The following is a 142,391-nucleotide window of genomic DNA, read 5'->3' as shown; positions in this document are numbered from 1 at the left end:
TGACAAATTCATATAGACCCACCTTATTCTTTTTGCTAGCTACTTAGTATTTCATTGTCTGTAAGTGCCATATAGTTAACCAGTCCTTTTCGGAGACACTTAAAGCTATTTCAAATATTTTGCTATTACAACCAGTCTGCAGTGAATATCCTTGCCAGTTGTTTTTGCCCAAATGTGTATGCATAGAATAAATTCTTAGATGTAGAATTGCCCAAAGAGTATGTGTGTTTTTAAATTTTGGTATATATTGACAAAGTTCCTTCCTTAGAGATTATACCAATCTAGTCTCACCAAAAATATGCCTGTTTCCCAACATATTATCTTTTAATGTTTATTTATTTTTGAGAGAGAGAGACAGAATGTGAGCAGGGAAGGGGCAAAGAGAGGAGGAGAGACAGATCCAAAGCAGGCTCCAGGCTCTGAGCTGTCAGCACAGAACCCGATATGGGGCTTGAACCCACAAACTGCAAGATCATGACCTGAGTTGAAGTTGGATGCTTAAAGGACTGAGCCACCCAGGCACCCCTAAGATATTATTTTTTAATCATGTATTTCATTTAGAGATACTAAATCATTTTGCAATGTAATTATTTCCTTCCTTAAATATATAAATAGGAAACTGAGCCTGATTTTATTAGGAATTGATTCATTCACTCGCCAAACATTTCTATAGAACTGATTATATGCCCATATACTGTATATATGCAGATGAAGAGATGGAAAGACATGTGAATAGACACCATACTACAACATGAACAGAATTTTAATAGAGATGTAAACATAGAGAAGGGAACTTCTGCTCTGTGAAGATGAGGAGAGCTTCACAGAGATGGTGATATTTGAGCTGGATCTTCTAGAAAGGATAAGGATTTGCTTTAAAGTAAAGAATGTACTTTAAAAGATACGAATTTAAAGAAGGAAGTTAATTAAAGACCCCATAAACAGAAGGAACATCTGTGCTGTGCCCCCACCTCAAAAAAAGACACCAAGACCTGCAAGTATATGACATGAATGGAATGGTGAGTATATCTGCAGTGTAGAGCATGTGGGGGCAGAAAAAGTGAAACAGGGAAAAATCATAGAGAATTAGGCTGCAACCATGGGAAAGAGTTCGGCTTTATCCTCTAGGTATTTAAGAACCAGTGTACATTGTTATATAGATTAGATTTGTTCTTGGGGCTGATCTTTGGGAGGAAAGGGCATAGACTAGAAAGAGGGAAGAAATGATGGCAAAGAAACTAATTACAGGAGTTGTGGTGGTTTAGGTGAAACCTGACGGCGATTGGAAGTAGATCTGTGGCAGTGGGGATTGAGAGAAGAGGATGGAATTAAGACTGTCTAATAGTGACATCAAAAGGATTTGGTGGATATAGAATAAGGAAAAGGTAGCAGCATAAATGACTCCAAGGATTTCAGCTTGGGAAACCAGGTGCTGCCATGATGAGATCAAAAATACAGGAAGAGGCACCAACAGGTTTCAGTAAGCCAGAAGTAGTTTCTCTTTCATACGTTTTAAGATTGTTATGTCTAGGAAACCAGCCAACAGAGATAGCCAGCATATAACTGGAATACGGGTTTGGGACACAAGAGAGCAGAAGAGATGCAAAAAATTGCACATCAGCAGCCCACAGAATGTTCTTGAAGTTGTAGGCATGAATGAGGGTAGAACAGAAAAGGGGGGATGCCAAGGACAGAACCTCAAGATCAGATGAGCTTCTCCTTGCTTCAAACAACAATAACAATCCCATTCAGGTCTCATATCTTTAGAATCTCCTATTTATTTTAATCCGTCTAAAATGCATGTTTAAAAATAGTAGTGTAAAATGTACCTGCTAGTGTAAAATGACTCTTCCTTGGTGTGGCATGCACTGTAGGTTAGCTTGCTGAACAACTGTTCTTCCTTTCCTTTACTATATAGAAACAGGAACATAAATATCATGCTTGGTATCATCATCTTCTTTGCATTTGAGATGGCCGTATAACACAGTGCTGCCAATGAAATGTCAGCAGAATCTGCTAAGAGGTATCCTAGGGAGGCCCTGGCTGTCCTGACGTAAAGGGAGGCTAGCTTGTTTGTATGCTCTTCCTCCTTCATGCCTTGATGGCTGGACCAATCCTGATACTCATTTTACCCAGTAAGCAGGGATGAGGTATTTTAGGGCTAAAGCATTTATGACCTGTTTTCAGATTAAGGGGTTACAGCCTGACTTCCTGGTATGGAATCAGGTATGGAATTTATGTAGTGCTAGTGGGTGCCCTCCTGGTAAGCAGAGCTGGCACTTTGGGCTATTATTTCTGTCTTAAGGGTTTTTATACTCCTATCTGTAGTTTTCTCTTTTTTCGAGCCTGCTTGGGACTTTAAATAATGGTCAGTTTAGCTGAATCTTTTTTTTTTTTGTTTGTTTTTTTAAGAGAAGGCTGTTAATTTCCGAATTAAAACAGAACTTTTGAAGTATAAAGGGAGAGATGTTCATTTAGGTAGGGAGCACAATTCCAGGCTAAGAAAAGATTTGCAGGTCTTTGGACTAGGAGACAAAACTTGATTATAAATGCTTTAGAAGCAGAGACTGTGTTTTCTAAACTTTTTATTGTGTTGATTTCAAATTATGTTAACCCCTTACAGAAAATGGCTCTTTCCTCAACTAAGAATATTACTTTTGGAGTAAAAGGTCTAAGGAATGTGTGACATGGTAGCCCTGAAATTTGAGGGTGGCTTACACATTTTGGGTGGGTAGAGGTATCAGTGTTCGTGGAAATTACCCATCTCTTTACCTACCCCACATTTCCTTGACTTCCTAGATTGTTGGGACTTTTAAAACAAACTTTTAACTATAGAGTACAAACATAAATACATTCTTGTGGGGCGCCTGGGTGGCTTGGTTGAGCGTCCAACTTCAGCTCGGGTCATGATCTCACTGTTCCTTAGTTCAAGCCCCACGTCAGGCTCTGTGCTGACAGCTCAGAACCTGGAGCCTGTTTCAGATTCTGTGTCTCCCTCTCTCTCTGCCCCTGCTCATGCTCTGTCTCTCTCTCTCTCTCAGAAATAAGCATTAAACATTTTTTTGATAAATAAACACACAGATACATAGATACATACATACATTCTTATGACTTTCACCTTTACTTATTTTGACTATTCATTCCTACTCACACTGAGAAAAACTTTCTCTCTGGGATAATAAGTCTTCATAACTTGTTTTCTGAGAATAACCTCTGGAATGCCACTCTATCAGTTCAACATGCCTTTGCCCCTACTGTTTCTGCAACCACTTCAACCATTTTCTAGCCATCACGTAACTCCCTAGATTGTGTGGCATCTCCCAACTCTTGATTAATGCAAGCATTATTTTCCTTGATTTGGACTGCTGATTACTGCTGGAAAAAAGAAGCCATGGGGAATTCATGCGACTCTAATCAGAATCTTTAATACTATTTGAGCCAGGGGTGCCTGGGTGGCTCAGTCAGCTAAGCATCCAGCTCTTGATTTTAGCTCAGGTCATGATCTCACAGCTTATGGGATTGAGCCCTGCATCAGGCTGTGCCCTGACAGCGTGGAGCCTGCTTGGCATTCTCTCTCCCCTTCTCTCTTTACCCCCACCCCCTACTCTCTCTCTCTCCTCTGTCTCTCAGAATGATAAATAAAAAATAAACAATTAAAACGTATATTATTTGAGCCAACAGAGTTATCCAACAGTAAATCTGTAGGTCCCTGGTTAATGCTTACTCATTCCCCAGTTAACGCGTACTCACTGCCTGAAGCAGCTGTGTCACACCTTCATGCATTCTCTCATGACCCTGTCACTACCCCTCTCACTGCCAGCAATGGCCTGCTCCCCCAACTTCACAGAAAAAATAGAGGCCATCAGGTATGAACTTTCCCAAGGCCCTGATACCTCCTTACCACAAAATAAATGTATCTGTTTCCTCATTATCTCCGCCCCCTTACTCCCTTCCTCTGAGCTCTTATGTAAGCCTTTCTACCTTTTGTCAAAGAGTCATTCCTCTGTATTTTGGTTCTGTATACTCCCCCTCTTCAAGGATCTCGCACCATCATTTATTCTCTATTATTTTTTTAAATTGCTCCCTCTTTCTCATTCTTCATATTAGTATATATCATTTTCTAGTCTTCTTCCACTTTAAACTGACATTAAAGGTCTCTTCTTGTCACAGGCAAACTTCATTTTGGAAATACTCCATACCCAGTATCTCTTTCTTTACCTTCATTAACCACTGCCATTGGAAACTTCAGGTTTTTACTGAAAATTTAGGGATAATGAAGTTTTTTGACTATTCATTATTTTCTTACTGGCTGTCTCCCCTTAGATCACAACCTGCCACCATTTTTATCAGTGCCCCCCTTTCCTTTCCCATGTGTTATAATTCTCCCTTCTCAATTATTGTTACTTTATTATACTGAGCAGTTTAGTCTCTCTGTTACAATCCTGATATCTCTAGTAGAAGTGGTTAAAAAACAAAATCTTAATGTCTTTAGATCATATTGAATGTGTGGCATGGCTTCACGTAAGATAGAGTGGTCGGGACTGTGGCGAACTAAGAGTACAAGCGCTCCTGATGGTACTCAAATGCAATTTCAGTTTCAATCTCAAAACAAAACAAAACCTGTAAGCAAAACCCTTCTGGTGGTCTTTGTCATTCTAGGGGGACCTCACCTTGCCTTTCATAATTAAAGGGCCTAAATACTCGTTTTCTCAAAAGCAGCATCTGTCTCTGAAATAAATGCTGTTCCTTTCCCCAGAATGTAAAATAACAATAATTGAAAATTTATAATAGCAGTTTTTTTCTTCTCACTATGTAGAGATTCAGTTGTAGTAATTATAGTTTCTTAAACTGATTCCATAATATCTGATGCTTGCCTTATAGAATTGTTTAGATTTATTGACATTTTGGGTAAGTGAATCCTTCTTGTTTAATTTATATGTTTGACAATATGTTTTACTTTTTTTTTCCTTTATAGCTGCATTTTGAATTCTTGCTTTCCCCACTCTGTTATTTCCCTTCAACTTAGGTCAGTATATTCTTTTTGTAAAAACTGACTTCCACTGAAAAAGAGATTTTTATTTTATTAGTCAGATTTTATTAAGTCAGTCATTTATTCACATTTTAATGTGTTTAAAATTACCTGCTTGCTAAATACAGATTCTAGAGTCATATCACCAGAGATTCTGATTCTCTAGCACCTCAGGAGCCTGAATTTTTATTAAGCACCCTCATATATCTGGTGTCAAAGAAACACAATATTTTAAAAGTGAATATAACAGCCTAGTGGGAATTGAACAGTCAGTAAAGAACAATATCTAGTCTTCTCACATTTTCATTTCATTTGAAAGAAAAGCCACACATTCAGACCATGATCTTAAATCTATCAGTACCATGTTTAGAAAATATGATAATAATGGAGGAAGACCCTCTGTATACAAGAGTAGTTGGGGGCGCCTGGGTGGCTCAGTTGGTTAAGCGTCTCTTGATTTCAGCTCAGGTCATAATCTCCCAGTTTTTGAGATCAAGCCCCACGAAGCTCTGCTTCAGATTCACTCTCCGCCCACCACCTAGCTCCTCTTCTACTTATGCTCTGTCTCTCAAATCAAAGTAAATAAACATTTTTTAAAAATATTTTTAGGGGCGCCTGGGTGGCGCAGTCGGTTAAGAGTCCAACTTCAGCCAGGTCACGATCTCGCGGTCCGTGAGTTCGAGCCCCGCGTCAGGCTCTGGGCTGATGGCTCAGAGCCTGGAGCCTGTTTCCGATTCTGTGTCTCCCTCTCTCTCTGCCCCGCCCCCCACCTCCCGTTCATGCTCTGTCTCTCTCTGTCCCAAAAATAAATAAAAAACATTGAAAAAAAATTTTAAAAATAAAAAAAAATATTTTTTAAAAAAAGACTAATTTACTAATCAAAGCAAGAGTAAACTTCTAAATTCAAATTGGTTAGGAAATTTAGAATGCGTGGCTGATTTTACCATTTCACATTTTAACTGCCATGTTTTTGGTATCAGAATGCTTTGGGCTGAAAGTCCTGACTCAGACTAGCATAATCAACATGGAAATCTTTTATTTACATAACCAGAAGGCCAGAGGTAGGGTTGGGCTCCAAGACTGGTTGATGCAGTGGCTTGCTAATATCATCTTGGACCCAAGTTCCCAGTCTCTCCAGTGTAGTTTGTGCAGTGTCGGCTTAATCCTGCCCTAAAATTGGTCTCCCATCCCACTACCACCTACCAGTGTAGAATGCTGCATTCTTCCTTGTTAATGCCCTGCAGAAGAAACTACCTAAATTATGGAATGTAAATCTGTTCCTGTAATTTGATGACCAGCTTAGGTAAGAGAATGCCATCAGCTAAATGATTTGAAAGAAGTCAGGATTCATCCTTCAAAACATGGTCATCTTCCCCTGAAACACACGGCTAGAGGAGGAACAAAATCAAGATTATGTTAAAATTTGAGAGAGTTGATGGTAAAATATGGTATTAATAGAATTTATCTTGAAGTTATGTTTTTCATCAGTGCTAAAAGAATACAAAATCTGCTAAAGTTATTATTAGTAGATTTTATACCCTTTGGTTTTAGATAGACTGATTCTTTCCCAGAATTGACAGAGTCTTTCGGGGAGAAGGCAGAAGCTCTGTTTGGTCTCCCTAGTTTGTTAAATGTGGATAGAGTCCAGAATAATCCTTTCCACTTGCCTCCTTAAATCTTAAAATACATATAGATTAATCTTGTAAATTAAGTTAATAAAAATGTTATTTGAGTTCAGTTTCTTTTTTGTGTATATTTGTAATGTCATTTATTCAATGTTGGAATAAAAAGCCACATATTGAAAAAGCAAATAATTTGAGATCTTCTTGTTTTTCTAGATGAATTTTTACTTGGACAATAAAGCTTGCCGCCCTAAGATTTAATTAAAACCTTTCTTAGGGTTCTGTCCTGGGGAGCAGATCACACCTCAGTTTACCATCCCACCCCCAACTCTTTAGAGTATTTATTTCATCAGACTCCAAACAAAGAAGTTGTGAATATAGATGTGACAAGGTGTGAACACAATCTATTTCTAGGACCCTTATTATAACTTCCTTTCAAAAGGTGCCCAGAAAAATGTACCAAAAAACTCGCTTTTCTGCCAGTAGAATCCCGTGGTTGTAATAAGAATAATGGAGGATGTGCGCTCAGAATTTTAAAAGTACACATTTACAAAAACAAATAGCATAACCATAGGAGAAATAACTTAGTGTATAGAATTAAATATGGCTTCTAGAATTAAATTGCTAGAATTAAATACAGCTTCTCGGAACATTTAAAATGAGGTACTCCTTAAAGCGTCAGCCTACTGGTAATCCCTGTTGTCATTGCTTCTCATTCTCCTAAAAGGGCAGTGTGGTCTAGCCATGTGGCAATATGCTTGCTTTTTTTTCCCTTCTAAGAATGACAACCACATAAATCAGATTACCAGAGTCATTTCTGTTTCAAACACTCAATCCAGTTGCCTAAGATAGTTTGGAATTGTAAGGCACTGACTTCAAAGTCAGAGGACCTACATTCAGACAAATCCCAACACTGTCACTCTTTGTGAGGTAAGTGTAATTATCCCTATGTTACAAATAATTAACTTGAGGATCAGGAAGTTAAGCATTTGCCCAAGATTATACCTAATAAGTAATGGAGGTAAGGTTTGAACCTGGCTACAAGCTTGCCTGGCTACAAACCTGGTTTTGAGAGAATGAGACAAGAGTTCAGAGGGTATAATTTATTTTGGCAGAAAGAAAAGTTGAATTCATTTAACAACAATTTAGTGAACACTAGACCCCGGTATTGGGATATAGCAGTGAGCAAAAGAAAACAAGGGCCTTGTTCTCATTGATCTTATATTCTAATTAGGCGATAAAGCCAATATAGTATGTCAGGAGGGAATATATTTATGAAGAAAATTAAAGGGTATAGAGTGGTAGAAATAAGAGATACTATTTCATATAAGGTGGTGTTGGGGATAAGGAATTTCCTCTGCCATTCAAGGTCCTTCAAGCTGGACTTAGAATCAAATTAACAATGAGACAATGAGGAAATCAAATTCAATAGCAATGAGGAAATCAAATTCAATAGCATCTGTAGAGGGAATCCACGCAGACATGGAAATCCCAAAGATAGGCAACATGATGCTTATGTGAGCTAAGGCAAGGGGTATTGGACTGAGGGTACAAAGGGGAGAAAGACCATTAGAAGGGAAAGATGTTTGGAAAACAAAGGTATCCTATTCTGCAGATTAGTTTCTTAGATAAAGAGGAATCTCTGTCAATAGCTGTCTTCCTGGTAAAGCAGGCAGTTGAAGGGGAGGTGAAGAGCTTTTTCTGAATCTGCTGGGTTTGGATTGCTTTTATTTACATATATATACATATATATATATATATGTATATATATATATATATATATATATTTTTTTTTACGTTTATTTACTAAAAGAGAACAGGGGTGGGGCAGAGAGAGAGAGGGAGACAGAGAATCAATCCCAAGTAGGCTCCACACTGTCAGCACAGAGCCCGATGTGGGTCTTGAACTCATGAACTGAGATCATGACCTGAGCCGAAACCAAGAGTCAGATCCTTAAGTGACTGAGCCACCCAGGTGACCCAGGATTGCTTTTAACTCAATGTTCATGCCAAAGTGTCCCATCTTTAGATGGCCTGCCCTTGGCCCCTACCGTTGTGATAAGTTGGCATTTGAGCAGAGATCTGAAAGAAATGACAGCGTGAGCTTCATAAATATTTGGGGGAAGAAACTTTCAGGAAGAAGGAATAAGAGTCTGAAGCAAGAGAAGTCTTGGTATGTCCCAGAAAATATCAAGGTAAGTCTGTGTGACTAGAGAACAGTGGGCAAGAGGAAAGCAATAGGAGATGAATTCAGAGAGCGAGCCAGGGGAAGAGTCATGTCGAAGCTGGTAAACCTTATATTCTTTGTTTTTGACTGAGTATTTAAAGCATTTTAAGCAGAGGAGTGGTGTAATCTGACTTTTCTAAACGATCAGTTAGGTTCTTTAGAGAAGAGAATATAAATTGGCAAAGGTGGAAGCAAGAAGACTATTTATGAGACTATTACAATATTACAAAAGGGTGAGAATAGCCTGAATTAGGGTGGGGCTGGTGAAGATGTAGAGAAATAGTTGGAATCTAGATATTATTTGGAGCTAGAATGACAGGATTTGCTGATGGATTGGGTTTGAGGGTGTATGGAAGGGAAGAGGCCCAAGATTTTTGGCCTGAGAAACTGGAAGAATGAAATTGCTTTTTATTAATCTGGGGAAGGCTAGAAGAGAGACATGGAGGAAGGTAGAGAATCAAGGAATCAGTTTTAGATATATCATTGAGATATTTTCACTTGTGTGATACAAGACATTCATATGGATCCAAATTCAGAATTTATTCAGACAGAAGATAAGGCCCTTTTAGCCATTCACATATGGATGATGGGAACCATGAGGTTAGACGAGTTCCCCCTAAGAATGTGTATAGAGAGCAGAGAGGACAGACCTTTGGAGAATGACCTCATTTAAGGGAATTCTTAGCAAGTTTGCAAACCAGACCACTGATAAAAGTATAGAAACTACCTGTTATTTTTTTTAAACATAATTTGTTGTCGAATTGGCTAACATGTAGTGTGTACAGTGTGCTCTTGGTTTTGGGGGTAGATTCCCAGGGTTCATCACCTACCTACAACACCCACTGCTCATAGAAATTACCCATTATTAAAAGTCAGAATCTGTACTCATACAATAATTAACAGCACAGGTTTTTTTTTTTTTTTCTTGCTATGGTATACTTTTAAATGAAAAGACAGAGATGTAGAAATTAGCTTCCTTATTGTATGTAGGTGAAATAAAAAATTGTTTATATCTAAGTTCAACAGTACTGTCTTTATGTACATCATTATGGTTACAACAAAAATGTTTTCATTTCAACATGCAATGTCAATATTAAAATAGGAATTTTTGAATTTATCTTGTCTTTAATGTTGGTTCTTTTTAAAAGAAGCTTGATTGCACCGTTAACCGTGTGATTTATTCTTTCAGCATCTACCATGTACAAGGCATCATTAAGCATTGTGATTAAAAGCTTCCTTGATTATTTACATGGGTGGCAAAAATTATCCTTTAACTGCTCAGCTTTTTTCAGTCTGTAAATTACCAAGCATAAATGGTGCTGTTTCTACCAGATGTCAGGAATTATGAACAGTTTGTGTTCTAGAATACAGAATCACCTGTGGGCTAAGGCCAAGCATAGAAAGCTTGAATTTATAAGTACTTTGGAAAAACAGGTTGCTGTTGGAGAAAGGAAAAACTATATTCTTTGTTTTCAGGTTGTGCCTTTGTAATGTAAATGTAGTTTCTTCTTCCCAAAATGTCCTTTTCTAGTCTCTCCTTCCCAGGGGACCCTCTCAACACAGGTGTTTTATTATACCGTAGTTCCTGTCCATGCTACAGCTTTAGGGGTAGTAAACTGATAACTGTCCCCTGAAGGCCAGATGTTAGACTCTCTCAACATAGATGATTAAGTCTGTGAGACTCACATGAGGGTGACCTAAAACTCAGAGTCACCTATGCCTCCTTTTAAATAACATGATATCTCTGGAAGAATTATTCATGAGAAGACTGCTTAGTGAGTGTAGAATCAGAAACAGAAATATAATGATCTGGACCATGGGTATGGGATATTTCACCTAAGTTCCAGAATAACCCAATGTAATATTCCTACTTCACAACAAAAATACATACCCTTGAAGTAACCTTGTAGCTTATGCCAATCAGATCTAGGATCTTTCCAGTATAAACAAATACTATACCGATTTTTGCCTTTCTGACCACAATTTGTATCCTGATTGCCCTTTCTCTGGTTATTCATGTATCCCCTCTTCTAGATAGATTCCCTGATTGCCTCTTTATATTCTTTTGATTTTTTTCTCACTTCAGACAAACTGCTTTGTAAATTATATGCAATTAGTAAATATGTGTTAAAAGAATAATTACCAACTTAGAGGAGCATAGATTTTTTCATGCTGGTAGATACAGTGTGATAATTATGAAAATCTGAATATCTTCATTATAATTATTTGTCAATTTAAGTTTGTGGCATTTACCTAGGAAGTTAACACCTCAATTTCTACATATGAAATATGAACATAAGGTATAAACTTGCTTCTCTTATATATTACCTGGAATCACTTTTTAAAAGGTAATAACCTTTGACTATTTTAGAAATGTTTAGAGATAATTCTGAAAATATCTTAGACCATCCCAGGTTTTTTTAAGCTGGAAAAGGAAAGACTTAGGTTCAGTTTTATTATGCTATTTTCCTTAAGCCTGACATTCATTTTGTGGTCCTTTTACCAAGTTACTTGACTCTTCTGATAGTCCACTGGTGAAGTTCTTCATGATGACTAGACCAAAATAATCTGCGTTTAACTGTAGCTTTCTGGGCTTTAAAAAGTTGTACAGAAATTTGGATATCCATAAGGAAAAAAACTGAAAATCTTACTTTGAATTGTTAAATAATTCTACATCTCCCTTCTTTCCCTAACCCAACATTCACATCAGTCACGTTATTAAATGTTCACAGTGCCCCAGGAGATAGTTGTAGTTTATCCTAGAGTATCAGGAGACCTGCCGTGCTACTGAAAGAAAGCTTCATGATTTTAAAGAAGTCACCTAACCAAATCAGTTCCTTCATCTGTTAAAGGAGGGTATTATGCTAGATGATCTGATGATGCATTCTATTTCAAATCTCAATCTCCATTCTTCAAGCTAGGTAACAAATTATGACAAGCAGGCAAGGTTGCTTTTCATATTTAAAGGTTTCTGGATGGGGCGCCTAGGTGGCTCAGTCTGTTGAGTGACCTACTTCAGCTCAGGTCACGATCTCACGGTTTGTGAGTTCAAGCCCCATGTCAGGCTCTGTACTGACAGCTCAGAGCCTGGGGCCTGCTTCAGATTCTGTGTCTCCCACCTCTCTGCCCCTCCCCCACTCGTGCTCTGTCTCTCTGTGTCTCAGAAATAAATAAACATCTAAAAAAAAGTATTTAAAGATTTCTGGAGAACATTAACATGTAAAATTTATTAACACACATATACCCTGATCCTATGATGTTGTGTGTATCAAATTTGAGAAATTTACAGAGCTGTCACCCTCATTTTTTCCAGATCCCTTTTTAAAGGAAAATAATTATTACAGCCTCTCAAGAGGATGTCCTTTAGCACAGTTAGGGTAACACATACTTACATGTACAGGAAATGCCCAACGTATAGACTTCCAAAGTCTGCGTGTAAGAGTAGCTTCCTGAGCTCCAGCCATCATCCCACTCAAAAGCCACCAAACACAACAGCAACAACAAACCCTTAATCAATCCCAAAATGAGAAATGTTCTTTTCCTTCTCCTTGAACCTCTTAGCCTTTGTGTCTTCGGACTTCAAAATTCAGGTCAGAACTCTATGTCAGTGGCTTTTAAATTTATTGCTATAACATAGAGCTTACAAAGGGACCCAATTATATAGATATATATGAATCCATGTGTGTATACAACACACAGTTGAAACAGTGAACTAAAGGGAATATATGCCAATATTTTTTCTTATGTTTCATTTTTTCAGTGCTGCTTATGACACACAAAGTTTATTTTACAACTAAACCTAGCCCCCATTTACAGCACTCTTGCTACAGAAGTATATAAGCCTCCAAATACCTAACATAAAATTAAATGTTGGGAAAAGTATTCATTTGTAAAGTGGGGAATGTCTATTTATGGACCTATATATTTCTTTTGTAACCATAGTAAACCTTCCTTGATTCTGACTGATTTGGTGGGAACAGTTGGAAATATATGGTACTTTTAAACAAATGAGGCTTATTGTCAGATTTAATATCTCTGTCCCCAAATTAGTCTAACAAAATCTTTGTACAGAGGCTCCTAAGAATCCTACTAAAAAACTATTTCACCTGCCATCTTATTTCCCACTTGAATGTTCATAAACTGTGAAGAAAAGATTTCTAAGTAAAGGTAAACTTCAATCCAGACTTGCTGGATTACTATTAATTCAAAATTTATTTAAATATTAATTGAAGCATATCAACTCAGACTTGATTTCTAACATGGATAAGCATAATGACCTCATTGGAAAGGAACGTAATAATTCTATTACTACAATAGCTGCAATTTAAAATGTAGCAAGCCCTGAACTGGAAGCTTTTATGTGCATTATCTCCTTTAATCTTTGCCAATATAGGATAGATGCCCATTTTACAGCTGAAGAAATTGAGGATTACAGAGGATAAGTAACTTGCCCAGTAATTGTCAGTACTAGCATTTCAACCCAGGCCCATCTTTTCTACAGTGTATGAAACTTTATGCTGCTGGTACAGAGTAGCCATAGTACCCAACCCTCAGAATGGTTAGACTTGAAGGGAAAAAGAAAATCTTAATTTAAGATATGGTAAAATATTTTTGAGACATCTATGGTTGAACTTATACAAGGGGGGGGGGGGAATTTTAACTCATTTCTCCCTGTGAATGGCTTCTAAAATATTTGGTTTGATTCTTTCCCTTTCTAGGAACAAACTAATATGATTAACTACATAGTTATTTACTATATTTCCTCACTTATAAGTCATATGGTTCGTTTAATAACTTCTTAGTAGTGTAAGTTGCATTAAACATATGCAAAGCTTTTATTAGCTGACAGTCTAGCATGTATTTGTCCATATAATTTGTCCATACCTCAGTTTTCTTTAATGTTACAAACTTCTATCTAAGCTTTCCTCTCATTCACAGACAAAAGAATGTCTGGCCACCAGTATTTATCTGTAGCATCCTGTTAACACTAGTTTTTGTAACCTGTGCTTAGGATTTTTTTTTTTTTTTAGTTTTTTTTTTTTTTTTTTAGTTTAGTTTTAGTTTGTTTTTTACTTAGGACCATCGTGATCGCTTGTATAAACTGTGAAAACTTTGCATATTAGAATAAAGGAAATACAGTACTACATATAAAGTTAATTTTAGGGGCCCTGGCCTCCCTTTTTGTTCCTTTCATGCAGCATGAGCTATATTTTATACCTTTGGCTGAACTTGAGAGAAGTCTAAAATATTGCCATTATAATGAGATAGAAACATTTCTGTGTTGTAGAAAAAGAAATATCAACATTTTGGTTAAGCCAGATTAAGGAATTAAAGTCCATAGCTCTGTTTTGTGCAGAAAGAATAATTTACAAATGTTTTTCATAAATTTTTATTGATGTATTACAGGTAGTTTGTAAAAGATGTGGCCTAAGACATTCTAGTCTGAGTACTTCTGAGATGGAAAAGGAATTGTCCTTTATTTTATGGGAGTGCATAGTGAAAGTACTCTGATTTGGCATTAATGCTGTTTTTCAGAAGACTTTAAGGAAGTTTATGAGTTCCCGTGTTCTTAGAATGGAAGCCCTTTGGGGACTTAGTTCTCCCTTTTGATTACCTGCAGGTTTCTTTATCCCTTTACTTATGAACACTTTATGGCAAAAGTGAGTTTCTAATAATATTGCCATCATCTCTTCTCCCTCCTTCCCCCATTCCTGTAGGTGTACCAACATTCGACCAGGAGAGACTGGAATGGATGTAACAAGCCGCTGCACCCTTGGAGACCCCAATAAACTGCCAGAAGGGGTTCCCCAACCCGCCCGCATGCCCTATATTTCAGACAAGCACCCTCGACAAACCTTGGAAGTGATTAATCTTCTGAGAAAGCATCGGGAGCTATGCGATGTGGTGCTAGTTGTGGGCGCTAAGAAGATATATGCCCATCGAGTCATTTTGTCAGCCTGCAGTCCCTACTTCCGAGCTATGTTTACAGGAGAATTGGCAGAAAGCCGTCAGACGGAAGTAGTGATCCGAGACATAGATGAGAGGGCTATGGAACTACTGATTGACTTTGCGTATACCTCCCAGATAACTGTGGAAGAGGGCAATGTTCAGACCCTTCTGCCAGCTGCTTGCCTCCTCCAGTTGGCAGAAATACAGGAAGCCTGCTGTGAATTCTTAAAGAGACAATTAGATCCTTCTAATTGCCTGGGCATTCGGGCTTTTGCTGACACACATTCATGTCGTGAGTTGCTAAGGATAGCAGACAAGTTCACTCAACATAACTTTCAAGAGGTGAGTTATACTTGGTGGTTTGAATGCATTCATAATGTATTTGTCAGGAGAGCAATATGAGTTCACGTTCTGCTAACTAACATGTACCTGTTTGGGTATTTACTGTGGATTATAACTTATAATATCAAAGAAATAAGTTATTATCAATTCTCAGCCTGGTTTTTATTTAAAGGCCAATTTCATGTTCTGTCAGCAAAAGTTAAGGTTTAAGGATTTGATTCTCCCTAGCCATATTCATAAACTAGTTTATAAGTCAGAAAACAGTTCATTGATTCATTAATAAACTGTATTCAGTTTATTAATTCATTAATAAAGATAATGATAAGATATGGTAGTAAACAAGATGCCCAGAGTGTTCTCATGGAGGTTATAATCTAGCAGAGAGGATAGCCATTAATGCATAATCACACAAATAATTAATTATAATTAATAGGTACTACAAAGAAGAAGCCTATACTATTAAACTCTGATTTAGCAGTATATTACAGACAGATTTAACTTTGGTTCTGGAACAGATCAAGCCAAATTCTGAGACATGAAAAAGCATAACTAGATTGAGAAACTGAAAGAAACCCAGTGAGACCCAGAGAGCAAAAGGAAAGACATTACATAACGATTTTACAGAAAGACCAGAGCCCGATCACACTGGAGTTAATAGACCATGTTAAGAATTTGAAATTTAATCTTAAGAGCAACAGAAAACAATTAAAGGGCTTTAAGCAAAGACATGGTCCCTTTTACACTTTAATATCAGTCACTCTTCTCTCCACCAGGATAACCTCCTATGGATCAAAGATTTCATTTCATACAACATGAAACCATGAAAATATTAGAAGATGACATGGAGCTATTCCTTTTTAATCTTGAAGTGAGAAAGGCCTTTCTAACTGACTAATCCAGAAGGCATAGAAGAAAATATTGATAGATTTGGCTACATAAAAATAAAAAATTTTTGCATGGTAAAACAAAATAACAGTAGCCAGACAAAAGTTAAAGACAAAGCAGGGAGTGCCTGGTTGGCTCAGTCAGTAGCATTGCGACTCTGGATATCAGGGTTGTGAATTCGAGCCTCACAATTACTTAAAAATAAAATCCTTTAAAAAAGGCGGGGGCGCCTGGGTGGTTCAGTCGGTTAAACATCCGACTTCAGGTCATGATCTCGCAGTCCGTGAGTTTGAGCCCCACCTTGGGCTCTGTGCTGACTGTTCACAGCCTGCAGCCTGCTTCCGATTCTGTGTCTCCCTCTCTCACTACCCCTCCCCCACTCACACTCGCGCGCGCTCTCTCTCTCTCTCTCTCTCAAAATTAAACATTAAAAAAAAAAAAAAGACAGGGACATCTTGGTGGCTCAGTGGGTTGAACATCCAACTTTGGCTCAGGTCATGATCTCGTGGTTCATGGGTTTAAGCCCTGCATCAGGCTTGCTGCTGTCAGCACAGAGCCCACTTTGGATCCTTTGTCCCCCACTTCTCTCTGCCTCTCCCCTACTCGTGCTCTCTCAAAAATAAGTTAAAAAACATTTTTTAAAAAAACAGTGCAAACTGTTTGCAGCTATCACAGTAAATATCCTATCACAGTAAATACTCTCTTTAATATAGCAAGAGATCCTGTTGTTCAATAACCTAGACCAATGATCTAACCAAAAAATGGGCAGTAAACAAATTCAGATTGCTCTTAAACATATGAAAATCTGTTGTAGCTTTTTCAGAATAACTGAAACACAAAACTATACCAAAGTACTATTTTTTATTTCTTAGATTACAAAATTGTAATCTATCAGATTACAGATATCCAAAAGTTTGATTCCTTCCCCTGTTGACAAGGCCATGGAGACAAGGCAGTAGAGCTGCATTGCTAGTGTGAACATAAATCGATGCAACCTTCTTGAAAGAAAATTAGGCAGTATATTTCAAAATTACACGCTTTTGCACACTGTTTGACTCAGCAGAGAACTTGTACTACAAATGTACTGGAGAAGGGAGCAATTTGAGGAGATAATATCATGGGTTTCATTTTACATATATTCAGTTTGAGACACCCGTGAGATGTCTAAATAGAGATACTGAGCCGGGCCACTGTTTAGGAGTCTGTATCTTAGAAAAGAGGTTAGACTGAGATTAAAATTTAGAAGTCATCAACACAATAATTCATAGCAATTAAACTATGGTGGCTTAATCCTTTTCAGGCAGGATTTAACTCAGAAACCATAAAATATTGGTAAATTTGATTGCATAAAAATTGAGAATTTTTGTTCTTTATAACAACAATAAACAATAACACCATAAACTAAGTCAAAAAATTAGTGTCAAACTCATACATGGGGCATACATGACAGAAAGAAAATTTTTTCCATAAAAGTCATACAAATTCAGTGAGAAAAAACATGAAAAACACAATATAAAAATAGGTAAAGTGTATGAATAAGCAATGTATGAAAGGAGATATTCAAATGTAAATAAACATATGAAAGCTTAGTCACCCTTACACATAATTAAAGAAATATACATCACAATAATATACCAGTGTTCAAACTGTCAGTTTGGAAAAATAATTTTTAACTTCATTGAAAAAAATTCAAATTTATAAGAAATTATAAGAAAAAACTTTCATATACCTCTTACCCAGGTTACCAGTTGTTAACATTTTGCTACATTTGCTTTACCATTCTCTGCTTGTTATATCGAACATTTTTCTCTGAACAATTTGAGAGTATATGCATAGTATAGTCCTTTGTTACCATTTATTATTTTGATGCTTGATAGTCTGATTTATCCTTCCTGTGCTTATTTTTGCAAAATTAAGCAGACATATGCATTTTTTTTTTAATTTCCATTTCTTTCCGACACAAAAGGTAGCATTCTGTATATTCTTTGTTGCCTTTGCCTTCTATTAATTTATTCTGGAATTCGTTCCATATCAGTTCACAGTTCTCTCTCCACAGCGGCGTTGTTCTCCTTGTGTGTACCACAAAGTTGCTCAATCAATTTCCTGTTTGAGCATTTGCATAGTGTTCAGTGTTTTGCCATTACAGATAATGCTGCAATGAATAGACTTGTGTATGAATATTTCAGTGTTGTTGAAGGTTTATCTTCAGGATAAATTCCTAGAAATCAGACTGCAGGGCCGAAGGTTGACTACATGTGTAATTTTGTTAAATATCACCACATTCCCCTCTATGAGGATGAACCATTCTGACCGTAATATATGCCATAATAATATGAGGGTGAATATTTCCTCATAGAGTCACTAACAGAATATATTGTCAACGTTTTGAATTTTTGCCAGTCTAATAGATGGGAAGTGGAATCTCAGAGTGTTTCATTTTGCATTTCTCTTAAGTAAAGTTGAGTATCTTTCATATCTGTCATGTTTATGAATTATTTATTATCTTTTGCCCATTTTTCTATTAGATTTTTAAATCTTTTTTCTATTCAGTGTTTTAAAGTTCTCTCTGCATTAACAGTGATAGCCTTCTCTCTGTGCTACAAGTTACAAATTCTTTTTTCCCAGTTTACATTTGCCTTTCAACTCTACTTATGGTAATTTTTGGTCATGGAAAGTTGTTTTTTTTTTTAATATTATCAAATACATAAATCTTTTACTTTATTGCATCTGGGTTTTGAGGCAAAATTTGAAAGGCTTTTCCTACACTTAGGTTACAGAGGAATTCACCCATATTTTTTCTAGCATGTGTATGATCTGAGTTTATCTTGTGTAGGGTGTGGAATATGGACTTACTATTATCTTTTTCTAAATATTTAGTCCCAATACCATTTATTTAAAAATCTTTTTGAAACAGTGATTTGAGATAAGATCTTTATTATACACTGAATTTCTGTGTGTGCTTGGTTCTAGACCTTCTATTATAGGCCATTTAGCAGCCCCATGCTAAATGGGGCTATTTCCTGCAATGTTTTAATTATTGAGGCTTTGTAGTATATTTTAATACATAGTAGGGCTAATACCACTACCGTATAACTCTCTCTTTCAGTGTTTTCCTAACTTTCTTGCATGTTTATTTTTCGAAATGAGCTTAGTATCACCTTTTCCAGCTTTGAGAAGAAAACTTGGTATATTTATTGGCATCACATTAATTTACAAGTTAACTTAAGAAGAATAATTATTTTTATGATGTTGAGTTCTATTCAAAAATGAGAGATGCCTTTCTGTTTCTTCAGTTCTGTTTTTTTATCTCTCAGGAATGTTTTATAGTTTTCTTCATTTAAGTTTTCTACATTTCTTAAGTTATTCTAAATGTATTTTTTGTTGCTATGTAAAGTTTTTTCCCTTTACTATAGCTTCTAACCAACTACCATTAATGTATATGAAAGCTACTTTACTGGATTTTTTTATTCTTTGAGTTATTTACACTGATTCTTTAGAGTTTTCTGAACATCCTGTCATGTCATCTGCATATCGATAGTTTTATTTCTTCTTCTCCAGTTGTTAATGACTTTTTTTTTTCCAGTTGTTTGGCTTAATACTTCTAGTAAAATGTTAAATGGTAATGGAAATATTGGACATACTTTGTTTCTGGCATTAGTAGGAATGACTTTAGTGTTTTCCTATTAATGAATATACTGGTTTTAGGATTGAAGTGTGAATATTTTATCATATTAAGGAAGTACTCACGTACTTCCTGTTTTCTTGGATATTTTTTTATAAGGAATGGTATTGAATTTTGTCAAAGCTTTTGTCAGTATTTATGGAGATAATCATATGAATTTTCTCCTTAAACCCATTATTATGAATTCTTTTAAATGAAGTCCTAAAATTAAAGCATCTTTGTGTTTTTAGTACACACATTTTGGTCATGGTGGACTGTTAATGTGAGTTGGAATCTATTCACTAATTTTAGACAATGTCTTTGTGTTGATATTAATAAGTGTTACTAATCTTTAATTTTCTTGTACTATCTTTTTCATGAGAAGTTGTGCTAGTTTTATTTTCTTATTTTTATTTTTTCTTTATTTTTTAAATTTTTTAAAGTTTATTTTTAAGAGAGAGAGAGAGAGAGAGAGGGGCAGGGGGCAGAGGATCTGAAGCAGGCTCTGTGCTGACAGCAGAGAGCCCGACGTGGGGCTTAAACTCACAAACTATGAATCATGACCTGAGCCGAAGGCAGATGCTTAACCAACTGAGCCACCCAGGCACCCCATTTTTATTTTTTTAATATTCGTTTGCTTTTGAGAGACAGAGAGTGCAAGTGGGGAGGGATAGAGAGACAGAACTCAAACTCACAGAACATGAGATCATGACCTGAGCTGAATGAAGTCTGATGCTTAACTGTCTGAGCCACCCAGGCGCCCCTTCTTGTGCTATCTTTATCAGGTTAGATATACATGTTATACTTAATGAAAATGAGTTAGAAGTTTTCTTTCATGTCCAGTGCTTTGAAACAATTTGTACAACATTGGGACTATGTCCTCCCTGCAAGTTTGGTAGAATTTCTCTGTGAAACTGTCTAGGTGTGGTGCTTTTTTGTGAAGTAGTTTATTGATCATTTTCTCCGTTCCATGAAATTTCCTCTTTCTACTAGGTTCAATTTTGGTAGACTATGTTTCCGTACAAAATTATCAATTTTATCTAGGTTTTCAAATTTATTTATATAGAGGTGTACAAATTTCTTTTAATTTTTAAATTTCTTCATCAATGGTTATTTACCCCTTGATATTTTGTATTTTGTATATGTGTACTTTCAATGTTTCTTTCCTTGAAAAAGGTAGCTAGTGGTATGTCTATTTTGTTCATGTTTTCCCAAAGAATCAATATTTTGACTCATTAATTAAATCTGTAATTTTTGTGTCTATTTCATTAATGTTCTACTTTTGTTACTTCCTTCCTTGTGTTCTCTTTTGGCTTGCTGTATTCTTTTTCTAGCTATTTGATTGAGAATTTGATTCATTTTCATTCTTTTACCTTAAGTACTCTGAGTGTTTAAAGCCATAGTTTTTCTCTGATCACTGTTTTAAATACATTTAATAGATTCTTATCTTTACTGCTCGTTTTATTGTTTGTTGTTTTAGGTAATTCTGTTTACATTTTTCTTTTTCTTTTTTTAAACGTTTATTTTTGAGAGAGAGAGACACACAGAATCCAAAGCAGGATCCAGGCTCAGAGCTGTCAGCACAGAGCCTGACTCAGGGCTCGAACTCACAAACTGTGAGATCATGTCCTGAGCCAAAGTCGGCCGCTTAACCGGCTAAGCCACCCAGGCGCCCCTGCATTTTTCTTTACCAAGAACTATTAATAGAAAATTTTTAAATTTTCAGGTGGGTTTTTTTTTTTAATTTATAATTTTAGTGCATGGCAATCAGTGTTATTTTTAGTAGTTCTACTTCATGAAATTTACTGACTTTTTTAGTCCCACATTATCAGTTTTTCTGACTATTCCATATGTGCATGAAAATAAGGTATATTTTCTAGTCTCATTCTTACAGTATTTGATATATATGCATAAAGTCTACCTTATTGATTATGTTGCTTAGCTCTTTTATATTACTTTGTCCACAGACCTGTGTGTTAAAGTCATCTATTATTAGTGTCTATCTAACATCTATTATCTATTTCTCTTTGCATCATCTGTAGTTTATATAGGTGGGTGCTGTGTTGCTTAATGCATATATGATCATAATTCTGTATCTTAATTACAGATTGTGACTTTTAGCTTTACGAAGTATCCTCATTTGTCAGATTTCATTCTTTTGTTGTCTTGATTCTACTTTGCCTGATACCTGGCTTTCAGTTCTTATTTGTTTTTTGTTGTTGTTTCCACTTGCCTAATGTATCTTTGCCCATTTACCCTTTATTTTAGCATTTTTGCATCATAATGTTTTAGGTATTTTTCTTGAATTTGCATAGAGATAAGTTTTGCTTTGTGAGCCAGTTTGAAAATCTTTTTCTTTAAATAGGCAATTAAAGGGGCACCTGGGTGTCTCAGTGGGTTAAGCGTTCGACTTCAGCTCAGGTCATGATCTTCTGATTCATGGGTTCAAGCCCCACATCGGGCTCTGTGCTGACAGCTGAGAGCCTGGAGCCTGCTTTGGATTCTGTGTCTCCTCCCTCTCTCTGTGCCCTTCCCCAGCTCATGCTCTGTCTGTCTGTCTGTCTCTCTCTCTCTGTCTCAAAAATAAATAAACGTTTAAAAAAATAAAATAAAATAAAATAAATAGGGAATTAAAGCCCATTTTTATCTGTTGCCATGACTGATATGTTTGTTCTCAATTCTGTCATATTTTTATAAATAGTATATACTTTAGTTGTATTTACTGTATTTCTTTTTCTATATGATGTCTTCTTTGCTTGTTAAATTTTATTTTTGTATAGAAACATTTGTTTTTGTTCTAGTGATTACTTTTGTAAACTAGGAAAAGAAGAGCAAATTAAAGCCCAAAGTAAGTAGAAGGAAGAAAAGAATAAAGGTTAGAGTAAAAAATTAATTGTTCTTTGAAAAAAAAATTGATTAACTTCTAGCTATACAGATCAAGAAAAGAAGACAAGACACAAATTGCCAATATCAGATATAAGACGACATCACTACAAATCCCTCAGATTAAAAAAGATAATAAGGAAGTGTTATGAGCAACATTTTGCCAATAAATTCAACAACTGATAGGAAATGGACAAATTCTTTGAAAAACACAGATTCCAGAAACTGACTCAAGAAGAAACAGAAAACCAGCACAACCCCACATCTATGAAAGTAATTGAAATAATAATTTAAAAACCTTCCCACAAAGAAAATGCTTGTCTCAGATGGTGAATTCTATCAAACATTTAAGGAAGAAATAATACTAATCCTATAGAAAGTCTTCCAGAAAAAGGAGGAGGAGGTTGCCAAATAAGGACAAAATACCCTGCTATCAAAACCACAGACACTTGAGGTGCCTGGGTGGCTCAGTCAGTTGGGCGTCTGACTTTGGCTCAGGTCTTGATCTTGCTGTTCAAGTCCCGGGTCAGACTCTTTGCTGACAGCTCAGAGCCTAGAGCCTGTTTCAGATTCTGTGTCTCCCTGTTTCTCTCTCTCTCTCTCTGCCCCTCCCCTGCTTGTGCTCTCTCTCACTCTCTCTCACTCTCTCTCTCAAAAATAAATAAACATTAAAAAAAAAAACAGATGTTAAAAGAAACTAAAGATGGAGATCTCTCATTAATTTAGATGGGAAAATTTTTAATAAAATATTACTAAATTGATTCCAACTAAATATAGGAAGTGACTACACCATGACTAAATGGAGTTTATACCTCCATTAAGTTAATACTATTTTATAGTAACACTTAATTTCCCATTCAAAATAACCTAAATTCTTCATACTTTTTTTAAACAGATTTGACTCTTAATTTCATTCCACTGTTTTTTTTTTAATATTTATTTCTTTTGACATAGAGAATGTACGTGTGTGTGTGTGCGAGCGGGGAGGGACAGAGGGAGAGAGAGAATCCCAAGTAGGCTTCTCACTGTCAGTGTGAGCCCACGCGAGGCTGTCTCATGAACTGTGAGATCATGACCTGAGCCGAAATGAAGAATCAGACACTTAATGGACTGAGCCCCCCAGGTGCCCCTTTCCCACTGTCTTCACATACGAAAATCCACTCTCTAAAACTAAAGATTTGCTACCACTGAGAATTTCCAAAATAATTTGCAAAAGTCATTGGATCCCATATTAAGAATTCCCTGCTTTGGGGATGATGGTCATATTCTATATCTTGATTGTGGTCATGGTTACATGAGTATATACATTTATCAGAACTCATTGTTCTGTACACTTAAAATAAATAAGGTTGATTTTTAAAAATTTTCCTGCTTTAGGTGCACCTGGATCACTCGGTTGGTTAAGTGTCCAAGTCTTGATTTCAACTCAGGTCATGATCTCATGGTTGTGTGATCCAGCCCCCTTAGGCTCTGCACGAAGCGTGGGATTGGGATTCTCTGTCTCCCTCTCTCTCTGCCCCTCCCCAACTTGTGCTTCCTCTTGCTCTCAAAATAAATAAACTTAAAAAAAAAAATTCCTGCTTTAACCATAGCTTGGGTTTTACATCTGATGGTAGTTGCAAATATCTGAAGAATATCCTTAACAGAGAAAGATTTGGAATCCCTTCCAGTTCTGAACCTGCCTTTCAAATGAACCTGATTTATACCATAATGAAATCCCCTTGTTTGTGGAGTAGAATGCACTTGTTTGTGCACTAGTTCTGTGCAGATGCAAAAAAAGTCACCATTTAGGGCATTAACACATGTGACTCATTTAAATTATTTTCTAACTTAAGTCTATTTAATTTCCTTCTTTTTCATTAGACCTGGCTTAATTCATACAGTGTCATTTGTCCATAAAGATAAATTAAAAAATTGTCTTTCAACATTGTTTGCCATTCACTCCTGGTAGAACAACCCTAGTTAACTTTGCTTATTCACTTTTATTGTTTTCAGCTTTATTCATTTTTCAAATTGCATCTCCATTCATTAGAAGAAACTAAAAGTAAGCTCATTACCATAATAGTGTGGGACTTAAAATCCAGATCTCCTATAAACTTTTATTTAAAACAGATACTTTAAAAAGCATTATTTTCTTAACCTGGTTGTTTGATCAAGGATAGACTCCAGTGCCAGATTTGCTCTAATGGTAGATCACTAATATCTTTTTTCTTCTTGGTGGAAAAAGGAGAAGTTTAACTAGACTATCAAAAGTATTAGTTTGACTCTTTGTTGTCAAACAAATATTTTCTAACATAGATTTTCACATCTTCTTGCCATTTAATGTTTCCAGTAAGTAGTGAATATAATAGTGCTTTGTTCATAAAGTTTAAACTTAGTGATCATTGGTTTATAATCACTAAGTTAGGAAAAAGAATTTATATTTTAACAAGATCCAAAAGAATGTTAAGGCACTGCTTCGCAAAGAGATATGATACCACACTTGTGTTTAAGTTAAGAGATCAGAGTGAAGAAGAGAAAAAAGGAAAGAAGATACAGTCATGACTACAGTTCTACATGCTGTGAAGGCCAGCACACAGAATTTAGGGCTAGGCCTCGAATTTTGCCTTGATTTTATAGCCGCCAAGTTGGGGTTGCCAGATAAAATACAGGGTGCCCAGTTAAATACAAGTTTCAGATACACAACAAGTAATTTTGTAGTGTAAGCATGTCCTTTGTTTTTATTTGCTAAATCTGACAGCTGTGCCACAGAGAATACAATGCAGTCATTCTAACTACTAAGTTACCTGGGTAAGCAACCTCAGCTAAAATATGGAGGTAACCTATTTTATTTCCTGAACCCCAAGGGTCTCTCACTCAGATGATTTGAAAACCTGTGCCATAAAAATTGGAGAGCTCGTTAATATTTTCCGCTACAAGTATAGCCAACCTTATGGCCCTAATGGCTTCATTTTAGAATTTGCATTTGTTTCTAATGTACTTGGGATAAAACAGTCTTAATCAAATATTCAAATTGCTATGGCTTGTCTTGTATCCTGCCTAATATTCTGATTTTTTTAAAAAAAATTTTTTTAATGTTTATTTTTGAAGGAGAGACAGAACTTGAGCAGGGGAGGGGCAGAGAGAGAGGGAGACACAGAATCCAAGGCAGGCTCCAGGCTCTGAGCCGTCAGCACAGAGCCCGACATGGGGCTCGAACTCACAATCTGTGAGATCATGACCTGACTGAAGTCAGTCGCGCACCTGACTGAGCCACCCAGGTGCCCCAGTAATATTCTTTTTGATGAGCATGAAAAAACCCTGTCCTAAGAGAATACATCATCTGTATTGGAGGTCACTCCTAACTGTATTCTTCCTGTGCTGATAATAGACATCATGTGTAGCACAATCTTCTGAATGAGAACAAACCGCAGGGAGGGTAGCATTGACTGTTTCCCTCTTCCACGTTGCACCCTGACCCTTTTACTCTACGTACTGATGACAGGATATACAAAATATTGGGATTTGTGGCTGGACCGCACAACAAGGTAATATCCTTGTTGCCATTTCGCCTCCATTCTGATATCTGTATATCAGAGTGGTTTCATCCTCTGAAGTTTTCATGAGTCTCTCTCCTCAGTATATTCATTCTTGCTTGTGGAATTGCTGACACCCTCATTCTTTTTTTAAACTGGCCCCTTAGTGTTTCTCTTTCAGCAACTTATCCTCCTCTGAAAGCTTTTTCTGATTTTTTTTATATGCCTCATAGTTCTGGAATTATAATTTGATGTAGTTAGTTTCATTTATTTTTAATGTTAAATGTAGATTTTGATACTTCATTTTAGAAAAACAGATTTTATTTTTCTTAAACTGCTTGAATCACAAATTATTATTTCTAAAATTTTAATTGTGTCCTCAGTACTTTCCTTTGTTCCCCACCTTTTTTTTAAATGAATAAATGTTATTTTTTTAGAGCAGTTTTAAGTTCACAGCTAAATGGAACAGAGTTCCCATGTACCCCATTTACACACACACTCCCATCCCTATTGTCAACATCCTGCACCAGAAAGGTACGTTTGTTACAACTGATGAACTTACAGTGACAAGTAAATCATCATCAAGAGTAAATTAAATGTGGTCACAGTTGTTTTTCTTTTATTCTTACCGAACTTTGAACAGGTGATGGAAAGTGAAGAGTTCATGTTGCTTCCAGCCAATCAGCTCATTGATATAATATCTAGTGATGAACTAAATGTTCGCAGTGAAGAACAGGTGTTCAATGCAGTGATGGCCTGGGTCAAATACAGTATTCAAGAAAGACGTCCTCAGTTACCCCAGGTATGGCGAAAATGTCTCTTCAAGTAACTGCCCTTTTTGTACTGGATGAAATAATAAATGTTTGACTTACAAAAAATAAGCGATTGTCACTGTCCCTTATATTAGACTGTGAGAGACACCATCTATCCCAAATAATCAAGAAGATAGTGTTTAGAAGCATTTTAAGTGTTTATCATTTTGAACTTTTTGCTCCTTGGCTTCCTCTCTATTTTGCATCAACTCTAGGTTAGGGTTATAGCACAAGTCAGAACCTAAAGGTGTAAATGAACAAAAGAAAGCAAGGATGGCAATTATCGTGCTTCCCTTCCTTGTGACTCGGAAATCTAATCACATTTGGAAGAGTAAAGGGATGATATGGGCCGTAAGTGGTCACTAAATGAATGTTTAATGTTCTTGTTATTATGACTATAGTCTTTAGCAGTTTAATAGGATATTCTTCTGGATTGTTTCAGTCCAGTTATATAAGCTAATTATAGAAGAGCTTATAACATATTGCTGAAAGCTAGGGGCGCCTGGGTGGCTTAGTCGATTGGGCGGCCCACTGCGGCTCAGGTCATGATCTCGCCGTCTGTGAGTTCGAGCCCCGTGTTGGGCTCTGTGCTGACAGCTCAGAGCCTGGAGCCTGCTTCCGATTCTGTGCCTCCCTCTTTTTCTGCCCCTTCCCTGCTTGGTCTCTGTCTCTCTCTCTCTTTCAAAAATAATAAACATTAAAAAAAATTAAAAAAAAATTTTTTTTTAAAACATATTGCTGAAAGCTCAAAGTGGCATTCTAAAATGATATTAGTATGCTTTCAATTTTCTGACTATTCTGATTACTGAATTGATGGAATAAACTTAGGTTTAGTATTTATGCCTTCCCTCTATCTTTATTATTTATTAATTAAATCAAATTAATTCAGTTAGATCCCAAAGCAAGTGGAAAGACTATGGGAACTTGTGTTACGTATTCTGTTAAATATCTTGCAGGTGGGAGCTCGTGCCTTTAACGATATTTATTATCTCTTAGGTGCTGCAGCATGTTCGTCTGCCTTTGCTTAGTCCCAAGTTCCTGGTGGGCACTGTAGGCTCTGATCCCCTCATCAAAAGTGATGAGGAGTGCAGGTATGAATGGCCCTGGGTGGGAAAAATCAACAACTAAGCATTTCTGTTTTCTTCTAATTTCTTTATTTGTGTTGCTTCCTAAATGTTGTATTTCTTAGTGCTGACACCAGAGCAGTATTTAACAGGTTTTTCTTCTGGGTTAGGGTCAAGAGGAGGAGATGGAAGAAGAGAGGACTGTGCTTCCAGTATTCCATTCCATTAGTTTTTATGTGTGGTGCTTATTGGTGTAGAAGTGGCAATAAAGAGGTAGATTTCTAAGATTTTAATGCAAGCTTGAATTTGAAGAGGCAATTCTCTGCTAATATATGTTTTTCTTGAGATAAATAACGCTGTTGAATCTGTCAGAAAGTACCAAGAGCACTGTTCCTTCCATCACATATAGCTGCTTAGGGAATAGGACCAGCCTTGCTTTCTGAGGTTGTGGACAGAGTCAAAGGTCTGCTCGTCAAGTAGCTGTGGAAGGGTTTCCACCAGAGCTTGGTGGGGTAGTTTCATGATGTTCTTCGTGAAAGAAATTCTAAATGCTTCTATAGCATAAGCAAAACACTTATTTTATTGGGCTATCTCTGTAATATAGACACAAATTGATAAATTACTTTTCCCAGTTTGATAGATTTTAAGATTTAGGTTCAAATCAAACTATATGGTGTTTTTAACCATTTTTTCCCTAGCATGTTCTATATATAAAAATGAAAAGAACTCCTTGAAATATATTGACCTTTGGGTCTCCCTTAGTGACTAAAGAAACTTGCTTTAGTATTAGGAATCCCTAGAACAGAAGTAGAACATGTAGATTCATTTGCATTTCTTCTATAATCTGAAGCCTGTCCCTTAGAAAAATGTCAGAGGGGATTTTAGATATTTGGGGTTTTATTTTTTTATTTTTAAATGTTTGCTTATTTTGAGAGAGAGTGTGTGAGCAAGTGGGGGAGGGACAGAGAGAAAGGGAGAGAGAGAAACCCACATAGGCTCCCCACTCGGCACAGAGCCCAACATGGGGCTTGATCTCAGGTGCGCGAGATCACGACCTGAGCCAATATCAAGAGTTGGATGCTTAAGTGACTAAGCTACTCAGGTGCCCTGATATTTGTATTTTAAATAAAAACCAGACAAATGGCAATTAATTCCCTCAAGTATGTATAGTAGCAGAAGGAAAACCATATGGAATTACGGATTCTGAAATCTGAAGAAACAATGCAAAAGTGCTCCCCATCCATAAAACATAAATCAGATTGTACTGATTCTGATGCACCAAGTAGAGGTACTTCCAAAGTCACTTTTAAAGGAAACCCTTTACTGATATCCTGACCTCACCATTTACTAGATGTGGGACCTTAGGCAAGTTATCTTAACCTCTTTCTGCTATGGTTTCTTCATCTGTAAAGTAGGGACAATAATAGTACCCCCAGTGGTGGGGATTGTTGAGTTAATATATACTAAACCCTTATAACAAGGACTGACACATAGCTATAAGTGTTCTCATTGTTACTATTAATTTTGGGTTGGCTTGCTAAGTTTTAGCTCTATAGTACTGTCTCTAGGAGAGTACTATAAATCCTCAACACTTAAAAACTGGCTATTAAGAGATCCCAGTCTTTGTTTTTAAGGCTGAGGAAGCTTGAGAAAGTTCTTTGTCATCAGCTTGGGTTTTGGGTGGGGAGGAGCTGTTGGTTTGGGGTTTGTTTTTTGTTTGTTTTTTTTTTAGGATAAGTAAACTCAAAAGGGGCCCTATCAAAACCACATATTGGAAGTACATTATTGGGTCATGCTTGGGATTGGTCCTGCAGGAATAAATTACTCTTTTTAGCATAAAAAGCTAGAGAAATGAAAATATATTTTAGGAAACACTTTCAAGATTGGGAAAGAACAGAGTTTGCACTAATCAGGTCCTGAATCACTCAAAGAGAGGACTCAAGTGAGCTAAGTATGTATGTGAATAGTTTGTATTAGGATATTGTATTTAACAAGTGTAATTACTAGGTTCTTCTCAGAAAGTACCTGAAGAGACAGGGAAAAAAATTGTTCCTCCTCAGTAGACTTGCTGAAAGTAAACCATTTCATACAGTACCAGATAGCAAATTAATATTAAATGACAGTACACTGTTTCTTCTTAACAATCCAATTTTTGACTTAGTTTTATTATTTAATTAATCTGACAACTATCTAGTGCCAAGGCTGATGTGCTACTCTGCCAGTATCCTGCAGAATCTAGTAAAATTCATGAGAAAGCAATAACTATGCAGGTTGGTAATTGAGTTGTAAACTTTAGTTTCCTGTAAGTTATCGGTGGTCCCAAGCATAATGAGTTTCAGGCTAAATTTGCACTAAGATAGGAAGTCATGATGGAAATACCAATCAATTTACAACTCATAGTATGACTGGCATCATTTCTCTCATGTTTGTGACTTTTTAATATTGGCTGGCATTCATGATTTGGTTTGATTTATGCTTGCTCCCCTTTGCCAATTTACGTATTCCTAAACCATATTGGTATTTGACTAACAATATTATTTAGACATTTGGAATAAAGGCAGAATTTTCTCCACAGAGACTTGGTAGATGAAGCTAAAAACTATCTCCTCTTACCTCAAGAACGACCACTGATGCAAGGACCAAGGACAAGACCACGGAAACCTATCCGATGTGGAGAAGTACTCTTTGCAGGTTTGGGTCTTAATATACTCTGATTAAACTGAATGTTTTCCTACATGTTAAACTGTCATTTGAGTAGTCCTTTGGACAATTGTGATATCCACTGTCATAAGAGACACATAATAAGTTACCATGTAGCTTGACTCCTTAACTCATGATCCAACACTGGTATTCTCCAAGAGTGCTCTATTTTTATGTAAGTCTAAAAATGTCATGCAGTAGACATTTTGTTAAAATGAGTCATATGCATTTTTTATATACCAGTGTGCAAGTCACCTCATAATTACCTAGAACTGTCAAAAAACATGATCTTTACAGGGAGGCCTGGGTGGCTCAGTTGGTTAAGGCATCCGACTTCGGCTCAGGTCATGATCTCGTGGTTCGTGGGTCTGAGCCCCACATCAGGCTCCATGCTTGCTGATAGCTCGGAGCCTGGAGCCTGCTTCAGATTCTGTGTCTTCCTCTCTCTCTCCTCTTCCACTCACACTCTGTCTCTCTCTCAAAAATAAGTAAACATTTTAAAAAAGTTTAAAAAACAAAACATTATCTTACATTAAACAGTTACACACTTTCCTGGCTCCACTGAGCTAGATTGAGCCCAAGACAGCCTGCTGTATCATTTTGCTCCTACTCTCTGCTCCTTAATCTTTAAGAACTTTCATCCTCAGATGTCACTTCCATCCACGTAAATTCAGCTCCCTTGTTCACCTGAATAACAGCTTTCTCACAGTTGCATCAAACTACTTTTTACTACTTCTGTCTTAGTCCATCGGGCTATTCTAACAGAAAACCAGAAACTGGGTGGTTATAAACAACATAAATTTATCTCTCACAGTTCTGGTGGCTAGGAAGTCTAAGATTAAGGCACCAGGAGATTCCATGTCTGGTGAGGGCCCACCTGCTTCTTCATGGAGGTTGGTCTTCTTATCTTTTTGCTGTGTTCTTACATGGAGGTAGGGGCAAGGGAACTTTCTGAGGTCTCCTTTATAAGAGCACTGATCCCATTCATGAAAGCTCTGCCCTTATGACCTAAGCACCTTGAAAAGGCCCTACCTCCTAATACCAACACACTGGGGACTAGATTTCAACATATAAATTTTGGTGGGACATACATACATTCAGTCTGTAGCAAGTTCTCTGAATTTTTTTTCTAATTCTGATTCGTGGAGCTAACCGGGACGCATAGTATTTGTATTTAAGCTCCCAGCTTTCACTAATTCCATGGCTCCTTAGATGTAGACATCCTTGGATTCTTTTGTCCCATTTTAATATATGAAGTGTTCTATTCCTTTTCATCAGGGAATTTTGTGCAATCTCTGGGGCCTAGTATCCTTTTCCATCAGCCTAACTACTGCCTATCTTTTTCTTCCCAATTTAATTTTCTCTTGGCATGTGGGAATATATTTTCCCCTATATTTTTAGAAGGAAAATTTGATAATTTATGTTTTTAGCTCTCTCGTTTTAAGTTTTTTCATCTAAATTTCTTCATGTAGAGGATTGTAGTATTTCTGCAAGAAGAAAATTGATGCCAGGTTTTCTTTTTCACTCCAGTCCTCATCAGACTTTTTTTTCTCTTTTGAAGAATTTCTTTATTTCTGTTTTAGATTTCAAACTTAATTATTAATTCATTATGCACTGAATTCTCCCATACATCTAGTGTCCAAATGTTTCTGTTATTAATAGATTTATAATTTGTATTATTATTCTTATTTATTCCTATGTATGCGTGATCATATTCACCTGCTATGTGGGTTTACACAGACATTTGCATGCTCGCACCTACATACATCTGCATCCTTGCTCTCCCATAGAGCAGTCTTAGAGTTTCTCTTTCCCACTTTTGAAAGTTGATGGTCTATTTTGAAATTAGAAGGCTGCAAGATCTAATTATTTGTGGTACCTGTGTCTTCATGATGTCATGTTGTTTTTGGGAATTCTAGTAGTAGGACCATCTTTATGAAGTTACGTCCATTATTATGAAGATCTATTAACTATTTTGTTTGGCTATTGTTTTAATAGCTGGAGTAGGAGCCTTTTTTTTTTTTAATTTTTGGACACTTTTTTTTAAATTTTTTAAAATGTTTTATTTATTTTTGACAGAGAGAGAGACAGAGCATGAGTGGGGGAGGAGCAGAGAGAGAGGGAGACACAGAAGCTGAAGTAGGCTCCAGGCTCTTAGCTGTCAGCACAGAGCCCAACGCGGGGCTTGAACTCACGACCACAAGATCATGACCTGAGTCGAAGTCAGACGCTCAACCGACTGAACCACCCAGGCGCCCCTAGACTTCACTTTTTAAGCTCCATAATGTAGCCCTTATTTTGGATTGGAATAGAGATGATTTGAAAGAATAATAAATTAAAATTATCTGCTATAACCACTTCTTTATTCAGGGAGCACTCTGAGAAGCTCTGTGGAACTCAGTTTGAACTTGTTATTCTGGTTATGAAAAATGTAGTTTCTTCAAGACATTTCCTGACCTTAAATGTCAGTTTGGATAATGTAGAATTCTCTATAGAGCATAGATTAAACAGAAAGTAAAGTATTTTATAGCATAAATCATAAGAATTTTTGTGTTATTTTCAGTTATAAGAGGACCTATTAAGAGATTGTGAATAGATGAGTCAAAATCCCCCTCCCCAGTAGAATAAAAAGAAAACTAGGCTTCTGAATTATAGTTCTTTTTTTTTTGAGACTGAGCCACCCAGGCACCCCACAAAGTTATTATATTATTGACTGTATTCCCTGTGCTCTACATTACATCCCCATGACTAATTTATTTTATACTGGATGTTTATACCTTTTTAATCCCCTTCACCTATTTTGCCTGCCCCCCAACCCTTCTCCACTCTGGTAACCAACAGTTTGTTTCCTGTATCTATGAGTTTGTTTCTGTTTTGTTTTGTTTGTTTCCACGTAAGTGAAATTGTACAGCATTTGTCTGACTTATTTCACTTGATTGGATCCCTAGATCCAACTATGTTGTCGCAAATGACAAGATTTCCTTCTTTTTTATGGCTGAGTAATATTCAATTGTGTATATATAGTATATCTCATTCATTTATCAGTAGATACTTAGGTTGCTTTCATATCTTGGCTATTATAAATAATGCTGCATTGAATATAGGGGTTCATATTTCTCTTTGAATTAGTGTTTTCATTTTCTTTGGATAAATATTCAGAAGTGGGATTGCTGGGTCATATGATAGTTCTATTTTTAATTTTTTGAGACCTCCATATTGTTTTCCAGAATGACTGCACCAATTTATGCTTCTACTAACAGTGTATGAGGATTCCCTTTTCTTCACATCCTCACCAATGCTGGTTATTTTTTGTCAGGTTTTAGTTCTTTAAGCTTTTGATAACAAATTACATTTATGTAGTATTTTATTCTTTAGAAAGCAGTTTAATGTATTTATTATCTCATTTTAAAATTTTTGTTCCTTATTTAACAAATAAGGTAGTTTATAAGATATTCTCAAGATCACATCACTTAGCAGAGGTAACACTCAAACTCCAGTCTTCTAACTAAATTCAGTGTTTTATCCATTAAACGCCACTTACTTCCCAATCTGACTTAAACTGGTGTCCTTGCTGTTCTCTGTAAAATGGATTTATTTAGAAAATTAAAGATTATCGCAACCCCAGTGGAATAAGTAAAAGTCATAACTTATGTTTTGACCTGCTTCTAGAGATATTTGGTAAATCCAAGCAATAGGTCACGATTTGAAGTTTTGAAGTGAGTGATACATTCTGTGCATTAGAACAAGTATTCTCGTGACCACTTGTATTACTTCCCCCAGTTGGTGGCTGGTGCAGTGGAGATGCTATTTCTAGTGTTGAACGATATGATCCACAGACCAATGAATGGCGAATGGTAGCTTCGATGAGCAAAAGGCGATGTGGAGTTGGGGTCAGTGTTCTTGATGACCTGCTGTATGCAGTAGGAGGCCATGATGGATCCTCATATCTCAATAGTGTTGAAAGGTAAGTAAGGTCAATTTCAAATTTTATTCTCTGCTATTCATGTAGTTTTCACTTGAGATGTTAGCCAGGAAACAAATGTGTTTTGCTGCTTTAGTATTGCATCTACTAGTTGGCAGCCTTGACCACTTAGCATAACATATGAGTCCTTTATAATTTAACTTCCACCTGACCTATTTTTCCAGTCTGTCTCCCCTGGCATACCCCTATTCCCTAATGCTACTGCAGACCCACCAAATTGCCTGTGGTTCCTTAGGCATGCTAAATCCTTTTATTTCTCTTTGCCTACTCATATGCTTGCTGTTCTTTCTTCCCTGGAATATCTCTACAAGACTCAATGTTTTTACTTCTTATATAAAGCCTTCTCTGACTCCCTACAGACTATTGATTACTCATTCCTCTGCTCTTTCATAAGTATTTTGAATATACTTGTACATATCTGATTGGCTATCATTGTTAAAATGTCTTTTCCCATATCTATCCCAGTGCCTGGCACATTAGAATTCTACAGTAATTGATTTTTAATAACTTCTGGCTTCTGGCTCACATACACCCTTTTTCATTCAGCTGTGCTGATTTACAGTGATTCTTGGCATTTCTTAAACATGTCTGTGAAATCCTGCAGCATAGCAGGGCTGGTTCAATATTTGCAAATCAATCAATGTGATATATCACATTAATAAAAGAAAGGATAAGAACCATATGATCCTGTCAATAGATACAGAAAAAACAGTTGACAAAACACAGCATCATTTCTTAATAAAAACCCTCAAGAAAGTCGGGATAGAAGGAACATACCTTAACATCATAAAAGCTGTATACGAAAAGCCCACAGCCAGTATCATCCTCAATGGGGAAAAACTGAGAGTTTTCCCCCTGAGATCAGGAACACGTCAGGGATGTCCATTCTCACCACTGTTGTTTAACATAGTATTGGAAGTCCTAGCCTCAGCAATCAGACAACACAAAGAAATAAAAGGCATCCAAGTTGGCAAAGAAGTCAAACTTTCACCCTACCTGGAAAACATGAAAGACTCCACCAAAAAGTTGCTAGAACTGATACATGAATTCAGCAAAGTCGCAGGATACAAAATCACTGTACAGATATCGGTTGCATTTCTATACACCTATAATGAAGCAACAGAAAGAGAAACCAAGAAATCGATCCCACTTACAATTCCACCAAGAACCATAAAATACCTAGGAATAAACCTAACCAAAGATGTAAAAGATCTGTATGCTGAAAACTATAGAAAACTTATGAAGGAAATTGAAGAAGACACAAAGAAATGGAAAAACATTCCATGCTCATGGATTGGAAGAACAAATTATCATTAAAATGTTGATACTATCCAAAGCAATCTACACATTCAATGCAGTCCCAATCAAAATTGCACCAGCATTCTTCTCAAAGCTAGAACAAACAGTCCTAAAATTTGTATGGAACCACAGAAGACCCCGAATACCCAAAGTAATGTTGAAAAAGAAAACCAAAGCGGGAGGCATGACAATCCCAGACTTTAGCCTCTGCTACAAAGCTGTAATCATCAAGACAGTATGGTATTGGCACAAAAACAGACACATAGACCAATGGAATAGAGAACCCAGAATTGAATGCACAAATGTATGGCCAGCTAACTTTTACAAAGCAGGAAAGAATCTCCAATGGAAAAAAGACAGTCTCTTTAGCAAACGGTGTTGGGAGAACTGGACAGCAACATGCAGAACAATGAAACTAGACCACTTTCTTACAACATACACAAAAACAAACTCAAAATGGATGAAAGACCTAAATGTGAGACAGGAAACCATCAAAACCCTAGAGGAGAAATCAGGCAACAACCTCTTTGACCTCAGCTGCAGCAATTTTTTGCTCAACACATGTCCAAAGGCAAGGGAATTAAAAGCAAAAGTAAACTATTGGGACCTCATCAAGATAAAAAGCTTCTGGACTGCAAAGGAAACAGTCAACAAAACTAAAAGCCGACAGAATGGGAAAAGATATTTGCAAATGACATATTAGATAAAGTGTTAGTATCCAAAATCTATAAAGAACTTACCAAACTGCACACCCAAAAAAACAAATAATCCAGTGAAGAAAAAGGCAGAAGACATGAATAGACACTTTTCCAAAGAAGACATCCAGACACGTGAAAAGATGCTCAGCATCACTCATCATCAGGGAAATACAAATCAAAACCGCACTGAGATACCACCTCACGCTGGTCAGAGTGGCTAAAATTAACAACTCAGGAAACAACAGATGCTGGTGAGGATGTAGAGAAAGGGGAACCCTCTTACACTGTTGGTGGGAATGCAAATGGTGCAGCCACTCTGGAAAACAGTGTGGAGGTTTCTCAAAAAGTTAAAAACAGAACTACTCTATCACCCAGCAATAGCACTACTAAGAATTTACCCAAGGGATACAGGAGTGCTGATACATAGGGGCACATGCACCCCAATGTTTATAGCAGCACTGTCAACAATAACCAAATTATGAAAAGAGCCTAAATGTCTATCAACTGATGAATGGATAAAGAGATGTGGTTTATATATACAGTGGGATACTACTTGGCAATGAGAAAGAATAAAATCTGGCCATTTGCAGCAACATGGATGGAACTGGAGGGTACTACAGTAAGTGAAATAAGTCAGTCAGAGAAAGGCAGATATCATATGTTTTCACTCATATGTGGAACTTGAGAAACTTAATAGAAGACTCTGGGGGAAGGGAACGGGAAAAAATAGTTACAGAGAGGGAGGGAGGGAGGCAAACCATAAGAGACTCTTAAATACAGAGAACAAACTGAGGGCTCATTGGGGTGGGGGCAGCAGGGGAGAGGGGAAAATGGGTGATGGGCATTGAGGAGGGCACTTGTTGGGATGAGCACTGGGTGTTGTATGTAAACAATGAATCATGGAATCCTTCCCCAAAACCGAGAGCATACTGTATACACTGTATGTTGGCTAACTTGACAATAAATTATATTAGAAACAAACAAACAAAAAAATCCTGCAGCATATAAAGATCTAGAGGTATAGGGGCACCTGGGTGGCTCAGTCAGTTGAGCATCTGACTCTTGGTTTTGTCTCAGGTTATGATCCCAGGGTCATGGGATTGAGCCCTGCATCAGTCTCTAAGCTGAGCATGGAGCCTGCTTAAAATTATCTCTCTCTCCCTCTGCCCCTTTCCCCTGTTCGCTCTCTAAAATTACAAAAAAAAAAAAAAATCTAGAGGTATAGATTATACAGCTGAAAAACCAAACAGAGGGATTAGCTCCACAGAAGTTTAAAAAAAAAAAAAAAGTGTGCTGAAAAACAAATTGAGTTACAGGTACCTGGCTGGCTCAGGCAGTAGAGCATGCAACTTTTGATATCAGGGTTGTAAGTTCAAGCCCCACATTGAGTGTAGAGACTATGTAAAAGAATTAAAATCATTAAAAAAAATAAAAATAAAATGAAAGAAATAAGAATGGAAATGATTAAATATTTACAACTTAATAATAATTAAGCCCAAATATATCAAAATGTGTGGGATGCAACTAAGACAGTATTCAGAGGCAAATTTATATGCATTATAACAATATGCATACATTTGAAAATAAGAAAGATGAGAAAATAAATCATTCTTTTAAATCAAGAAGTTATAAAAAGCCACAAAATCCAAGAAAATACAAAGAAAAAATTAATGAGATTGAAAACAATTAAAATTGGTATAATTACAAAAAGAGCAATTTGATAGTTTTTTGATAGTATGTTATAAAATTAAAAATGACTTGGAACACCTGGGTATCTCAGTCGGTTAAGTGGCAGACTCCTAATTTCAGCTCAGGTCATTATCTCAGGGTCATAAGATCAAGCCCCATATTGGGCTGTGTGCTGGGTGTGGAGCCTGCTTGAGATTCTCTCTGTCCTCCCTCTGGCCCTCGTCCACTTGTCTCTAAAAAAAAATGTGAATAGATGGACTAAAATATTTTTACAAAGGTGGGGCGAGTGGCACCTAGTCAGTTGAGTCACTTGAGTTGACGCTCAGTCAGTTGAGCATCCAACTCTTGATTTCAGCTCAAGTTATGATCCCAGGATCATGGGATGGAGCTCCGTGTAGGGCTCCACACTGAGTAGGGAGCCTGCTTAAGATTCTCTCTCTCTCTCTCTCTCTCTCTCTCTCCCTCCCTCCCTCCCCACACACACACTGCCCCCATTCTGCCCTCTCCCCTGCTCACATGCTGTCTCTCTAAAAAAAAAAAAAAAAAAAATGACTGTACTCTGTGCCCCTTGATTCTACTTGTCATCATCCATTTGCACAAGGAGAAATATACAAGAGTAATTACTGTGTTTTTTAATAATAATAAGGTCTTTTAATTATTATTATTATTATAATATTTCTCTACTCTGAAATCCACATTTCCTTCCAGAGAAATTTACAAGGAATGGCCATATATCAGCAAAACTACAGGTTTTGAAGCATTTTCACAGAGGAGAGTGTGAGGATAGGTTATCAATTATTAAGAGTTTCTGTCACTCAAATTTTCAGTTAAGATATTTTCAGCTACAGGTTAACAGAAAACTTCTATTAAGCAGGCTAAAATAATTTATTATTTTCCAGAAACACAGTTTCTCAGGGCTTTAACTCCACCTCTCTGATATCTCCCTTAGCTCTGCAATGCTTACACATGGATTCCTTCTCAAATAGACATCAAGATGGCTGGAGCAGTTTTGGGCATCACATCTAGACGTAACTCTGTTCACAGGGAGAAAAGGGGCCATGTCTTCTTTCTGAAAGTTTGGGAGCAAGGAAATCCTTACCAGAAACCCCAATTTTTCTTAGCAGACCTTCCCCCATCAATCATTGGCTAGAATCAGGTCACATGCCTTTCCTAAACCAACACTGGCAAAGTGAATGGGATTGGCATGATTGGTAAACTAATAGAGAAGAATTTATGCTGAGAGACTGCCACCATACCTTTACCTGAGGAGTATTTAATTCCAATTTCTATAACATAAATCCTCTTTAGTACATATTCCATAATTTATCAATGCAGAATATACTCTAATTTGAGTATGTTTGAGTATATTGAAGTTGCCAATTCAAATAACCAGGACATTAAAATCATCTAGTATTAAGAGTTTCTTTTCACAGAATCTGAGTTTTATGGATTTTATAAGAATAAAACTGAAAGACAGAATCAAAAAAATACAGTGTCCCTAGCTTTAAATATCTTCACTACAGGCTCTGGGACTTCTCAACCATTGTCACTTCTCAAATGCCAAGGCAAAGAAGAGGATAGGGAAGGCAGGGTAGAATGATTATCCCTACAGTAAGGTCTTTTTTTTTTTTTTACTTTTATTTATTTATTTTTATTTTTATTTTATTTTTATGAAATTTATTGTCAAATTGATTTCCATACAACACCCAGTGCTCATCCCAACAGGTGCCCTCCTCAATGCCCATCACCCACTTTCCCCTCCCTCCCACCCCCCATCAACCTTCAGTTTATTCTCAGTTTTTAAGAGTCTCTTATGCCATGGCTCCTTCCCTCTCTAACTTTCTTTTTTTTCCTTCCCCTACCCCGTGGTCTTCTGTTAAGTTTCTCCGGATCCACATAAGAGTGAAAACATATGGTATCTGTCTTTCTCTGTATGACTTATTTCACTTAGCATAACACTCTCCTGTTCCATCCACGTTGCTACAAAAGGCCATATTTCATTCTTTGTCATTGCCAAGTAGTATCCCATTGTATATATAAACCACATCTTCTTTATCCATTCATCGGTTGGTGGACATTTAGGCTCTTCCCATAATTTGGCTATTGTTGAAAGTGCTGCTATAAACATTGGGGTACAAGTGCCCCTATGCATCAGCACTCCTGTATCCCTGGGGTAAATTCCTAGCAGTAGTATTGCTGGGTCATAAGGGTAGATCTGTTTTTAATTTTTGAGGAACCTCCACACTGTTTTCCAGAGCGGCTGCACCAGTTTGCATTCCCACTAACAGTGCAAAAGTGTCCCCGTTTCTCCACATCCTCTGCAGCATCTATAGTCTCCTGATCTGTTCATTTTAGCCACTCTAACCAGTGTGAGGTGGTATCTCAGTGTGGTTTTGATTTGTATTTCCCTGATGAGGAGTGACATTGAGCATCATTTCATGTGTCTGTTGGCCATCTGGATGTTCTTTGGAAAAGTGTCTATTCATGTCTTCTGCCTTTTTCTTCACTGGATTATTTGTTTTTCGGGTGTGGAGTTTGGTGAGTTCTTTATAGATTTTGGATACTAGCCCTTTATCCTATATGTCATTTGCAAGTATCTTTTCCGTCGGTTGCCTTTTAGTTTTGTTAATTGTTTCCTTTGCAGTGCAGAAGCTTTTTATCTTGATGAGGTCCCAATAGTTCATTTTTGCTTTTAATTCCCTTGCCTTTGGAGATGTGTCGAGTAAGAAATTGCTGCGGCTGAGGTCAGAGAGGGTTTTTCCTGATTTCTCCTCTAGGGTTTTGATGGTTTCCTGTCTCACATTCAGGTCCTGTATGCCAAAATCATTTTTACTGGTCAAATTAGTAATTACTGTTTTTAATGGCAAAATATAATAAGCAATGTAAGGATACATCAGTAGGGATAGTATTAAATAATATAAGGCACACACAATAATGAAATGTTGGAAGAATCTAGAGCTATATCTGTTAGCATGGGTAGATCTCAGAAATATGTCGAGTGAGAAAACAGTTCCTACGTTGTGGTATTATAAAGTATTGTCTTGAAGGACATACACCAAGTCACAATGGGAAGAGACCAGAAATTGGTGGAACTCAAAGGGAAATTTAGTTTTGTCCAAAACTTTCTGAAAAAAGTTTTAAAAGAAAACATATTCATATCTAACTTGTTTAAATAAAAATTAAGTTTAAAAACTAAAACATAAATTAGCATTACATATGCTTTAGTTATTAATCAGTCCATATTTAGAGGAAAGAACATAGACTGTGTAGATATAGCCAGACTTTCTTTGTATAGTACACACTCTGCTCTTAATGTGTTCTCTGCAGGTACGACCCCAAAACAAACCAATGGAGCAGCGATGTGGCTCCCACAAGCACGTGCAGGACGAGTGTTGGTGTGGCGGTGCTCGGAGGCTTTCTCTATGCTGTGGGGGGCCAGGATGGCGTGTCCTGCCTCAATATTGTTGAGAGGTGATTTCTTTAAATCCTTTTCATTTTTTTAAAAGAATATAAAGGGCTCTTAAAACCTAAGAAACAGCTTAGGACACCAGGGGATCCACTATTCAGTGGATATCCCATGGGCTTTAGGGGAAAAGTTTTCAGTTGATCTTAAGTGTAGGAAGATGAAAGATATAACCCGATTTCCAAACTGTTATACTGCTTAAACCTAACAGTGAAGAGTTGGAATCATATTTTAAATTACCTTCTATATATGATACCAAGTGTACCGCTTCTACAATCTGTTCTCTTTCCCCAGTACTTGAAGTGTATTTAGTGACTTTGCCCAGACTTCCTCCAAAACAATGATTAAAATAATAATACTCTGTCTAGCGCATCTTACAAATACCCCAAAGTATATGGATTCTCATTAATTCTTGAAGTCTACTTAGGAAAATCTGGGTTGGCTGCCAAAGTTTGATTTATACTTTTACAAATCAGTTAATTTTAGTGAAATAGATTCTGTTCTTAATTTCTTGCTCCATCAGCTTTTTGTCACTCTACCCTAGAGATTGGATTTTGGAGGCTTGTGTGTTATGATTATTGTCAAGAACATACCCTATTTCATTCTCACTTCTTAAAAGGAAATGCTTCATGACTCTTCAGAATATTTCAAATAGCATTTACTGGTTGGGTTACCATGTTCAAGTTGAAGAGTTTAACTCTGCCTTAAATAGAGATAAAGTTGCAGGTAACTCTTGAAAGCCATTTTTAAAATTATTTTTCTGTGAAGAAACTTATTTCTCCACTTTCGAAACTCTTTGCAAGAGGATTCTGGGAAGATAGCAACAAGTAATCTCTCTAAATTCCCACGTAAGAACAGAGCAATAGATAGCGAAGCTACAAACCTAGGAACAAATTATGGAACTTGGTTGGATGACAGGGTGAATGTACTTAACACTACTGAACTGTACACTTAAAAATGATTACAGTGGCAAATTTAATGTATATTTTGCCACAGCTTTTAAAAAGCCCTATGGGCAACATTGAAAATAGAACTAGGGGAGAGAGTATCCCCATAAACACCAAAACACCAGTGGGCAAAGGCAAAGTACCAAAAGCCATAAGACCTACATGATATCAGTGTCTGTGCAGGAGAAAATACAGAAAAGCAATCGAAGTATGACATATATAAGAACAGAAGAACCCCAAAATAGACATTATATATTTATTAGGAAGTGTGAGAGGAAAATTTAGGACCAACAGCTGAGACTAAGAAGGGTTTTTGCTCACTCCTAATATAGAGTAAGTGCAAGTGACCTATAATAAGATCTGAATGACTTAGAAAAGAGTTGTTCAACCTCAGCACTATTGCCATTTTGCACCAGATAATTCTTTGTTGTGGGGGGCTGTCCTGTGCACTGTCACATGTTTAATAGCATCCTTGGCCTCTTCCCACTAATTGCCAGTGGCATACACCTGGTTGTGACAACCAGAAGTCTCTAGACATTGCCAAATGTCCCTGGATGGGGAGAGGAGTGGTGCAAAGCCACTGCAGTTGAGAACCAGCTGCCCTAGAGCCATCTAGTCCCTAGGAACCCTCAGAACTGACCAGCAGGATGACCTTCCAGAACAGTTCCCACACTTCTGGCTGCAGGATCAAAATTGAGCAGGACAGAGTTATTATCCAATGGGAAGAGAAGACCAAGATGAAAAGGAGGACCAGTGAATAAAACCAATAAATCTCAGGAAGCAAACCACTCTACTTTTTTAACACTATAGGAAAAAACTAGAAAAAGCTCCGTGAAGTTAGAAAAATTATCATGAATGCTCCTCAAGACAACTCATTTCATGTAAAAATGAACAATAGCAAAGCATTGAGGTTAGATCCAATACAGAGTTAATATATGGAGAGAGAATAAGTAGCAGAATAACATCTCTATAGACAATAAAAGCACAGCAGAAAGACACACCCACAGAACAGATCAAAACTGTAAGCAACTATTTCACAATGTGCTTAATGACATTAGGAAAATGATGCAAGATATGAAAACACTACATAAGTCAGAGTTAGAAAAACCCAAAAATGAAATGGCAAAACTCAGAAAAATATTAGAAATGAAAGGAAAAATCACTTCAGAATGAAGACTAAACTAGAAATAAAACAAGTAATCCCAGAAGATAAATAGAAGGTGAAAGAGGAAATGTTTTAAAATAAAAAAATAAAGGAAATAAAAGGTTTTGGGAGAGAGCAATAAGTATTGAAGACAGGTAAAAGTCCAGTATGCAAATAATAGGAGACCATGAGGAAGCAAACCAAAGCAAGAGAATGGAACAGATGCTAAGAACTATAATTCAAATCTGTTCTAAGAAAAAAAGTGGAAATTGTTTATTGAAAGGTTGCAATGTATCTTCTGAATACTGACCCAGAACAATCAACATCAGTACCTATTCTAATAAAATTATTGGACCTTGAAGAAAAAGGAGATAAATTCTTTAATCATCAACAAAAAAGTATATATTACTTATAAGGGAAAGAAATTTAGATTTACCATCAGACTTTTTGAAAGCAATATTTTATGCTAGAAGAAAATGGAATAACATATTTAGGCTAATCAAAGAAAATGTAAGCTAAGGATTTTATGCCCAGAGAAACTGAAGTATGAAGGCCACAAACTGTTAATATGTAAGAAGTTAGGGAACACTGTTCCCATGAGTCCTTACTGAGGAATCTACCACAGAACTTCAGACAAAATTGCTAGAGACCTTGATAGAGGGTGAGCATGAAACATACAGAGAATCCAGGAACTCTGAATGAAGGGTGCAAAGAGAGAGTAGCTTGCACTGGCTGTATGCTCAGTTAGTACAGAGGTGGTACAAGTATTTTCAAAAGTGGGAGGAGAATGGGAAGAGATATGCAAAAAGAATTGTAATTCTTCTCAGGGACGTTGAAGTGATAGTATTGCTATTCTGAGACTGCAATGTATATGTGGAATAAAGAAAATGGGTATGTGTTATTCTGATTCTATCCTCTCCAGGTTTCTTGAAAATTAGAGTTCTTGATGTGGAAGAATATGAATGTAAAATAGAAGTTAAATAAAAGACCTTGTAGCCTAAATTTCAATTTGAATTAAATTCCTCATTTATAAATAATTATATTCTAGCTCTGTCAATTGAAGAGGCCTAGAAATAATGACCAACTAGTGGCAGTGAACGTCTCTATTCCTGGACTGGGTCTTGAAGTTCCATTTCCCTAAAAGAAACCAGGGCTTCTTGGAGAAATGTCTGTTTCCAGATTTAGGACAGGAAATGTACAAATAAGCCCAGATCAGCGTGTCATACCAGAATACAAGCCATCTATCAAAGACTAGGAGATGTCAAAGAGAGTCAAGAACAAACTTGAAGGTGTTCCCACTTGACCAAAGATGGGACAGTTTAAACTTTAAGAGACTGTAATTATGATTGATTAAAATCCAATAAATATATTTAAATCTATGAGTTCCTACTGACATTTTTTTAAACTCTACTTAGTTGTCTTTAGAAATCACAGGGAATTAATTTATCATCTTGAGCACTAGTAAACAAAGTGAAAGAAGCATGCCTATATCCAACCCTTCTTATATGAACTGTATCACATATGAATTGGGTACAAAATAGTAGATAAGAGGATTGTTTCTTTATAAAAATATCCAAATGAGGGAACATAAATGATTGAATATCACCATTTTGTAACACTCAGTAAATAAATAGACCTAGGTGTTAACAATTAACAGCTGCTAACATACCACCTTCCGTAGTTTTGCCAAAGGGACCAAATGTGGTCTGATCAAACTTCTGAATCCAGAAGTTCTGCCAATTTGCAGAACATACAGAGGACAGACCAGTGCATTGAACTGCACTATGAGTGTCCAGTCAATCAAATCCATGTTGTGGGAGAAATTGCAGGTTGAATACCCCAGGTTCTAAAGGATGAATAGGGGGGGGGGGGGGGAGAAGGGCGATGGAGGAAAAACCTGTAGGTAAAAAGAGACTTTAAAAAAACTACAGTGAACAAGAGTAAGTGTCTAGGGATGCACACTTGGGTGGTAAAAACTGTAAAGAAATACAAGGAAGTGATTACTGTAAAAGTCAGGATAATGGTTCTCTTGTGTGGAGGAAGGTATTGAGTTTGGAAAGGGATACATCCAAAGGGCTTCCAGTGTGGCAGGCAAACTTATTTTTCTTGACTGGGTAGTGGGCTTTCCTTGTAATATCTCATTAAACTATACATTTGTTTCATGTGGCTTTCTAAATCGATGTTTTATTTTACAATAACAAGTTTTAAGAATTATGCAAAGACTTCAGCTTCCAAGTAGAATGCAGTAAGTAGTGACAGCCATCACTCCCACTGCAACAACTAGGGGAAAATGAGAGCACAAATATACTTTTTTAGGGGCTCCTGTGTGGCTCAGTTGGTTAGGAGTCCAACTCTTGATTTCAGCTCAGGTTGTGATCTCACAGTTCGTGAGTTCAAGCCCCACATCAGGCTTTGTGTTGTCAGCGCAGAGCCTGCTTGGGATTCTCTCCCTCTCTGTTTGCCCCTCTCCCGCTCACACTCTCTCACTCACTTGCTCTCTCTCAAAATAAATAAATAAACTTAAATATATATATGTGTGTGTGTGTGTGTGTGTGTGTATACACACATATATATACATACATATATATATATATGTATGTATATATATGTGTGGGTTTTTTTAAACATCAGAGACATGTGAAAGTAACAAGGACTAGATGAACTAAAATTCTACTGAAGAGGAAGCCCATTTATGTGAGCTGAGATCATCAGCTATTTTCTTCCCTGGGGGCATTTGCCAAGTGTGAAGGGTTGAATATTGCACTTGTCTTAGGCCAAAGGATTCTCCTGGAAGAGAGGTATATCAGTAGAACTTTTAACAGTCATGCAGGTTGACATGACAGATTAGAATCTAGGACAATTCTAAACATACTGCTGTTTTTCCCCATGAGATGTTTTCTGAATGCTAGGATAGCTCAGTCTCGAGGGAACCAGGGTGAGTGAAATCTCATGCAACCTTCCAGTGCTTAGAAGATAAAGCCCTGCTGTGGGGAGGGGCTTACAACAAATACATGACAGCTTTCATCCTTGAGACATTTGAAAATAGAGGTGGACAGAGTCTAGCAAAAGCTCAATTCCTGATTGGACTGAGGCAATCAATATTTCACCCTACCTGCCTAATACAGGGAAGAGTGAATCCACTGTAGGCGGTGTGGGAATGAGGGGGTAATACCAATTTTACCTTCTAGGATTCCATTCCTTTATAATGTGCAGCATACGATAAAAAATTATGAAACATCTGAAGAAACAGAAAAATATGGCCAATAGCTGAGAGAAAAAAAAATAGAAGCAGACATTGAAGTGATCCACATTTAGAGTTAACAGAAAAAAACTTTAAGTATAATAAATACATTAAATAAAATAGAGGATAAGATTAAAACTGGGTAAAAGGTTGGAGAATTTAAATATAGAATTGGAATCTAAAAATAATATGTGTTCTACAACTGAAAAATACAATCTCTAAAATTAAGAACTCAATGAAATAAGATTAAGTAGACACAGTAGAAATAGACACAGCAGAAGACCGAGTTAATGAACTCAAAGACAGATTAATAGAAAATACCGAAACAGAGGAAGAACAGAGAAAACAGCATGGAAAGAACAGACTCTCATGTGTCCCAGACACTCATGGGACACAGTCTAACATACATGTAACTGCAGTCCCAGAAAAAGAGAGATAATAGCAGAAGCAATATTTGGAGACAGAATTTTTGGCTGAGAATTTTCCAAAAGTGATGAACCATAAACTGTATTCAAAGTGCATGAACTCCAGGAAACCTTCACTAACTAACCATAACCTTTCTCCAGGGCCTGCATTCTCCAGCATTTATATTTCTGCTTCTTTCATCTGTATTAGTTACCACATTCTCAGAATCTGTTTGGAGGTTTCTCCTTTGAGAACATGCTCCATCTCCCTCTCTTGCCTCTTAAGAGCGAGGTCTATTTTTAGTACCCTTTATTTTATTTTATATTTCCTGCAATATTGATATAGTTTGCTATACAGTACTTAAATATACTAACAGAATTTCCTACCCATGTAATAAAATGTCAGCACTATTCCGATTTTTATCATATTTACTTCTGAACACTAGTAATTTATCAATCAGGACCCACTGAGGAAAACCGAAGTTATATCAGTTATTTGACTACAAGGAATGTTCAAAAATTGGCCAGCAGATATTGAAGGGCTGAAAGAAGTGAAAAGAAGACACCAAAGTAGCTGTAGGAACCCAGATCTGGGGACGCAAAGGAGAGAGATCAGAGTTACGGGAGCCTAGAAGCCTAGAGGACAGATCCCACAGAGCCAGAACCATCGGCACCCAGGGAGCTGGTGCTCTGAAAGCTGTGACCCTTCTCCATGAAGGGTTCTCTTGCTGGCTATTTTTGGAAGGTTGTATTTTCCAAAGATGGTTACAATACCTGCCATTTCACATGCTCTTCGTATAATTTGACTTTGACACTCTTCTTACTGAGAGGTGGGATTTATGTTTCCTCCCTTGATTCTGGGTTGCCTTCCAAGAACCCCAACAGTGGCAGTATTTGACTCCTGGGGCTAGGTCATAAAAGGTGATACATCTTTCACTTGGATCTCTTGGGGCACCTTTGAGGCCTTGAGCTGCTTGAGGTTGCCATGCTGAGAGGAAGCCCAGATGAGCCAGCGTGGAGAGACCCTGAGGCTACTTGGAGAGATGCCTGGCCAGCCCCTAGCTGCCTTAGCATTCTGCCCTTCCAGCCTCAGCCCCAGCCTGAGAGCAGCCAGACACCTGAGCCAGAACTTCCCTGTGAGGCCCTTCCCAAATTCCTGACTCATGGAAACAGGAGAGTTAATAAAATTATTTTTGAATCCCTAAGTTTGGGGGTGACTTACACAGCTGTGGTACTCTTACCTCAGGAGCTCAGAGGAGGTGCCTCACAGAGCCATGACTAAGACCTCCAAGAGGCACAACAAGGCTAGTTTTAGAAATGCCAGGAAAAGGCTAGAAGCTGCAATCCGCTGGTTCCATCAGAGCGAAAGGGCCTTTGCTGAGACAAGGCTGACAGGGTGGCAAACACACAGAAAGGAGCCTGTCCCTTCTCCTGCCCTGGACTTCCAGCGTCTGGTCCTTCCTCTCAGCACAATCTAACAGAGAGCCAGCTTGGCTGAGGAGAAATGCTCTTTTCAGAGTTCTAGCCCTAGCATCACAAGGCAGAGTATAGGAAACAGCTGAATAACAGACACAGGCACAAACTCTAAGATTTCTCTTCCTAATAACCAAGTAAATTATGTTAGATTCTCACTGTGCATGTGACCATAGCATGTATCCAACATATCTTCAGCATGGTTTCACATCTTATGAAAAAGTCCTCACTTAATCAAAACAGGCGTGCAGTCTTTGGTTTCTCCCTCACTGCAGGTATGATCCAAAGGAAAACAAATGGACTCGAGTGGCTTCTATGAGCACCAGAAGACTAGGCGTGGCTGTGGCTGTGTTAGGAGGGTTCTTATATGCCGTAGGTGGCTCTGATGGGACATCTCCACTCAACACAGGTGAGTTCCTTCCAAGGTCAATGTGGTTCCCCCAAAGCAGCATATTCCTCAGGAGAGTCACCCTACAAAAAAGTATAAAAATCCAGGTGATCCTATAATTTTAAATTACAAATATAAATTACAAAATTTAAATAATTTATATAATAATATATTTATTTAAATAATTGAAAATTATTTGCCCCCTAAAAGAGTACAACTGTCAGCTCTTCCTTGGCTCCTTCTGCAGCCATAGTGTTTTACTGTATTCCCCAAATATTTCTTTCTCCTTTCTGTTTGCAAGCTTTGGAATTTATAATGAATAAAAGAACTGTTTTCCCAATAGGATTATTTCCCTGCCCCGCCACCAACCATCTCTCCTTAAAAACCAAAACAAACAAACCTGTATTATAATCTAAGAATAAATAAAAACTTACAGCTGTAAGCTGGTTTATGTGTTAGTCCTCTCTCTTTAGAGATAATGGATATTTTTGCCCAAGGATATTGTTAGTGTGGCACCCGCATCAGATTCATTGTCACTTATCTTGTCTTCTGCTTATAGTGCAGTAAGAATACAGGCAAAGGGGTACGAGAGCACAGAAGCTGTCTGATCATGACAATAAATTAGTAGTATGGAATGGTGCCTACAGGTCTTGCAGTCCGGTCCCCTCATTTAAAGATAAGGTGGGGGCGCCTGGGTGGCTCAGTCAGTTAGGTGTCCGGCTCTTGATCTCAGCTCGGGTCATGAGTTCAGGCCCCAAGTTGGGCTCCGTGCTAGGCATGAAAACTACTTAAAAAAAAAAGGATAAGGTGAGGCCATGAGTCATATTGTCAGAACTAGAACTGAGGCACCTTTCCACCATACCATACCCAAACCCAGCCCGTCCCTGATGAGATTATATTGGTATTGTGGAAAGATACACAAGTCCGTCTCAGAAGCAAAAATCAGATTGTGTATCAAAAATATGTGTTATCACAAAATTTTAATGGCTATGAGGAAAACTAGAGGTGAGAAGAAATGGTTGAATGGTCACTTACTACTTTTCCCCCTACAGTGGAACGCTACAATCCTCAGGAAAACAGATGGCACACCATAGCCCCTATGGGGACCCGGAGGAAACACCTAGGCTGTGCAGTGTATCAGGACATGATCTATGCCGTAGGAGGTAGAGATGATACTACAGAGCTTAGCAGCGCTGAGAGATACAACCCCAGAACTAACCAGTGGTCTCCAGTGGTGGCTATGACATCCCGCCGTAGTGGAGTAAGTGCCTCGCTACTGAAAACTTGGGGAAAAAGCACCAAGAGACGGTTGTGTGGGAGAGCTCTGATCTGTAAAATACCGGGACAGTAAGGAGGTGCACTATTTAGGCAAAACAACCCCTGCTGCTTTTGTACTGGAAAAAAAAAGTAATTTCTCTTAATTGCTGTTATCTCCGGTGGTTAAATATCTCAATTATATCTTTAATGATAGAATTATTCTTTGTGATTTATCTTTCATCAGTTGTTTTCCTAAAAGACATTGCCCTATCTTATCCACTACCTCATCTAACTTCACCCATATTCATCCCTCTCAATTAGAGCTAAATATTCCTAACTAATTTCTAACTAGTTTCTAGGTAATATTCTAAGTAGTTGGCACACCAATTCAAATGTTGAGGCAGAAACATACCTGGCCCCACCACCAGTCCCCACAAATAGGTTTGAGTCTATCCCATCTGTAGTCTAGACCTGGTCAGGCTGACCTATGTCAAGTTCTAGACCATGGATGACCTGTGACTACACGAGACTTTCAGGGTGAAGTACAGAATTCATCCATCCTAGGATGTTTGCTTCAGAGGGAACTGTAATCCATAAACCACTGATTGTGTCAAGAGTCCATCGATGTCGGACAACAAGTGGGAAAAGCCAGCAGTAGTTAAAGAGTCCATGATGTGAGGATAGAAGGGAGTAAATTCTGGTTCGCACAAATCAGGGAATACCACTGGTACGCATCGGCAGGTCAAAGCATTCCCATGCCTGTGGCTCTTTATTACTGGTGGCTAACAGCTTCTTAGTCACACTCCTGTTGTTCTCACTGCTACATTCTGATGATTTAGCAAAGATTTATTTATTTGTTTATTTGTTTAAATTTACATCCAAGTTAGTTAGCATATAATGCAACAATGATTTCAGAAGTAGATTCCTTAATGCCCCTTACCCTTTTAGCCCATCCCCCCTCTCACAACCCCTCCAGCAACCCTCTGTTTGTTCTCTATATTTAAGACTCTCTTATGTTTTGTCCCCCTCCCTGTTTTTATATTATTTTTGCTTCCCTTCCCTTATGTTCATCTGTTCTGTGTCTTAAAGTCCTCATATGAGTGAAATCTTATGATTTTTGTCTTTCTCTGACTGACTAATTTCACTTAGCATAATACCCTGTAGTTCCATCCACGTAGTTGCAAATGGCAAGATTTCATTCTTTTTGATTGCCACGTAATATTCCATTGTATATACATACCACATTTTCTTTATCCATTCATCCATCGATGGACATTTGGGCTCTTTCCATACTTTGGTTATTGTTGACAGTGCTGCTATAAACATGGGGGTGCATGTGTCCCTTCAAAACAGCACACCTGTATCCCTTGGATAAATACCTAAGAGTGTAATTGCTGGGTTGTAGGATAGTTCTATTTTTAATTTCTTGAGGAACCTCCATACTGTTTTCCAGAGTGGCTGTACCAGTTTTTAGCAAATATTTATTAAGTGCTTATCGTGTGCTAGGAAAGCAAAAATGAGTGTGACGACTCATCAAGGAGCTCCCAATTTAGTGAAGGAACTTGAGATGTTTACAGCTAACTATTAAAAAAATTATAGTAACAGCACGTGCATTATAGGAAAACATGGGAGAATATGCTTAATGTGTTTAGGGCAGTGAAGAGACTTATCAGAGAAAGTCGCATGTAAACTAGGCCATAAAAGAAGAAAAAGATTCTCTAAAAGAGGGAGAGAAAACACCAGCCAAGGAACAATGTGCAAAAGTATGGAGGTGTGCATATGTGGATCTTGAGAAACTTAACAGAAGACCATGAGGGAAGGGAAGGGGAAAAAAATAGTTACAAACAGAGAGGGAGGGAGGCAAACCATAAGAGACTCTTAAATACAGAGAACAAACTGAGGGTGGATGAGGGGGTGGGGGAGAAGGGAAAGTGGGCGATGGGCATTGAGGAGGGCACTTGTTGGGATGAGCACTGGGTGTCGTATAGGTAAGCGGTGAACCACGGGAATCTACCCCAAAACCCAAAAGCACACTTTACACACTGTATGTTAGCCAATTTGACAATAAATTATATTTGTTTAAAAAAAGAAAATACTTTAAAGACAATGAAATTAAAAAAAAAAACAAACTGAGGGTTGATGGAGGGAGGTGGGTGAGAAATGAGCTAGATGGGTGATGGGTATTAAGGAGGGCACCTGTTGTGATGAGCACTGGGTGTTGTATGGAAGTGATGAATCACTGAATTCTACTTCTGAAACCAATATGTAAACCAACTAAAATTTAAATTAAAAAAAGAAGAAAAAAATCTTAAAAAAAAAAAAAGTATGGAGGTGTGAAAACGTGTGGTATTTTCTGGGACCAGCAGTTAAATCAGTATTATTACAACATAAGGCACATAAGGAGGTGAGGCTAGAATGGGTTCTTATGGGTTTCTGGAGGGCCCGAACAACATAATAAGGACTTTAAACTTAGGCAGTAGAGAGGCTTCGTTTTTAGAGGAGAGTGACAGCATGGGTATTTTAAACAGAATTTTAGTGGCAATTTAGGTAGTGGATTAGAACAGGCAGATACCAGAAAAGTGAGAGCCCTTTGGAGGTTCCTACTCCCAGTGATGCTTTTCTAAAATTTTAAAAAATCTGTTTTTGACTCTGTGTAAATACTTTAATTGAATATATAATTTTATTGTTCCAACAATGTAGTAGATTTTTGCCATTACTTTTTTCTCTGTATTCAAGTAAGCCATAATATAAGGCCTTAAAAAATATCTTTTAGTAAAGATTTATGTAGAAACTAGTGTAAATTTTCCCAGTGATTCTCTGGCTTCTTCAGCAGCCACTATGTTTTGGTCCTACAGGTTGGCCTGGCAGTGGTGAATGGGCAGCTCATGGCTGTAGGAGGCTTCGATGGCACAACGTACTTGAAGACCATTGAAGTTTTTGATCCTGATGCAAATACATGGAGGTAACGTTTAAGCTACATTGCAGATCACCTCACTGCTGACTGGAAAATCATGAGCATAAGGTTGCCCGTGACCATCAGAATCGGGCTGGTCAGTACATTGAGAAGTGCTTTTGTGGTACTAGGAAGAGAGCTCCAAGTTACCCCTATTTGATGGCTTATTTTGACTTCATTGCTCGAAAGTGACTGACATCTTACAAAATCTTCTCTTTAGTAACTGTCCAGTTTTATAATAGAGATGGCAAATACAGAAAAAAAGTCTCCTCTCTAGCTTCATCGTGTGCAGCTGAGGAAAGTGAGGCACTGAGAAATGAAATGAACAAGTTAGCGACAGAGTTAAAATTGGAACTTAGATCTTTCACTCCTAATCTGTCACAATGTTTTGGTGTTCTTGTAGGTAGCTTTATACCCAGGAAAAACAAATTGCAGTTACTTTTAAAAAATTATAGTTTATTTCATTTTTAAGCTGATTGTTTTCTTTAAGCTTTTAAAATCTTTTTTTTTTAATTTTTTTAACGTTTATTTATTATTGAGAGATGGAAAGACACAGAGCATGAGCAGGGGAGGGGTAGAGAGAGGGGGAGACACAGAATCCGAAGCAGACTCCAGGCTCTGAGCTGTCAGCACAGAGCCCGACGCGGGGCTCAAACTCACAAACTGCGAGATCATGACCTGAGCCGCAATCGGTCGCTTAACCAACTGAGCAACCCAGGCGCCCCTACTTTCATTTTGTTTTAATATAATTTATTGTCAAGTTGGCTAACATACAGTGTATACAGTGTGCTCTTGGTTTTGGGGGTAGATTCCCGTGATTCATTGCTAACATACAACACCCAGTGCTCATCCCAACAAGTGCTTTCCTCAATGCCCATCACCCATTTTCCCCTCTCCTCACCCCCTGACCCCCATCTACCCTCAGTTCTCTGTATTGAAGAGTGTCATACAGTTTGCATCCCTCTCTGTTTGAAACTATTTTTCCCCTTCCCTTCCCCCATGGTCTTCTGTTAAGTTTCTCAAGTTCCACATATGAGTAAAAACATGGTATCTGTCTTTCTCTGACTGATTTCACTTAGCATAATATTCTCCAATTCCATCCATGTTGTTGCAAATGGCAAGTGGGGGCATCTGGATGACTCAGTCGGTTAAGTGACCAGCTCTTGATTTCGGCTTGGGTCATGATCTCATGGTCATGGGATCGAGCCCTGCATTGGCATGGAGCCTGCTTGGGATTCTCCCTCTCTCTCTCTCTCTCTCTCTCTCAAAATAAGTAAATAAATTTTAAAAATTAATTAAAATCTTTTTAAATATATTATTATTCTATTTTAAAGTCGATTAAATTTTAACAGTCACTTTTAGGGAGGAGTCTACATTTTATTGAAGAGATTTAACTATGTTGGGGCGCCTGGGTGGCTCAGTCGGTTGTGCATCCGACTTTGGCTCAGGTCATGATCTCGCAGTTTGTGAGTTCGAGCCCCACGTCAGGCTCTGTGCTGATAGCTGGGAGCCTGGAGCCTGCTTCAGATTCTGTGTCTCCCTCTCTCTCTGCCCCTCCCCCACTTACGCTCTGTCTCTCTCAAAAATGAATAAGTGTAAAAAAATTTTTTTAAAAAAGATTTAACTATGTTAAACTATATAGGATTAACTTTACTTTTAAATCCTTGTCTTAACAATCTTAACAAATCTTTCCTAAGTACTTCTTATAAATTCACATAAATCAGATAACTCATGCATTTATTTTTTCAAAAATTTTTACAAATTTAGCAAAATTCTCTTAAATTTTTTTTTTAATTTTTTTTAATGTTTATTTATTTTTGAGGCAGAGAGAGACAGAGCATGAATGGGGGAGGGGCAGAGAGAGAGGGAGACACAGAATCGGAAGCAGGCTCCAGGCTCTGAGCCATCAGCCCAGAGCCTGACGCGGGGCTCGAACCCACGAACCGTGAGATCGTGACCTGAGCCGAAGTCGGACGCTCAACCGACTGAGACACCCAGGCGCCCCAAAATTCTCTTAAATTTTAAAACAAAATCATAAGTCCAGATCTTTACTCAATCACACGTTTTATACTCGATTCACAAAACTAATCTGATAGATGCCTTAATATACCAGAGTTGCTTAAATATTATAAGAACTTAAAATGTCAAATATATAGTTAATTCTCAAACTTAATACAAAATGTTAATACTATAGGTTGGATGTACCTCCTGTCTATACTTAATTCCAAATATTAGCCTTCTAAGAAAACAGTTTTACCTTCCAAGCAACATGGGTTTTCTTTCTCAATAAATTTGGCTTATTTGCCTAAATACATTTAAGGGAACCACAGATCCCAGTCTGGCCTGGGATGTGAGGCAGCAGACATTCTGAAAGATCTTTTTCATGAACATGAAAGATAAGCTGAGATCTTTGTAGTCCTTATGCCAAAAGTGTCTGTCTCATAGTCCATTCCTGCTGCATTCTAAGTAGACATTCTGTAAATTTGAGCCTGTAACTACCCACCCAGATCTTTTCGTCATTCTAGAAGGTTCAGTTAATGAATGTACTGAGATCTTTTTATAGTCTTCATGTCTGGGAAAGCCATACTTTTACAGATATTTAAATGACAAGCTTTGGATTCTGCTTCTCTCATGTCTCTGTAAGACTTGGTCACAATACTGAAGTCAGACTAAAAGTCAGATTTTGTAGCACTTTGGGCTTCTGCATCACATTTCACAATCTTGGTTCATTAAGTAAAGATAGTATTACTGAGTGAGTGTTCTAGACCCTGGGATACAACAGTGAACAAAACAAACTTTTTTTTTTTTAATGTTTATTTATTTTTGAGAAAGAGTGCAAGTGGAGGAGGGGCAGAGAGAGAGGGGGACAGAGGATCCGAAGCAGGGCTCGAACTCAACGAACCATGAGATAACGACCTGAGCCAAAGTTCGTTGCTCAACTGACTGAGCCACCCAGGCACCCCAAACAAACTTCTCTGAGACTGGAAGTAACATATCAGGGGGTAGAAGCTCTATGGTGACTAGCAAAGGGGGTGGGAGTGTCCAAGGAGGAGTTTCCACTTTAAAATATAGCCTAGCAGGCCTCACTGCAAAGGTAAACATTTTAGCAAAACCCAGTAGAGGTAAGGGAGATATAGCAGGAGGTTTTTATGAATAGGAGCCCCCTCCCCCCTTGTGGCATATTTTCTTACACACTCCGCTTCCTTTTTTAGTGGAAATTTGAGAAGATAGCCAAATTTTCTTCTGACTGCTTAATCACTATGATCCTATGTAATGACCTGTTTCTCAGTAACTATCACTAAATAGAATTAGTAACATATGACCAAGTAATATTTAGGAAATTCTTAAGAACCATCTTTTGAGAGATTACGATCTCTATTTTTGTCTCAGACTTAAAACCAGTTTTACCTTACAGCCGTAAGGATCTAATCCTCTTTTCCATGGAAATCTGTACTTTTGAAGATGGTCTTGTTCACAAACTCGATGCTGACCTTATTCACTCCTATCCAGGTTTGTTCCATAAAGGAGGAGGCTTGTAAGAAGACATAGAAGACAAAAGGATAAAAATAGTTGCTGTTTAGGCAGAGGGAAGTGTGGGTAGGAAAATCATATAGCCATGGTCAAAATTGGACACAAAAATGTAGAATATATGATTCTATGTAATTGTTCGAAATCAGTTTAGGTGTAAAGTTTTAAAGTCATGATGCGAAATGTGGATACGATGCTCTTATTCTTAAAACAGTATCCTATAAGTGAGACCTTTTCAGCCAGTGTCTTAAATAATTCTGCTACTTGCCAGTGTTCAATTCCAGCTCCTAATCTTTGGAAGAGATGTATGAAGCGAAATTAGTTGTGCAGGGCGCCTGGGTGTCTCTGTTGGTTAAGCGTCCAACTCTTAAATTCGGCTCAGGTCACGAGATCACAAGTTCATGAGACCAAGCCCTGTGTTGGGCTCAGTGTGGAGCCTGCTTGGGATTCTCCTCTCTCTCCTCACTCTCTGCCCCTCCCTCCCCTGCTCATGCTCTCTCTTCCACTGTGTCAAAATAAACACATAGACTTTTAAAAGAATAAAAATATTAGTTGTGATAGAAAATGTGTTTTATTAACATCTAAGTTATAGAAGAAACAGTGTTTTTTCTACTTTGAAATCTGATTTTATTTTTCTTTGCAGGTTATATGGCGGGATGAATTACCGTCGGCTGGGGGGTGGTGTAGGAGTTATTAAAATGACACATTGTGAATCCCATATATGGTGAACATCTAGAAGACAGTCGTATACGCTCCTCTGTATTCTGAAGAGCTTTGACTTTGGAGCTTTGTACAGCTCAAGAAAACATTAGAACAAATTTTATTCTTTGCCGGTGCCTCAACATATGGAAATATAAATACAGTGAAAGTACTTCAACTGCAAGATGCCACCTTTGCACAAAAATTTTCAATTCTGTGCAGAATATTTATTTTTGGTTTTAATTTATCATAGGTTTTTTTGTTGTTGTTGGGTTTTGTTGTTGTTTCATCCTGTTTTGCTTCGGATTTAACCTTCCTCCCACTAAAAAAGGAAAAAAAGGATAGGAAAAAAACGTAAAAAACTCCCAAGCAGCAAAAGTTAATTTCTAAGATACTAAGTTTGAAAATACTAATAAGGGGAGAAGGGCTGTACACGATCTAGTTGTTATCGCCAGGCACTCCATCCACATGGCTCCACTACTTACAAGGACCACCAGTGACAAAGATAGGATGCAAACTGTATTATTTGGCCATCATCCTTGCACTAAGCACCAGAAGACTTGAAAATATTAAACAAACAGAAAGGAAACACTCATTTTAAATAGTACAACTCAGAAGGAATATTGGATAGATAAAACCAGGACTCAGACACTAAAGTTTTCATCAGTGGAAGTTTGCATCTTGTTTCCTTCCATACAAACTTGTTTTCCACTATATTTAAAGTCTTTTTTCAAGATGGTATTTTCATAGAATTTCTGGTAGCTCCAGAGCTCTGCTCAGTGCCTCTGTAAAAACACTATACAATTCTTATATGCTGTCGAGAATCCTCCGATAGAATCATGTGCTACTCTGCAAGACTTTTTGCTCAAAAATATTACTGACTGAAACAACTTTCCTTCTTGTTTCCTTATTGCTACTAAGGACCAGCAGGGAGAAACGTCTTCTCCCCAGCAGTGAATTCTGTTACGCAATTTACACTTGACGCTCAGGCCTGCTGAAGCTGAGGCTGACCTATAATCACAGCCTCCAAGAGAATGAATTCTTCAGTTCGTGTAATAGTACATGCTAATGAGTAAAACTGAGGCATTTTATTAATAAAACCTTGGTTCTTTTATACAAACTATATATCATTATCTTCATTCTATAAAGCCACTGTTAACTACTTCTCTCAAATTGCACTTTCTGGTGAAAAGTTAGAATTTTTAAGGAAAAAAATGATACAAATTTCAGTGGTCAAAGTTTTATCATTGTGTTCATAGAGCAATTTTTTTCAGTGTATTTTGCAGGAAAATCTTTGAATAAGACTTTAACCACAACCAAAAGGAATAACCTTCTCCTCCCTCCCCCCAACTACAAAAATGTTTGGCAACTTTGTGTTTACATTTAAAGATCATTTGCACCTTTACAAGGAAAAGAACTAAGTATTTGGTAAACAGTTGTTTACATGTATCATTTATGCTTTTTTCTAGCATGTATAACTTTTTTAAATAAAGGTAGTATTTACCATAAAACAAGTTTTGGTTAATGCTTTTTAGTGCTTGTGTCTCTGCTATTTAGTTTCTATATCATTTGTATTTCCTATATGTGAAGTTGTAAGTACTTTCAACCTGAAGGAATAAAGGATTGCCAGCTAGAATTATGAATTTTTATTATTTTATATAATAGTATTTTATCACCTAACCTCTAAACTTATTTTCTGGTGGAGCACTCAAGAATTATATACTTTTGAGCCAGAAGGACTCCTAACAGTCATGTGGGCCAAACCCATTTATTTGCTCTAAGAATGAAAACCAAAGAAGTCCTCACAAAGAGTAAATAAATATGGTCAATGAATAGAACCAACATTAAATAACATTTCCCCAAACTCCCACTCCATTTCTCTTTCTATGCCACACTGCTACTCCAAGCCTACTTGAAACAGGGCCTAGAATTAAATATACTAACAGACTTTGACTAAATCTGGTATGTAACATCAAAAAATTATAAACACTTTTATGAGATCTTTACAGTACTGTATCAAGTTAGTCTTTAAGACCAAAATCACGTATTTCCCAAGACTCTACTATTGCATAAATTGTAAGAAAAGGAGAGGAGTAAGAACAGGAACAAAATCCTAGGGATTAGACTCTCCATAAGTAGCCAAGTTCCCAGTAGGAGCAATTCACAGGACAGTGATTCAAGAGCAGAAACCCAGCAACTACAGTACTGGCCAAAGTGTTCATTGGAGCCTAAGGAGTTATTTTTTCCTTCCACTGAAAGTGGTCCAGTTTTATTACTGAATAATATGTACTTATTATATAAATGACATTGCTATAAAAGAATATTAGTTATTTGCATAGTGATTTCCACAATTTTACGAAGAATCTTGGAGTTGGGTTGGGCTGGCAATCTTCTTCATTTTATTAGTAAGTAAACTGAAGCTTAGAAAGTTAAAAGGACACGGTGGAAGCTGAACCTCAAACCACATCCCGATTCCAAATCCATTTTCTCTATACCACTCTCCAAACTAGGGGGACGCAGTTTATCTTGTATCCTTCCCTCTCTCTGGACCCAAGAAGAACTGTTGCTTTCTCCATCTCTTCAGCTTTTTCCTTGTTAGGGACACAGTGGCTACTTCTAAGCTCTTCATATGAGGAACCGGAAACTGAAAGTGAAAAGAAATACAAATCATAAATTATCTCAACAGGTGCCAAAAAAAAAAATGACAAGATCCAACAGCCATTCATAATAAAAACCCTCAGCAAATTAGGAAGAGAACTTCTTTCATCTGACAAAGGGCATGTATGAAAAACCTACAGCTAACATCATATTTAATAATGAAATATGCTTCCCCACTAAGGAACAATATAAAACTACTCACCACTTCTATACTGATGCATAGGGGCACTTGTACCCCCATGTTTATAGCAGCACTCTCAACAATAGCCAAATTATAGAAAGAGCCTAAATGTCCATCAACTGATGAATGGATAAAGAAATTGTGGTTTATATACACAATGGAGTACTACATGGCAATGAGAAAGAACGAAATATGGCCCTTTGTAGCAACGTGGATGGAACTGGAGAGTGTGATTCTAAGTGAAATAAGCCATACAGAGAAAGACAGATACCATGTTTTCACTCTTATGTGGATCCTGAGAAACTTAACAGAAACCCATGGGGGAGGGGAAGGAAAAAAAAAAAAAAAGAGGTTAGAGTGGGAGAGAGCCAAAGCATAAGAGACTCTTAAAAACTGAGAACAAACTGAGGGTTGATAGGGGGTGGGAGGGAGGGGAGGGTGGGTGATGGGTATTGAGGAGGGCACCTTTTGGGATGAGCACTGGGTGTTGTATGGAAACCAATTTGACAATAAACTTCATATACTGGAAAAAAAAAACAAAACTACTCACCACTTCTATCTGCCATTATGGTGGAGACTCTAGCCAAGGCAATTTGGCAAGAAAAAGAAACAAAAGGCATCCGTATTGAGATTAAGTAAAACTGTCTTTATTCACAAACAACATGAATCTTGTATACAGAAAATTCTAAGGAATTCACTGAAAAATGAGAATAAACAAGTTCAGCAAGGTCACACAATACAAGAACAATATATACTCATAACAAAAAATCCAAAAAATGAAATTAACAAAGCAATCCAAATGTATAAAAGTGCAAGCATATTTTTGAAAGGCACATCTTTAAAAACACAAAACACATAAAATTATCTTCCTGTCATTATCTAGAACAGATGTACATGTAACTCTACTTTGAAACTGCCTGGCTACTTATCTATACAAAATAAAATAATTTTCACTTATTTTGGAAAAAAAACCCATTCTCAATAGCATAAAAAAATACTTAGGAATAAATTTAACAAAAATAAAAGTGCAATACTTGTATGCTGAAAACTATAAAACACTGTTAAAATGGAAATTCTGAAATGGAAAGATATCCCATGTTCATAGATTAGAAAACTTAATATAATTATGATGGCAGTACTCCCCAAACTGATCTACAGATTCAACACAACCCCTATCAAAATCCCAGCTAATTTTTTTTACAGAAATTGACCAGCTGACCTTAAAATCCTTTGGAAATGCAAAAGACCCAGAATAATCAAAACAACCTTGAAAAATAGGACAAAGCTGGAGGACTCACACTCCCCGATTTCAAAATGCACTACAAAGCTACAGTAATCAAGACAGTGTGGTACGGTGGGGCCTGGGTGGCTCAGTCAGTTAAGCATCTGACTTCTGATTTTGGCCCAGATCATGATCTCACCGTTGTGGGATCGAGACCCATGTTGGGCTCTGCACTGAGCATGGAGTCTGCTTGGAATTCTCTCTCCCTCTCTCTCTGCCCCTCCTCTGCTCGCGCGCACCCTCTTTCTAAATAAACTGAAAAAAAAAAAAAAGTGTGGTACTGGCATAAGGACTGACATCAATGAAATAGAATTGAGAGTCCCAAAATAAACATCTGTGGCCAATTGACTTCTGATTCCTTTTTTTTTTTTTGCCAATTGACTTTTAAAACAGTCTTTTCAATAAATGGTACTAGAACAAATGGATATCCTTATGCAAAATGATTAATTTGGATGCTTACTTCACCCCATACATAAAATACTCAAATTGGGGGGCACCTGGGTAGCTCAGCTGGGTGAGTGTCCAACTCTTGGTTTTCAGCTCAGGTCGTGATCTCCCGATTCCTGAGATCTTGCCCCACATCGAGCTCTGCGCTTCCAGTGCAGAGCCTGCTTGGGATTCTCCCCCTCTCTCTGACCCGCCCCCACTTGCATGCTCTCTCTTCAAATAAATAAACTTAAAAAAAAACTTCAAAATGGATTACAGACCTAAATTTAAACCTAAAATTATAAGATCCTTAAAAAAACATAGGAATAATTCTTTGGGACCTTAGATTAAGCAACAGTTTCTTAGACACAGCACCAAAAGCACAAGAAATAAAATAACTGATAAATTGGACTTCATCAAAATTAAAAACTTGCATTTTGAAAGTAAATGAGTTCACTCTGGTATTTCCGATTCAAATTTAACATTACAGAGTTTCTACTTAGCTTACTTTATAATTGTATGTCTTTTCTTTCACACTCAAAATCTTGGTAATATTGTTACATGTTTTATCTTATTACAAACAGTGGTAAAACAACAATACCAATATTATTAATCACAAGATAACTGAGTGCAACTTAAATTCCTTTGCTGCTCTTCTTTTCCTAAGACATAGCTGACAATGTATAGTCAAAATACTAGGATTTAAAGATACTAAAAATAATTATTTGTGTGATTATGACAAGAACTTAATATAGTTAGGTTCATTTGTTTTCAATTTTTAAGATTGCCTTTTCTTTTTGATCTAATTTTCAGAACTATATAAAACACTTAGGGGCGCCTGGGTGGCGCAGTCGGTTAAGCGTCCGACTTCAGCCAGGTCACGATCTCGCGGTCTATGAGTTCAAGCCCCGCGTCAGGCTCTGGGCTGATGGCTCAGAACCTGGAGCCTGTTTCTGATTCTGTGTCTCCCTCTCTCTCTGCCCCTCCCCCGTTCATGCTCTGTCTCTCTCTGTCCCAAAAATAAATAAACGTTGAAAAAAAAAAATTAAAAAAAAAACAACAAAAAAACACTTAAATGGTTCCAAACTATAAAAGAGGAACATTCAGATAAGTTTTAACTTTAATTTCTGTCCCCCTTACCCAGTTCCTTCCTTCCCCCTAGTTAGTAACCATTTTTATTAGTTGGTTTATTCTTCCATTGGTTTTTGGAAACATAAGGAAATACACACACATATTCATATTTCACCCATTCCATCCATAACAGACAGCACACTGTCCACAAGTTGCTCTTTCACATAACATATCCTAGAGATCAAGATCACTCCATGGTAATGTTTTCACTCCTGTGTGGATCCTGAGAAACTTAACAGAAGACCATGGGGGAGGGGAAGGAAAAAAAAAAAATGGTTAGAGAGGGAGGGAGCCAAAACATAAGAGACTCCTAAAAACTGAGAACGAACTGAGAGTTTATGGGGGGTGGGAGGGAGGGGAGGGTGGGTGATGGGTATTGAGGAGGACACCTGCTGGGATGAGCACTGGGTGTTGTATGGAAACCAATTTGACAATAAATTTCATATTAAAAAAATAAATAAAATGAGTATTTTAGTCAAAAAAATAAGAATAAAAAAACTATAAAAAAAAAAGATCACTCCATGGTAGTATTAGATTATCTTCCACAAACCTTTTTATGGTTACATAGTGGTAATTCATTGTGTCGCTATACCATAATTTATTCAAACAATCCCCATGGGATGGGCACTTGGATTGTTTTCAGTTTTGCTACCAAACACCATTGCAATAAATAGCCTTATACAGGCTTCATTTATATTTTGCCAGGGAGTTTTGGGGATAGAATTCTAGAAATGGGATTGCTTATCAAAGGGTAAATCCTACAACATTTTGCTAGATATTGCTAATTTCTCCACTGAATTTGTACCATTTCTAACAATCTTTTAACTGTTTTCCCTTTCACTCTTGTCCACCTATAATTCATTCTCCCTCATATCTTATAAAATACAGATTAGGTAATATTCTCTCCTGCTTAAAACTTCAATGGCTTCCCACTGCATTTAGAATGAAATCCAGCCTCTTCACAAATAGCTACAAAAACTTAGATGACATAGATCCTGCCTCTTTCTATCAAGATTAGGTTTGGCTATGAGCAAGAGACCCAAAATGTCTTTAAGCACCAGCTTGCACAAGATAAAAGTTTACCTCTCTGACACACAGGTCCATAGGAAGACTGCCCAAGGGTGGCACTGGGGTTCAGCCTCAAGAAGTCCTCAAGGCACAAACTCGTTTCAGGCCATGTTCCACCATTCCTATGACCTGACCTGCATCCCCGTGACCAAAAAGAGTGGCTAGAATTCCAGTCATTATATGTGTTCCAAGCAGCAAAGATGGCAGAATAAGAAAAAGCCAAGGGGTATATGTCTGCTGTTTTTTAAGGAAGATTCCTGATCCTTCCATTTATATGCCATGGGTCAGAACTTAGTCATAGGACTACACCTACCTATGAGAAAGGCCAGAAAAGACCATCTTTATTCTGGACAACCACATGCTCAGTCAAAAATTGGGAGACATACCCATGGAATAAGTCTCTGCTGCACAATCTCTTCAGTCTCATCTACTACTACTCCACCCTGACTTCCTTCAGCCACACAGACTTCCTTTATTCCTCAAATAAGCCAACCTCTTACCTATCTCAAGGCCTTTGCTCTCGCCATTTCACCTGCCTAGCAAACCCTTCCACAGATCTTCACACAGCTGGTTCCCTCAGCATTCAGGACCCAGCTCAAATGTCACCTACCCAGAGAGACCCCCTTTCCATATTGTACTGCCTTAAGTATTTATCTCCACAGAAATTATTTATTTTTTGCCTTCCTCCACTAGAATGTAATTTCCAAATGACAGGGATCTTTTTTGTCTTCACTGCTATACCCCTGTTAACCAATACAATTCTAAGTACACAGCAGGAACTTAATATTAGTTAAATGAATGACTGTCTCACTCCAAAGCCCATGCTTTTTCCACTATCTCTGCTGTTCCTAGTATATGTGAAATAATATTCCATTCCAAAAGTTAACCTTTTAGAAAGACAGCCTATTAATTTCCTTTCAAACAACTTTTAAAAAAGAGTTTCTAAAGTAAAACAAAATGTTCCCATACTCCATAAATTAAAACAAGAGATTTAAACATAGCATCTTGGGCAAGTCTCCTAAGTTGTTCAATCTCATAGTTTTCATCTATAAAATGGAAGATTTGGTTAAAATACATTTACTTAACCTGCAGACATTTACCAAGCACTGTGCTAAAACAAAATTAGGGACATGAAAGTTAAACAAGATAACTGCTGCTCTCAAAAGAGGCTCACAGGTCCCTTTCAATTCTATAAGTATGGTTCTATATAATTGCTGGTTTGTAACCTTTGTGCTACAGAAAAAGCCTATGACTTCTCATTCCTGAGACATTAATTAAAGATCTGCCACCAAGACACTGATAAACACGCTGCTTCATTTTAAAAGTGAATATTTAATTCAACATTGCAATAAGAATTAAACAGCATTAAAAACAGAAGCATATTAGTGGCTTTAATAAATGTATATTAATTTTTAGTTTCCTTTGGAGAGGATTTTGATTGCCAACTCTCTACAGTGAAATGATAGTAGGAAAATGTCTTTAGAAGACAGAAATTCTCTCTGAATCCAAGTCTAAAATGCTTAAAAGGGATTAAAGCTTTTTAAAGACCCAAATCAAAAACACTCAATATTAGAGATATCTCATTTGAATCCTAAAAATTTGATATCAGATGGCCCAAGAAAATAACAACTCAGCATTTTCTAAAGACTGGCCTCCCAGATCATCATGACTATTATACGAACACCTGGCTGTGATTCATTCGCTACCACCTTCTTTGTTCTAGATCCTTCTTGGCTTCTATCTGGGCAATTCCAAAGGCACTGAGAGGAAAACAGATGCAGATATAGATGCATGTTTCTCCTGAAGTTCCTCTCAGCATAGAAATTAGGCAAATAATCTGTGAGGAAAAAGTTATATAATCCATAATTTATAGTTCCCACAAGACCTCAATCAATTTGAAAAATTGCCAGTTCTGTCAAATATGCCAAGATTCCAATGAGGTATTTATGACACAGAATCTGAAAAAAACAAACAAAAAAAAATTAAAGTTAGAATTAATTATTATAACAAAGCAGTTTGATAAAAATTCCAGGCTTATTTTAAATTCCGTATCTGCAATCTTAAGATCAACCCATACCACTGTGGCTCTAAGTCAAATAGATTTTACTTAATAAAGACTACTAACTTTAATAAATATACAACTATTAGTCAATGGTGCTTAGAAATAACTAGACTAAGGTTCTTATTTATCCTGGCTTCCACAGTTAGGCTATCTGCCTAAGAAGTAAGGGGAGAGAAGGGAATCCATGAATCGCTTGGATCTACATTTCTAGAAAGAGGTTCCATAGCTTCCTTCTTCTCAAAGGGATATAGACTCCAAAAGTACCTTGTAGAGGGGCACCTGGATGGCTTAGTTGGTTAAGTCTCTGACTCTTGATTTTGGCTCAGGTCATGGCCTCACGGTTCATGGGTTTGAGCCCTGCATCGGCCTTCATGCTGACAATGAGAACCCCGCATGGGATTCTCTCTCTCTCTCTCTCTCTCAAAATAAATAAACATTTAAAAATGAAAAAACTTTTTTTTAAAAAGTATCTTGTAGAAACTAAGCAGGTGGCAGAAACCTGGCTGACACATCATTCTTGATAGCAGTACACTGTTGCAGTTAAAAGCAGAAGCTTTGGGGAGCCCGGGTGGCCAGTCAGTTGAGTGTCCTCCGCCTGGTTTCAGAGTAGGTCATGATCCCAGGGTCTTGGGATAGAGCCCCGTCAGGCTCTGCACTGATAGCGTGGAGCCTGCTTAGGATTCTCTCTCTCCCTCTCTCTCGTCCCCCCAGCTCACTTTTTCTCTCAAAATAAACAAACGTTAAAAAAAAAAAAAAAAAAAAAAAGCATAAGCTTTCGAGTCAGATGACTGGGTTCAAATGCAAACTCTACTTATTACCTGTGTGATATCAGGGAACCTACTTATTCCCTGTGTTAGTTTTCTCTTTACAACCTATAGAAATAGGTTGTTGTGAAAAACTAAATGAGACAATATACATAAAATGCTTAAAAATGGCTGGCACAATCAGTGCTTAATAAATGTTAGTTATCATCATGGCATTATGCAAAGCTAGGAGCCAGTTACTGTCTTACATTATTAAGAGGGGCTCTTAGATTTACAATAGACCAGATAAAATAAATGTGCTTAAGAACCACCTTTATCTTCATAAGAACACATTTTACAAAACAGTTTTTAAATGTAGTTTACTAATGGAGTGTGAGCATATGAAAACAAAATTTTAAAATATATTAAGACCTCATGAACACTGAATTCTGAGGTGCTAAAATGGAATTTTTTCCCTTTATAATTTCAAAATAACATGATATAATCTTTCAAATGTTTTACTGCAAATCAGAGTAAGAAATAAATTTAACATCATGATCCAGTACAAGCAAATGTATACCCTTACCACATGTGATACTCATTTTTATATTTTCCATTATATTTCTTTCATTGTTTTTAATGTTTATTTACTTTTGAGAGAGAGAGCGAGAGAGAGCGAGAGAGAGTGAGCAAGCACAATCGAGGGAGGTATAGAGAGAGAGGGAAACACAGAATCAGAAGCAGGCTCCACACTCAGAGCTGTCAGCACAGAGCCTGATGCAGGGCTTGAACTCATGAACTGCAAGATCATGATCTGAGCTGAAGTCAGATGCTTAACCAGCTGAGCCACCCAGGCACCCAGATTTCTTTTGTTTTTTAAAGCTGTTCTCTTCCCATCATTTTCCAACCTACTATTGCATTATGACTTCCAGTTCGAAAAACACTAATATAGTGCTTATAGAGCATGAACTTTTTGGAACCTAAGAGATAAGCACTCAAATATTGACTCCTCCTCTTACCAAACTATCTTGCAGGTATCACTAAAACCTATCTTGGCCTTGTTTCCTTGTTTTAAAAATAAAATGTGGATAAAAATACCTACTACAGGGTTGCTCTGAAGATTAAAATTAAGGTCTATTGGGGCACCTGGGTGGCTCAGTCAGTTAAGCTTCTGACTTTGGCTCAGGTCATGATCTCACAGTTCATGAGTTCAGGCCTCGCACTGGACTCTGTGCTGACAGCTCAGAGCCTAGAGCCTGCTTCAGATTCTGTGTTTCCCTCTCTCTCTGGCCCTTCCCAGCTCACTGGCCCTCCCAGCTCACTCTCAGTCTCTCTCTCATAAATAAATACATTAAAAAAGAATTAAAAAAGAAAAACATTTAAAATTAAGGTCTATTAAAATCCTAGCTCAGTGACAAGACCAATATTCAGAGTGTTTACTGTGGCCATAGTTTAATACATTTAAAATATATTGATATATTTTATTATATTTAGGTACCTACTCTCAGTTTATTTCTGAGATTTCCTCTAATAAATACTTTGCAGAGAGTAGGGGTGCCTGGGTGGCTCAGTTAAGCACCCAACTTCGGCTCAGGTCATGATCTCATGGTTCATGAGTTCAAGGCCTGTGTCAGGCTCTGTGCTGACAGCTTGGAGGCTGAAGCCTGCTTTAGATTCTGTGTCTCCCTTTTTCTCTGCCTCTCCCCTGCTCACACTCTGTCTCTCTTTCAAAAATAAGTAAAACATTAAAAAAAAAAAAAACTTCCTAGAGAATAAAACAATGTCAATTATTTCTTTGCCACTAGAGACAGAAAAGTCTAAAATATAAAGATGTCATCTTAGTTAGGTATTTCTGGCTATAATTTTCTGATCTAACACAAAAAATCCTCTGTTGCTCTGATAATTATTTCAAAGTTTGAGGAAACATAATTCTGAAAGTTTCAAAGTTACTATATTCATTTTATTACCAAAGCCTGTAGCACACAGTATATAGTATCCTTCCATTACAGAGCTGCATCTAAAGGCTGAAGACTTTCTAGCAAATCATTTATAAAGCATAAAATCTCTCTACTGTCTCGAATTAGCATTCAAACGTGTTTCTTCAATGTGGAAAATACAATCTCTATACATTTTGAAAACTATGCAGTAAGAAAAAATTACCTAGCTAGATATGTTCAAACTAACCTTTATTTTTCCATCAGTATGTGCTGAAGCTACAGATGTTGAAACACGGACCAATCTTGTGGCTGATAAATGAATTTTGAAATGCCTATGGAAGTGTGAATAAAGGCAGTCCATGAATAAGTCAACTTCCTCCTGAGTAACTTCCCCGGGTGTTTTGTGGACGCTGTCCCACAAAGCTTTTGCATCCTCTGGATGTATGGCATAAGAAATGTCCAGACTTTGAGGGCTACATGGTACAGACCAAAGAAATTCAGTAGTAGCCATATATTGGTCCATTTTGCATGCAGTCCACATAGCAGCCATCCAGGAAAGATTAAACGCATTGATTGCTAAGGAACTGAAATGACAATCAAAAGTTTCCTGAAACCAGGTTCCAACTATGGCTGTATTCGTCTCTGCTCCATTTGCAAGAAATAAAGGTACACAGGTGAAATCTTCTGGAACAGTCTCCAGAAGACTGTCTCCAAATACACAGCAGAACCAACCAGTCCATAACACTTTTTGTCCTCTGTTCTCTGATGGTAATTGAGATTTTGACAGAATCTACAAAGAAAAAAACGGGGGAGTTCATTAAATGCAAAAGTACCTTTACTCTTAAGTTACACCTTCTCAAAATTAGTACATTAAAAAATAAGAAGATATATTGTATTATTTGCCAAAAAACATAATGGGAATAATCTCCCTAATCATTATTAGGGTTTATCAAGTTAACTGACTTTCCTCCTAATATTTTTTCTTCTTCTTCTTTTTTTTTTTTTTTTTTTTAGAGAGCCAGGGAGCATATAAGCGGGAAGAGGGGCAAGGGGTGGGGTGGAGGGGTAGGGAGGAAGAGAGGGAAAGAGAAAGAGAGAAAGAGAGAGAAAGAGAGAGAAAGAGAGAGAAAGAGAGAGAGAGAGAGAGAGAGAGAGAGAGAGAGAGAATCTTAAGCAGGCTCCATGCTCAGCATGGACCTCAATGTGGGGCTCAATACCACAAGCCTGGAATCACGACCTGAGCCTAAATCAAGAGTCAGACGCTCAACTCACTGAGCCACCCAGGCACTCCTACCTCTTAATATTCTTATTAGGACATGGTATATGGCAAGATCTTGGTGCAGCCCAAATGCAAAATAAGCAAATTAAGGAATGCCAATATGGTATAACCAAGTATGCTATCCTTGGCGGGGAGAGGGGGCCCTCAAAATTTCAACTTCAGAAGGGACTATAAAAAGTCACATATTCAATGTGTTTGAATTCTTCCATTGAGGAAGAATTCAGGATTTCCTAAGGCAGCTCTATCAACTTAAAATTGTTCTTTCATATGTTAGGCACACAGTATCTACCACAGGTCCTGCTTTCTTCTTTATGTGCATGTAGAACAAATCAAATCTAATCTTTCTTCCACAGAAAAAGCCCTTCAAATATCTGATAATCCCAATCATATGTAATGCCAGGTTCAACATCTCCAGTTTCTTTAACCATTCCTTCTATGATACACACATTATCCTGCTTACTCTGAAATTCTTCTGCATGAGAGTCATTCATAAGTGAATATAATTACTTCAAAAAGACCTAGATTATACTACTACTAATATAACCTTAGATTGCAGTTTTCTAATTTTTAGTTGACAGCTTTAAATTATCCTTATTCATCCTTGCTGTTAATAGGTAAATCTCCCATAATATAGAAAGGAATATATGTATTCCTATTAAAATTTCACTCTCAATTTGACCCATTGTGCCAATCCATTCAGATTTTTTAGAATCTTGATTATATTTTCCAGCAGACTGACTAACCCTTCAAACTTCAAATTTATAAACTACATGACAAACATACCTTCCAGATATTCACAGAAGTTTTATTTTTAACCTTTATTTATTTTTTTGGGACAGAGAGAGACAGAGCATGAATGGGGGAGGGTCAGAGACAGAGGGAGACACAGAATCCGAAACAGGCTCTAGGCTCTGAGCTGTCGGCACAGAGCCCGACGCGGGGCTCGGACTCACAGACTGTGAGATCATGACCTGAGCCAAAGTCAGATGCTCAACCGACTGAGCCACCCAGGCGCCCCAAGATATTCATAGAAGTTTTAAAGTTTGACCAGGATAAGGTGAAGAACACAGCCCAGTATCAGATCCTGTTAGAGATCATCATTTAAAAAGTTACTTTTAGCATATTTTGCCTTCTTGTTCAAGAGACTACAAGCAATTCTCAAAAACCTTAAAGCCCAGCCAGACATGTCTATCACAATTGTATAACCTAAAAGTCCGGGAACCCTGTGAAGAAATGAGGTTTAATTTGCGAACTATTAGGACACTCTGCTAAGAGTTCAAGAGGTCATTTCTATTCTGCACAGGAACAGTTGCTTACCTGTTGACATGCAAATCACATCACTTCTCTGGGAAATCAACTGCTTCATTTGACAAAGACTGCTGTCTACCCAGTACCTACTTTTCCTTCCACAATAAAACTGTGCTTTTAATGAGATGCTTTTAAGGAGGTAGCAAAGTACCCACTAAAAAAGAAAAATTTCCTAGTCTGTCTTCCAACAGGGATGCAAAAAGAAGTGGTTGGGTCTTAGCAGTCTCGTTAAAAACTTAGGCAGGCATCCTATTTGCCCTTCCCATCTTCCCCCTACTTCCTCCTGCCTGGAACTTGCATCTAATATTTAGCGCTTCAAGAGCCAAATTAGACTCCAATGTGACTTTAAGGATGGAAGCCATGCACCAAGGATGATACAGAAGATAGAAGGAGCCAAAGTTATTAATTCATGAAGCATACACCAGTCTTAAACAGCTTACTCCACTTTTTTTGTAAGACAAATAAACCTTGGGGCACCTGGGTGGCTCAGTCGGTTGAGCGTCCAACTTCGGCTCGGGTCATGTTCTCACCGCCCGTGAGTTCGAGCCCCATGTCGGGCTCTGTGCTGACAGCTCAGAGCCTGGAGTCTGCTTCGGATTCTGTGTCTCCCTCTCTCGCTGTGCCCCTCCCTCATTCATGCTCTGTCTCTCTCTCAAGAATAAATAAAACATTTAAAAAAAAATTTTTTTTAAATAAAAAGACAAATAAACCTCTATTAATTAACCTCAAGATAGGCATCTAATTCACTGTTATTTAGGCTTTCTGTTTTATGCAGCTAAACCTACCCCTAAGACTCCTGAAGATCCTTGCCAACACCAGATCTATACCAAGCGTCAGCAAATTTTTTCTGTAAGAATCAGACAGTAAATATTTTAGGCTTTGTAAGCAGCCACTCAAATGTGCTGTCGTAGCACAAAAGCAGCCATACACAATAATGTAAACAAATGAAAGGATTTCTGTTCCAATAAAACCTTATTTAGAAAAACATCAACAACAAAAAACAAAAACAAGCAGCAAATCAGATTTGACCTGCAGGCCACAGTTTTCTAACCCAATCTATACAGATAAACAAAATTAGATCTTTTCACGATTTTAGAATTTAATTTGTGGTGACTATGAGTTAACTCAGAATAAACAGAAGTAGCAGGCATGAATAATAAATCCAGTTTCTTAATAAATCAAGATAGTCATATTACTTTTAAGTAAGAGTAACTGAACATTTCACAATATATAATGATATGTTACTTTTATTTTTTATTTTTCATTTTTTTAAGAGTGTGCATATGTGTGTGCAAGTGAGGGGGGATGGGAGGAGAGGGAGAATTTCAAGCAGACTCCATGAGCCCAATGCAGGGTTCAATCCCACAACCTTGGGATCATGACCTGAGCCAAAATCAAGAGTCAGATGCTCAACTGACAGAGTCACCCAGGGGCCCCATGTTACATATTTGTTTTTTGCTAAAATTCCACTTCTAGGAATTTGGTCCTAGTAAAAACCATAGAATTACACAGATATACTTATAAAATGTAGAATTCTTAATGATATGAGTAATTACCTATGATATTATTTTTTTTTTTTTAAAAAGCCATAATGCAAAAGTATGGGCAATATGATCCCAATTTTAATAGATCCAGATAGCCAGACAGATGTATCTATGTTCATGAGAGAGATCAATCTGTCGTTTCTTAAATAATCTTTGTCTAATTTTGGTATTAGGGTAACACTGGCCTGGCAGAATGAGTTAGAAAGTATTCCCTCTGGTTCTATACTCCAAAGAGACTATAGAATTAAAATAATTTCTTCCTTAATTAAACTTTTGGCAGCTTTTACCAGTGAACTTATCTGGGCCTGGCGCTTTCTATTTTGGAAAGTTATTAATTATTGGTTCAATTAAGAAATTGAATTGGTTCAAGAAACTGAATTGATTCAATTAATAAATTAAGAAATTGAACCAATAATTAATAACTTTCCAAATGAGAAGCTTACTCAGGTTGTCTATTGCCAAATAGATGTATGCCAAAATGTTAAACTGTGGTTTTTAATTTTCTTTGTATTTTTATGTATTTTCTAAGTTTTATAAAATAAATATTATATCATAATCATGATATTATATCATAATCATTATATCATAATCACTATATCATAATCATATTTATTTTAGAAAAACCTTTTTTTTAATGTTTGTTTATTTTTGAGATAGAGAGAGTGTGAGTGAGCAAGGGGTAGAGACAGAGGGAGACACAGAATCCGAAGCAGGCTCAGGCTCTGAGCTGTAAGCACAGAGCCCAATGTGGGGCTCAAACTCACAAACCAGGAGATCATCACCTGAGCTGAAGTCAGACGCTTAGCCGACTGAGCCACCCAGGTGCCCCCCACAAAAAAAACCTTTAAGTTGGCCATATCTAATTACTACAATTTGGTCAAACAAGACATAAAAAAGGTTATAAATCACAAGCTCAAAATATTTTTAAACAGTAAGAAAATACCACAATTTCTAAACCAAGACAGTGCAGATTCCTTTCCTGAGAAGCAAGTACTGTTTATACAACATACCTGGACAAGAAATGCTTCAGGGTCTCTTTGTGTTCCTTTCATTCCTAGGAGAGTGGAGAAAGTCACTTTGATGTTGAAGTCTTCTCCCACTTCAACAGCAAGCCCTTTTTGCTTTTCAGCAGCAATAAATGCACTCAGAAGTCTAGAATACTCTTTGAGATTAGTATAGGAGAATTTATACAGGGGAGTTAAACTATATAAAGTCCATTGTTTATGCAGAAGAAATGCAAACTTTTGAGGATCATTATCTTCCTAGAGAGAAAAAACAATCAAGACAACAGTAGTTTAAGAATTAGGAAACATTAGTAAATAAGAATTTAATCAAAGAATTTTAAATATTTACTACAGATCTGTGTACCTGATCTTTACATTCCAACCAAACTGGAGTCTGCAGGACTCTGAAGATCCCTAGACAGGGCTTTTCATTCACTGTACCTTCCCTCTGGAATGCTCTCCACACATGTGTTCACATGGCATGTTCCCTTCCTTCACTCAGTTTTGTCCAAATGTCACTCAAGAGGCCACCCTATGTAAAGTTGCACCTGCACCCACTCCAATTTTGTCACTCTGTATCTCCTTAACATGCTTTATTACTATCTGGTATTATATGTTTGTGTGATTTTTATTGTCTGTCTTCCCTGCTAGAGTATGAGTTTGAAGAGAACAGGGATTTTTGTCGATTTATTCAGCGCTACATCTCTAGCACCTAGAACACTGCCATCCTAGAACAGTTGTTCAATATATATTTATTGGATGAACATTTAAAAACTTAGATTATAGATTTAAAAAATAGTAACTATTCCTGGGGCATCAAATTTGATTCATGTTAATTATGTAATTGTTTTAAATGTTTAGCAGTAAATCCATTCTATGACCCAATATCAAATTCAGTCGATCAAATAAAAAAACACTTAGTATTTCTGCCATGCTCTAAGAGAACCACAGGTACCATCAAAAACAAAAACACTTCTGCAGCACGTGAGTAGCTCATTCCATTAAGTAGCTGAGTCTTGATTTCAGTTCAGGTCATGATCTCGCAGTTTGTGAGTTCAAGTCCCATGTCTGGTTTGTACTGGCAGCACAGACCTTGCTTGGGATTCTCCTCTCCCTCTCTCTCTGCCCCTCCCCAGTGCACACGCTTGTGTGCGTTCCCTCTCTCTCAAAATAAATTAATAGGGGCATCTGAGTAGCTCAGTTGGTTAAGCATCCAACTTTGGCTCAGGTCATGATCTCACGGGTGGTGAGTTTGAGCCCCGCATGGGGCTCTGTGCTGACAGCTCAGAGCCTGCTTTGGATTCTGTATCGCCTTCTCTCTCTGTTCCTCCCCTGCTCACTCTGTCTCTCTCTCAAAAAATGAAGATTAAAAAAATTTTTTAAATAAATAAATAAATAAACTTAAAAAACAACAACAACAACAACACATCCTTCACATTGGTTCTATGGCATTATTGAGGGCCTTCACATACACCCCCGTACAGGTCCCTACTTTTATCCTGAATTGTTCTATAGAATTCATACTTCCTGACATAGTTTTACAGCTCCAACTATCTTTTGGAACTTTCATTACAGTTGTCCATTTGACAAAAATATTTGTTTTGACTACAGTATTCATGGAAATTTGTATAAAACTTTTATAAGTTATAAACTTTTTTCTTCTAACTGTCAAAAGGTACAGCAAAACTATTTGCATGATAGAAAATTTATATGATACAAAATTATTTGTATGATAAGGAAGCACTGAATTGGACATCCCAATCCTTTTGTCTTTTTAAATGTTTATTTATTTTTGCGAGAGAGAGAAAGAAAGCGTGAGCAGGGGAACAGCGGAGAGAGAAGGAGACAGAGAATCCCAAGCAAGATTCTGTTAATAGCGCAGAGCCCGAGGCAGGGCTCAAACTCATGAAGTGTGAGATCATGACCTGAGCCAAAATCAAGAGTTGGACACTTAACCAACTGAGCCACCCAGGTACCCCTGGATATCCCAATCTTTAATTTATATACAATTCTGTTCTATGGTTAAGAACCATCACTTTCATCACCATCGCTAGTAATTTAAGAAACTTTTCAGAAAGAAGCAAAAATTTTCTCATATCCCAAAAGACATGAGGCACACAACACTGACAAAAAAAGATTACAGGGAAGGTGTGGGAGACTGATTCGCCAGACTCTGCTAAGTTCCTCAAAACCACACATCAAACCTGCACTAACTAGGGTTTTATTTCATGTTCCAGCGAAATCACAAATTACTAATATTATAAACCTTCAGAATTGTTTGAGTCATCAGAGTTATGAGTTCTTATAACTCATAACTGATTATGGAATCAGGCAAAAATTATCAATGGATATTAAGTGCAAGGGGAAATTTTGATAAGAACAGAATGTTTACATTATCCTAAAGTGTCTCCCCACAGACTGCTTATCAGATGCAGACGGGAATAAAACAGTAACCACTGGGCAGCACCTTGACAGGATGATCACAACTGATCACCTATGTGCTACCAGATGTTATCCCCAAGGACAACAGCATCTACGTTGTATTCCAGTCAAGAATACAGAACTTCAATCTAGTCACGAGGAAATGTCAAATACAAAACGAAGAATATTCTATTTAAAAAGGATAAGGGAGGAAACTACATTCTTCAAAACGTTAACGTCATAAAAGACAAATACTGTGGAAATGCTGGAGATTAAAAGATATAACAAGGGAGCCTGGGTGGCTCAGTCGGTTAAGCATCCAACTACTGATTTTGGCTCAGGTCATGCATGATCTCACAGTGTGTGAGACCAAGCCCCATGTCAGGCTCTGTGCTGACAGCACAAAGCCCACTTGGGATTCTTTCTCCCTTCTCTCTGCTCCCCGCCCTCCACCGCCGTCCCACTTGTACCTGTGCTCTTATGTACACAAAATAAACTTTTTTAAAAAAGACTTAACAGAGGTGGTATTGATGGTGTGAGTAACTACTTTCACTACTTCCATCTCACAAATATTTTTCACTATTTCTCATTTATTATCTGAGAGATTTAAGGAGATACTAAAAATACCATTAAAAGGTAATAAAAAGCAAAATTTATTCACAAATGTTCTCAATTATTGAGTAACATGAAGGAACACAAAAAGCATACCTGTAATTGTGAACACTGAGGAATTTTCCTTCGAGGTGGAGTCGGGACAAATGAAGCCTGCTTCCTGACTGCTTCTAATCGTTTCCGCAAAGGGGTGGCACCTATAAAATAATCTTTAAGCCTTGAGGATGCACCGTGCCTCGGAGTCGATTCTGGTGTATCATAAGGATCCATGGTCTACAGAAAAGAAATAAAACCAGAATTCTGAACACTAAAAAGTTAACTCATGCTTATAGTTTCACTGATTCTTCTTCTCACTATCAATGAATTATTTCTCTCCCTTCCCCTCCCCACCCTCAGTTTTGACTTTTTAACCAAGTCCTACATTCCCCATTTGCTATAGGCTATTTTTATGAATATCTTACAGATACTTCAAACAGAAGGTTCAAACTAAATTCAACTCCTTCACATCCTTCTCCAAAAGTTTGCTGGTCCATTTTCAAATTCCTGTCAATTTTCTGTTAATTTAAATTCTTTTAAGATACTTTCATTCTTGAACTGATAGTCATTAAGCACATTCTCTTGAGTTTTTCCTTCAACAGTTTTGTCATCCATTCCCAAAGCTACCTCCAGGTTCTTACTACCACAACTAAGCATTTTCCATATGTACAGGTAATCCATTCTTCAGCAATGACACTTTCGTCACCTGTGCAAAAAACTTTACAGTGATGAGAAAATTCTACTCTTCTGCTGATTATTTAAGATCTTTCATAATTCAGCTTGCCCTTATCCTGCTTCTAGATAAACATATTCTTGTCTTGTTTTTGCCTATCAATCATATTCTCTATCTGAAGTGTCTTTTTATCATTTCACCTCCTTTAAGATCATGCTCGAATTTGATCTCTTTCCAAGTAGAATTTTGTTAATTTCCCCAAAATACCTATGTTATACACCTCTGTATCAATAGTTCATTCCTGGAAGCAACGTGTATAGGTGTATGGGTGTGTGTGTATAAAAGAAGATCTCAAGGTCAATACTGTTTAAAAGCCCAAAAACCGTCTGGATGAGACTAACAAAATCTCGCAATAATGTTTCATAAAATCTTTGGAGATTAATAATACACCAGCTCACACAGCTCTCCTTGACCATCTAGTCTGTACTACTCATTTTGGTCCATATTCATATACTTCCTTGTAGTATTTTTTTTTTTTTTTTGGTGTGCATTTTTTCTCTTTCCAACACAACTAAAATACCTTGACTGAAACAATGCTTTTTATATCGCTTATATAATTACCCTAATATAATGCTGAGTGTTAATTGTTAACGAGTATTGGTTTAATTGAACAGAAGAATTTCATAGAACTCTGAAATTATAACTTTCATTGAAAGGAATTATATATAAGGTTATAATAACTACTCCCAAGTACTAGCACAGTTAACCCTTTGAAGAAAGTTTTTCACAAATGAAAAGTTATACTATTTCTATATTTAAGATAAATTTCATTGTGTCCAAGTAGGACACCCTCTGTCTTGCACAAAATTTCATAAATTAAACATACAGTTCTCAATGTTCAGATAATGCCCAAGCAAGATCATATACCACATAACTTAAATAGCAACTACTTTAAAGCATTCTAGCTTTAAGCGCATACTGAATTAGCTCTTTACAATTTGGGGCACCTGGGTGGCTCTGATGGTTGAGCGTCCGCCTTCGGCTCAGGTCATGATCTCGCAGTTCATGAGTTCCAGCCCCATGTCAGGCTCTGTGCTGGCAGCTCACAGCCTGAAGCCTGCTTGGGACTCTGTGTCTCCCTCTCTCTCTGCCCCTCCCCCGCTCACATTTTGTTTCTCTCTCTCTCTCTCAAAAATAAATAAATAAAAATTTGAAATTTTTAAAATTTAATCAGTCCCATCTACACGAACGTTTCTTTCAAATTTGTCATTTGGATTAACTGCTAACATTTATTGAGCATTCATTAGGTGCCAGGTACTTGTCCAAGCCCCTAACAAATATGCTCATTTAAATCCTCAAACAATCCCACGAAGTGGGTTATCATGTTTCCAGTTGATAGATGGGAAGACAAAGAAACAGTTAAAGAGTGCAAGAACCAGGACTTGAACTCAGACAGTATAAAGTCAGAGTGGGTACTCTTATCTCCTTGCACACTGCATTTGAGTAAAGATCAATTTCAAGGCAAAATAAGCCCTGCTGAATTTGACTCCTTAAAAGAAAAATGCTATGAATTTAAAAAAAAAAAAAATTAAAAATCCATCTAGGTGAGAAAAGACTATTAGCACTGAGATGGTTGGTTTTGAGAAAACATTTCCCTTAAGTATATAATACTGTAATAACGTGAAATAGCCCAACCACACATTTAAAGATCAGAAAATGACTTCTATCTATTTTACTCTCACTCCACACTCAATAATGTGCAATTTTACCCTGCTCAATAATGAAGAGGTTAAAAATATACCTTAACTCATTTCGGTGTCCTAATGTTAACCCCTTTCCCTAACCCATAACTAGGGACGCATAGACGCCCCTTTCATCTTGCCATTACAATGCTGGAGATCCCAACAATTCCCACACATCATTTAAATGAAGTCAAAACTCTGAGTCTCAAGGTCCTACCCTGGCTGATCTTATTATTTGCTACTATCCAGGTTCATCTACTGATTCAAGAGTTCTTACCCCAAGATCTGTGGACAAATGGACTTTCCAAAATCCAACAACCCTCTCCAGTCGTATGCAAAATGTTGTGGGCATGTGTATTTAGTGGCGGAGGGGGATGGAGAAAGGTCCAGCAGACAATTTTCAGAAAGGTTAAGAACCACTGCCCTACGCCCTACTCTAGACTGATCATCACCCTCCTACTCCTCCTGTCAAGTTTGCCTCTGCTCCCCGACTTTTTTATTCAGCCTATAGCCAATTAAGAGTGCTTCTCTCCTCCCATCTGACAAATGCAATCCATCCTGTAGGGTTCACGTCCTCAGGAAAGGGCAGGGGTCCACAGAGCTAGCTCCCCAGCCAACTCTCCTTGCTCTTGCAGTTCATAACACACAGTTACAATTCAGTGGGGTTTCTTGCGGTAAATCATTCACGTTTCTACACTGCCACCAATACCTAAATCCCACCGCCAATGCTCGGCCGAGTGCCAAGCACACAAGTGTTGTAAAGATAAGGAACGCACAAAAGGGCAAAATAGAACTTACTGCCCGTCCTGGACAAACACAAAGCGTCTTACCAATGAAATGCTGTGATGACGCTGTCACCCATTCCGGCTTCACGAATCATTCTTCAAATCTGGTTCCAAACGTGTGGATCGAGACTAAAGTCCCCTGAAGTTTAAAAAAAAACCAAACAAACAAACAAAAAAAACCGCCAAAATGGCAGCTCAGAGACAGTTGCAGAGAACCCCTGACCCTTCCAAATTCCCTCTCGCTCCACAGTAAGTGGGTTCACCAGGAACACAAACGCCCCTGTAAGAAGACCTCCGCTGCCTCAGACGTCCTTCCATTCACCCCGGGACGGACATTTCCGCTGACCCGGCCACCCACTCTGCGACCCTCGCTCCTGTGAAGTCGGCTTCTGCCTCAGGAGGGGAAGGGCAAGGGACACTAGGTCCCAACTCACCTCTCTCCACCTGAGCCCTTCAGGAGCCCAGCTAGCTTTGAAACCCCGCCTTTGAGAAGCGGCAACCAAGCCTTCAGCCGCCTTCTCGGTTTAAAATCATTTCCCGACTCGCTCTGCGGTCCGACGCCGGAAGCCTCCCTGGTGTCGATTACCCGTTAGTGAAGCAACTACGGTCGTCATTTTAACTGAGGTCGAGGGACTAACCCTTATCCGTCAACTTGGCTAATCGCGCGAAGTCAAGTCTTCAGCGTTTTTCTATCTACGCGAAGCTTTCCTTCAAATTTCCGCCCATAGTAAACATGGCGGCGGCAACTCTGCTCTAATTGGTTGAACTTGGGTGCTCGCGGAGCCGAATGAGAAGCGCTAGGCTCCCAGCAGTGATCTGGGTGTGGGTTCGGGCTTGAGAAGGTTTTGTGTTTGGGGTTTGCTCGCCCTCCCTTTTTTTGAAGACCGGAGGCCGGCCGCCAGGTGTGGGCGATTTGAAACCTGAGGTTGAGTTCCTGTTTTCCGTTCTGCCTGCGGGAACCTTTGGGGAAGCGTGGAAGGAAAGGAAGGGCGTGCGCTTGGTGACCGGCCCCTTCCTCTGCTTGGTCGCGGAGTCCCACCCTGCCGTGCTGTGTGGAATGGTTTTCGGCTCTTCTGGCCGCAGTTTGGTTTGTTAGAAGTGGAAACTGATGCATTGAGGGTGGAAAAAAGGTCTTTCCCCTATCCGTTCTCCAAGGACGCTAAAGAAGTTGCAGATTTGTCTAGTTTCTAGACACGTGTACTGGAATGTTCAGCGGAAAATGGCTTAAATGTTGGAGAAGAGAGCAGGAACTCCTAGCATTTTAAGGGATTTGTGTATATTTCCTAAACTGACTTTTGACCACCATCCAACACCGGCAACTTGGGATTCGTAAGCGTCTCTCGCCATCCTGCTGCGGTTCCAACATGTTCTCCTGTTGGTTAAGTCGGCTGTGCAGGGGTTTATCCACACCCACCGGAAGGGTCACCCACCTGATCCAGGGCTCTCTCTCCAGAAGGCTGATGCTCAGTTCACAGAGAATTCCAGGTTGAAAGCAGTGAAGAGCTCTGTCCTCTAAACAGTACTTCCTGTTCTCTACGGCTGGAGTGCTCTTACTCTGTTTTCCTGTAGACTTAACTGGATATCCTTATGTGTAGAGACAGATCACTCACTCCTTCCTGTCTTATAATGTAGATTTTCCCCTGGAGTTAAAAACAAAACAAACAAAGCAGAAAAGTAACCACATGAATTCTGCTTTTAGCTGATGGTACTAATAAAAAGGATTCTTAAAAAATTCTTTAATATTTGAGAATATCTTGAATAGTGTTTTCTAGTGTACAAGTGACTGGTGTCACTGTAGATTCATACTAAAGCCATTTACCGTACCATCAAACTAATGTAATTCCTAAGGTCCGATTTGGGGAAAATGTGTGCTATTAAGAGTAGGGTTAATTTTAGGTCTTAACGCAAATGCTATCTGATCAAATTTAGATTTCCTAAGACAGGGCAAAATTTACATTAAGACCATTAATTCACTTGGCTTTTGACACAGTTGCAGGTAAATCGAATAGTGATTGAATCAAATTACAGACTTCCAACTTACTTTGTAAGTTTAATTCATTGACATGTAATACCTAAAATGAAATAATTTAGGAGTCTTTACTGTTAAGCAGTTCACAAATGATCTATTTTTAATCTTTTCTGCTTTAAAGAATTGAGTAGCTTTGTTGCTCGGACCAACACGTGCGGAGAATTGCGTTCTTCTCACTTAGGCCAGGAAGTCACCTTGTGTGGATGGATTCAGTACCGAAGGTAAACTGGCTTCAGAATGCCTGGTGGTTGTTTTCCCCCCAGTCAGTTCCAAACTTTTATTAATTTTCAACCAGTCAGAACAGTACAAACTTTGTAGCCCCTGCAGGATTCTCAGAATGCATTCAGTTTCAGGGTTGTTTTGAAAGACCCAAATAGAGTCACTGGCATGACATCTGTTGAAGGGTGTAGTAACGAAGCGTGTTCCACTGGACTGAATGTCCCTTGGCTTACTAAAGTTGAAGAGTTCCTAGGACCAGTAATTGGGAATGGGCCAGCTGGTAAGCTTCATTACCATGAAAAAAGCTTATTTTATTCCAAATTTAGGTAGAGAAAAACCCTAAAAGGATAAACAGTGATTCCTTAAGATTAAAGCCCATTTTATTGTTCATCTCTGTATTCCAGCATGTACCTGAATAGTACATTAATTCACAATGAAGAGTTCCAAAATACATAGATTGTGTGGACTTCCTAAAGAATGTGTTCCAAATGGATGGATATTTGACCCATACATTTGGTGACTTTATCTCCTGAGCTCAAAATCTGAGGAGGCTTTCCGTACCTCCACCTGGTACTAAGGGCAGTATGAGAAATGTAGGTTGAATGCTAAAATGTTGGAATTTGAGGGATCTTTTGATGGTTTGTAGAAGTATTAAATTAGTAGTTGGACCTCCTCTAGAAATTGTATCTTTTATTTTAAGAGAAGAGTTTAGAAGCACCTGGGTGGCTCAGTTGGTTAAGTGTCCAACTCTCAATTTTGGTGCAGGTCATAGTCTCATGGTTCATGGGATCAGGACCCATATTGGACTCTGCTGACAGCACGGAGCCTGCTTGGGTTCTCTCTCCCTCTCCCTCGGCCTCTCTCTCTCTCTCTCTCTTTCAAAATAAATAAATAGACATTAAGTTCTTTAAAAAAGAGAGAGAAAAGAGTTTATACTGCTATATTTCAAAAATGACCAAGTAGATATTTCCAATATTCTAAAATATATTCTTTGGATTTTAATATGTGGAAAGTTCCCAAATTTAGTAAAATTTTCTTATAAAGATTTAAGCCAGTGAAAATTAAAAATTCGCCTTTTGGGGCACCTGGGCGGCTCAGGTGGTTAAGCATCTGACTTTTGATTTCAGCTTAGGTCATGATCTCACAGTTGGTGAGTTCAAGCCCCACATCAGGCTCTTCTCTGACAGTGCAGAGCATGCTTGGGATTCTCTCTCTGCCCCTCCCCTGCTTGTGCACTCTCTCTCTGTCTCTCTCTCAAAATAAATAAATAGATAGATAGATAAATATGCAAGACATCTGGATAGCATTAGTAAGCTGTATATATAGCAGCTAAAAATTGAAATTGAAAATGGAAATTCTGGGGTGCCTGGCTAGCTCAAGTAGGCAGAGTGTGTGACTCTTGATCTCAGGGTTGTGAGTTCAAGTCCTGCCTTTGGCATGGAATTTACTTGAAAGAAAAAAAAGAAAAGAAAATGAAAAGTCGGGTTTTTTTCCATTAATTAGCTACGTAGATAATTGCTTGAATGTAGCTAATGAAAGCACATAATTATGTATTATAAAAACATGGAAAATTGCATGGGGTTTTTTTTTTGTTTGTTTGTCTAATTTGTTTTGCCTGCTTCCATTTTGGGTGCAGAGATTTTATCTTAACATGTTCATTTTCTTCATTGATCAGGCAGAACATCTTCCTGGTGCTAAGAGATTTCCATGGGCTTGTTCAAGTTGTCATTCCCCAGGATGAGGTAATAGTAGGTTTCCTACTGTTGTCTGAAAGCCTCTTTGATGCTGTGGTAGAATAAGCTAAGTATGTTGGAGGTTTTAAATTCAGAAGTTTATTGTTAATGAAACTAAAAACTATCATAAGCAACACTAAGACAGATGACCAACTGGGAAAAAATATGTGCAGCTCATATCACAAAGGGCTAATTTCTCTAAAGGGCTACTTCAAATCAAAACAAACAAACAAAAAGACCAGTGAACCAGTAGAAACATGAACCCAGCATATGAAAATAAAATTTATGTAAAAGTAAGCGTAAGTGGCTTAATAGGCATATGAAAATATGTTCAACCTCACTCATAGGTACAAAATTGTGAATTAAAACTACACAGAATTGTCATTAAAACTGGATGGATAGCACACTGTGTTTGGGAAAACAAGTACTCATACATTCTTGTGGGGGAATACAAATTGGCACTAAGTCTACAGAGGGCAGTTTGGCAATATCAAATTAGTAAGTGTTTCAAAACATTCATTTCATTTCCAGTTAGTTATCTTACCCCTAAACTTACACAAATGCAAATGACATAAATACAAGGTTCTTGGGGCGCCTGGGTGGCACAGTCGGTTAAGCGTCCGACTGCAGCCAGGTCATGATCTCGCGGTCCGTGAGTTCCAGCCCCGCGTCAGACTCTGGGCTGATGGCTCAGAGCCTGGAGCCTGTTTCCTATTCTGTGTCTCCCTCTCTCTCTGCCCCTCCCCCGTTCATGCTCTGTCTCTCTGTCCCAAAAATAAATAAACGTTGAAAAAAAAAATTTTTTTTAATAAAATAAAATAAATACAAGGTTCTTCATTACAGGAATTTTTTGTTTTTAATTTTTTTAATGTTTATTCTTGAGACAGAGACAGAGCGTGAGCAGGGGAGGGGCAGAGAGAGAGGGAGACGCAGAATCAGAAGCAGGATCCAGGCTCCGAGCTGTCAGCACAGAGCCCGATGCGGGGCTCGAACCCACAAACCAGGAGATCATGACCTGAGCCAAAGTCAGAGGCTTTAATGACTCGAGCCACCCAGGCACCCTGTTTACAGGAATTTTTTTAATGTTTATTTATTTTTTTTTTGAGAGAGAGAGAGAGAGAGAGAGAGAGTGTGTGTGTGTATGCATGAGCAGGGGAAGGATAGAGAGAGAGGAAGAGAGAGAATCCGAAGCAGACTCCAAGCTGTTAGCGCAGAGCCCGATGTGGGGCTGGAACTCATGAACTGTGAGATCATGATCTGAGCCAAAATCAGGAGTTGAACATTTAACCGACTGAGCCAACCAGACACCCCAGGATTTTTTTTAATAGAAAAAAATGGGGGAAAACCTTGATGCCCCCCTAAGAAGAGACTCCTATAAGAAGTGACGTACATCGCTATAGCCATAGAAAAAAGATGAAAGAAACTCTTTATGTGCTGATCTGGAAAAAAAATCCAAAATATATTGTCAAGTGAAAAAAACAGGATACAGAAGAGCACATAGAGTCCTATTACCTGTATAAAAAGGGGTGTGTATGTGTGTTTGTTATGAAGTGTTCCTCATATGAAACAATAATGTAAGTTTCTGGTAACAATGGGTACCTCTGAGGAGTGGGACTTTTACTGTATATTTATTTGTACCCTTGGAATTTTGAGCCGTGTGAAGGTACTACCTGCTCAAAAAATAATTACCATTAAAATTAGATGAACTAAAAATGCCCATGTCAGGGGCTCCTGGGTGATTCAGTCCATTGAGCATCTAACTCTTGATTTCAGCTGAGGTCATGATCTCACGGTTCATAAGTTCCAGCCGCACATCAGGCTCTGCACTGCCAGTGCAGAGCCTGCCTGGGATTCTTTTTCTGTGTCCTTCTCTCTCTCTGCCCCTCCCTTGCTCACATGCACTCGCTCACTCTCTCTCATTCTCAAAATAAATAAACATTAAAAAAAAAATAGCTCATGTGATACTTGTTGGGCAATATTGGTTTCTCTTGTAATGTTTACAAATGCTTGTATACCTAAGAAACATACGATTTATTCAGCTCTTAGTCTTTGAAGTAAGTGAAGAGCAGTGAATTATCTCTCAGGGATGAGGATCCAGAGCATAGCTAACCCAGGAGAATTCCTTTCATTTGGACTCCCATTATTGCTATTGGATTTAACTGCCCCCAAGACTAACTCTGGAGACAGTTGCCTTAAAAGTATGTAGGAATTGTTTACATCCATCATTCTCCTCATTTTCCTTTAAGGAAAAAATTTTTAGACTCTTACCTAATAGTTTTACTGGCTGTGTTCTATGGAGTCAAAATGGGGATGTCATTTACCAAAGTCTTTAATAAAGTCATTAAGGGCAGCCCCAGGATTTACGGCAGTATTTAAGGACAGTAGTTAAGCCGTGAGTATTTCTATTTCCATAAACCATAGACTACTGTAGTTACTACGTATTCCTTTAAGTTCATGTGTTCTTCAGAACTGTTTTCCTCTTTTATTCTATAGTCCGCTGCTTCTGTGAAGAAGATTTTATGTGAAGCCCCAATGGAGTCTGTGGTGCAAGTATCCGGGACGGTAATTTCCCGACCTCCAGGACAAGAGAATCCAGTGAGCAGTTTAGAAACCGTGTATAAATTTGACCTGTATATATTTGCACTGTCTGCTCATTCAGCAAGAGACTGAGCACCTGCTAGACATCAGGCACGAAAAGCTCTGCAAGTTCTACGAATGATCCTACAGATTCCAAATCTTCACCACAAGCACACACCTGTGCAGATGGTCATGTTAAGACATCTGTTAATGAGCACATCGATCACAGACATGCATAAGAATGTCAAAATCTGGCACACACATTTATGCTTTGGATTATGTGCTCTAAGCACCTACACATTTTACATATGTAAATGTAAATAAGTGCATGTGTCTTACAGATGTTCACTGTGTACATGTCCTGATGAGTGATTTTTTAAACATAGGTCTCTTCTGTCTGTCTCTCTCTTTAAGAAAATGCCAACAGGTGAGATTGAAATCAAAGTTAAATCAGCTCAACTTCTGAATACCTGCAAGAAGCTGCCCTTCGAAATTAAGGACTTCGTGAAGGTGCCATCCTTTGTTATTAAAAAATAATAGAGTATCTAGAAAATGTTGATAACCAGTAGTGTTTTCAGAGTTTTTAAAAGAAAAAGTTTAAAACACAAAATCAAGTGTTTTATTGTAGCTGTATTGTGTTCTTTTTCTTTATAATCTTTTTTTTTTAAGTTTATCTATGTATTTTGAGAGAGAGAGAGAGAGAGAGTGTGCAAACAGAGAAAGTATCCCCAGCTCCACTAACAGCACAGAGCCTGATGTGGGACTCAATCCCACAAACCGTGAGATCATGACCTGGGCGGAAATCTAGAGTCAGATGCTTAGCCGACTGAGCCACCCTAGGTGCCCCTGAAGTATTCTCTTCTATTCCTCTGTGAACTGTTCTGAAATAGCAACAATGCATTAAGCTGTTGCAGTTCCTAAACACCCATGCTGCTTTTTCAGACAGCTTGAAACATGGTTCTACCTTTAAGACTTGAGCTGTTATTTTCAAGTTTTTTGTTGCTTCTGTTTTACATTTTGAAGGAAAATTTGTGTCAAGCTTGGAAATAGTCAGATGGCATGGGGGGGATCCTGCATTTTTAAGTTTAAGCCTCTAACAGTGATAAAACATTTCCTTGACTTCCCAAGCATATAAATCTGATTATTGCAATTTAGGATGTTCTTTGCCAAAGTTTGAGAGGCTGTTGGAGCTAAATAGCTCTGGGGAGTACACCCAGATAATCTGGAGCTTTGTCACAATTATTTACAGTTCTAGATGTATATACATCTAATTTGTAAACTGATCTACGAAAAGGTTTTTAAATTGATTGCATAGTCACTTAGTGTTACATTTAAGTTCTCAAAACTTAATCTTTTAAGTAGAAAAAGCAATATAATTACAGGGTTGATCCTACTGTGGGGGAGGAAAAAGGAAATCCAGTTTTTCCCCCAGCTAAGCTTTCAGAACGAAGTGACAGTTCTTCTATTATCAAAGAAATAAGCTATTTGAGGAAAAAGGACTTAAAAAAAGTTGTCAGCACAGAGAGAGATGCAGAGATTTACAGGCTTGAAAATAAGATTTACAGGCTGAATGCAGTTCCTATGCATTCAGCCATGGAGATTCTCTCCCCTTGCATTTCTTCTACCTGTAGTCCAACTCAGGTGATAATGTCATAGCTGTTTGCACTCTGCTGTGTATTTAAAAAAAATTTTTTTTTTAATGTTTATTTTTGAGACAGAGAGAGACACAGCATGAGCAGGGAAGGGGCAGAGAGAGAGGGAGACACAGAATGTGAAGCAGGCTCCAGGCTCTGAGCTGTCAGCACAGAGCCTGACGTGGGGCTCGAGAACTCACGAACTGTGAGATCATGACCTGAGCCGAAGTTGGAAGCTTAACCGACTGAGCCACCCAGGCGCCCCTGCTGTGTATTGTTAAAAGATCTTTTAAGTCTTCAAATATTTTTTTCAAGACTCAACTGTGGGCTTAAATGAATGGATAAATGTTTAGTGAGAGTAGGCAAATTGCAATCAGTAAAAGGTAACAATAATAATAGTAAAAAAAAAAAAAATAATGTAAAATCTATGCTAGTAACAAACTTAGCAGCTGTCAGAATTAAGAATGGTGTTCTAGAGGCACCTGAGTGACTCAGTCGGTTGAGCGTCCGACTCTTGATTTCAGCTCAGGTCATGGTCCCAGTGTCCCAAGGACACAAGGTTGTGGGATTGAGTCCCAAGTTGGGCTCCACACTAAGTGCAGAGCCTGCTTAAGATTCTCTGTCCCTCTCCCTCTCCTCTCTCTCCCTCTAGCCCTCTACCCCTGCTCATTATCTCTCTCTCTAAAATAAAGGAAATGAAATATAAATAAATAAAAAAGAATGGTGTTGTATTTATTCACGAATGGTGGAAACTAAAGATAAAACTGAAGTTTTTGAAAAGTCAAGCTCTGCATTAAATATCTTTTTAGTATTCAAAAAATGTTTGAACATAAAACTCTTTAAATTTGTTTAGAAAACAGAGGCTCTTCGTTTGCAGTATCGCTACTTAGACTTGCGCAGTTTCCAAATGCAGTACAACCTGCGACTGAGGTCCCGGATGGTCATGAAAATGCGGGAATATCTCTGTAATCTACATGGTAAGGGACACCTCGATGAGCTTTTCAGCATGTCTACTGTTTTCGTCAGCAGTTTTATTTATTTATTTATTTATTTAGCACCATTGGGTCTCAAGTTGCCAGAGGTCTGGAATTCTTTTAATGTGTAAAGCAGTTTTTGAAGAAAGGTTTATTTCCAAGTGTTGTGTCTTAGAGCATAATTTAGCTCTCTATTAGGTCACAAATACAGCCATTTAAAGGTGTTGTCTTGAAGGTGGGACAGCCCTTTGGCTGTTATCTCTAAGTTTTCTTAATTCTTTATCATGCTTATACTAATTTGTTAAGAGCTCAGAAATGTCCTGTGAATTAAACTAGACTCTTCATTCAGTCCTGGGTTTTTTTTCCTACTATGTTTACATTATTTTTACTATACTAGCAGACCATTTAGAAAACCAAAACAGTTCAGTAGACAAGAATCCATCAAATAGTTAGAATTATTTCATGACAAAAGTGTCACTTTATGAACCAAATAGGGTTTTATGAAAATTTTCAGCTTCCTTCTTGGATGTGTGGAAATCAGCATTCAGTAGGCATGGTAACTTATTTCAGTCAAAATTCCTAATTAAAATGTAGCCTCAGATTTGTTGAATTGAATCGTAGACAACATATTTGACAAATTCCTATGTGTTAAATTCTGATGCTTCTCTCTTTTTAGGGTTTGTGGATATAGAAACACCAACATTGTTTAAGAGGACTCCAGGGGTATGTATATTCCTTAAATCAGCCTACTAACAATATCCTACTAGTTATGAAATTGGACCACTTTTTTATATTCACTTGGCTATATTTTTTCCATATATTTTACTGCCTCAAGATGGTCATATTAAGTAGGTTTGGGTGCTGTTTTTTTAATTTTTTTTTATGTTTATTTATTTTTAAGAGAGAGAGAGACAAAGCACAAACAGGGGAGGGGCAGAGAGAGGGAGACATGGAATCTGAAGCAGGCTCCAGGTTCTGAGCTGTCAGCACAAAGCGCGACTCAGGGCTTGAACTCATGAGCCATGAGATCATGACCTGAGCCGAAGTCGCACGCTTAACCATCTTCCACCTAGGCACCCCTAGGTTTTGTTAAGAATTGAGAAAGTTGGGGGCTCCTGGGTGGCTCAATTGGTTAAGCGTTTGACTCTTAGGTTTCAGCTCAGGTCATGATTTCAAGGTCATGAGATTGAGCCCTGGCTCTGTGCTGAGTGTGGAGCCTGCTTTGGATTTTCTGTCTCTCTGCCCCTCCCCTACTTGTGCTCTCTCTGTCTCTCTCTCCCTCCCTCTGTTCTCTCTCTCTCTCTCTCAAATAAATAAATAAGCATTTCTTTAAAATTAATAATAATGAATTGTTTCCTTAAAAATAAACCCCTTGTTCATTAAGAACTGATATTTTTTTTTTAACATTTATTTTTTGAGAGAGAGAGAGAGCATGAGCGGGGGAGGTGCAGAGAGAGAGAGAGAGAGAGAGAGAGAGAGAGAGTGAGTCACAGAATCTGAAGCAGGCTCCAGGCTCCGAGCTGTCAGCACAGAGCCCAACATGGGGCTTGAACTCACGAACCATAAGATCATGACCTGAGCAGAAGTCAGACGCTTTACTGACTGAGCCACCCAGGCGACCCAAGAATTAAAATTTCCAAACATTGGTATTTACTCTATTTATACAGTCTATGGACTTATAAAACTGTAGTTTAATTTTAAAAAGCAGTCAGTGGGGTGCCTGGGTGGCTCAGTCAGTTGAGGGTCTAACTCTTGATTTTGGCCCAGATCATGATCCCAGGGTCGTGAGATTGGGCCCCACGCTGAGCGAGGAGCTTGCTTGACATTCTGTCTCTCTCTGTCTCTCTGTCTCTCGACCCCACTTGCACTCTCACTCTCTCTAAAATAAAATTTGAGGGGCACCTGGGTGGCTCAGTCGGTTAAGTGTCTGGCTTCAGCTCATGTCATGATCTCATGGATTGTGAGTTCGAGCCCCACGAAGGGCTCTGTGCTGACAGAGCCTGGAGCCTGCTTCAAATTCTGTGTCTCCCTCTCGTTTCCCCTCCCCAACTTGAGCTCTCTCTCTCTTTCTCTCTCTTTCTCTCTCTCAAAAATAAATAAACATTTAAAAACTTTAAAAATAAATAGGTAAAATAAAATAATTTTTTTAAAAAAGCAGTTAGCAATTCTTAGAAAGGAATTGCACAAAATTCTTTAAGCTAGTAACAGAATTCGAAAATCATTTCAACAAGCATACATTTATTACCTACTATGTGCAAACATAGTTTAAAGCCTACTATGTGCAAGCCTTTTGGGGGACTAAAAGATAAGCAAGAAATGGTCTGTCATTGATCTTTAGTCAATTTCTTTTTTTTTTTAATTTTTTTTTCTTTTAATGTTTATTTATTTCTGAGACAGAGAGAGACAGAGCATGAGTGGGGGAGGGGCAGAGAGAGAGGGAGACACAGAATCAGAAGCAAGCTCCAGGCTTTAAGCTGTCAGCACAGAGCCCGACGCGGGGCTCGAACTCACAAACCGTGAGATCATGACCTGAGCCGACGTCGGTTGCCTAACTGACGCCCGCCCTCCTAGGCTCCCCGATCTTTAATTTCAGTGATAAGCTGAAGTATTAACTTCCACCAGGCCTTAGGTTTGATTTTGTTAACAATATTTCTGCTCTCCTTCTCTCATTAAAAGGGTGCAAAAGAGTTTGTAATACCATCCAGGGAACCTGGAAAGTTTTATTGTCTCCCTCAGAGTCCTCAACAGTTTAAGCAGCTTCTGATGGTTGGTGGTTTAGACAGGTGAGCTCTATTGCTAGTAGTTTGTTGTCAGAAAAAGAAAGGGGAGGGAGGTGGAGAGGAGAAAAGGGAACACAAAATATCTGATCTCTTAAAAGAAGTTAGGAAATGTGTGAGCATTTGGAAAATACTTGTAAAATACCCTAAACATTATAGTCGTTATTGAGTAAAGATTTTTTGGGTGGCCACCATATGCAAAGCTCTATGCTAGTAGATGTGCAGGGAATTAGAAACCAAAAAGAATAGGTTTCGCTCTCCAGGAGTTAATGAATGTAGTAAGACAGAGTAATAAATAAAACCAACTGTGATAGAACCCAAAAATAAGTTTGTTAAGGGTTGCAAACTTGGTGTAAAGAGGTTTGAAATGATATTGTTTTGGGAAATAGGAAAAAAATCTTTGTGGGCGAGGCCTTCTGGGATATGCGGGGTCTCAGCAGATGAAGATGAGAATGGGAACGGCCTGGCACAAGCCATGGAGCGACAAGTGTTTCACTTTGGCCAAAGCAAAGCAAAGCAAAGAGCATGTGTAAAGCACTATAGACTGCCTTGCATGCCAATCTAATATATGAATATCAGAAGGTGCCCTTGTATATTTTTAAGACAACGTATAGTTTCTTGTGGGTCTGCTGTATATCTGCTTAGATTAGAGCATCATAAAGAATTTTTAAATTTCTTATGTTCCTCCAGGTACCATTATTAATTTATTTCATAGACTGCCCTGCCATGAACGTTTGGGGAAAAGTATGTGTATCTTCCTAGAATCATGCCTCAAATCGTGCTATTTTTCAATTGTAGATATTTTCAGGTTGCCCGATGTTATCGAGATGAAGGTTCGAGACCAGACCGACAGCCCGAGTTTACTCAGGTACTAAGTTATGTTCACTTTTGTCTCTCACTTACTCAGCCTTGCTATGGCCACGCATTTCAAGACCGGGCCGTAATTTCATACACAGGCTATACCTTGTTCTATTGCACTCCCCTCTCGCATGCTTCATGGACATCGCCTCGTTTACAGGTTGAGGGTTGTGGCAGCCCCGTGTGGGCAAGTATCCGCACCGATTTTCCAATGGCATTTGTTCACTTTGAGTCTTTGTGTCACGTTTTGGGTAATCCTTGCAGTATTTCAAACTTTTCATGAATATTATATTTGTTTTGGTGATCTGTGACCAGTGCGACTCACTGAAAGCTCAGATGATGGTTAGCATTTTTTTTAGCAATAAAGTGTTTTTAATTAAGGTGTATACATTCTTTTAGACATAATGCTATTGCACACTTAATAGACTACAGTATAGTGAAACATACCTTTTTTTTTAAGTTTTATTTATTTATTTTGAGAGTGAGAAAGACATGGGATAGAGGGGCAGAAAGAGAGGGAGAGAGAGAGAATCCCAAGCAGGTTCAGCACTGTCAGCACAGAGCCCGATGTGGGGCTTGAACCCATGAACCGTGAGATCATAACCTGAGCCGAAACCAAGAGTTGGTAGCTTAATCAACTGAGCCACCCAGGTGCCCTAAACATAACTTTTATATACAGTAGGAAACCAAAAAATTAATTTGACCAACTTTATTGTGATATTCACTTTCTTGCGGTGGTCTGGAACCAAATGCCAGTGCTTTACTGCTCATTACATTTATTCATCAGATGTTTAATTAAACTAACCTGCAGTTGAGACACTAATGGTTTAATTTTTGATCCATTCCATATGTACGTTTTATAAGGAGTATAGTCATCAACTAAGAAATGCCAGAGATTCCAACAGTGTTTTAATTGCCATGGTAGGATAAAGTTCTTAAAACAAATCTCGTACGTTAAGAATCAACAATTCTGTATGTTGGTATTTAATCTGTCTAATCTTTGGACTCATCAAATCTATCATGATTTGATTGTTGTATGATACCATGTTAATCAGTATGGTGAAGTGCAAAAATCATAAGCCTTGGAGTTGGCCAGACCTGGAATCAAATGCAGCTTCACTATTTACTAACTGCATGTACACAGGCAAGTTACGTAGCCTCTCCCAGCCTTCAGCTATGAGAATAGCGACGAGAACTAAGCAAGCTGATATTTGTAAAGCATTCACACAATGCCTGACATAAAACAGATGTACAGTAATATTTGTCCCCCCAACTTTCATCAACGCATTAAGTATTTTTATGCAGAATCCTGTGGTAACTTGAAACCAGAGAAATATATAAATATGTACAGATTAATATCATGGCTGTTTAAGTTAGTTTCCATATGTTATTTTGGTTTCAGATTGACATAGAGATGTCTTTTGTAGACCAGATTGGAATCCGGAGTCTAATTGAGGGCTTGCTCCAGTATTCCTGGCCCAGTGATAAAGATCCTGTGGTGGTTCCTTTTCCTTCTATGACTTTTGCTGAGGCATTGGCCAGCTATGGAACTGATAAACCCGACACTCGCTTTGGGATGAAGGTACCTCTCTTCACTTTTCCAAGACTCTGCCCCACATAGTCCTAGTCTTTTAAACCACTTTGAAATTTACAACAAATTACACACACTGTTACATTTTTTTGTTGTTAATCTTAGCCTTGTTACCAAGCTACAGCAAGAGAGAATAATAGCCCATTAAAACTGTAGTAACTTTTTTCTGTCTACTGTATTCTAAGACCCATTTCTAAGAGCAAGGTTCTTGCTATAAAGTTTTTATTACTGAGAATTTATTAATTATGTGGATGTTAGCGGTAACTTGAAAGGAAAAAAAAAGCTCTATTCTTTCCTCTTCAATTTTTCTTAAGCTAAAATGACACTTGGAAGACAGATGATTAAGAGTTATTCTTTTTTGGCGCGCCTGGGTTGCTCAGTCGGTTAAGCATCTGACTTTGGCTCAGGTCATGATCTCACAGTCCATGAGTTCAAGCCCGCGTCGGGCTCTGTGCTGACAGCTCAGAGCCTGAGCCTGCTTCAGATTCTGTGTCTCCCTCTCTCTGACCCTCCCCCATTCATGCTCTGTCTCTCTGTCTCAAAAATAAATCAACATTAAAAAAAAATTTTTTTTAAATAGTTATTCTTTTTCCCTAGCCTATAAAGAGTTCAAACATATGGAAATGTTTATTCAAAGTATCAAAATCTACACATTTTTAACTAAGGGTAAGGGTCGTATTTCTATAGAGCAGTTTCCATTAGCAAAGCCTCTCATTCATTTGCTCTTAGGAACAGCCCTTCATGTCTGTCATGCTGGTGACATTTCTGTATCCCATTTCTCAGTGCACATTCCTTAGAAGTTGAAGTTCTACTTCGTCTATAAATAGATAGCATTAGGATGTCTTAGGATGAAAAATATATAATATACAAAGTCCTAACTACCAGCTTAACAGCTGTCAACTTCACCACTCTTTATTTCTTCTTTTGTAATGTGAAATAGTGGTTCTTTTTAAAATTTTTTTCATGTTTATTTATTTATTTTGAGAGAGAGAGAGAGAGAGAGTATGTGGGCACACACAAGTGGGAGGAGGGCAGAGGGGAGGAGGAAGAGAGAGAATCCCAAGCAGGCTCCACACTGTTAAGCGCAAAGCCCAGCTCAGGGCTCAAGCTCATGAACCATCATCAACCGTGATTTTGAGCTGAGATTAAGAGTTGGATGTTCACTCGACTGAGCCACCCAGGTGCCCCTGTTAAGTCAGACTTATTAGGTTAAATTCTGGCTCTGCCACCCACCAGCTGTGTCATCTTGGCTGATTTAGTGTCCTCTCTGTGCCTTGGTTTCCTCATATGTTACATGGGAATAATGAGAATACCTATCTTAGAATCTGTTGTACTGATTAAATCAATTAATAATAATGAATAATACATTAGAATATTAACCCTTGTCATGGTGCCCAACGCATGGTAAACACTATGAATGCACTCTATAAATGTTAATAAGATCTACTGGGTTCTTTAGAATCTTGTTTGTAAACGTTTTTGAGATAAAAATCACTTCACTTTTTACTTACCCTTTTTTGTTGCCCATTTTATAGATTGTAGATATTAGTGATGTGTTCAGAAACACAAAGGTTGGATTTCTTCAAGATGCACTTAGTAAACCCCAAGGAACGGTCAAGGCCATATGTATCTCTGAAGGAGCAGTAAGTCATGTACAGTTCTGTTTCTCTAGAGCGTATATTTGGGAAGTAGATATGTTCAACAGTGGCACATTTAAACTTCAAGAAGAACAATTCTTTTCATAAGAATATATATTTTCATATGAAGTCTAATAGTGTCCCCAAAATTGTAAGTGGAGAATAAACCCTTGTGAGTATGAGTTTACACTCCAGATCTAGAGGTTTTTTCCTTCCTTTTAAAAAATGCCGTAAAGTACTCCTCTACTTCATCTGGGCTCATTCCCACCAGTGATGAGCATGAAATCGTGTTCATACCCTGCCTCCAGCCTCAGTTTATCCAAAGGCTCCCAGCCCCTATCAGCTCCAGCACTTGCATGTTGGTTCTCAGTCTTCCCAGGGCTCTGGTCTTGTCTGCGTTCAGACAGGGGGAGGAGAAAAGAAGTGATGCTGTGAAAAGCAAAAGACGAAAAACAAGGGCAGGAGAAGGAATGGTTGGTCTAGGCGAACACTGACCCTGAAGCGATGAGACACGTCTGTTTTCTGGAGTTAGCCCACCTGTGCTGAACGTAATTTAATAAGAGGGGTTCCAGAAGTACTTTGAAGAAAATTACTAGTTTGAAAGACTACTCATTTGTATACTGGAGCATATTAGTGTATTCAAAATGGGAATGAGAATTCAGTCTCATTACTTTTTATTCACCTCACGTTTAGTGGAAAGTAATTTGTGTCCATACTCTAGACATAATGAATGTGTCCAGGTAAGCTCAGTGTAATATATATTGTGTATTGTTATTGTTTGCCTCGATTTGTGTATGCCCGGTCTTCCCCATGCATATTATAAGAAGTGTGGGGTTGTGAACCATGTCTCCACCTTTTTGTGTCTCCCATACCTACTCTAGTGCCCCAAGAATATTAGTTATGATGATGGTCAGAGCGTCTCACTTAGAAAGCTTGATGATTTAGATGATTTAGAAAAAGTAAGATATAAAAGGCATTTTAAGACCTGAAATAAGCAAATTCTGAGTCCTCTTTTTGATCTGAAAGTTATTTTTTCTTACACAATTCAGTTGTAAAGATTCGTTTTGAACATTTACCCTCCATATCACACACACAGGATCTTCTGTGGAATACATTCACAGCCATTTCCAGTGAGGCCTGCATAATTGGGGGGGGGGGGGGCGGGGAATGTTAATAGGCCCTGTTACAAGCTTTAAAATTTTGTCCCTTGGAAGCAGAAACTAAACTTCTGTTGAATCCTACTATTGCGATGGAAGGACACAAAATATATTTGTATCCCATTTGATATCATGGACATGTTTATGAAGCCGTCATATTGTAAGCTTACTTTGATTTTCTTTCATCAGAAATACTTAAAAAGGAAGGACATTGAGTCTCTTAGAAAATTGGCAGCTGACCATTTTAATCAGGTAAGGATTTAACTGCAACAGTTTTTTTCTCTTTTAGGGATCCAATATTTTTAATAATTGTTAGAGCTCTTATACAGTCATTAGTTTTGAGGTCTTGTTACTTCAGAACATTTTTTTGTCTTTTTATTATTGTCTTTTTATTACTAAAGTTAATCTAATCCCAATTCACCATTAATCAAAATGTGAAAGTTCAACCATAGTTTTTAAAATAAATGTGGAATTTAGGGCACCTGGGTGGCTCAGTCGGTTGGGCATCTGACTTCGGCTCAGGTCATGATCTCACGGCTCGTGGGTTCGAGCCCCACATCGGGCTCTGTGCTGACAGCTCAGAGCCTGGAGCCTGCTGCAGATTCTGTGTCTCCCTCTGTCTCTGTCACTCCCCCACTCATGCTCTGTCTCTCTCTCTCTCAAAAATAAATAAACATTAAAAAAAATTTAATAAATATGGAATTTTAATTCAGTTAGGAGTAGATTAGAGCCCCGTGTGCCCAAGGTTTGAAAGAAAGCCTGCATTCATTGCTCTTCCCATACCCGTTTTAAAATCCAGAATACACCTTTGACAGACACATGTGTGTTCTTGGCTTGGTGAATGGTAGGACTGAACTATGGAGGACCGGGAGTGGGGGATGGGCCTTCTTACCTTGTCACTGGACCTGTTGATGGCCTCAGCCCTTTCAGAATCAGTAACTTTAAAAATAATCATGCTCTTTGGGTCATTGGTTTTCTGTGATATGCTTTACAGAAAACATTCTAAATACGAGAAGACTATGTTCATCATAGTATCATTTACAATAGGAATAAAATGAAATTATATGGGAATGATTACATAAAGTAAACTCAAAGGAATTAAAATTGCTTTTTATTTTTAAGTTCATTTATTTTGAGAGAGAGAAATCACGAGTGGGGTAGGGCAGAGAGAGAGGGGAGAGAGTCCCAAGCAGGCTCCGAGCTGTCCGCGCAGAGCCCAATGTGGGGTTCAAACTCAAGAACCGTGAGATCATGACCTGAGCCAAAACCAAGAATTGAATTCTTAACCAACTGAGTCACCCAAGTGCCCCTAGAGTTGTTTTTTAAAACTTTGTCTCCAAAGAGTTTGTAGTATGGAGGTTATGTTCATGTTGTAATGATTTGTATGAAAAGGAAAATACAGAATTATATAAACACTGCTCATGACCATGTAAAAACACCGTATTTGTGGGGCACCTGGATGGCTCAGTCAATTGAGCAGCTGACTCTCAATCTCAGCTCAGGTCTTGATCTCAGGGTCATGAGTTCAAGCCCCACATTTGTCTCTGCACTGTGCCGGAAGCCTACCTAACACACAAAACAAAAACTCACAGTATTTGAGTATTGAAAATGGACTCCCCACCCCTCCCACCGCCATATCATACCTCAGGCTTAAAGGGATTTTTCAATAAGAAAGAAAAAGATTAGGATAATGATTTCCAAAATAGGTCAAGGCAAAATGACAAAAGTCAGAATAATATAAAAAGTTTTTCATAAAGTTAAATGAGTTTAAAGAATGATCCATTACATCTCGTTGTTCTTTGACGTAGAAGTTTTTTTTTCTTTTATGAAATGAGGTACCAGTAGATAATGTTTTAGGTTTGTTTTATGCCCTTGAAAAAATTCAAAATTGGCAATTCTAGATCTCCCAATTTTGTTTCTTCACTTTTATCTTTCCAGTGTTTGAAATCTGTATCTAGAAACCACAGGATCAGTAGCCTTTAGTTGATAGAACTCTTATTAAATTTTCTGCTTTTCCTCTTCTTCTCTTTTCCTCTTTTCTTTTTTACTTTTCTAACTTCCTGGATTTTTATAGAAGAAATGGGCACTGCTTCTGTTTTTTCAATGTATTTATTTACTTATTTATTTGTTTTTAAGTGTTTATTTTTGAGAGAGAGAACATGCGTGTGATCAGGGGAGGGGCAGAGAGAGGATAGGGGACAGAGAATCTGGAGCAGGCTCCGTGATGACAGCAGCAAGCCTGATGTGGGGCTCGAACTCATGAACCATGAAATCATGACCTGAGCCAAAGTTGGATGCTCAACTGACTGAGCCACCCAGGCTCCCCTGTTTTTTTCATATTATTAATATATTCTAACTTGGCTTACATTTGTAATATGTGTATTAATTAGCAATATGCTACATGCACATAGGTAAAAACACAAATGGTAAAGAAGGATTAACAATGAGATGCAATAAGTGTTTGCTCTAGCTCATGCCACTTCAGACCCACTCCAACCAGAGTGCTTCCATTTTTAGATATGTATCTACATACTGCCTTTTTTTTTACTTCTCCATTTTGAACTTTATCTGTTAACTTCCTGCATGAGAGACACAGCTCCCATACACAAGCCACACCTAACTATTCTGTACCTTCTGCACAGCTGTCTTTCTGACCTTTTCTTCATCCTGCTTCTGAGTTGAAGCCACTTTCCCTGGATCCCAGATCTTCCTCTTTCTTATTTGTGCTGAGGTAGATTCTCAAGTAACTTCCAGGAAGGCAGGCAAGAGATAAACTTCCTGGTCCAAGAATGTCTTTATGTTCAAAACCTCACATTTGATTGCTGATTTGACTTTGGTATAAAATCCTGAATTCGCAGTCATATCCCTTTAGAGTAGTGCTGTCCAACAGAACTTTCTGTGATGGTGGAAATGTTTTGTATCTGCATCATCCAATATGGTAGCCATTAGCCAGCATAGGTATCCAGTGCTTGAAATGTGACTGGTATACCTGAGGAGCTGAATTCTTAATTTCATTTCATTTCAATTAATCTCAATAGGTACCTGTGAGTGCTGGCTACTGTATTACCCAGCAAGCCTTAGCTTGTTGAAGGCATTGTTTTTTTCTCTTGTACCTGTTGTTACTGATGAGAAGCCTGATGCTTATATGAATTTATTCCTTTGTAGCAAACCTGATAGTTTTCCTTTGGAAGCATTCAGCCTCCTCATTGTTCATGTTCTGAAATTTCAGTTTGTGTACCTTTGGGTCATTTTGCATTCAGTGTGTTGTACTCTAGAAGCCAATGTGATGGCTCATGTCTGTCATCTGTGGAAAATTCTTCTAGTACTAATTGTTTTGACTTCATCATTCTCTGTATTCTTTTTGGAATTTCTTTGATTTCTATTCGGACCTCCTTTTGTAAATTGTACGTCTCTTTTTTTTCTGTGTCCTTTCCCTTCATTCTCTTTGTCCTTTTCATTTGAGAGATCTCTTCAACTCTTCTGTTGAATTCTTTGTAACCAATCATTTTTGTGTCCCAGTGGCTGTTTCTTGGTTTTTTCCATCATACTTTATTCTGCTTTTATTGGTAAAGTATATTTTTCACTGCCTTTGAGGATTCAGGCCTTACTCCTTTGGTCCCTAAATTATCTCTTTCCTTTCAGGTCCTTTTTTTTTTTTTTTAAGTTTATTTATTTATTTTGAGAGACAGAGAGAGAGAAAGAAAGAAAAAGAAAGAAAGAAAGAAAGGGAAAGAGTGTGCATGGGCAGAGAGAGAGGGAGAGAGAGAGAGAAAGAAAGAGAAAGAAAGAAAGAGAGTGTGCATGGGCAGAGAAAGAGGGAGAGAGAGAGAGAAAAAAAGAGAAAGAGAGTGTGCATGGGCAGAGAGAGAGGGAGAGAGAAAGAAAGAAAAAGAAAGAAAGAAAGAAAGAAAGGGCAGAGAGAGAGAGAGAGAAAGAAAGAAAGAGAGAGAGAGAGAGAGAGAGAGAGAGAGAGAGAGAAAGAAAGAAAGAAAGAAAGAAAGAAAGAAAGAAAGAAAGAAAGAAAGAGAGAAAGAGTGTGCATGGGTAGAGAGGGAGAGAGAGAATCCCAAGCAGGCTTCACACCATCAGCACAGAGCCCGATGCAGGGCTTGAACTCACAAGCGTGATCTCAGAGGTCATGAGTTCAAGCCTCACATTGGGTATAGAGGTTACTTAAAAAGATTTTTTTTAAAGCTGTTTGGGAGCACGGGGTCCTCGGAAGGGCTTTGTGAATGGGTAGGATCAGTTTAGTGGGAGCAGCAGAGTTGTTGCCTATTACCCTGGGAAACCAAAGCTTCCTAAGAGTCCTGAGCCTCTCTAGGCTTCTGCTAAAATCAGTTCCTTCTTGTGCTGAGGCCGCTCCATTTTTCTCCAGGCCAGAGCTTCCTGTGTCTTGCTGCTTTGATCCTTCCTATTCTGTTCCCTTGCAGCCTGCCACAAATCTGCAGTATTTCCCCACCTTATATCCCCTTTCATTTTTTCATTATGTTGAGATTCCTTTTGTAATTCATTTAGTATCATTTCGAAGGGGTTGAGGGAGGGAATGAAGACCATCTTCAGTTCTGTGGGGAACACGAAATCTTTATATACTACCAGAAAAGTAAATCAACCCCATTTTTAAAAAAAAAATGTAAGTCTTTTTCTTTATCACAGGAAGTCTTACCTGTATTCCCAAAAGCCAATAGAAACTGGAATTCTCCAGTTGCTAAGTCCATAATGGAGGAGCAAAGATCAGAACTAATCAGACTGATGGAGATCCAAGAGGACGGTGTGGTCCTGCTCACGGCCGGAGAGCACAGGAAAGCAGTAAGGAGCACTACCTCTAAATGTCTGTGCTGTTGATGCTGAACGATGCCTCTTTTCTCCTGCATGTATAATACATACTTAAAAGTGTTCATTTCAATAAGTGGAGCTGCTCTGCATGAGTTTTTATATTAATAAATGTTTTCGGCACTTACCATACTGTATCAAAACTAGAGTGTGTTTCACCAGCTACCAGCCTCTATTGGCATTGTTCACACAGGTTAGATTAGGAAGGCCACTTAGGTAAAGGGCCATCGATCTTCACTGTGGAAAATATTTTCATTTTCGAGATGTTGCAGATTAGGAAGATTTGGGAATCCCAAACTTTTGAACCTGTGGAGGGACAGATGAGATGCTGGAAGGCTACTGGGCTGGCAGACATCTCTGGCCCTGCTTGGTCAGGGCAGGACCCTCTTCCTCAGGAGCAGCAGCCGGGGGTATTGAGTGCCACCACACTCTGGCTAAATCTCTGTGCTTAAGGAGATCTGTGTAAGACTGGATTTGGCCATAGAGACCATGTAAAAACATACACAAGTATGGAATAGAAGTCAAGCATGAATGTTGAAAATATACTGGAAAGGTCAAGTGTAATATAAATTCATTCTTGCACTAAAGTATGATTCCTTTATAGCATTGGTGTCTGATTAGTACTTTATCAAGTTCATTCTTCTAATTTGTATTTGCACCATACATACCCTTGTTTCCTTCCAAAGGAGAAGTTTCAGAGTTCAGTTTCAGTGCTAAATGTACCCCACTGTCAGGGTGCCTAGCTCGCTCCATCTGAAGAACATCTGACTCTTGATCTCAGGGTCATGAGTTCGAGCCCCACGTTGAGGGTAGAGATTACTCTGAATGAATGAGTAAATAAGAAATAAATAAGATCTAAAAAAAATTTTTTTTAATAAATAAATGTAACCCACTCTCCTCCCCTCCCTTGCAATAGTGGAGTGAAGAAAGGTATTTAATTATAAATCTGTTTTGATGCCGCCATCATTTTTCAATGAATTAATTAATCAACATTATTTTTGGGGTTTTTTTGGTTTTTGTTTCTTATTTTAGACCAAGTGTGAGTTGGGGCAGAGGGAAAAGGGGGAGGGAGGGAGAGAGAGAGAGAGAGAAAGAGAGAGGAAGAAAGAGAAAGAGAAAGAGGAAGAATCTTAAGCAGGCTCCACACTCAGTGCAGAGCCCAATGCAGGACTCGATCCCACAACCCTATGTGACCAGAGTTCAAGAGTTGGACACTCGACTGACTGAACCCCCCCAGGCGCCCCCTCAACATTATTTTGAATACTAGACATGAACATCACTGTTAAACTTGCTAGGGAATGTCCACTTTATTACAGATTGTGGGATTTTGTATTATACAGAAATCCTGCTGCAGACTCATTTGACCATTCTACTCTCTCCTAGTATGGAGTGAAACTACTGGCATTCTTCTCTCAGAAAGGTATCATTCTAATTCCTACCGGGATTTCTTGAAAGAACTAGAAACCAGACTTAGGTGGAATAGCATTAGCATTCTGAATATGTCACAGTGCAAGTACCCTTTGTGGATATTTAAACATAAGATGAAGAGGCTATAAAGTGTTGCCTGTGCATGTCTCCAGGCACGGTTTGTCCTGACAGGCCTTTTTCAGGGAAGTTCTGCTTATCAGAGTTAGCACTCAGGAAGCATTTCCCATTTTCTCAGCACTGTTCTCAGTACTTTGTGCATATTAACTCATTTAATCCTCATGCCAGCCCTACTGAGAGAAGGACTGATATGGCTACCATTCCAAGATAGGAGACCTGAGGCACAGAAGTTAAAAATCTGCTCACACGCAACTAGGAAGTGGAGGACCCAGAGCTCTAACCCACAAAGTCCGGTTCCAAAAGTCACACTTTTAAACTAACCTCTAATCTGTACTGCCCCTCTAATAATAGCCAACATGTATTGGCCATCAGCTGTGTGCCAGGCGCTCATCAGAGCCTCACACGACCCTTCAGGAGCGGTAAGGAAGACAACACAATAGCTGCCAGTCGTATTGCACCTTCCATGCCTTGTCTCAGTCTTCACGACGGCTTTCGGAGTAGGTACATTTATCTCCATTTTACTATAGAAAAAGCTGTAGGGAAGTTAGTCAGTAGGCAAACTGAGACACACCCAAGTCAGTCAAGCTCGGGTACCTGTGCTCTCAATCACTTTGTCATCAAATCCTACTCAGTCTTCTGAGTCTGACATTCTCAACCACATTGCGGTCAGATCATCCTCAGAGCTGTGTCTCCTGAGAGGCTCAGAGTGTGTCATCTATTTTTTTTTTATTTTGTTTTTAATGTTTATTTATTTTTGAGGGCGGGGGAGGGACAGAGAGAGAAGGAGACACAGAATCCTTAGCAGGCTCCAGGCTCCGAGCTGTCAGCACAGGGCCTGATGCGGGGCTCCAACTCATAGACCATGAGATCATGACTTGAGCCGAAGTTGGACCCAGGTGCCCCAGAGTGTCATCTGTTCATTTCCTGATCCCTTCCCAGAGGATAGCCTGACTACAGAGTCCAGGTTGTGTCATCTGCTGTCTACTCTGTCACCGCAGTTAACTCAGTGGTTGTGTTTTCTGTTCCCAGTGCTCTGTTTTGGGAAAACTACGACTGGAATGTGCTGACCTTCTAGAAGCAAGAGGATTGGTGCTCCGTGACCCAGCTCTGTTCTCTTTCCTTTGGGTTGTGGATTTCCCACTCTTCCTCCCCAAGGAGGAAAATCCTGGCGAGCTGGAGTCAGCCCACCACCCATTTACTGCTCCCCACCCCAGCGACATCCACCTCTTACACACTGAACCCAAACAGGTACCGTATCGGTACTTCCAGTTTAAAAGGAAATGTGGAAACAAGGGCAAAGAAGTTCAGATTTCACAGTCTGACCCGGTTCTGGAAACCTCGGAAAAAATTGTTGGGTTCAAGCCCACAGTTAATACATTGTCTCTAAATTGCTGTAGCATCTTCAACGTGTAGAACAGAAAATTAGAAATTTTCTCTAACATAAAGACTCTGTGAATCTTCTAGGTCCGTAGCCAACACTATGACTTGGTTTTAAATGGCAATGAGATAGGAGGTGGTTCTATCCGAATACATGACGCAGAGCTCCAGCGTTACATTCTGGCAACACTGCTAAAGGTGACATCATCTCTTAACCTGCTTTTTTTTTTTGTTTTAACTAGAATATTTGCTGTTTTAGCTGGTGTTGGTGGTATAGTGGTGAGTATAGCTGCCTTCAAGAATGTTTGTGTTGTTTTTTTTAATTTTATGAATGAAGGATTCAGTACTTACAGAATAGTGTTGGCTTGTCTCTCTACTTTTACTGAAGACTTTGAAAAGTAAATGATAATAAAAGCTGTTTATTAGTGCTTACTATATGTGCGAGGCAGTAGGTACTTTATCTGCATTGATACATTTAATCCTCACAATTACTTTTTGATATATACCCTTATTCTGCCCATTTTAAAGATGAGTGACTGGGTGGCTCTATTGGTTAAGTGTCTGACTCTTGATCTTGGCTCAGGTCATGATCTCACGGTTTCATGAGTTCAAGCCCCATAGCACAGAGCCCACTTGGGATTCTGGGATTCTCTCCCTCCTTCTCTCTCTACCCCTCCTCCACATGCACACATATGCGCGTGTGCTCCCTCTCTCTCACAAAAAAAAAAAATAAACATTAAAAAAATGTTTTTAGGGGGTATCTGGGTGGCTCAGTTAGTCAAGCAACAGACTCTTGATTTCAGCTCAGGTCATGATCTCACAGTTTGTGAGTTCAAGCCTTATATCAGGCTCCACAGCATCAGTGCAAAGCCTGCTTTGGATTCTCTCACCCTCCCTTTCTCTGTCCCTCCTCTGCTCACTTGCTCTCTCTCTCTCTCTCTCTCTCTCTCTCTCTCTCTCTCTCTCTCACTCCCCCCAAAATAAATAAATAAACTTTGAAAAAAAAAATGTTTTTAGGATAGCCTGGGTGGCTCACTCAGTTGAGTATCTGACTTTGGCTCAGGTCATGATCTCACAGTTCATGGGTTCAAGGCCTGTGTTGGGCTCTGTGCTGACAGCTCAGAGCCTGGAGCCTGCTTCGGATTCTGTGTCTCCCTCTCTCTCTGGGAGAGCTCCCCATTAGCTTTAAGGTCATGGTGAGGTCCCTTAACTTTTCTCCTCCCAACTCAAGGCATCCAGCCATCAGTTTCCCAGCTGATTTTCTTCCTTTCATTGTTAAGCTTCTTAAATGAGTCCATGGAGAATTCACCGCTTCTGCTTCTTCCCTCCCACCAGTGGTTCTCAGCCCTGCTGCACATGAGAACAGAATCAACGGCAAAGTGTCAAGAATAAAAAACCAGCCCACTAGTCCACACCAGACCAATTAAATAAAAAGCTCTAAGTGTGAGACTTTGGCATCTGTTCCTTAAAAGGTCCCCACCTGTTTCTGATGTGTAGCCTGGTGAGAGAACCATTGTCAGATACACTTTCAACATATCTACACACATTGACCCACATGAGTTAACTTGCAGAGCCACCAAACCCAGTGGCCTGTTCTTGGCCACCAAGCTGTCCTACCTCCCAGGTGTGTTTGACACCATTCCCCTCTTACTAATGTTCTCCTCCCTTGGCCCTGTGATAGGACAGTTTCTTGCTCTCACCCTACCTTTCTGGGCTCACATCTCCATGTCCTGAATTGGTGTTATTCTGTTTACGTTATCAGTATAATCTGTGACTGCGGGCCTGGCACTGAGTCTCTACATGTTTTAATATCTGTGACTTGTCATAGTCTCTTGCTAAACTGTCAACCTCTTAAGGTATTTTTTTAACTTAGCTTTATTTTCCCTTTAGCACCTAAGCTTACTGTGCGGCATTCGATGGACCCTCAGTGTGTATTCACATTGAATTATGTTTTGAATTTCAGGAAGATGTGAAATTGCTCTCCCACCTACTCCAGGCTTTAGATTTTGGGGCGCCCCCTCATGGAGGAATTGCCTTAGGTAAACAATCTATCCTTTTACAAGCTAAATTTCATTCCATAATCCTATGTCTCAAATTTGGGCTTAGTTTACAGGCAGGGGCGGAGGAGGAGAGGGGGTAAAAAGGATAGGGTGCAAGCCCAAGAATATTATAAGAATTTAAATCTGTATTTTCATTTCATTCGTATATACTTAAAGTGTATTTTACCAGTTAAAGATAAAACTTGACTGATAATTTGCATTTGAAAGATTTTTTTTAATCGAATAGAACTTCAGTCTTAAGTCAATATTTCTCAAATGCCTGGGGTCTCACAGGCACATTCATAGGAATCTGGAAAGCACTGCTCATTCTATTCAGCTTGTGTGAAAGTAGGAATATGCCAGTGCTCTCTGCCATGGTTACTTTGTTTTATCAAGCAAGAAAGAGTGTGAGAAATTCTCAGAAGCTCACCTAGATTGTAGGCCCTCGACAGCAAGGACTTCCATCTGTGTTCTTGCAGTGCCCTGCACAGCATCTGATTTTTGTCAACCTTTAGAAAACCGTTGCTAAGGACTAATTGCTGTGACTTAATTTGAGCATGTCAATATTCATCCTGAGCACTTTTCTAGAATGAGAAAAGAACCTCTCAAACAAAAGTTCCCTAAAAAGGCAGGGAACTATGCTTGGCCACAACTTGTTAAAGATTCTTATTTAGGGGCACTTGGGTGGCTCAGTCAGTTGAATGTCCCAACTTCAGCTCAGGTCATGATCTCACAGTTCATGAGTTCAAGCCCCACATCAGGCTCTCTGCCTTCAGCCTGTCAGTGCAGAGCCCACATCAGATCCTCTGCTCCCCCCAACTTCCCTCCAAAATAAAATAAAACTGTGCTCTCTCCAAAATAAAATAAAATTAAAGTAAATAATTTTTTTTTTATTCTTATTTAAAAGTTCTCTATAACAGGGACACCTGGATGGCTCAGTCAGTTAAGCCTCTGACTTCGGCTCAGGTCATAAGCTCATGGTTCATGAGTTCAAGCCCCGCATTGGGCTCTGTGCTGGCAGCTCAGAGCCCGGAGCCTACTTTGGATTCTGAGTCTCCCTCTCCTTCTCTGCCCCTCCCCTTCTCATGCTCTATCTCTCAAAAATAAATAAACATTAAAAAAATTCTAAAAAATAGTTCTCTACAACCTTTGTAGAAAAACTTAGTGATTGGGGCGCCTGGGTGGCTCAGTCGGTTAAGTGGCCGACTTCGGCCCAGGTCATGATCTCGCGGTCCATGAGTTTGAGCCCCGCGTCGGGCTCTGTGGTGACAGCTCAGAGCCTGGAGCCTGTTTCAGATTCTGTGTCTCCCTCTCTCTGACCCTCCCCCGTTCATGCTTTGTCTCTCTCTGTCTCAAAAATAAATAAGCGTTAAAAAAAAAAATTTTTTTTTTTTAAAGAAAAACTTAGTCACTTAACCTTAGGTTACATTCTCATCTGTTAACTTTGATATTTTACTTCCAGGTTTGGACAGACTGATATGCCTTGTCACTGGAGCACCAAGCATCAGAGATGTCATAGCCTTCCCCAAATCCTTCCGGGGGCATGACCTCATGAGCAATGCCCCAGATTCTCTCCCTCCTGAGGAACTGAAGCCCTATCATATCCAGGTCTCCTGGCCAGCAGACTCAGAAGCAGAAAAGAGTTCATTGAATCAGCCATATCATCCAGAAAGCTGAGCTTTTCAGCTTTGTCCTCTTTGCTTCCCCAAGGCTGAAATCAGATGTGGAGTTCTGCCACAGGTCTGATAAGTGGGTCTTTAGGTGGAAGGAACCCAGACAACATTCTTTACCACAGTAAAGAAACAGAAGGTATCCAATTTTTACTTGATAACATGCATTATTAGGATTTTTTTGTTTGGGACTTCTTTTGTAGTTTCTGACTTGGTCAGGTGTAAAGATGGCCCTTTCTTGGAGAATTGAACAGCTTAGTGTTTCTTAATCATGTTTTTCATACCTGGATAGTTAGTTGTCCACTGAAGACAAAGATAATCAGACCATGTGAAACGTGGGGAAATGCTTGCCCCTTTAGTCCCTTGATGGAGGGGTCAGTTCAACCAGCCTTATCAAGAGAATCCTGTAAATTAAGCTAGATAGTGACATGTTGACTCTCAGCATAATATAGTGAGAAGCAGCATGATACAATGCAAAAAAAAAAATCACTGAAATGGAAATCACAGAATCTTAATGTTTCACCTTGAAGAAGTTACAGAAACATCACTTAGCCTCCTTTCCTGCTTGTATGAAATGGGAACACTACTTGCCCTGGCTCCCTCACAAGGCTCTTCTTGCCAGAACCAGAGGAGAGGATGTACGTGGAGGTATTGTGAGTGAAAATGCTTTGAAAAACTATGAAGCATTACACAAATGTAAGAAAATGGGACTATTTATCTGTGAACAGATACAGATACATCTATGTATTTTATAGTCTAAGATTAAATAAAACTGATTATCTGTAGCATAAAAAAACAGTAATGTTATTAATCAGTATTCTATTTATGTTTCTATTTTTAAATATAATTATTGGGGTACCCAGCTGGCTCAGTCAGAAGAGCATGCAACTCTTGATCTCATGGTTATAGGTTTGAGCCCCATGTTGGATGTAGAGATTACTTAAAAAAAAAAATCTTTAAAAATAGTAATTATTTTTAATCCCTGAATAACACTTCTCCTTAATCATAAGTAATTGAAAATATTGACCTTAGGCCAACTTCGAATATATAGAAAAGTAAACACAGAGGCTATTGTAATTTTCTTATACATTCTGTGACATAAATAAAAGCTTTTAATTATTTAATAAGTATGAAATGAGAACAAGGCCTTGATTAATGAAAATGTTCTTTTCTACTTTATCTTCACTTTTGCCTTGACATTCTTTTGATTTATAAGTACCAAGTATTGGGGTGCCTGGGTGACTCAGTCAGTTAAGCATCTGACTCCAGCTCAGATCATGATCTCACGGTTTGTAAGCCCCACATCGAGCTCTGTGCTGACAGCTCAGAGCCTGGAGCCTGCTACAGATTCTGTGTCTCCCTCTCTCTCTGCCCCTCCCTCACTTGGATTCTGTCTCTCTCTCTCTCTCAGAAATAAGTACAACATTAAAAAAAAAAAAGTTAAGTATCAAGTATCAGTCTTCTATCCCTGCCTATTTTTCTTAGTGCTCTAAAAACAGTGCAATCCGATGGTTGTTTCTGTTTGGAAAATAAAATCATCTTCACTTCCAGGCCTAATCTGTGATGCCCAGTAGATCAAGAGTGTGAATGTTCTTCACAGCTGCAGAAAGTGATTCACTGTTAGGTGGAGCTTTTCTCTAAAGTTTGTCCTTGAACCCTATCTCCCCATCTGCGAGTGTGCTCTGAAGAGAGAAAATTCTTGTTGGCAGGGCTGTCTTGGTGAGAAAGGGTGTCCAAGTCTGCCTACCCTTTCTCAGTGGAGAGAAGTTCCAGAAATTCCTTTTAAGAGGTGGGAAAGTGCAGTTCACATCCATTTATCCCCCACCCCATGAGATAAATGTAACAAACTCACTATTGACTGTGTAAAGCCTAATTCTGACCAAAATGTTGTCTTTCTATCCTGGAAATGAGAGTTACAGAAGACACCTGAAATCCAGAGAGTATTTTCTCGGCTGCAAATACCAAGGGCCCCCTGTCCTCAGAAGTCAAACAATCCTGTATTGTTATCTGAGACCTAGTCATTTTGGACATCACTCAGCTTTTCTTCAGTCTTGCCTTTCAAGAAGAAAACATAATGCTTATTCTGAAATCCAGGGAAATGTCACTCTTTTAGATCTTTATCATTGAGGTGGGGTAAAATTTTAAATTAAGTCTTTTCTCAAAAAACTAAGGAACTACTTAATGATAAGATTGAAAACAACACAAGTAGGATTTTAAAATGCACAATCTGATTGTAAACTGGATGCTGTATTTCAAATCCTACCTCCCCACCTTCGTAGGGAATTTAGATTTATCCTGTGGTGCCAATTTTAAAAACAAGATACGCAAGTGCCAGCAGCTACATCAATGGTTATTATTGGCTTCAAGAGAGCCTTGTCTTATGAACAATTTCTCCTCATCAGGGAGAGGTTTGGCAGATGATGAGTCTGATGGTATTACTTTATGCTCTTGGGCTTTGGTTGAATAAAATAGTGTGTCGATACAGCTGCTCTGTCTTGTCCAGTATTCCCTTCTCCGAAGAACCAGAAGTCTGTAACGGCTGATCACATTTCTTGCCACTGTTTTTTTAAGTATAAACCATTCCTCAAAATACTGCCTTAAGGATACTTTTTTCTTATTTTGAGGAAAGCAAGTTACTTTGTAACACAAGAAATAACCAGGTACACAGTAAAAATACCTGATGGCACAGCTGTATAACAACTGCATACATAATTGTTGTCATGCGATAGTGCATGTCTGAGTCACTCCTAAGACAGTGAACTTAGTTAGAAAGAGCCTGCATGAGGGGCACCTGGGTGGCTCAGTCGGTTAAGCCTCCAACTTCGGCTCAGGTCATTATCTCACGGTTTGTGAGTTCAAGCCCCACATCAGGCTCTGTGTTGACAGCTGGGAACCTAGAGCCTGCTTCGGATTCTGTGTCTCCCCCCCACACCCCTTTTCTTTTCCCCCTCCCCTGCCTGTGCTCTGTCTCTCTCTCAAAAATAAACAAACATCAAAAAAAAATTAAAAAAAAGAAAGAGCCTGTGTGAGTTAGACAAACCTGAGTTTAATTCCCACTTTACCATTCTCTAGTTATGCAGCCTTACCCAGCCATTTAACCTCTCTAGGCCCCTGCTTCTTAACCTAGAACAGCAGTCCTCAATTTTTTTGGTCTCAGGACCACTTACAATCTTCAAAAGTTATTAAGAACCTCAGAATGCTCTATAGAGCTCTTTCACTATGGTAGCAATTAAGATTTGTTAAATATTTTTTTGCCCATAATCAAAACTTTATTGAAAAACAGACACCAAAATAGATCACTGTTGTATACCTTACAAAATTAAACATAATTCCAGTATTTTGGTAGATTAACTGGAATTACTGAACTAATAAGGCTTTCTGTGACTTAACACAAATTCAAGAGGTTGTGTGGATTATTAATGTTGCTTTCTTCTAAATGAACACCCCTCTGTGAGTCTGGCCTTTCCTCCTGTGGGCTGGCACGACACTGCTGAAGGGCCTCCACAGAGAGCCACAGTCTGAGCATGGCTGAGAACCGTGATAATCTTGGAGCAACCTGGACATTTTACATCCATAATATAGGAATTTGGTCTTTGAACTAGCCATTTCGTTTCACATTTTTTCTTTTCCTCTTCCGAGGACGAGTGCAGTAAATCTGTAGCCACAGGCCTGTTGATCCTTTCACAAAACTCAGCAAATTACACACTTCACATACATGCAGTTTATCATCTATCTTACTATAACATTCTAAAGAATAATCTTTTAAATATACAAAAAAAAAAAAATCCAATTCAGATCCCAACAGGACACCTTTCTCTTTTGGGGGAGTAGATGGGTCTTGAAGAGCAGATTGTAAAATTTCTATGGAAAAACAAAGATCCAGGAGTAGCCAAACACTGCTGCCTGTACCTGAGGAAGGACAAGGTGAGGGCATCTTCTCACTAGATGTCAGGAAGGATGGTAAAGCTAGAGTGATGAACAGGTATTGGTAGAAACAGTGAAAGTTCAGAGACTTTTGTATATATGGAAACAATTACTAAGATAGCAAATACTTGGGGACACACACACACATTTAAGTCACATGACCTGTCACAGTCATTTATTTTTTTTTAATTTTTTTTTTAACATTTTTATTTTTGAGAGAGAGACAGAACATGAATGGGGGAGGGGCAGAGAGAGAAGGAGACACAGAATCCGAAGCAGGCTCCAGGCTCTGAGCCATCAGCCCAGAGCCCGACGCGGGGCTCGAACTCACGGACCGTGAGATCGTGACCTGAGCTGAAGTCGGACGCTCAACCAACTGAGCCACCCAGGCGCCCCCCTGTCACAGTCATTTAAAGATGGAATCGAGAATCCATGGTTTATAATTCCAGTTTGCCTGAGATTATAAGAAAGTCAAGGGCAGAAGCCTCATTGCAAGACCTGTCCTTAATTGTTTTGTATGTAGTAGGGCTGAGTTTGACCATACCAGAGTCTTGGATTTAATGCCTGGAAGAAAGGCAGCAAGTCCAAAGTAAAGCAAGATATGAAAAACTTCCATTACATTTAGAATACATTTCTTTAGGGACCTTTTTCCGTTATCAGAAACATTATTTTTGCCATCAGGTGCCTGTCTTTTCCACCATGCCAACTGATAACTACACTCTAAAAATGAATAGGGCCACATTGTGTTACCATAAAAATTACACGAGCCTGGAAATAGTAAAATAAATTTTTAACAACTTATTCCGTTTTAGTTACACAGAGGCACAGATCCTTTCCTCAAGTGTTGTGTATGAAGGTACCTAGTTGAGTCCTTGACATATATCCCTGACTATAGTGAGTGCCACATAAAGGTGGTTTTATTATATGTAACATTCCTTTTCCCAGACATTCCAAAGTCATCTTGTAAACATATACTACTAGTCCAGGGTGCCTGGCTGGCTCGGTCGGTTAAGCACCAACCTCACCTCAGGTCATGATCTCAGTTTGTGGGTTCAAGCCCCATGTCGGGCTCTGTGGTGACAGCTCAGAGCCTGGAGCCTGCTTCGGATTCTGTGTCTCCCTCTCTCTGCCCCTCCCCAGCTCGTGCTCTTTCTCCTGTCTCTCAAAAATAAATGTTAGGGGCGCCTGGGTGGCTCAGTTGGTTAAGCATCTGACTTTGGCTCGGCTCACCATCTCACGGTTCATGAGTTAGAGCCCCACATCTGGCTCTGTGCTGACAGCTTGGAGCCTAGAGCCTGCTTCAGATTCTGTGTCTCCCTCTCTTTCTGCTCCTCCCCCACTCGTGCTCTCTCTCTCGAAAATAAAGATTAAAAAAATAACTTTTTTTAAATAAACATTAAAAAAATTAAAAACAAAAACACATACTAGTCCTCAGTTTTATGGTCAGATCAAGAAAGTGAATCTGGTGGGGTGGCTGACTGGTACATGAGAAGAGCATGCGACTCTTAATTTCAGGGTCATGAGTTCAACCCCATGTTGGGTGTAGAGATTACTAAAAATAAACTTCTTTTAAAAAAGCGAATCGGGAGAAACTTTTGTCTCAAAGGTCAGCTCTATCTTCAAAATATATCCAGCATCTGATCCTTTAAAAAGGATCCAGCAAAAGCTTCCTACCCTTGCGTCCTTACCCTTCAGCAATCTCAGTAAGGGTCCCATCACTCCTCTGCTCAAAACCCTCCAGTTGTTTCCCATCTTAGAGAAAAGCCAGAGTCCTTACAGTGGCCTCCAAAGCCCTCCATGACTTGCCACCTGCTATCTACTGACCATCTCCTCCTGAGCTCCCTCTGTACCACCCACACTGGTGTCCTTGCTTTTCCTGGTGTTCCCCAGTCATGAGCCCACGTCCAGGACTTTGCCCCAGCTGTCACCTAGCAGTTTTTCTCCAGATAAGTACACTGTTTAGTTCCTAATACCTCAAGCCTTTGCTAAATACTTCCTTTTTTGGTGAATATTTCCCTAACAACCATATTTGAATGAGCTCCTGCTGCCCACCAGCATGCTCTGCTCTCCTTTCCCTGCTTTATTTTTCCTCTGTAGTACTATATTATTAACCACATTCCCTGATATACTGTATTTTGTGTATTTTATTTTGTTTGCCCCAGTAGAATATAAGCTCCACGAGGGCAGGGATTTTTTGTCTGTATTGTTCTTTGTAATACCTATTCCCAGCACTACTTGGCATATAATAGATGTTCAAAAAACCTCTCTTGAGTAAATTAAATGATCGACTAATACAGGCAGGGGAGGGCATGCTGGCAGCTTATGGTAGCTTAACTCTTAGCAAGCATTGACCTTTTAATTTTTTTACATGTTAATTCATTTTCATTAATTTTTTTATTAAAAATTTAATGAAGTATAATTGACAGTGTTACACAACATAGTTATTCAACTTCTTTGTATGTTGTAGTGGGCTCCCCACAGGCGTGGCTACCATCTATCACCACACAGCGCTATTACAACACCATAGACTAGATTCCTTATGCTGTCCCTTCCATCCCTGACTTATTTATTCATTCCATAACTGGAAGTCTGCATCCCCCACTCCCTCTCCACTCTGACAACCATTAGTTTGTTCTCTGTATTTATGGGTCTGTTTCTGCTAGCATTAACCTTTCAGACAATGGCTTGGGATGATTAGGTCACTAGAACACAAGTCCAATCTCAGCTTTATCACCTGTGCAGCACGGTACACTAACGCTTTCCATAGCTTTACACCAGGAATAAGAGAGAAGGAAGCATAGTTTATCACTTCCAACCAAGCTCAGGAGCATGAGGATCCCTTTAAAATACATAAAGGGGCGCCTGGGTGGCTCAGTCTGTTAGGCGGCCGACTTTGGCTCAGGTCATGATCTCATGGTTTGTGGGTTTGAGCCCCGCGTCGGGCTCTGTGCTGACAGCTCAGAGCCTGGAGTCTGTTTCAGATTCTGTGTCTCCCTCTCTCTGACCCTCCCCCATTCATGCTCTTGTCTCTGTCTCAATAATAAACGTTAAAAAAAAAAAATTAAAAAATTACCGTACAGCTTTTTGAAAGATGAAAAAAGTGTATCTACCTAAAAGCTGCGACATTTGAAGGATAAATAAGCACTAGTTTGGAATCCTGGAACCCAACTTTCTAGCTTGAGAGCATAACTGCATGGGGATCCATTCTTCATGTGCTTGGCAGGATATGCAGTTAGCAAAACATCATGTACTAAACTAGAACTGCTTTCGGGTAGGGTGGAGTCAACTAATGGGTTATTTCCATTACACTCAATTTAACTTACATGGGCTCTTAGTAATGGGTGTAACTTTCAGGGAACCAAATCAAATATAAGCATAAATGTAGGTATGTTACTCAAACTCGAGTTACCAGTAACAGTACAGTACTCTACACAACCCATCCCTCACCTGCCTCAGTGTAGAAGCACTGTGACGGGTTATAGGATTATGGGTTCCAACCATTGGAGGGCACCTTGTAATTTGAGTAGTACTAACTCCCACTCAGTGCCAGAGGCTAAGGTCACATTAGGGTTTTTGCTGTGACAATTTTGTTTAGAGGGGCAGAGGGAGAATCTTAATCAGGATCCACTCAGTACAGAGCCACACAAAGCTGGATACCACGACCTGAGCAAAAATCAAGTCAGAAGCTCAACTGAGACACCCAGGTAGGTGCCCATCTTTTTAAATCAGCCCAGCCCCACTTTTGGAGATCACGGTGTTTTGTGTTCCATTAACCTCCACGTCTTTCCCAATCTTTCAAGCTAGCTCTCCCCTGACCCTAAGTATATTATGTATTAAGACTTTTCAGACCAGAAGGCAACAAGACTTTTAATATTCCTGCCTGTAGTGGTTTTGGCCCTCCCTTCCAGTCGTCCAAGATAATTATCCTCAGTGTATTCGTTGTCAGTTAAGATATGCTACTGTATGTTTTTAGCACTACCACTTACTGTACGGCCTCTGATAACTTGATCCTTTAAGGCTGTTTGTGCAAAATGGAAACTCCTCACTTACTGCCATCCTAAGGATTAAGTAAAACACCTTTAACGTATAGTAACATTCAAAACTTGCTATTTTTCTTCCCTCAGGCTTATTGAGATTGGGCTTCTAATACACTAGAGACGTCTTTTTAGATTGCGTTAGTCATTTCAGAAGAATTCAACCAGCCATGAACTCATCTACTTGTAGTCACCCAAGTCATAGGCTATGATAGAAGAGGCCAATTTCACTGAGGATCTTTTGGCACCCACTAAATTTCTAAAAGACTGACCTAATCCATCTACTAACACTGCCTGAATGACAAGCTTGGAAATACTGCAACAAACAAGATTTAAATCCCTTTCACGGAGTTTATATTCTAGAGGAAACTAAGAATATGTAATGCCAAGAAAGGTCACCACTGGTGGTTAAGAATGAAAAGGGGGAGAGCTGGAGCCAAGTGATGGTTCCTGCTTCAGAGGGTCTCTCAGAGCCTGTTGGGAGACACTGGGGTGGCCACTGGTACCAAAAGCAATTAATGAACCATGGATTATCTAACCTTTCCTGGTAGAAGGAATTTAAAAGATTGAAGTGATGTCAATGTGACTATAGGAAAGTGCTTAACAGAATTTCCTCACTCTGAAAGCACCAAAATTCACCTCCAACAGACCCAAACATTTGGAGTGACCATCTTGTCCAAATGGATTTGCAACATCCTCTGTGTTTTAGAGAAGAGAATGTGCAAGTTGGGGAAGGGCCAAGGGAGGTAACCTTAGATATGGGGCACTGAGCTGCCCAGGCACCCCTGCAATATCTTGTTAAAATCCTAAATCCTGTTTAAAGACCTAAATTGCAAAACAAATGTCCCCACACACTTCAAGTAGTAAATTAATGTGATTTCATCAGATTTTTAGTATCTGGGCTCTTATGTTGCCAGAGGCCAAGCAGTTTCACTAATTTACAGAATACAATAGGCAATCCGTGGTCAATGTGAGATTCTGACTTGCAAAGTCAGCACTCCTATTTCTTAACAGCTGTGACCATAGTATTTGTCCCATTTTTAAGCTTTCTTTTAATATGTGGTGGGGGGCGATAACCAGGTTACTTCCCTTGTACCATCTATCAACACTTGCAGAGACCCACCACCATCGTGCTTAATAGCAAGCATTTTGGCACAGGATTTCACATTCAGCCCCTTAGAAAATTTCTGCACAATACACAGTTCATCCTTCTGATCATGCCACCATTCTGCATTCTACACCTGAAAAGGGCTGTAGTTTATTTTTCTGCACCTTCAAGCCCAAGGTATCCTATAAAATACATCTCAATGTCAACTGTTTTAAGCTAATGTCACAGGGTCTTAATTACCAAGATATAATTTTCCTTCCTTCGTCCCATTAAATTGAAATCAGCACTCTTGATCAGATGGTTTATAAAAATTTATTGATATTGAAAAGCTTGATCTTCTATCCCGTGGGCATCCATCCAGGTGCTGGAAGGACAAAGCAGCAACTTTTAGACACATTTTTATGTTTTAATTCTAATTGTACTCTGAATACACAGAATATCAGATCTTTTATAATCATCAAGTGATCAGTGAGAGAGTTCAAGTTGGAGTGAGATCATCATGTATTCTGGATTAAGACAACAGTACTGAGGTTTTTAAAGTCTCACCTTTCAACTAGCAAGCTGCTCTCATAACTGGATCGCTGCCCTCACAAATGCCCTTAAAGCAATGATGGCAGGTTAATTATGGTGAAAAAAACAAAAACCACCCCGCATGATGTTTGCTAGTAACCTCAGAAACAAAAATGGAACGGTTTTATGAGTGATATCATTCGGTTTCATTTGGCAGAATCATTACATCACTGGTTACATGCTAACTTATCACATATACCACAGACCAACTTACCTCTTAATGTTCAGGTTGACAGTCTGCCTGTTTGTATATGTTGGGGGGGGGAAAAAAGCCATTTAAAATTTGTACTGGTTTTCCCCATTTTTAACTTTCTGAAAAGTAACATTTAGGGCAGCAAACCTATTCTACACACAGACAATGGTGGATGTATCACATTGTCCAAGCCCATAAACGTGTAACACAAATGAACCTTAATGTAAGCTGTGGACTTGGGCGATAATGGTCTCATTGTATGTTCATAATTGTAGCCAAAGTCTCACTCTAGTGCTAAATGTTGAGGAAGGTGTGAAGACCAGATGTATGGGATCCTACGTTCAATTTTGTTGTCAATATTGAAACTGCTTTAAAACATGAAGCTTATTTAAAAAAAATTACAATTTCCTGGCAAAAACTTTACCTGTGCTCCTCAAAATGTGAAATCGTAAAATTGAAACATTTGGGGTGTCTGGTGGGCTCAGTTAATTAAATGTCCGACTCAGGTCATGAAGTCAGGGAGATGGAGCCCTGCACTGGACTCTGCAGAGTGGATTGTCTCCCTCTCTGCTCCTCCCCCACCCCTCAAAATAAACTAAAAAAAACATTTGTATATAAGCCACTAGTTACCCCAACCCTGAACGTTTCCTGTGGTAGAATAAATGGCTCGTTTTCAAGGGTATGGATAGGGTTGCTGCAGCCAGATACGTCAGATAGGAGCGAAAGACAATGTTGCTCATCACTGTCAAGTCTGCTGAACTATGTTCTCATCACTGTATCGGCTTTAAACCACTTCATATAGACACCCAACTTGAAAGGACTATACCTTGGCTTAAAACTCCTCATTCCGGGCCTCGTGAGCCACTAACTCTTCACACCTGCAGAAAATTTCGTCAAATTTAGTTAACAGGTAGTAACAAGTGGATTTCTCAACTTTTCCAAATACTGTTTCAGCGTTTAAGAAATCTTCACTCTTTTTCAGAGAGATTCCCATCTGTTTTTAATTTCAAAAATCATCACTAACAGTATCTTGCTTGTTAACCAAAAAAGGTTTAGAGAATACATACCTTTATATAAAAAGTTCTTCAAAATCAGCACCTGACCAAAAAAAAAAAAAAAAATTTAAATGCACTTCACAATGGCTGAATCTTCCTTGAAACACCAGGACACACTTAACACATTATAGCACATTTCAGCAACCAAAGAACTGTTTTGTCTTACCCCAAGCAAGCCATCCAGGATAGTGGCCAGTAACCTAGAAAAAAACAAGACACTTCGTTAAAATGTTAATTATCACCGAATTCTTCTCAGGGTTATTTGTCACAGGGTTCTTCAGTGTTAAATTTGTCTACATGCTCACTTCAGGTCAGACATTTGGTCAACATCATTTCAAAAACCCCATTCACAGCATGCTCAACATGCACCCACTAAGTAGCCACAGTAAACTAGTTAACTTGGTAGTTAAGCATTCTATTTCATCAGCACTGTTAAGTTTTGAGCTTACTAAAATGCTTAATACTTACCAAAATAAATCGTTGCTCCAAACATGACTGAGACTCAAGTCCACCTAAGAAATAAAGACAGTTTCACAAGAGGCAAAAGATGAATTTTCTCCCCACAATGTCAAAAATGCCTGAAATCAGGTAGAGCTAATTAAGACCTTCATGTTCAGTCAGTATTTGCTTATCATCATCCAGGCTGCTTTTTACAAATCATGAGTGTCCTAACCAATGGTAACAGGACAAGGGTCTGGCATGTATTTACTGCATTCAGCAACGCATTCAAGCACTTGGGGGTAGGAGTGCTTTCTGTGCATAAGGCACTCTAAACAGCCATTAGCTGTACTGTGATGTTTGCCCTGTTACCAACATTTAGCTCCATTACAATTCTGCTCACCTCCTCAATTTCCAGCCAACTCCCTTTAGCGCCTACAAAAAAGGAAGGAAGGAAACTAGGTTAATGACGTTTTGCTTATGCTATTAACAGCAAACCAATTTTCCTATCAACTTCGATACATCAGATAGATAGCTATCTCTTCATGATCCAATCTGCTGAACTATGCAACCATCATAGTATCTGTTTCAGGTTGTAAGCATTTCATACAGAATACCAGAGTGTAGGCATTCAGATGTAAAAAAAGAATTGAAAAGGACTGGGTAAACACGGACTATCTAAAAGGTTCCTCACCTGTTTGCCCACGGGTAGCATGTGCAACTTGAACTTTAGGACCTAGGAAAAAACAGCTTCATGTAAAAGTAGTGTCAATCTCCAAGTTCTCTAAATCACCTTTTGTGTGCCTCAGTTAAGTGTAATGGTGGTAGTAACTCTCGTCATTCTCACAGTCAAGAGTAGCAAATATAATGTCATCATTGTAGCACATTTAGTGGACTTTCAACCTAACTTCCCTTGGTGAGGGAATTTCAGTAACTTACCTTTGCAGCCGTTTTCACCCCTTTGGCACAGAACTAGAAAACAAAGACCATCCGATTAAACATACTGCGCAGCCAAAGTAACTATCAAGGTTTTAGGTATGGTTAAGCCTCAGAATAGGATTTTTCAGAAATCCTTTCTGTCCACTACTCTTAAACCATCACAGGCTTAACAAAAGACCCCACCTCCAAGGAGATCTGATTCCTTTCCACTGTATTAACCCGTTTCTTACCTGCCCATCAGAAGCCATCAAAAGCCACTTTGCATTCGTGCCCAGCACCATTTCTAGGGAAAAGATTAGGATTCTTAAAAATAACCATTTTGTTCTGGGGCCCCCGGGTGGCTCAGTCCTTGAGCATCCAACTCTTGATTTCTGCTCAGGTCATATCTCACCGTTTACGCTTAGAGCCCTGCGTTGGGCTCTGCGCTGACAGTGCTTAGTCTGGTTGGCATTTTCTCTCCCTCTCTGCCCCCCCGGCCCCCCCCCCCCGGTTGCTCGCTCTTCCCAAACTTTGAAATTAATCATTTGTTCTACAGCCTAAGCATATTTCTTTTCCTATCACCTATACCACAGATCGTTTACACCACCCATAATTTCACGACTACAAAGAGCGCACTTAATAGTTTACGAAAGGAGCAGTGCAAAAAGTTAAAGCTGGAAACCACTTAAGTAAATAATGGTGCACTGCGGAACGCAGCCATTCAGAGAAGCACGTGGACTACCCCAACTGCCGGCTTTCCTGAGCAAAAGGCCGAAGGAGGCCCTGGCCGAGATTAACAAAATCCCACTCGGGTGACTCGGCACGCGCCGCCATCAGAGCCGTTGGCGTTCATCAACAGTCTCAGATGTCCCTACCAACGCAGGCTTCATCACAGGCAGGGAACGCGAGCCCACGGGTTTTTCCGCAATTCTGCCCGAGCGGTAGGATTTAGGCCGCGCCCGCACCCAAAACGTTAATCTCCTATCATCTTCATCTTGGGAACCCTCCAAAGGCCCGCGACCGGCCTACAAATACCAGTTAGTTTAAGAGGACTTTAACTACCAAGAGCTGAAGGCCTCGAGCCAACAGGCCATTATGCAAAATGACCATATACATACCAACCGCCAATTCCCAGCCTCGAAAGACCGAGATGTGGGCCAGGCGCCAGTATATAAGGACGCTTTTTCATGACGTCATGACGCACCCTCGCCGGCTTCAGCTCCTCCCCGTCTCCTCCCGTCATCTCTTCCTCCTCCTGCAGCCACACCTCCTTCCTCTTAGCCCGCCCCTTGGCCCCGCCCCACCCGCCATTGTGGGCGGTGACACGACAGCCCGCGTGACTCAAGGCTCCCGCCCTCCGACCGGCTGAGAAGGAAGAGAGGGGAGGGGGCGCGAGGGACGGAAAGCGCTGGGGGAGGGGAAGGGGGGCGGTGTAAGGGTGAGTGATTTCCTTCCGGCACGTCGCCCGCTCCGGGGGAGGGGGTGGGGGGTTTCACTTCCGGGACGGTGTTCCGGCCCATTCCGGCCCATTTCCACCCCCGGAGGTAGGTGCTGCTCCTTGACTGGGCTCGGGCCCCGCACACCGGTCCCGCTGCCCTGCACCGGGACCGCCTTGTCCGGGCTCCGCCGCAGCCTGCTCCTGGGGCGCTCAGCCACTCCCCTTCACCCCACCCTCAAGGCACCGGAGACCTTCCACCCCCTTGGCCCCGGGCCGGGCTGAGCTGCCGGACCCGCCCCCTCGCCGGGCCCCTCCCTCAGGACCCCGGGATGGGCGGCCCCCTCCCCCACCGCAGCCCGGACACACCCAGATACACACACCCACCTCTGGGCTGCTCCCCGCCCGCCTACGCTCACCGCCTGGACGGGGTCCCGGGGCGCCGCCCCCTTCCCGGTGCTCTGCCCTCACCTGATTGCTCGCTCCCCGGCCCCAAGCCTTGCTCCCCTCTCCTCCCCCCGCTCCTCGGTGACATTTCGCCCTTCTGTCAGTTTCCCACTACCCACGCTTCCTATAGCAGACTAAAGCCACTCAAATACCGGAGTGGCCAACCCCATGGCGTTCCCGATTCTCCCTCTTACAGCTCTCACCCTTCCAGTGCCGACGGTAGAGAGAGACCTTACTCCAGGGGCTTCCTCCTCACTGGGGAATTGCCGGAAAGAGCAAACAAAAAAGGCGCTGGTGTAGGCTCCAAAATAAACACATCTGAATTCATGATGGCATCGACAGAGGCTCTTATTGGATTAAAAGTTTCAAAACAAACAAAAACGCTTTGGAAAAAGGTCAGGTTGGCTAAAGTTGGTTCTTAAAAGCAGTGTATACACTTCCCTATTTACTGATTGTGTTGTAAGTGCGGGGCAATACTGTGAGCTTGTCAGGATCAGTTCTGAAATTTTAGATTTTAGCTAACTATGTAATGTCTTATAAAGTTACAGATAAATGGAAACATGTTGGGCTCAAGTCAGCGTCTTCCTGTTGAGATTTACACAAATTAGTGTCAACCATTGAAGGCTATTGGATGCAGTTATAGGCATAATGTTTTCAGCTGTTTAAAGAAAAACTTTTGATGTAAAAATATTGGCCATATTGATAAATGCTCTATTTTCTACCAGCTTTGGGGAATTACATTTCAGAATCAGCATCATCACCACCCTGAAATTCCCAGCTTTGAATTTAGATAGAAGCAGTGTACCTACCCTTTCTTAATTCTGAGGTTGAACATCTTCAGGTTCTCTGCATCTTCACTGAGTTCTGACACGGCTGTGGCATGTTTCCTAACCAAGACCTTGCTTCAGAGTCCTAAACCCAAGCCTTTTTGTGAGGGCTCTGACTCTCAAGCTTCGAAATAATGGCTTACATACATTCATGTGGGATATGAGTCACCTTCTAAATAATAAACATAACTTCTACAGCATGTAGTAAAATATTAGCAAGAGGGATCAATCCATTAGTGTGTAATTACATTTATTCAAAGAGCTGATTTCTTTCCTCCTTCAAAGAAAAGTTATCACAGGATTTTGTATTCAGTGTATGAATACTTCGTGATTAAAGAAGAAAAAAAAAGAACTGTCACAACTGGTTTTCCCCCTTCTGTTAAACTTATGTTTTGATGCTGCATAGCTTATTAGTAAGGGGAGTATGATCTTAGGTAGACTTTGTAGAAGTCTAGCAGTCACATTTGGGTTGTTAAGGGTATCTTGTTTCCATATCCAAACATAAGGGAAGTTCTCTTTTTACTTGGAGATTTTGAAATTTTACCAAAAAATATTTTTCAGTAGATTTGAATTGGAGAGCATGGCAGGAGTGAAATTCAAATTATTAATGAACTTGGTTTCCTCTTTCAGCAGGGTTGAATGCCTGCCTACACCCTCAGGCACGACCATGGAGAAAGGTGGGAACATACAACTGGAGATCCCTGACTTCAGCAACTCTGTCCTGAGCCATCTAAACCAGCTGCGCATGCAGGGCCGTCTCTGTGATATTGTGGTCAACGTGCAGGGACAGGCTTTTCGGGCTCACAAAGTGGTCCTGGCTGCCAGTTCACCCTATTTCCGGGATCACATGTCCTTGAATGAGATGAGTACTGTCTCCATTTCAGTCATCAAGAACCCTACTGTTTTTGAGCAGCTCCTTTCTTTCTGTTATACGGGGCGGATATGCCTGCAACTGGCAGATATCATCAGCTACCTGACAGCTGCCAGTTTTCTGCAGATGCAGCATATTATAGACAAATGTACACAGATCCTGGAGGGGATTCACTTCAAAATTAATGTGGCAGAGGTTGAAGCAGAATTAAGTCAAACGAGGACAAAGCATCCAGAAAGGCCTCCGGAGTCTCACAGGGTGACACCGAATCTAAACCGTTCCCTTAGCCCACGACATAATACTGCAAAGGGAAACCGGCGAGGTCAGGTTAGTGCTGTGTTGGATATCAGGGAGCTCAGTCCTCCTGAGGAGTCCACCAGCCCTCAGATAATTGAACAGAGTTCTGATGTAGAGAGCCGGGAGCCCATTCTTCGAATCAACCGAGCAGGACAGTGGTACGTGGAGACGGGAGTAGCAGACCGGGGGGCCCGGAGTGATGATGAAGTTAGAGTTCTTGGGGCAGTACACATCAAAACGGAAAACCTGGAGGAGTGGCTTGGGACTGAGAATCAGCCTTCCGGAGAAGACGGGAGTAGCGCCGAGGAAGTCACAGCCATGGTGATTGACACCACCGGCCATGGTTCTGTGGGGCAGGAAAATTACACTCTGGGATCTTCAGGAGCCAAGGTGGCTCGGCCGACAAGCAGTGAAATTGACAGGTACGGTTTGTTTTCTTTGTTCGTCTAAACGGCTGTCGTGCAGACGTCACTAACTCAGGCCCTCTGTGTGGCACAGAGTATGTCTTCCTTACTTGATGTTCTTAGCCAAAATAAGTTAAGGAAACCGGAGGTGTGCCAAAAGACTTGCGTTCTTATTTCTTTAAAGCAGGAAGCTCTTAGTCCTGAAGTATTCACAGTGTTGTGAGAACTATGGTAACGTTAGACACTTCCATGAATCAGAATAGCAGCTGCAGCCACGCTAGGATCAGTAATTGCCAGGGCCTCCTCGGATTTCCAGGCAGGGAGCTGATCATCAGCTGGGAGCCTGGCAGCAGTGCCCTTCCTTGGTATGTTATCACACAGGTAGGTGGCCTGGGGGACTTTGACTTTCCTTTGTAGCACTGTTCACTTTTCTTTGCCCCCGTCTACCACAATTAGAGGAAGTAGGGTACCAGCAGTGATCGTTCTTTTTAAATTAGTGTAATCACAGTAATTTCAAAGAAGGGCTTTTTGGATAGTTTTTCTTTTCTTTTCTTTTCTTTTTCTTTTCATTTGTCATGTGATAATACCTTTCCCTGTTTTCTTTCATCAATGACTGCTGCTACCACAAGCCTGAGAGTCTCTTTTTTTCCACCAGTGCTACTATGCCCTATGCTTCACTTTTCTTTTTCTAACATATTGTAGTTGTCAGAACATTTTTTGGGGAGTGGAAGTAACAATGTTAATCTAAGTAAATGGAAAGAAAGCCTCAGTTGAAAGGAAGAAATATTACCAACTTCGATTGGTAATATTTGTTTTTTTCCCCACTCTTAAAAATAAATTAAAATTGCATGAACGATGAAAACTAAAGAAGCTATTACTTTGGTTCACATCTGGCCTTAAAAGAGGCATATGTGTCACAGAAATTCAGAGGGCATATCCTATATCCCCTGTAGGTGGTCTTTTCTCCTCCGGTCCTTAACAGTTAAAGTATCCTTGAGGACAGTACTTATTATTCCCCTGTGTTAGCACCCTTTGTCCAGTGTTAGAACTGCATCAGAAGTAATAGCTTTGGATGCAGATTTTCAACTTCCATGATCTGTATCAGCAGTCTGAGATCTGTAACAAGTTACCATGGGGCGTAGGTGAGGGAGCAACCAAAAACCTAATAGTTACATAGAAGAAACAAAATCATAGACCCAGTTTTAATTTATGCTTTTATGGTCTCCCGGTCCTCAAGGACAGAGGCTTGTATTTAGCCTTAGTGTCACCGGGCCATGTGGTCTCTCTGCTATGCCATTTTGTATTTCTTAAATTTACTAGGGCAGACCTCTTTTAACCTTAAGATCTGATATGTACTATATGAAAGTATTTCTTAGAAATCTGTTGTTCTGTTTGTTCCCCCTTCCTCAGCCATGGGATAAAAAGGGGTACATGTCATCATTTTTTAAGTTCCTTGACGCTATTTTTCTACTAGTCCCCTTTTTGCTCCTCTTCCAACAGATTTAGCCCCTCCGGCAGTGTTGTTCCCTTGACGGAGAGACACAGAGCCAGAAGTGAGTCTCCTGGGAGAATGGATGAGCCTAAGCAGCCCAGCTCCCAGGTATGTAGTGGGGTTAGGATTGCTCAGTGGTTGAAGAAACTGCCACGGTGTGTGAACAGAATATAACGAATAAGAAAGGAAAGGTACAGGAAAGGTAACAGTGACCTCGTTAAATAAATACTGTATTCGATTACTTGTTTCTTTCTTACTTGTGGGCATGCAGGAAATACACTTTTGGTGTCAGCAGAGTTTGAGAAGTAGAAAAGATTGTGGGACTCTTCCCTGGTTACAGGAACCAGTCTGTATTCCTGAGAGTAATATAAAATAACCCCTGGAAACTACATGCAGGTAATTTAAGACTTGGGATGGAGAGAGTCTGATGTTATACTCTGTGGGCATAACACTGCGTAATTACTGATTTTTATAGTATTACGTATTTGTAAATAAATTGCTTATGCACTTTTGTGTGTGATTGCTTTTTTTGTATGGTTGTGTCTTTTCATTTTTTTTCCTCCTGAATCTTCTGTGAGACTAAACTGTTCTAGAAAGGATAGGAATAATGTTTTCCATCTTCTTTGCAACTCCTTAGCAAGTAGTTGAAGTAGTTGGTTGATATTTTTGTTTGTTCTCACAAGTGTCTATCACTGAAGATTGATTTTTAAAAAGATTGTGAACTCACAGAGTGGAACACAATAAATTGTAAATACCTTTGCCCTTTAAAAGGAAACACTGGTGGGGGCGCCTGGGTGGCTCAGTTGGTTAAGCATCCGACTTCGGCTCAGGTCATGATCTCACAGTCTGTGAGTTCGAGCCCCGCATTGGGCTCTGTGCTGACAGCTCGGAGCTTGGAGCCTGCTTCAGATTCTGTGTCTCCCTCTCTCTCTGCCCCTCCCCTGCTCATGCTCTGTCTCTCTCTGTCTCAGAAATAAACATTAATAAATAAATAAAGGAAACATTGGTGGATTAAGATTGGGTAGCTAACGTTTTTAGCATCTGCGTTATATGATAATATCTTGTTTGATTTTTACTTAAGCCATTGGATGTGTATTGTGTACATAGTATAGTAACAGTAAGCCTTGTTAGAAACTATATTTACTTGCATGTTACCATGTGAGGGTACCAGAAAAGGAATGTAAGTATTAGAATTTTTTAGTTTTTTATTTCTTTTTAATGTTTATTCATTTGGAGAGAGAGGTAGGGGGGAGGGGCGGAGAGAGAGAATTCCAAGCAGGCTACTCGTTCTTCGCACAGAGTCTGACTCAGGGCTCAGGCTTACAAACCGTGAGATGATGACCTGGGCTGAAATCTAGAGTCGGACGCTCAAGCCCCTGAGCTACCTAGGCGCTTCAAGAATTTTTTAGTTTCAGTAAGATGTTAGAGAAAATGTGAGGTGCCTGGATGGCTCAGTTAGTTGAGCTTCTGACTTCAGCTCAGGTCATGATCTTGCAACTTGTGTGTTCAAGCCCCGTGTCGGCTCTGTGCTGACAGCTCGGAGCCTGGAGTCTGCTTCAGATTCTGTGTCCCCCTCTCCCTCTGCTCTTCCTCCACTCGTACTCTCTCTGTCTCTCTTTCAAAAATAAATAGAAAACATTTGAAAAAGTTTTTTAAAAAAAATGTTAGGAGCTTGGAGGAAAAGTAACTTTACTCATATAATTAGGACCCCTTTTCTCTTCACCTCTCAGGTAAGATGCAGTCACTATTGTGCAAATACGTGCTGCGTGAGACAGACCACGCACTTTCCGGGTGGGTAAGGCAGACTAACAAGAACACAAAGCAGGGACAAGTCACAGAGCCGAGGCTTCTGGAGCAGTGCTGTGGGAACAGAAGCGCTAACAGGCAACTGCTAGAATCAGTGTCTCCTCAGGAAAGTGTTACTCAGAGAGATGAAATGCACTTTTTAAATAAGCGACTAGAGGGGCACCTGGGTGGCTCCGTCGGTTAAACATCTGATTTTTTATTTTGGTTCAGGTCATGATCTCACAGTTCATGGGTTCGAGCCCCACATCGGGCTCTGCAGTGACAGTGCAGAGCCTGCTTGAGATTCTCTCTCTCCCTCTGTCTCTGCCCCTCCCCTGCTCACGTTCTCTCTAAGAATAAATAAATGAACATTAAAAAATTTTTCTTAATTAAGTAGAGATAACTTATTCTTATGTAGATGGGATAGGGATAAATATGGGAACTCTGCAAGGGTGTTTGCCTGAACAAAGCAGAAGGTACAGGCTATAAAGCCGCGGCAGATAAGTAATATTGTCTGGAGATGATATTAAGAGATGAGTTAATATACACCTTAATATGTGTGGAAGTTCACTATGGTGAGTCTCCACCACAGTTATTTTTCCCTGCCACAGAGAACCGAAACAAGACAGGGGCTTACATTACAGTTACATTACAGTAAGAACAAATTCTGATAAACTTGGAAGAGCTTCCTGATGACAAGAATGATTAAACTGCTATGGTTACTTCTTTACTTAAAAACATCCTGTGGCTTTTTCCTTTGTCTGCCACATGAAGGTAAAATAGTTGGCTTAATTCTCCAAGTAATTATAATCTTTTTAACCTGGCTTCTTCCACCACTCATCAGCATTCATCAGACCTTCTCTGTATGTCAGAATCACATCAAACTTACTCCTGTCTCTGTACTTCAGTCTGGGATACTCTGTTCTTCCCAGGTGTCTGGGCTCCCCCCAAGACCCAGCTCCTGGTTCCATGTGCCCTAACTAGCCCAGGCCTCTTTGATCTCTCCTTAAACCACGGTAGCAATTACAGATGATATGGTATAATTTTTCCCAACTCTGTACTGACTCATAAAAATTATTCTTTTTCTAGTTGCATGAATTTTATGTGTCCTTCTACTTTGAAATTTCCTTGAGGACAGAGTTCTCATTTTCTAATCTTCTAATCTTCATTGGCCTTTCTAGGTGGCCAATAAATAGAAGATGTTTTATCACTAATTTTGAGTAACTAAGGTTACTTAGTAGGTGATAAGTAAAGAGGCATCTCCTAAATAGGGGGTTATTTGGTTGCCTGTGAAATTTCCAGTTTTGCAGATCTTCAAATAAAAATGAACCAAATAGATGACTTTTTAAAGTCCTTTCAGGGGCGCCTGGGTGGCTCAGTCGGTTGAGCGGCCGACTTCGGCTCAGGTCATGATCTCATGGTCCGTGAGTTCAAGCCCCGCGTCGGGCTCTGTGCTGACAGCGCAGAGCCTGGAGCCTGTTTCGGATTCTGTGTCTCCCTCTCTCTGACCCTCCCCCGTTCATGCTCTGTCTCTCTCTGTCTCAAAAATAAATAAAAAAACGTTAAAAAAATTAAAAAAAAAATAAAGTCCTTTCAGTTCTTTGAGTCTGATTAGTAATTCACAGTTAAGATGGTGAACATATTTGAAGACCATGTCAAGTATCTAGATGGAATTTTAGACAATATGGAAATCATTTATATGAAATGTATTCATTATATGGAATACTTCACTTAAAAAGAACCTTAAGGAGGGGCGCCCAGGTGGCTCAGTTGGTTAAGTGTCTGAGTCTTGATATCAGCGCAGGTCTTGATCTCAGGGTCGTGAGTTCAAACCCCACGTTTTAATTCAAAGGAATTAAAAATTAAATACATTTTAAAAGATAATGTAAAAAGATCTCACAGGTAACTAAACTACATTGACTTTGCATATGGACAATACTGGTATGACATTTGCATATGGACAATACTGGTATGACATTACTTAAAAGTTAGGCGGGTTTTTTCAGAGCCTATTCCCTCAAGATTATGAATAATATTGTGAGTTTGTAATGTTTAATAATAGTTAACATTTACTTGGCTATAGTAAGCGCTTCGTTGAATTAACTCATTCATGCTCATTGCAACCTACTAGGTAGATGCTATTATATTCATTTTACAGATGAAGAAACTGACACATAGAGTAAATAACTTGCTCATGGTCATACAATAAGTAGGATGCAGATTTGAATCCACGTTTCAGTATCCTTAATTGCTATACAGGATAATAACATGCATTCAAAATATTTCAAGGTACCTTTATTGTGTTTGATTCTCATGAGAATTCGGCAGAGCTGGCACCTTTTAATTTTGTGGATGAGAAAACTAAGCCTTAGAGAAGTTACTCTGTGCTTTGTCCATGGTCACCCAAGAACTTTTGGTGGGATAATCCCTAGTCCTTTATGTGAGTTCAGTTTTGATTATCCAGGGAAATGGAGCAGAAGGAAACATTATAGAAGACAAATCAGAAATCATCTAAAACCTCAGTGTTACTATTCAACGCTTGGCTTCACATACTGCTTCCCAAACCTGCTGAGAACTGCTTCTGTTGGAAATGCTGAAGGCACTGTCTGTTTACATATGTGAAAGGAGACAAAACACATTTTGAGAAATTAAAGAAAAGGACACAAAACCAATTGCTAGTTAGAGGAGTCTTCTTCCAATTAATGCAGAGTCAACTTTTGCATTGGTACTTTAGCCTCTGCCAGACAACTGTAATTGCCTCCTATATGTTTGTTTTTTTTAATATTTATTTCTTTTTTGAGAGAGAGCCCCTTTTTTGAGGGGAGGGGCAGAGAAAGAGAGAGAATCCCAAGCAGGCTCTGTGCTGTTAGCAGGGAGCCCGACATGGGGCTCAGTCCCATGAATCAGGAGATCATGACCTGAGCTGAAATCAAGAGTAGGACTCTTGGGGCCCCTGGGTGGCTCAGTCGGTTGAGTATCTGACTTCGGCTCAGGTCATGATCTCACTGTTCGTGAGTTTGAGCCCCACATCGGGCTCTGTGCTGACAGCTTGCAGCCTGGAGCCTGCTTCGGATTCTGTGTCTCCCTCTCTCTCTGCCCCTCCCCTGCTTGCACACTGTCTGTCTCTCTCAAAAATAAACAAACAAAAAAAAAAAGAGTAGGACTCTTAACTGACTGAGAAACCCGGCGCCCCCCATCTTGCTCTTTTAAAGTAATGGAATAGAGTGTCCTCAGATTGTTCTTTTAATTATTATATTAACATCTGTACTTTTTTGTAGTAATTAATTTCCTGTTTGGGTCTCTCCTAAAAATAAGCATGTTGCCTGGTATGAGAGGTAAAAATAGATTTGATTTCTTTCAATATGTATCCTTACACGTATGTGTTCTTGCTTTCCTCACTGGACACAGGTAGAAGAGTCCGCAATGATGGGAGTAAGTGGCTATGTGGAGTATCTCCGAGAGCAAGAAGTATCTGAGCGGTGGTTCCGGTACAACCCCCGTCTCACCTGCATCTACTGCGCCAAATCTTTCAATCAGAAGGGGAGCCTGGACCGCCACATGCGCCTGCACATGGGAATCACGCCATTCGTCTGCCGCATGTGTGGCAAGAAGTACACCCGGAAGGATCAGCTGGAGTATCATATCCGCAAGCACACAGGCAACAAGCCCTTCCACTGTCACGTATGTGGCAAAAGCTTCCCCTTCCAGGCCATCTTGAATCAGCACTTTCGCAAAAACCACCCTGGCTGTATTCCCCTGGAGGGGCCTCACAGCATCTCCCCTGAAACAACTGTCACATCTCGAGGACAAGCTGAGGAAGAGTCGCCTTCACAAGAGGAGACAGTTGCTCCTGGGGAAACTGCCCAGGGCTCTGTGTCCACCACTGGTCCAGATTGAAACGTGGAGGGGGAGGGGGCAGACCCTCTTCCCCTTTGGGCCGTAAGCAGCCAGCATGAGGGCCACGGGCTGGTACTTAGATTCACAAAACGCCACATCACTAGATCGGAAGATACTCCCAAGATGTTGCCAAACTAGAGGATCAGCAACATACGCAGAAGCACGAGAGGCTCTTCCCCTCCTCCTTCCCACCTCATACTTTGGGAAATAATCAAGTAAATCAACTTTCTAATTCAGGGATCAACAGCCTTGGTTTGTTAACTTTATAAGAAAAAAATTTTTTTTAAAAAACAGTGATAAATGGTCATTTATCTACCAGTCATGTTTGAACACTGTACTTTGGTCCATATCATCCTGGTGGCTGTAATTGCCCAGATCTAAAACACAGCAGGAGCCTTGGTCATCTGAACCAGCCAGCCACGAGAGAGAAGGAAGTGAGAGAGAAGGAAGTAATCGCGACGGTGACAAGAAGGAGGAATTTCTCCTCTTCCTTCCCTGCCAGAACATGCAGTTTCACATTTCAAGGAAAAAAAAAAAAAAAAAAAGAATCCTGGTGGTTGTTACTGATTTGAAAAGTTAGACCTTCTCTTTGCCCTGATTAGGCATCTGACACTTTGCCTGATTGTTTCATGTAAGCAGCCATCTTGGAGCGGTGTTCTCGTGGGCAGCGTCACCTGAAGCTCTCTAGGCAACTGGAAGGGAAATGAGCAACAAAGTGTTTGCAGTAGGTTCTGCTACATTTGGGGGCTTGAGTTTCATGTTGGGGAAGAGGGGAGCGGGGAAGGAAGTGAGGTTTTGTGCAAATGTCCAATGGCGCAGAGTACTGCAACTTCCTGATTGGTGTTTGTAAACCATAGTGCTTAAATATCTTTGGGTGTTAGGAAATGGCTCTAGTCCAGATGAATTAATGTGTTAGGCTGACTACCAAAGTTTCATCCAGTCTCTCTGGCTCCTACCTTCACAGAACAGCAATATTCTACATCAGAAATGTCACTTTCTAGTGAAATGAGCCTGGACTGTATTTTTAAATCTACAGGTCTCCATATTTGATAACTTTTATATGAAGTTTTAAACACATTTTTTCTGCAATATTGTGGTTGAGGAAATCCAGCACTATGGTTCTTATTGCAACCACAATTCCATTTCCTTCTACGTATGTAATAGTTTATATTTTCAGGCCAATAGAAGAACCTCACTAAATCCATGTCTCGCGTCTGCAAACCTAGTAATTCATAAACCAACCATCAGCAAATTTGCTGGTGACTCCAAGAGCTTTGCTTTTTAATAATACACTACAGGGCATTTACCAGAAAACATCAGGCACAATCATGTTGCAATAAATTGATCAAGGGATCAATTTGATCAGGTTTGGTTACTTAATCATTCCTAAGATTTTTAAAACTTCAAGGGACCTTTTTGGTAATTCTGGGGATTTCTGAGATTCTTCATCCAGCATTGAGAGTCAGAAAAACTTTAGCAAACATGTAGAGTTTTAGATGCCCTGTCTTGCATTCAGAGAATGAAGGAGGATTATTAAGGGATGCAGGCAAGTAGATGCAAATAGGAAAGAGAAAAATATATAGCTTCTCTTAATCATTAAATTTTTAAGAGTATTGAAATATGCAGTGGTTTAAGAAATTATCTTGGTGCAGAGGCACAGAATGATTGTAAAAGAGATTCGGGGAGGGGCTGGTCATGCCTGCACTGGTGAGCCACCTGTGAGAATGTTAGTGCGTGCTCCCTTTCTGAGAATGCTTTGTGGTATGTGGAAAGGTGGCTGGAACGGAATGGCGTTTCTCTGATGATAGGAAGTTAGAATGCAAAGAGTAACTCACAAACAATCTGATAATTGTATATACACATAAAGCTGCACCATATTGCTAGAGAGCGGTTATTTTCTCTTCTGGAAAAACGTAGCAATGTGTCTTTTAATAGGAATGCTATGATACTACCATTTGATGAGAGCCTTCCCTTAAATGATACGTTGAAGCTTTGTCCTTAGGAGATGTAGACTAGAGCATTCTCCTCTTTAGTTGGGCAACAGAATGATAGGGCCACCTTAGGGACCAGCTATGCCCTGTGGGCATAAAAGTGGATTTGAAATTAGACTAAAATCTCTAGTGAAAATTTTAGCTGGTAATCACGTCTGTCCATGAACAGTTTGCCATTACTAAATAGGCAGGAAGGTGAGAAGTACAGAATATGCTGCTGTAGATGGAGCTTTTAAGCCTACCAAAAAAATGTTAAGTCCATCCTACTTTTGAGAAGTAGTATGTTGGAAAGTTCTTTATGCTTTGTTAGTTTCTTAGGTTTTCTGTGAGAAAATGGAGCTTTTTAAACTATGACCAAATTGTAAAGGTGAACTGCAGTAATGTTTGTAAAGAGAAAGTTGGCAGCGTTTGTCAGTACTCCATCCAGGATTAGCAACAAGCATTTTAAACGAAGTAGAGACTATCTAGTAGATGTGGAAATGCTGGGAGTGTTTGTTGGGTTCCCTTCCGTTCTCATCCACTTGTAATAGATGTTGCTGAATTGATACTGTGAATAGAGTGCTACCTGGTCTTCTAGGACCACATCAGCACAGTCGTGTTGGCTGGTCCTCACCTCCTCATTGGCCTAGCCCGGAGCCATGGAATTCATGAACATTCAAGCCAGGCTAGCTTTTAAACGAAGTAAAGTTTCTGAAAGCAATTTCCGTGTTAGCTAGAAAAGGTATTAGCATTCTACATAACTGTCCAAGATTCTTATCCAGGTTCACTGTGACATTGTCCTAGTTCTTAGTTAACATCACTGTAGGGTCATAGTAGTAGTAGTGTTCTATCTGCATTAATGAATAGCTGTATCGGTGTGTGCACAGAGGATACCTCTCTTAAGGATGTACTAGATGGACTGTAGCTAATGCTGAAAACTCATTACCAAATCTTAACTTGCACGTGTCACCTTGTGAAGGGAACTGCATTAGCATTGAGAGCTAAATCATCAGTAAGTACTTTAATGCCATGAAAATAGCAAACACTGGGACTGTTTCCATTCATTGAGTGGCACTTGATAGCAAAGGAGCTACCCAATATTCTCAGCAGAAGAAGAGAGATGGCAGTGTCTTAATCTGCCTTTGTTCTAAGAGGTACCTTTTATTCTCTCTGAACTCGGATACCAGGATAAATATAGCATTGGCATGAACAGGAACACTGTGCTTAGGCAGAAAGGCTCTTTCTAATGACTTGTTCTCTCTTTACTCAGAACCATATTTACCTCTGAACTGAGTTGAGTTTTATTTTATGTAATTTGCCAACTACCCCCAAGCCATCATTGTACCAGACGGTTGAATCGAATCTTGAATAAGTAAAAATAAATTCATTCCTAAATGATAAGGTTGGAAGCGAAGGGAGATAGCAGTTAAGGAAAGTTTTCTGGTTATTCTATTTTTTGGTATTTTTAGATGTTTCCAGTTCCCTCTACATCAGTAAAACAGGGTTTCCAAAGATGTTACGACAGTAGAAATAAACTATTATCTTCCTAGCTCCATAGCTGAAATCTGGCCTTGGTTGGAAGTGGTCTGGTGGAACAGTGCACTTCATCCTTAATAGCAGAATAGTCTTTGGTCAAGAAATAACTTTTAAAAAAATTTAGTTGTTACTTGACACTAATTTTGTTTCTTTTAACTGGTAAAAATTCTATTTTGTTTGACTAGAAGATCTAATTTTAAAAAATTAAAACAACGGTTAATGGAAAGGAAATTAAACTGAACAGAGGCAACAGTCTTCTTAATCATAGTGGAAGGCATTTAATCAGAAAGGAGTTGGACTCCTGGAAGTTTCTCTTTTTTCAGATACAACAGACACGTTTGTTTGTTTGTTTGTTTGTTCTCTCTTAAATGCCATTCTCTTTATCTACTTACTGGTTTAAGGCATAATTGAGAAGTTCTTATTGAACTCATTTTTGAAAATGGGGCTCTTATGCCATTTGGGAAAGAGTGCAAAATATTGAAGTATTGTAGTTGTTGAGATTTAGAAAAGGGACACCAAGCTATTAAGTCAGGTAAATCCCTGAGTTTGAGAGGATGCCCCTTAGCATATTCCTAGCATTTGTGAATTAGATCAGTAAACCGCAGCCTCCAGGGCCAAATCCTGAGGCCATCTGATTGTATAAAGTGATACGGAATACCTGTTCTTCACGTATTGTTTATGGCCACTTGCTACTGTAATGACAAAGTTGGGTGCTTGTGGTAGACACCACATGGGCAGCAAAACCTGAAAATTTACTATTTGTCACTTGACAGAAAAGTTTGCTAACTCCAGAATTTTGTCACTCCTGCCATTTTGTCTTTGTAATAGTTTGGTTGAGGTTTTAAATTCTTGTTGCCATATATGCATCAGTTCCTTGAAAGAGCTTACCATCTTTTCCTAGACCTTTTTCTCAGAACCCTGTTTGTGTTCCTTCTTAATGATTCCCATTGCTTTAAAAGCATTTAGAATAGCCTTATGATCTGTCCTTGCCTTAAAGGTGCAGGTAGATCAAAGTTTAGGATGGTAGTTACAGATGTAACAAAGTAATTTAAAAATATAATTCCCATGCATAATAATGTAGGGTTAAATGAGTACCATGTTTACATAAAATACTGTAAAAAAATTAATGTTTTTATAAGTAAGTTTTGCCATTCCTCTGAGTTAACTTGAACTGGTTTGCATAATGATGACAAGAATGAATTTATTTCCACTAATATTAAAAATTAACTTCTGTTATGAATAAGTGGTTTGATTCTTACCCAAAATACTGTCCTTCTAGATTAGAAACCCCTACCCTTTCCCTGTCTACAAATCTTCATTTTGATTTCCTCAAATAAACTCACTCTGTTCCATGTGGAGTAGTAAAAAGCCCAATGTTCTTCCCTTCCTTTTCTTTTTCCCCCAATGAATGTTTTAAAACAATGAAATCTTTGAAGATTTCAAATTCCTCTTAGCCCTATCTTCCGATGTCTGTTACTGTCTATGATGTTTCTAAATATATACTGGGCTATTATTTATTTGCTTTCCGAATGTTCATTCTTACTGTTCACAAAAAGCTTATTTATGCCAGATGTGCAAAAATGGAAAATGTTAGGATGATTATAAACAGAATTCCTTGCAGGAGGAGAATATAATTGTTCCCCATATGAACACCATGCATAGACTTCTGAGTTAAATTTATCTGAACAAAATGTTCTAGGCTGGGCTGACACAGTGCAGTGAGTTTCACTTGTACTTTGTTGGCAACCCCACCCATACATACAGAGTTTGGGTGAGTGACCTAAGCTCCTGTAGGGCACCTCCTTCCTAGTCCTTCTTCAAGTTGTTTTTCCCCGTTTGATATTCATAAGTTTTATATGAAATGTTCTATGAGTAGTAGATAATCCTTACCTGTAAGGATGTTTGCCTAGCTGAGATCTGCCCTCGTCTTAGAGATTTTGGAGTGTTGCTTTTCTGATTAATTTGCGATTCTGATCCTTCTGGCATACAGAACATTGGCCATAGACAGCCCGATGCGTCCTCTGCATGCAGCTTTCTGTGAGGCCTGGGGAGTAGCTGCCATTTCTGTATGAATGCGTTGCAGAACAATTGAGTTTGCCCAGCACTAGCGAGATCTTTGATAATTATTAGTCTTCTGTTTTACCTTCTTTGCTTTCTAGAGTCTGTTTCTGTTTTCAGTCCTCTCATTTTTAAGTAGTGCTTTTCCCAGAGCCAGTCTTTTTATTTTGCAGTAAGGAGGTTTTCTTGCTCAGGACAAGCCAAAGTTGGATAGGTACTATGAGTACTTTAAGACACCTGACTCAGTTACATCCCAAAGGGTATAATTATTGATAACAACTGTGATATCAAAACCTGGAAAACATTTGTACAGACTATCCAGTTTTGTTGTATAGGCAGCCTACCTTTTCCCTCAACTGCAAGGAACAGCAATGACTTAGAAGGCAATTATTACTTGAAATGTCTATCGCCTTTACAGAGAATACATACATGAATAAATTTCTTATCTCACATCTTCCCTGTTATCTACTTAGTAGATATTTCCCATCTTAACAGTTAAGGGCCTACTAGCTCAAATAGTGGAAGCTTTAAATAGCAAAGCTAAGTTATAAAGGCAGAGCAGTTCATGAAAAATAAAACTTTTCTAATGCTTACTTCTTTCACGTCTACTCAGTAAGTCCTCCTGAGGAGGCTAGAACTCCCCATCCAGTTAAGACAGAAACACATACAGCATCTTCTATGGACAACAATACAATTTAGTATACTGTGAATCTTAGAATCTGAATTAATCCATAATGCCAAAAGTCAGAGTATCTAATGGGAAAATGTTTCCTATTCTGTGAAATCACATACCTTAAGTGAGAAGTAGCATACAGGAGAGTCTGGTCCACAAAGTAAAGATTAAGTATTTATTGGTACCAGTGTGCTTGGAATTCATACAACAAAATTGATTTTAGACATAGTTTAGATGTGGCTTCCTATACTTGAGAGTCCTAAATCCACTTGGTTAGAGTCTGGATGTATGCTTTTTAAAAGCCTGCACTTTTCATCACAGAGATCAAAAAGAGGGGGACAGAATTAACTGTACTAAGTGCTTTAGTGGCATAATGGCAGTTAGTCCTCAAAATAATCCTCTGATGTAGTAACAGTAGAACTAAAACTAGCTGAGATTTTGAATGTTTACTGTGTGCCAGGCGCAGGTCCGTGTGCTTCATATTGTTAACTCATGTAATCCTGGTGGCGGTCCCAATAGGATGGACACTTATTACCCTCGCTTTAGAGAGGAAGAAACTGAGGCACAGAGAGGTTGACCCAGGCAGTCTAACACTGGAGTTAACACTCTAATAGACTATGTTGCCTTTAAGAGGTGTCATTATACCACAACTTATAGATGAAGAAACTGACGAACACAAGGTTACACAGTGGATAAATTGCAAAACCGATATTTACCAGGCTTGATTCCAAAGCCCAGACTGTCTCCACCACATCATATTGACTCTGTTTACTTACAAAGAGTTGAGGTGAACTGGAATAAATAATAGCCAGTAACAGTACTACTTTTAGTGAATTTTCAAGAAAGCATGATTGGAAGATTGCTTCAAAAGATAATGCAGTTGGTCTCTGAACAGATGCTGATGGTGAATATTTTTGGAGATATTGCCCGTTTGATAGGAATCACCCATTTGATAGGTCTGGTTGTGAATCAGTTCAAGTTACTACCAAGGGAGAAATTGGAAGGTAGCATTTCCACTGCCTAGCTTTGTAACAAACTATAGTGACTTAAAACAACAATTTTATAGATCTTGTGATGTTGTGAATCAGAAATTCAGGAAAGGCTCATCCAGGCAATTCTCTTTCTCCCTGTGGCGATGACTCGGGTCACCTGGTGGTGTTCAGCAGGTAGTTGGACTGGCCTGGAGTTTCCAAGATGATCTCATTCGCATGTCTGACACTTTGGCAGGGAGGGCAGTAGTCTGGGCTCGCGGGCCTCCTCTCCCTCCCTGGAGTCTCAGGGACTTTCCATGTGGTCTCTCCATCAGGGCGGTCACACTTATTAAATGGCAGCTCAGGCCTGTAAGAGCCTGGGCAGAAAGTGCCACTCCTCCCTAGGCCAGGCCCAGAGCTGCCCGCAGAGTCACCACCATACATTGGTCAGCGAAGTCACTGGTCAGCCTGGATTCAAGGGAAGAGCACATACCACCTGATGGCACGTGTGTCTGTCAAGGATTTGGGGCCACTTCAGTCTTTCATAGGTGGCCCTGGGTTTTTGATTTGTCTTGAATTTTCTGCGTTCGTTCATTTGGGCTAGTTGTCCATGCCGTAGAAACCACTTATTTCGTCTGCCACGGGTCAGTAAAGGAGCTAGAGGGAGAATAAGACAAATACCTAAGCACAGGTTTCATTAGCTACCCACCCACCAAGTTTCATTGATCTTACAGCAAAATGTCCATGTTGTTTTTCTTTTGTTCCAAGTTCCAAGTTGTGAGCATTTGTTAGTTTGTTGTTTTTTTCCTGTGAAGCTGCAGTAACTGTACATACTGAGCCAGAAGTACTCCAGAAAGAGTAAAAAGCTTACTGTTAGAGAAAGAAGCTTGTTTGTTAGAGATGTCAGCTGTATTTACGTTTATAAATAGGCACAAACTCCCATGGTATGGAAAATTCGTATGGCTACTAAATCTCTTTCTCCAGGGGTTTCTATGGAGTGGCTACATGGTCACATTCTTGAGATCATTTCAAGTTCTGCCTACCCACCCTAGGCCTCTCTTTACTGCCACCACACCACCTCGGGCACAGTTTTGTGCTAGAAGATGAATAAGTAAGTGCATCCCATTTTTATTACCTTTCTTAGGAGAAAATTCACTGCCCAATTTTTTATGTTGTTGATCCTTTAAAATCAAGAGTTGCCATCAACCTCTCATTTAAGATAACAGATCATTGAACTGTTAGGATTTTTGTCAGATTTAGGGTGCTTTATTTAAACTCTTGCTGGCTTACACTCATTAGACTATTGCCGTGACAGAAGAAATATGGGCAGAGAATAAATCCTGCTCTGAAAATGATCATCCCCAAACCAAGCTTTCTAAGAGAAGAAAGATTTGGGATTATCCATCCATTCCAAGTGCAGTGGACTCCTGGAGGATTAGCTGCGAGGGCTTCTTGCTAGTTATCCCGAAGTATCATAAAAAGGTCTCTTCCTAGGTCAGGCCTCAGGAATTGCAAATACAGGAAAAGGTACTCAGGGCTGAAGACTTAATTTAGGGCTTTACAAAATGCTTGGAAGAGAAAGAAAAAATGTTGGCATTTGTAGTTGGAGAACCAGGGACAAAACGTTCGAGGCGTTTAGGCATCAAGACTAGATTTTATCATGTAAGGACTGGGGCATATTTCAGTGAATAAAAGTCAATGAGCCTTCACGTTTTCTTTTTTGATCCCCATTTCTACTCTGATGTACGTCAAAGTCTGCTTTGGGTGTCAGAGAAGTCTTTGAAAATATATTCCCAGGGAATGAAATATCTCATGATGATCTGCAGAGAAGTTTCTCGTTCTGTATTTTATGGCTCTTTGGGCCCTCCTCCAGATTCTCTGTCACTCTTAAGTCATCTGGTGGTGGCACAAAAATTTAGCGCCACGGTCTGGATTTGCGGAAGAGAACAAAGTCAGAAGAAGGGGAACCTGGAGACTGCCAGCATATTCTTTGTTGTCTGCGTTGCAGGTCAAACCATTTCGAGCCAGTCACAACAACTCATTGGGAGTAGAAATTCCTTAGGGTTCTGATTTCTGCTCTCTGCTATATCTTTAA

General features: G+C 39.1%; 5 protein-coding genes, 1 long non-coding RNA gene and 10 other non-coding genes across 23 annotated transcripts in view; 3 read left to right on the top strand and 13 right to left on the bottom strand.

Moving 5' to 3' along the window:
• The window catches only part of KLHL20 (kelch like family member 20), a 62,724-nt gene extending 3,234 nt beyond the window's left edge, over positions 1-59,490 (top strand). The window contains exons 3-12 of the mRNA XM_015064640.3: positions 14,596-15,169; positions 26,757-26,915; positions 27,922-28,016; positions 30,565-30,680; positions 34,470-34,653; positions 41,685-41,828; positions 49,305-49,438; positions 50,470-50,678; positions 53,530-53,636; positions 57,799-59,490. Coding sequence (XP_014920126.1) covers positions 14,596-15,169; positions 26,757-26,915; positions 27,922-28,016; positions 30,565-30,680; positions 34,470-34,653; positions 41,685-41,828; positions 49,305-49,438; positions 50,470-50,678; positions 53,530-53,636; positions 57,799-57,883 — 1,807 coding nt within the window. The 3' untranslated portion in view covers positions 57,884-59,490. The remainder of the gene's footprint in view (positions 1-14,595; positions 15,170-26,756; positions 26,916-27,921; positions 28,017-30,564; positions 30,681-34,469; positions 34,654-41,684; positions 41,829-49,304; positions 49,439-50,469; positions 50,679-53,529; positions 53,637-57,798) is intronic.
• Positions 59,491-64,850: 5,360 nt separating this feature from the next.
• Positions 64,851-81,440, bottom strand: CENPL (centromere protein L). Its single transcript, XM_015064641.3, has 6 exons — positions 81,181-81,440; positions 80,792-80,885; positions 77,607-77,783; positions 74,484-74,735; positions 69,590-70,132; positions 64,851-66,558 (listed from the first exon to the last, which is right to left on the bottom strand). Exons 3-6 carry the CDS (start codon positions 77,778-77,780, stop codon positions 66,487-66,489), a joined length of 1,041 nt encoding a protein of 346 aa, XP_014920127.1. The 5' UTR covers positions 77,781-77,783; positions 80,792-80,885; positions 81,181-81,440; the 3' UTR covers positions 64,851-66,486.
• Positions 81,441-81,477: 37 nt separating this feature from the next.
• DARS2 (aspartyl-tRNA synthetase 2, mitochondrial) lies at positions 81,478-110,098 on the top strand. Of its 3 annotated transcripts, XM_015064642.3 has the most exons (17): positions 81,481-82,231; positions 82,897-82,996; positions 84,670-84,736; positions 87,221-87,322; positions 87,719-87,814; positions 89,792-89,915; positions 90,589-90,635; positions 92,589-92,695; positions 93,488-93,557; positions 94,950-95,129; positions 96,674-96,781; positions 98,122-98,184; positions 102,586-102,738; positions 105,337-105,555; positions 105,772-105,882; positions 107,648-107,723; positions 109,186-110,098. In XM_015064642.3, the coding sequence occupies exons 1-17, from the start codon at positions 82,111-82,113 to the stop codon at positions 109,398-109,400; spliced, it is 1,959 nt and encodes a 652-aa protein (XP_014920128.2). In that variant the 5' UTR covers positions 81,481-82,110; the 3' UTR covers positions 109,401-110,098. The 3 variants fall into 3 exon arrangements, with proteins under 3 accessions (XP_053065741.1, XP_014920128.2, XP_053065740.1); XM_053209766.1 differs by lacking the exon at positions 102,586-102,738 and having other exon boundaries at positions 81,478-82,231; XM_053209765.1 differs by lacking the exon at positions 84,670-84,736 and having other exon boundaries at positions 81,482-82,996.
• LOC128313117 (uncharacterized) lies at positions 101,985-105,340 on the bottom strand. The gene is made up of 4 exons (XR_008293360.1): positions 103,431-105,340; positions 102,891-103,068; positions 102,596-102,797; positions 101,985-102,494 (listed from the first exon to the last, which is right to left on the bottom strand). It is a non-coding gene; the product is annotated as an uncharacterized LOC128313117 (long non-coding RNA).
• Positions 110,099-112,674: 2,576 nt separating the features above from the next.
• LOC106968313 (40S ribosomal protein S27-like) lies at positions 112,675-113,519 on the bottom strand. Its single transcript, XM_027075097.2, has one exon. The coding sequence runs from the start codon at positions 112,966-112,968 to the stop codon at positions 112,810-112,812; it is 159 nt and encodes a 52-aa protein (XP_026930898.1). The 5' UTR covers positions 112,969-113,519; the 3' UTR covers positions 112,675-112,809.
• Positions 113,520-118,891: 5,372 nt separating this feature from the next.
• Positions 118,892-118,968, bottom strand: LOC113604027 (small nucleolar RNA SNORD81). Its single transcript, XR_003425839.1, has one exon. It is a non-coding gene; the product is annotated as a small nucleolar RNA SNORD81 (small nucleolar RNA).
• A 158-nt stretch (positions 118,969-119,126) lies between these two features.
• On the bottom strand, positions 119,127-119,205 carry LOC113604029 (small nucleolar RNA SNORD47). Its single transcript, XR_003425841.1, has one exon. It is a non-coding gene; the product is annotated as a small nucleolar RNA SNORD47 (small nucleolar RNA).
• Positions 119,206-119,923: 718 nt separating this feature from the next.
• Positions 119,924-120,004, bottom strand: LOC113604033 (small nucleolar RNA snR60/Z15/Z230/Z193/J17). Its single transcript, XR_003425845.1, has one exon. It is a non-coding gene; the product is annotated as a small nucleolar RNA snR60/Z15/Z230/Z193/J17 (small nucleolar RNA).
• A 161-nt stretch (positions 120,005-120,165) lies between these two features.
• On the bottom strand, positions 120,166-120,250 carry LOC113604028 (small nucleolar RNA SNORD79). The gene has a single exon (XR_003425840.1). It is a non-coding gene; the product is annotated as a small nucleolar RNA SNORD79 (small nucleolar RNA).
• Positions 120,251-120,550: 300 nt separating this feature from the next.
• Positions 120,551-120,615, bottom strand: LOC113604038 (small nucleolar RNA SNORD78). Its single transcript, XR_003425850.1, has one exon. It is a non-coding gene; the product is annotated as a small nucleolar RNA SNORD78 (small nucleolar RNA).
• A 244-nt stretch (positions 120,616-120,859) lies between these two features.
• Positions 120,860-120,920, bottom strand: LOC113604032 (small nucleolar RNA SNORD44). Its single transcript, XR_003425844.1, has one exon. It is a non-coding gene; the product is annotated as a small nucleolar RNA SNORD44 (small nucleolar RNA).
• A 311-nt stretch (positions 120,921-121,231) lies between these two features.
• Positions 121,232-121,298, bottom strand: LOC113604037 (small nucleolar RNA SNORD77). Its single transcript, XR_003425849.2, has one exon. It is a non-coding gene; the product is annotated as a small nucleolar RNA SNORD77 (small nucleolar RNA).
• A 218-nt stretch (positions 121,299-121,516) lies between these two features.
• On the bottom strand, positions 121,517-121,599 carry LOC113604026 (small nucleolar RNA SNORD24). Its single transcript, XR_003425838.1, has one exon. It is a non-coding gene; the product is annotated as a small nucleolar RNA SNORD24 (small nucleolar RNA).
• Positions 121,600-121,759: 160 nt separating this feature from the next.
• On the bottom strand, positions 121,760-121,821 carry LOC113604039 (small nucleolar RNA SNORD75). The gene has a single exon (XR_003425851.2). It is a non-coding gene; the product is annotated as a small nucleolar RNA SNORD75 (small nucleolar RNA).
• A 636-nt stretch (positions 121,822-122,457) lies between these two features.
• LOC113604031 (small nucleolar RNA SNORD74) lies at positions 122,458-122,537 on the bottom strand. The gene has a single exon (XR_003425843.1). It is a non-coding gene; the product is annotated as a small nucleolar RNA SNORD74 (small nucleolar RNA).
• A 476-nt stretch (positions 122,538-123,013) lies between these two features.
• ZBTB37 (zinc finger and BTB domain containing 37) lies at positions 123,014-141,451 on the top strand. 6 transcript variants are annotated; one of them, XR_008293139.1, is made up of 5 exons: positions 123,014-123,177; positions 123,712-123,910; positions 124,976-125,932; positions 126,102-126,279; positions 127,415-127,514. XR_008293139.1 is itself a non-coding variant. In XM_027074236.2 (5 exons), exons 3-5 carry the CDS (start codon positions 125,010-125,012, stop codon positions 133,086-133,088), a joined length of 1,512 nt encoding a protein of 503 aa, XP_026930037.1. In that variant the 5' UTR covers positions 123,023-123,177; positions 123,712-123,910; positions 124,973-125,009; the 3' UTR covers positions 133,089-141,451. The 6 variants fall into 6 exon arrangements, 4 of the variants coding, with proteins under 4 accessions (XP_026930037.1, XP_026930039.1, XP_026930038.1 ...); XR_008293138.1 differs by having other exon boundaries at positions 126,102-126,295; XM_027074236.2 differs by lacking the exon at positions 126,102-126,279 and adding an exon at positions 132,600-141,451 and having other exon boundaries at positions 123,023-123,177; positions 124,973-125,932.
• Positions 141,452-142,391: the final 940 nt, after the last annotated feature.

This window comes from Acinonyx jubatus, chromosome E4, assembly GCF_027475565.1.
Source record: "Acinonyx jubatus isolate Ajub_Pintada_27869175 chromosome E4, VMU_Ajub_asm_v1.0, whole genome shotgun sequence".
Lineage (NCBI taxonomy): Eukaryota > Metazoa > Chordata > Mammalia > Carnivora > Felidae > Acinonyx > Acinonyx jubatus.
This window is presented reverse-complemented; position numbering and strand designations above follow the sequence as displayed.

Bases quoted from the DNA above. Each gene is read 5' to 3' on its own strand.
- CENPL (XM_015064641.3), bottom strand. From the start codon at position 77,780: ATGGATCCTTATGATACACCAGAATCGACTCCGAGGCACGGTGCATCC. The intron at 74,736-77,606 runs GTATGCTTTTTG...TTTTCTCTCTAG, and splicing joins CTCAGTGTTCACAATTACAG to GAAGATAATGATCCTCAAAA. The intron at 70,133-74,483 runs GTATGTTGTATA...TTTTCTTTGTAG, and splicing joins CTGAAGCATTTCTTGTCCAG to ATTCTGTCAAAATCTCAATT.
- DARS2 (XM_015064642.3), top strand. From the start codon at position 82,111: ATGTTCTCCTGTTGGTTAAGTCGGCTGTGCAGGGGTTTATCCACACCC. The intron at 82,232-82,896 runs GTTGAAAGCAGT...TCTGCTTTAAAG, and splicing joins CAGTTCACAGAGAATTCCAG to AATTGAGTAGCTTTGTTGCT. The intron at 82,997-84,669 runs GTAAACTGGCTT...TTCATTGATCAG, and splicing joins GGATGGATTCAGTACCGAAG to GCAGAACATCTTCCTGGTGC.
- LOC106968313 (XM_027075097.2), bottom strand. From the start codon at position 112,968: ATGGATGTAAAATGTCCAGGTTGCTCCAAGATTATCACGGTTCTCAGC.
- ZBTB37 (XM_027074238.2), top strand. From the start codon at position 125,010: ATGGAGAAAGGTGGGAACATACAACTGGAGATCCCTGACTTCAGCAAC. The intron at 125,933-127,414 runs GTACGGTTTGTT...CTCTTCCAACAG, and splicing joins ACAAGCAGTGAAATTGACAG to ATTTAGCCCCTCCGGCAGTG. The intron at 127,515-132,599 runs GTATGTAGTGGG...CACTGGACACAG, and splicing joins CTAAGCAGCCCAGCTCCCAG to GTAGAAGAGTCCGCAATGAT.